Below are 110,180 nucleotides of genomic sequence, written 5' to 3'. Positions count from 1 at the left end.
TTAAGTAAGGATGAAGCTTGGAATCACCATGCGGCATTGAAAAATTCGACTACGAGAATGACATGCATTTACTTTTATTTGAAGAAACCTCGGTGCAGCAGATTTTCGAATTTTGGCAGGATGTAACTCAATAGTGCTAATAATAAACTGTGTGAATGCTCGTTTAATAAAACTGGCCAGTCAGAAAAAACTACAGAAAATTTTTTGATGTTACGACAGAATTTCTATGCGGTTTTTGACGGGTAACCTGTTATGACAACAGAATATTCTGTAGTAATATCAGAAATTTCTGTAGTTCCAGCAGAAATGTGCTACAGAACTACAGACAACAGAAATGTACTACAGAAAAACTACAGAACTACAGAAAAGTACTACAGAACCACAGTAAAATCTGATGGTTACGACAGAACTACAGGATATTTTGTCGTATTTTTGACAAAGTTCTGTAGTTTTTTTCGACTGGGATTGCTCTTAAAACAACGGCTTTCTTGGCATGAGCTACTTAAGTGGAAACGAAGACTGATAGGTTATTGATCAGTGATGCTAATGCACATGGTGAAAGCACCGGGAGGCGACAGGAGATTCGTTAGGGCGTGGTCAATAAGTGTACCGGAATTATCATGCACGTAGAATATTGGAAGAGTAATTATTAATTCTATTCCGCGTTCTTCGAAACAGTTGGTGCAATTATTATTGTGCGTTGAACTATCATCAAGGAGCCTTATCATAATGCCACCCGCAATGACACCGTATTTTCCTAATAAGAAAATGATTGTAATAAGATCTGAGCGAAATTAATTAACAGATAAGCTACGCGACCTTTAGCCATATACTGCCAGCAACAATATTTTCCCAGTTCGAAAACCTGGGCCATCTAATTCCACCCACAAAGTTTCAACATCAAGGATATTTCAATGTAAGTCTAATCTCAGTTTGTACTTAATGCCAGATTACACGGCTATGGCTGACCCATCGGGGTTAGATTAGCTGCGATTGAAGTCTTTTGCATATTTTGTAAGAAAACAATACTTTTTTTCATGAACATTTAATCATGTTTCGAAGTAAAGTAAAAGATGAACGGTAGCCTAAATCGTGGACTTAATTTCCTCAAAATGTTTCCAAAGACTGCGAACAAACTTTAAAGATAAACTTTGAATGGATTTCTCATTAGGGGTAATATAGTCGGTTCAGTTTTCGAGGCTAGATGTGTTTCACTGCGGAATCATCACCGTCATCATCATCATCAGCCGGGGCGAATGTCTCTCCCATATTCCTCCCATTAACCCGGTTCTGTGCTAGCTACATTCACTTGACTGCTGGGAACTTCTTAACTTCATCCGCCTACCTGACTTTCTGCTGCCTCCTGCTACGCTTTCCTTCTCTTGGAATCCAGTTTGTTACCCTAAGCGACTATCGGCCATCCTCTCTCCTCACTTCATATGCTCTGCCAACGTTCATTTCTCCTTCTTGATTTCCATAAGTACGTCATTTAATCGAGTTATTTCTCTGACTCACTCTGCACGCTTCGTATCTCTTAACGATACACCTACCATTTTCCGTTCCGTAGCTCTCTGCGTTGTGCTCAACTTAAATAGAACCCCTTTTCCATTATCCTCAACGTTTCAGCCCCATAGGTTTATTTCGATGTCACCCTTTTATCTCAAAGGCCAAGTCGAGTTGGCAGAACATGTCAATTCGATTCATAGCTTACGATTGTGTGTCAATGAGTATTTGCGAGATAATGGAGGCACACACTTAATATTGCATGTGCGCGAATGAGGATCCGTAAGGGGAAGAAAAGTAGGAAGCTATTAACACTGCAGCGGCATGCCTTCAAAAGTCGAGCATAATTCTTCCTTAAATTATTTTTCCGCACTTTGATCTACTTCTTCACTGACACCTCACCGGGGTGGCGCAGTGTTTAGGGCGCTGGATTACTGTGTCCAAGGATTCGGGATCGAATCCCGGTCTCGGAGGCCTCTTTTTCGATGGAGGCGAAAAACAAGGCGCCCGTGTGCTGTGCGTTGTCAGTGCACGTTAAAGATCCCCGGGAGGTCGAAATTTCCGGAGCCCCCCACTGCGGCGTCTCTCATAGCCTCAGTCGCTGGGACGCTAAATCTCACAAACCAAACAAAACAAACCACTTCTTCATTCTCTTTTACCTCTTATGATTCGAAGTTTCATTTGAAGGGTATAAGCACAGGTAGGGTGGATAATTTATGCGCTTCCCTGTTTAGCGTATACGTGCAGGCCGCTTTCTGTTGATAACTTGCGAACTCGTGCTGTATGATTTTCAACTAATATTATCAGCGTGGTCATTCTGTTACTAGCTGTTAAGTCTCCCCGACTGAACATTACACAAGAACAAAGAGAAAACGTGAAACTTTTTAGTTGCCATTATCAAATACTCACAATGACTATATCAATTGCAAGCCGGTAATGGTGGACAGTTTATGGGAAATGCCAAATATTTCAAAAGTAATATTAAAGGGGGTAAGCAGGCAGACAGTGCGCATAAGTACCAGCTCCTGTAACCGTCTTTCTCATCACCCGTATCTCCTGTATCTATTTGGAACTGTCCCATCTGCCGCGGGCTCACGATCTCTGCGGAGTGTGTTGTTGCACGTATCTCAGCAATCCGGTAGGTTTATCATATCTTGAGTTAACATGGGACTGTAAAAGTACCTTCCAGAAAGGCCGTTAGTTGCTACAGCACAGCTACGTCGCAGATAAGGCTAGAAAAAGGAGAAGGAGTGCCCTCCTTTCTTCGAAGTGGGTGCGATTGAACTGAATTACCTGGCTTCAAGTGAAAGCTGCGGACTCAAGCCAGGATTCTGAGGGACGTGCACTCTGCACGTCATTTGCGTGCCTTGTGCATCGATGGGAAAGCGTAAACGCGACAGTGTTGAGACCCCGTTCCGCAGAAGTTCCGGCGTTCTTAAAGCTTGTGTAATCATTAACCTCCTAATTTGGGCCTATATTACCTCGCAAATGCTGAGCTGCCATATTAGCAGTACGAACGTGCCTTATGCGTGCCCTATTGGGTAGCTTGAGGAAGCGAGCAAGTATAGTGATGCTTTTTTAAAAGAACAAGAAAAAAGTCTCTGCCAGTGCGGCTTTCGTATAATGTGCTACCTATATAGCGGTAGCATGTCGGAATAAGGATAGAACGGTCATGGGTTCGATTCCTGTTCCACCTTTTCATCTAATGAGATACTCGAGTTGGCAGCTCCTTCCGACTCGTCCATGTCACGTGATCTCATGACGTCACACAAGCCACCGACCAATCAGAGCCCGTCTTAGGCACCTACCAGCTACCCCCTGTCAGAGTCATTTTTTGCTAGCAACGTGAGAGCGCCGACGCCGAAGTTTCTGAAGAACAGGCTCTTTAATACTAAAACCTTAAAATTACTCTTTAGAAAAATGACTAAACATTTTGTTACATTTTTGGCGCGATTCAGTCGATTTTGATAGAGAGTCTCGTCATGTGACGCAACCCGCGAAGTACTTCGTGCTTCAGGACACCCCCAGACATCGTGGGACGCGCTTGTATGAACTTTGCTGGGATGCGCCTGCACGAACTCGGATTAGGAAGACGCGTGCGCAGAACACGTTGACGAGCTAGAGTGTTTCTTCACGACATTACGGAAACTGCGGGAAGTTGTCATGCAATGCAATCTCATTGTTCTCGAATATATAAATTATTTTACATATCTGAACGTGTCCAGATGGTTACAACAGCAATTTGCCGTAGCCCATCAAGCGGACAGGCTGAACGCTGTGCCACGCACAGCTAAGGAGAACACATAAAAAAAGATGAAGCTTGTATAGATGCCGAATTGCCGGCGCAGCGACCTAATTACAACGTTCATACCACAAAAACTTTAACAAACCTGGAAATAAGCCCCACTTCTATTCATCGATCCTAATAACAATACGAGCGGGGCTAATTGACAACTTTGTGACAGTTCTTGCTATGTGACCCTCGTGTAATCCGGCCCCCAGTTTCGGCAACATATGGCGGCTCACAGTACTATGGGACAAAGCCGTCGAAATGTAGGTCTGGACGGGATTTACTTTATTCCTTTGATCTTTTGAGTCCAGAGGCCGAGAAAGCTGTCACATTTATCACAAGAAAGGCACCTGTCACGCATGCCATCTTCTATCTGAATGATTGCAACTAGTACTTGAGAAGCTCAATAACCTAAAAACGCTTCAGTCATGCTATCTACTGACTAATTTATCTATAGTAAATCACTTTTTAATTCACGAATGAACTGTCCGATCAGCAGACAGTAAAAATTAGTGAAGTAATCAGTCTGCGCGAAAATCGTTGTATCTGGCAGTTAATAAGTCATTAACCACGTACCTGATTCAGTTAGGGGTTTAAACATTGATGATAATCACCGTCATCAGTAGCAGCAGCCAAAATATATCCCCCGTGCCTACCAAAGTCTTCTCCCATATTAGACCTGTTAACCATGTCGTATACGTACAAGCTGCGGTCTCTAATCCCTTGAACTCATACGTTAACATAAACTCTCTACCCCGGACAGGTTCACCGTTTCTTAGAATCTGCTCCGTTACCCATAACGCCCACCAGCTATCTTCCATTCGCAATATATACTTACTGCGCGTATCTGTTTGTTCTCTTTGATTTCAACTAGGATATTGTTAACCCATATTTGTTAGCTGACTCAGTCAAATCTCTTCCCCTCTCTTAACTTTCCTCCTACTAGTCCTTCATTAAAACACTGTACATTTCCATCAATTAGTGAATAAATGTGTTCGATGGCGGAGCAAAAATTGGTGTAACCATAATTGAGAGCAAGCGTTACGTGCGAAATATACATCGCTACGAATCGTTTCATTTAATTTAGCTGTTTTGCTTAATTTTGATGTGTTTGTTTGTTTGTTAAATAGAAATAATTTGATTCTTCCTTCACCTTGGTCATGGTACTTAATTGTGGCAAATATGCTCACTCGTAGATAATCATACTGTAACAATATATCCGGAATCGGGGAATTCGGCGAAGTCTATCGTTTTATATAAATAGGCTAAAAATGCGTTCGTACCAAAGCGCGAACGGCCGTGTATTGATATTTCACCGCAGTCTGTAGAGCGCGTGGCGGTCGAATAGATCCGTAGTTAGCTCTACGATTTACTCATTATACACGCACAGCTATGATAGGCACGCAAAAGTTTGCTATACTACTGATGCTGCTATTCTTGATAGAATAAGCGTGAAGGAAAGTGCCAGGAAGCGGATGTCGGAGGAACGGGCAGATAGCCGACAAACGCACTCGAAGCGTTGCTGAAGCGACGAGCATCGCAGCCGATATTCAGCTCTGCTTCTATGTATATATGGCCGAGCGAAAACATTGGCCGTGCCTTAGCTCAGCGGGGCCACGATATACGTAGCGAAAGCATGTGTACCTGGCGCTGGGCTGCCTACTCCTCTTCAATCCGATCTAATCCCATCCAATCCGGTGTAATTCACCAATCCTGTCTAATCTAATTCAGTTCAAACCAATCCAGTCTAACCAAATCCAGTCCAGTCAAGTACAGTTCATTCCATTCAAATGCAATCCAACCAATCGTGTCCAATTCAATCCAAATCAGTCCAATCGAGACGAATCCAATCCTATCCAATGCTGAGTACACGCTCGCCCGAGATGCGCCGCTGACTAGCCTATCATCATTACTATGATCATCCCCACGCTAGAGAAGGTTAGTCTGGTTGTCTAGCTAGGTTGTTGTTGCACTGAAGACGAGACATCTTCTTTTGGCTGCTTCTTAATTGCCAGATGGCGCGGCGAGCCCGCGGCGTCCGCCAGCTGCGGCGGTTGCTTGGCAACGGCTCTGTGCCTCCAGCAGCAAGAAACTCCTCGTTCGTGGCCAATGTAGCTTTCGTTATAAAAAGAGGTAGCTAAGAAGCGCAGCCTCTAGCCTGTAATCTAACGAATGTCTTCCACATAATACCCTTTTTCAAGTTTAAAAGGGCTCGCCGAAAGCTTGAATCGTCATTGTTTTAAGAAGAGAACCCTACATATATTATTATAGAAAGTCGCCACGTATTTATGACACCGTAGGTCGTTCTAACATTGCTAAAAACTCTAATGCAAGAAAGTTTGTTAGTGCTCCCGAGCAGTTGGTGTAGCATATATAGTGCTTTAGTGCTTTTTTTTTGCTTTGCTTTAAGATATGGTGGAGGACGACACATTGTGGAAATCAATAAAGATTGGCTGGAGGACGCCTGACGGATGATAACGAGAAAATTGAGATAAAGTCATGCTGTGACATCACAGATAGAAATATACTTGTCGGAAAGAATTCCGTCGTGGTTGGCTGAAAGTCGGTGACGTTATGACGTCACAGCGCGAGCGACAGTTTGCAAAACAATGCACACTTTATGAAGGACGGAAAGTTGGTCGAAATGGTTTGCATTTGTCATTGTTAAGGACAGCGCGACAGGAGACAAAAAGAGAAAAAGGCTTAACAACACAGCAGCGCTTTGTTGTCTAACCTATTTCTGTGCGTATCATCTGTCGTGTGTGCTTTAAAATAGCATTTGTACGCACTGTTGACGAATTAGGAGAATCATATATGATTCGATAATTGAAAACCCAACGTTAGTGGCCCTATAGGATGCATGCTTTGACGCGGCAGAACAAAGTAGCTCGCTCCAGAAACATCTATAATTTCATTTGTGCGAAGGTGGCCGCACGATGTTATGACGTCACAAAAGTTTTTACCGGACATAAAACCTATTGCATATCGTTCAGTATGTTGTGTGGGCACGTTGTGACCTCTCTGAGGACGCTCTGATGCGATAAGGAGATGCTCATTGCTTGTGGCCAACAGGTGGCGACATTATGCTGTGACATCATTGAGTATCTATAGGTAACTCACAGTTTTGACGTAGACAGGAAACTGTGAATTAAATAAACGCTATCTCGTTTACGTTAGAACCGTTACCAGGCTAGCTTAGCCAAATTTACCATACGGTACCAGCTATAGTATATACCAAGTAGTATAGTTACCGCGCTTACCAAACGGCGCTGCTAAACCTACTTAATGACGAAAACTGCTCTTTATGGCTCGGTGAACTCTCTCGATACAGGTGTTACCGGAGAACGTTGCCCCATAGAGGAGACATACAAGCGTGGACCGACGCCGGCTCAACTAGATCTACGTTGGGCACTCGTGCGCGGCATGAACATGTCTTATTCGATGTACGCCTGTGGTAGCAAGTTTCAGCAATGTTAGAACACCCTGATGTCAAAGAATTTGTGGTAGCTGCCAGTGTGACAGTCCGTTTCTCTCTCGTGGGGATTACGGTCGGCGGAAAAGAAGAGCGCTGCTGGCGCCCAGTGATCTCGTAATTACCCCCCACCACGGGCACCCGGGACGGAAAAACCCCAGTCGTATTCCGCATCATGCTGCCACGCTCTCTCGCACTTTTATGGACGTCGCAGGAGTCCGCCGATGGTTCACCCGTTGTACCGCCTAGCCGGCCCAACGAGAGCACTGCTGCCACAACTGCGCATGCGCGAACACCCATACAAGCACAAAGGGAGCCAGGAAGACGTAAAAGTGTCCACGGGGGGCGAGGACGAAGAAATAAAACGCGCAAGAGGCCGTGCGCGAGATAAGCTACAAGGGTGGCGTCTTTGCTTGCTCTGTGGACGGGTTTACTGTGAAGGTTGGCCTGCTTTGTTTATTTGGAAATCGAAGGCTTCGCAGTTCTTGTGGCGGGGTCGTTTCGAGTTGAGGTTGAAATGCGATTTTCGATCCTTTCTGGCCCTTCTTTGCGCCGTAATTAATTTTTCGCTGTTTTTTCTAAGAAACGTGTTAACGCAAACGCATTATTACATATGGCGTAAGCGCATCTATGTTCAATCTCACTCAGAAAACCACATAAAGTTTTTTGTTGTCCCGAGAGAATTTCTATGTAGATTTTGCGAGTTCACCTGTTGTGACAATAAGAATTCCTCTAGGATAACATCAGAATTTTCTGGATTTTGCAACTGATAAGTACTACAGAAAGATGAAATACTCCAGTAATACATGCAAATAAGAAAGAACTACAGAAAAGTGTGTTGTTTACGACTAAACTACGCAAAATATTTTGTCGTATTTTTGACAGTTTTTGTAGTTTCTTCGAATGGGATACATTCATTAATATAATATGCGTTTAACTGTTGCTTTTCCTATGACCGGTTCTCCCACAATTTAAGCAGGCCACATATTAATTGCTTAGAATATCTTTGATTTACTAATAAATAATTTAAGCTTCATGAAGAAGCTACAATGCCAGTTACAAGAGAAAGATGATGTAAACTAGGAGGAAAGAACGAAAAACAAATACTTAAGCCCACTGGCAAAAGTGGTTTCAAATAAGGGCGGTTGATGCTACATCCACCTATAAATGTTTTGTGTTTAGCTTTAAAATTTTTTATATTTTTTTGTAGCCGAGTGTAATTGTGGCTATATATTTGGTAAGAAGTGTAACTTACTTCCGCTAAAGCTAGATGTAACAGACGCACTACATTTGATATATATATATATATATATATATATATATATATATTGTAAGCGAAACGTCTGAGCGTTGGCCAGCGCCACCCGCGTCCCTAGTGGCGGATGTGGAATATCCTGTTATACCACGAGCGTCATGTAGCATATCAAGAAAGTACTGATTCTACTTATGTTCTTTTTTATTTCAATTAAAGGCAGCCCGTAATAATTATTAGCCCGAAAGTTCCGGAAATTTCGATCACCTGGGGTTACTTAACGTGCATTGACATCGCACAGCATACGGTCGAAATTTACGGAGTACTCGACTTCGGCGTTGCTGGGACGTTGAACCCCACAAACCAAACCAACCCAAACAAAAAGAAGCATTGACATTTCATTTCTTGTCTTTACTTTTGTATAATTATTTATTCTTTCTTGGGCTCATGCAATATAAATGGTTTATTTTCTTACATGGTGCTATTCATTTGGACACAAATCGGTGAACTTAGCAATCGCTTGAATATTCCTTGGTTTCTTGAGTGTTTTCTTCTGTGTATACAGTGAAAAAAGTGAAACATCTGTGTACCTGTACGTTTGTAACTTCTGCACACAACCCTTCAAAGCTAGGTATTGTGTGTATTTGTCGTGAACATAACTGATAACGAAATGCTGAATTTAAAACGAACATAGTGGTTGTTTCTTGATAAGTTGTGGAAAGTTTTCCTTTCATGCCGATGACCCTGATGACGAATCGAAAACTGGGTAAATTGATTCCTTGCTACCAAAATGCTGGAACAAGATATCAGTATATTGCCATTGACGCTTGTCTCTCAGGGAGACAGCAATATACGAAATTGCTTTCATTTTGCAACAATGCACTTGGGACCGTTATCTAACTGCGCGAGAAGCGTAAGAACATCTATGCAAACAGCGTGCGTAAACTGTGCTACGGACATGTACGAAATGAAGCAATAGCAAAAAAGGCGACAGCCATTGGTTCCTGACACCAATCAGCCTTTTCTGATGCAATTTGCGAAGTCCTACGATCATTACAGCATATTAACGTCGCCCAGCGTTGCGATATCGTCGTAAAAGCACGCGAATAATTTTTAAACATTTTAACTGGTGATTATGGCAAGGGGATCATAAAATATACGGCGGGACGTAAGTCTCAAATACGCGTACAGAAATCTGTATTTAATCTAGTCGATATTTTCCTAATTTTTGAAATATTATTTATTCCTGGGATCGAAATACCTTATTTGCAATACCTTTTTGATATCAGCGTTGTGTGATATGATATTCCGCATGAATAAAGCTTAATTTAATTGCTGTTTTGCGCTTAAAAATTTCTTGCAATAAAAAGTACACAGATCCTCTGAATAAAGTGTTATTTTTTATCCCATGTGTGATTTTTGAAACCTTATGCCATGCGTCCATTGTGGAGGGAGCGCCTGGGAAAAGTGCCAGAGCTGACATTAAATTATCGTTCTTCAAAAGTGTAAAAGCGCATTTTATTTTTCAAATTATGCAAACCTTGAAACGCGCACTGAATAGGGATGGGGAATGGGGAAGGGAGGGGGGGGCTCAATTCGCAAGTCGAGCCAACGTTTCTAAAAGTGGACTTGTCTTCGTCTGAGGTCTGTGTTGTCCAGTACTCCTTTATACGTGTAGCCAACTTCATTCTCTCGTTCTACCCTGTATCCTGTAGTTAAGCAGTGATTTGAATTTCGTCGAGGTATCTTTTTTTTCTTGAGATGCAAATATTGCATTTAATTGTTCCTTGCTTTGCACTGGATTGTGTCTCAACAGGATTTCGTTAGACGCGGAACCAAGCTTTAATGTAAAGTTTAGAAGCTTTGACCTCAATCGATCCACCGGATAGAAAAAATAATGCAGCAGTTTGGTTTTACCACGTGCGTAATTATTGAACTCGGAGAGATGACCTTCCCTTGTGCAGTATATTTTTTTCGGCGCTACGTTTTTTTCCCAGTGACTAGCGCAGATCAAAGTCCAGCGCCTCACTTTGAAGAAAGAGATTGAGCGCATGATCGAATAGCTAAGTAAGAAGAAACAACAGCTTTCAAAACAAAGCATGGAGCCACATTGCAGTCGCAAAATACATTGACTGCCTGTTTTGGTCAGCGATTAGTTGTAAAAAGCAAGTTCACTGAACAGAAAGGCATGCGCTTTCTTTCTCTTTACGAGTACAACTGCACTCGAACATTCCAGCCTCTGTTATTGCAGTCTTCGTGATATCAGGCCTCTCGGACCGAAGTGCACGGGTAACAATGTAGTTGACCTGCTGAGCATTCTGTACTTCATACTGAAAAGATTCGCTGGCTTTCCAAACCAATTTCGATTGATTTTGTGAAAAAGATATATATATATATATATATATATGTATATATATATATATATATATATATATATATATATATATATATATATATATATATATATATATATATATATATATATATATATATATATATATATATCTTTTTCTATATCTATATATCTTACCAAATATATATATTTGGTAGATACTCTCAAAAGGCTCAAAAATCTGCTTCTCAAGTAGAAGATTAAGACCAATAAATAAGTCATTCAATTATTGGATGAATATATATATATATATATATATATATATATATATATATATATATATATATATATATATATATATATATATATATATATCTTTTTCTATATCTATATATCTTACCAAATATATATATTTGGTAGATACTCTCAAAAGGCTCAAAAATCTGCTTCTCAAGTAGAAGATTAAGACCAATAAATAAGTCATTCAATTATTGGATGAATATATATATATATATATATATATATATATATATATATATATATATATATATATATATATATATATTTGGTAGATACTCTCAAAAGGCTCAAAAATCTGCTTCTCAAGTGGAGGATTAAGACCAATAAATAAGTCATTCAATTATTGGATGAATATACCTTGCCATATTCCTGAATTCTGGTTCTGCTTAGAAAAATAGCTATGAAAAATAGTCTCCTGGTAGACTTTCTTCAGGCGTACCCATTTCAACTGGAAAAACACATTTCCAGCTGAATTTCTAGCTAGATTGCCATTTTCCAGCTGGAAAGGAATGAGATTCCAGCTAGAGTTACTGCAGCTGGAAATTGTTCAGCTGGAGCATGACTAGATGTGTAAATGACCGAGCTGGAACTCCCAAAATTCTAGCTGGACATAATTTCCGGTTCCATAATCCAGTAGCAAATAGATGTCATTCCAGCTGCAATTTCTTTTTTCCAGCTGGATTATTTGGGTACGTGGTTCCATAATCCAGCAGGAAATGAGGTTCTTTTTTTCGCCATGGACGTTGTTTTAACATGCGAGAGGACGGGAATGCATTCCTTTGTCCTTGAGTGCAAAGGACGTTTTCGCTGGCAAGCTTGAGTTTTGCGTGCGTCATCGAATTTCGAACGAGCTTCTTACAGGCAACAATTAGCCGGCCATGTTGGCAATGACAAAGAGTGCAAAGCCAGTGACTCCACGTTCGAGCGCCGCGTCAGAGTGCGTCAAACAACTTTCGAAACACCGTTATCTCCTGTGATGGGGATCTGACAATGCTCCCGCTGACGAATCCCTCGCTTGTTTTTCATTACGCACAGAGAAAGCCGCGCAAAACAAATATAAGACTACTTTCATTCTTAATTCTAAGGGCGTTGCACTAAAGCGGTAGCGTTAAGGCTCCCGATCATCAGAAACCCCAGCATTCTACATGCTTGGAGTCGAGTTGAGAAAATATGGAGTGGTGGAGAGAGTCGCGGCATCCCGCGAAATGGAGACTAAAACATTGTGAGCTGAATAATGTTTACAGGGTCGTAACACGACTCAAACGTGATTGTGACACGTAAGAATGTGAAAAGTTATTGACTGCACACAAGAGTAAATTGCAGCAAATAGACGGGAATCGAATGTGCAGATGGGTCGTAAGTCAGACAAGGCTACTGAGGCCTGCTTGTACGAATTGTTGAAAGTGAAGCCTTGCATATTTGAGGTGAATAAACAGTAGTACCACAAGGGTACATGACAGTGTATGCGAAGTGCTATGCAAAGAACCTATAGGGGACTTGCATGAAGCGATGCATGCTGGGTAATCCTCCATGTTGTCGCTGGCAGCATACGGCGGGCAGTGCAGCCAGACGTGATAGTGTACCAGGTCCCTTGAACGACGCGCGGTCTTCTTAGCAGGTTATTTTGAAAACACACTAAGCACCTGCTAATGTTCCGCAGCAGCCTATGAAATGATCTCCAATCGCAGGAGGTCTACTACGAAGAAACGACGCTTATAAATAACGATCGGACATCTATTATGATTTAAAAGCGTCTGGCATGAGGATTGGCGATGACGTTATTTTGAGCAAGAGCAGCTTTTTGAATTGCATTGTCCGTAATCTTCTTACTTCCGTTCTGGGTTCTGGAACTCTACTATTTTGGTAGGATAGAATGCAGGTGCGAATGCACTGCAGAAGGAAAAAAAAACGAAAGGCAGCTACGTTTTTAATACTGCCGTCAAACTGACGTCTCTGAAAAAGGAGAGGAAAAAAACAACAACAAAAGGAAACAAGCCGATGTCAGCTTCCAGACGCTGACGCCGCCTTAGAAGGCAATTTTTATAGGGGTCGCAACGCATTATTGTTGATTTATATTTAATGCCAGGACAAAGGTGCACATGGGTTTCAATAAGTTGCTCGTTCTTGCTTAGTGGTGCTGCGAACACGGGAGGGCAAAACACAAGCCTTGCTGGCGTGGTCGTTAATGTTATTTACTGTGATGCTGACACCAGCGCTACCCATGCGGTTTCAAAGCAGAAGAAATTGTTTGCGATATATAAAATGTGCTCCATGCATTGCACTTCGCGCAGAACTTGGGTGGTTGTAGTGATTGTGGTTATGTGCTATCGGGATCAGATTTATTGTAGGTCTTTTATGAGTTAATCCGCCCGCGCTCGCTTGAAAATAAGTAAACGGTATCCTTCTACTATTCTATATTATCAAAGAAAACTTCGAGAGTGATTTCGCCATTTTGTGTCACTCACTTTGCATGTTATTATGGTACGCGTTGCGAGAGACGTTATGCAGTGACGCGTTCCAATTCTTAAGTTTTCGTAGCACTGTTTCACGCTCGGTTAAAGAAAGTTGGCACATATAGCAAAGTCATGCAAAATCCCATATATGTATTGTACCATAATGTTTACAATCTATGATGAATCTTCAGAAATGGTATCCGCTTGGCTGATTGATAATTAAAAGGTCCATTCACATATTTTAAAGCGAAACGACAAACGAATCTTTGTCCTTTTACTTTGAATTAAGTGAATATGATGACGAATCGAGTAGCCACAGTGTCATGTAGGCGGAGCAGGTGCAAGTCGATATAAAGTAGTAGCCCTCTCATGTGACGAGCATAATGTCAAACACGATCAAGGACGGCAGAAGTGAAGGGTCCCTGCCTGCTGCTTGCTGTCCTACGAAGCTATTCTGACTGTCAGTGATGCCGCCGGCTGCCTTGCAAAACTGTTGAAATAGGCACTGTAGCCGCTGCCTGCTTTGCGGAGTTGTTGGGACAGTCAGTGTTACTGTGAGCTACATTGTAAAGTTGTTAGGACAACCACTTTGAAAGCTAGCTTCCTTCAGATGCCACTGAAAACGACTGATGCCGCGCATACCTTGTGAAGTTTCTGCGGCAGCCACTGATGTCGCTAGCTGCCTTGCGAAGCTGCTGGGATAAACCCACAGATGCCCCTAGCGGCATTGTGTAGCTAAAGTCCCTGTAGCTGTTGGCTCAGACGCTGATGTCGCTCCCTTGTGACGCTGTTGGGGTTGCCGCCATTACCGTCATTTCGAAGTTGTTGGTGCAGCCACGTGGAAGGTCCTTCAGAGGCTATTGGGAAAGTCACTGATGCCACTAGATTGATTTCGGGGTTGCTGTAGCAGCCACAGATATCGCCAGTGCGAAGCTGTAACGACAGTAACTGTTATTGCCAGCTGCCTTGCGAAGCTATTGGGACAGCCACTGTTGATGGTAATTCCTTCTAGAAGCTGTTGGGATAGCCACCGTAGAGCTAGATACCTTGCGAGCTCTGGGGACAGCCACAGATGTGCTACCTGCCTAGTGAATCTGTCGGGAGAGCCATCAATTAAGCTAGCGACTTTGCAGACCTGCTGGGATAGCTACTGCGGCCGCTAATTTCTTTACCAACTTTGGGGACTGAGTGGCAGCAAGGCGCTAGCTGCCTTGTGAAGCTGTTGTAACTGCTGCAGATGCCGTTGGTTGTGTTCTGAAGCTGTGACGACAGCCACATACTTCACCAGCTACCTTGCGACACTGTTGTGATAGCCACTGATGCCGCTGGTTGCGTTTCTAAGCTGCGGGGACAGCCATTGTCGCGACGCCAGACACACAGGACCGGAGCCGAGGGTAGCGTTGACCGGCGAGGCGTCGAGGAACCGCGGAGACGTGGAGCTTTCATTAGAGCTGAGTACAAGTAGTTTATTTACATGTGTACACTTTGGAAATTTCAGAAGGAAGCCCTCTCCAGATGTCGGACACCAGGTTTTCTTCTCTTAGGTCTCCCTAGGTCCCTAGGCAGGGAATTAGTTCATCTTTGGCATGGGCCAATCGCAAAGCGCGAGGTGACAGTTTGCGCACTGCATCACTGAGTCCCGCCCCGCACATTCTTGCACGTGTGCCACTACACTTTAACAAACACATCGCCAGTTCACAAGCGACCCCCCATCGTTCTATCCTCACGGCTTGCCTCTGTTTTTGTCCGTTCGGTCCGGCGCCTTGTTGGTCTCCCCTTCAGCGGCAAACACTTCAGCCAGCAGGCCAGAGCTCGCGCGAAACCGACGATGGCTTCTCCCTCCGCTTTTGTCCAATGTCGAGTACCGTAACCCGACACCGCGCGGCTCCGACGACGGTCGCTTGCTCCGCCGCCGCCCCTCTGTAGGCCATTAACAGGCCAGGCTCTTCTTGGGAAGTCAGGCCGTTTCTTCACAAAGCGACCAAATCGGCGCTTCGAAATGGCCATGGGTGAGGACAGCGGCTGTTGAGGCGTGCGTGCAGACCGGGTGGACATCTGCAGACGAAGCTTGCTGAGATTCCCGTGGAGCAAACGCAGACACGCCGACGCCTTCTGAGCAATAAATTAGTTCGGACACAACACCATATACCCCACGAGCTGCATTGCGACGCTATTGGATCAGCTACTGTCGCCGCTCCTTAATGAAACTCTGGGGACAGCCCCTCATGTTATCTGCCTTGCGAAGCTGCTGTGATAGCCATGGATTCTGCTAGATGCCTCGAGGATCTGGTGGGATAGCCACTGCTGCCTCTAGTTGTCTTGCGAAACTGTCTTCTTTTAGGAAAGCCCACTCATGAAGCTTGGGCCAAAACCGATGTCTTTTTCTGATGTCTGCTGGAGGTATGGCGCTCCTATGACTAGACTGTAGAAAGAAATACGCCGAACATGTGTGTTCGCTGACCAAGATTTAATAACTTCACGTTTGTTATATTTAACTGAGTTTATTTCAGCCCGGATTATATTCTTGCATTCAGTGATGATGCATCTAGGATATTTGGACATGCACATATTTCAGCACAGTGTTGTTTGTAAAGGAATTTTGTTTGCACATTGTGAATTTTCACTTTTCTATTCAATGTATATGCACATCTCTCCTGGCGGGACTCGTATCGTTTTTGCAATTAACGTTCTTGGTGTTTTCAAAAACATGCCACGTAGGTTTTCTTTGGCAGTCGTAACTGCTGGATGTGACAGAAGGATAAAATTTAGAAGATAGATTTCGCTGCGCGTAAGATGATTGGCTGATTGGACAATTCCCCTTCATTACTTTCCTGATCGTATTGCATCACCATTAAAAGTCTGGGAACGCTTAATCTCCGCCTTTAGGTGTATGATGAGACTGCGTGGACAGCTCCCGTCCGCATCTTTCCTCGCGGATCCTCTTTTGCCTATACGCGCACTTTGGATCTCGTTTATTCGCTAATATCCCTTAATTTTTGCTTCTGTTATCTCACACATACTATTATCCCATATATATTAGCATACAGTCGCAATGCTACAACATTATGTGAAGACTTCCCGGTACAGAAATAAAGTCCCGCCTAACAAGTCCCAAGAAAGTAAATGCGTGGCCTGGGCTAGCGTGTCTAAAACGAGTGCAGTGGTCTTGAAGGGTTCGATTCCCCTCGCCCTCCCATCATAATGATGAACACCGAGTTGTCAGCGCCGGCCAAATTGGCTAAGTCATGTGGTCGCATAATGTCATTCAGCCATGCGAATAGTCAGTGCATGCATTCTGTCAGCTACTGTCCTGCCAGCCATGCCCAGTTTTCGCTCAAAACGCTGACGCCGACAACACCGACACCAGAGTTTATGGAGAATTGGGTCTTTAACGCTGTCACGCTAAAATTAATACTTCAGAAAGCTGGACTTGATTCTATGCGTAGCGGGCAAAAAGCCTCCAAACAGAGGTCGGTAGAGGCGCCTGACCACCGTCTTTCGAACAAGTAGGTAGATTTTGCGTTCGTGTTTACTAAATTCCCTTCCCTGACAATAAGGTCGGTAGAGGCGCCTGACCACCGTCTTTCGAACAAGTAGGTAGATTTTGCGTTCGTGTTTACTAAATTCCCTTCCCTGACAATAACTGGGCGACTGAAGTGTTTCCTCGAGCAGGCTTGGTTCGTGTTATCGAACTTTGTGATAGAGAGTCTGGGTAAATTGAAAGCAAAAGAAAACTCGCAGTCCAATTGTTCGTCGTATAGTGGAATGGGAAGTTCGCTATGTGACAAGGATTGCTATATGACACACCGTGTAGGAGAACTGCCGCTCGAGGACATAGTGTAGACAGCTCCCACTTGATGGGTCAAGCGCCTCAAATGATTAAGCCCCATCTACATTGCTCTTTCATTTCCTACCAGTATGAAAGAGGCATTCAAATACGACGCATCGATGGGCTCCCATTGACATAATATCAAGCACGATAGGAAGGTGTTAGCTAAGAAAAAAAGATGTCACATGATATGTAACGCTCTCGGAGCCGTTCTCATGAACACATTGTAAATAGAACAGCGTGGCTTCGGCACGATTGTGTTAAAGGCCTCGCTCTCTAGAAAATACGGCGTCGGAGTTGTCAGTGTCGGCGTGGTGACTGAAAAACCCTGGGCATGGCTCTGGAAGGTGGCAGCTGGCAGCTGACACGGCCGGGAACTGACTGTTGCCTGGTCCTAGGGGTTTGAGACGTGACGTGACTGCGTGACATGACCGGTTTTTCAGGAGCTGCCGAATCGGGCTTCTCCATTTCATATGGGAGGCTGACGGCGATTGACCCCAGAGTCATTCATGTTTGTCAATAATTCCGAGTCAGACATATTAGTCATAGGCCACGGAGGCACCTTAGTACGGTTCGCTTAAGAGGGGCTTTATATAAAGAGGTTTTTGATGTAATATGGTACTGTACGGCTGCATGGTAATTAGTATTTGTGAGGTAATGAATGCACAAGTTAAGGGATTAGTGATGAAACGAGTGGCAAATCGCATGTATCTTACGACCCGTAAGAGGGCCGTGGGCTGGAGCCGTTAACGCAGTCTAGTCATATCCTAAAAGGCGTAGCTTGTGTTCTTCCACCTCCGATTGTGCACATAAGGATGTATTCGCTGATGGCGTGGCAAGTGGCCCAGACTTCTGGCAAAACGCGAAGTGAAAAATATGCAGGGGTTATTGTTTGCTGTTAGCGGGATGTTCTTGTGCCATGCTACCGGAATTTCTCAGATTTAGCTTCACTTGACAATGATTAAGGTCGATAATCTCTGGCACAGCTCTGCACCATATTCCCAATAAAGGAGAGATTGTGATGTTAACCTTGTATATACCCGATTGGTTATACTACACAATGGAAGGGGATGAGATGAAAAAAAAAAAAGGAAATCCTCTGGCCTCCATTTTCTTAAGCCCTGATCACGGGCTTGAACGCCCGTCTGTAGACGCGCTGTGGAAGTTTTTCTTTTATATTTGCCGCTCTATGGACCAATGAGCACGGACACGTTCTATGGGCGCGAAGGACTGAACCACCCGCATAAGCGCCTAGCGGACACTGTGACGAGCACAATTATAGTGATGGAGGCAATACCTTGAGACCCATCCTGAATTTTACAGAATGATGCGTCACTCCTTGTAGACCACATCGAAGTCTGTAAAGAAATTTCACACATTTCACTTGCTTTTTACGTGAGCTACACATCTGTTTTTTTTTTTTTTTTTGTCATTTTATTCCCATCGGAAGTTCAGGATAGTACGTTTAGCTAACTATTCACTTTCGTTTACTTCTGAAATGTATACGCGTTGCAAGCGTGACGGGATTGGATGCCACAAAGGCTCTAGTGCTCAGTGGGCGAAATCTACTTTTTGACCTTATCCAGAAGCTGCGAGACAGAGGGAATGCGCTATTGCGCAAAAAGAAATTCCAGTGACACAAACCCCCGGACCGGTATGCGGCACCTGTCGACAGCGGACGTAAGGAGCGGGCCGCTCCCACTTGTCAGCCGGCGAGCGCTTTAGTTGCCTGCGCCGTGGACAGGTGCCGCATGGTGGGTAGTGCTACTAAAATTACTATATAGGCTTTGCCAGAGTTGCGCGAAGGTGCCGCATAAGCAACCAAGTTGGGCAGCGAAGTCATACGTCGTCTTTGCAGGAGCCGATCAGCCAGAATGAAAAGCAGTCGAGAAGGGATTACTTTGGCTGTTCTAATCGAAATAAGTCACCGCCGCTACAGCTCGCACACAAGGCGGCACGCCGTACGCACGATGGATGATGCAATGCAGCCGGGGTGCCCGTTGGGTTGGCTTCGTAGTGCTACATGGTTGCTTGGCGGCGAAAGAAAAGGAACGCGGAACTCTGGCAAAACCTATATAGTAAGTGCTACTAGACGATCAGTGCTCCGTGACATTCGAGCATCGTGGCTCCGTGGCTGCGGAGCAGTGACGGCCATAGAACGACGTCATGATGTGATGGCTGCCTTGAGGATCCAAGGAATCGTCATCGTATCTAAATGGCGGCGACAGGTCGCGCAACTTTTTCGTCACAACGTATGGCGGTGTTATCATCGTCAGTCTCACTGCGTTGAATGTAGACTGATGACGGCACACTAAGACACCAGCGCAGACAACCATGATACCGCTTACCTTGGAAACAGCTGATAATACATGTATTGATGTTTAAATCAAGGTCAAAAGCCGCTTTCTCAAGATTGTGGTGCCCAGCTCAGTCAGCCTATATAAATCAGTTTCACCAATCGATTTGAAGATTCGTACAAATTCCTGGCTTGCTCCACCTCCATACTGGCTTTAGTTACAGCCTCAGACGGGGACTAAGAAATGCAGCTGCCGCTGCACAGTCGTTGTCGAAGAAGGCATTTTGCCACGGTACTACTTTCCGAAGGACCTTAGCATGATGCTGCTGATCTAAGTACACGAAGGAATAACTTTTATTTCATGACGAAGAGAGCGGTAACCGGCCGCTATCCAGCGCGATGGGGATAACTCAACGCGAACGGGACAAATGTCCTAACATTGTCAGTATTCCTGTACTGTACGAGTACTTTACGTGAGGATTCTTATTATTTATGCGAACAAATCAAAATCATGCTTTTAAGGTTAAAGTCTAAGATTCATCAGTCGCCAGCGTGTCCGTCCGCGCGAGCGTCGACAGCGAGCGTCCGCGGCACCTGTCAAGCAACAAGATGGAAAGTCGGGCAGTTGGAGACTGTTCCTGATGTAAATACAAGGGCGCAAACTGAATCTTTCTGGTGAAGTCTTTCTCAGGTGCTTCTTCAGGGATTAAAAGGCAGGGATGTGCGAATTTTTAGGGGAGGGTGTGGAGCGTAGAGGAGTAACGGTAATCATTCTTGGTAATCATAAGTCTAAAGTATAATTAGTCACGAATAAACGGAAAGCCTTCTGATAAACGAGGGGGCAGAAAACCTTTGATATAACGTTGCGGAACACTATTGCGGTAGTGCGTCTCGTTCGAATGTTCTTTCATACTCGCTCACGCTAGCGCTTCTACCCGTCTGTATGTCTCGTATATTCCTCATATGCATCGCTTGCAGCAGTTTCAGTAACGTGTTTGCAGTGAGGTCAAGACAGGCGTTGCGGAAGCGTTTAAAGATAAGCTCTTGTTTGTCGCGGCTTTACCGGCTTGGGTACCATCAACCAGATGTCAGAGCCTGCGGGACCGACGCTCTTCGAGATTATTGCACCAAATGCATAAGGTAAAACCGTCATTATACAATGTGATTAAAGAGCAGAAAATGCCGCGATACACTTTCTAACATGTAGGGAAAGAGACGGTGAAAGCAGCGACTTCGGCACAGCCACAGGGGCATAACTACAATGGCCAGCATGCACTGCGGCAGCGGTGGCGCAACGAAACTCCTAGTGAATTCAACTTATTGCGAATCTTTGTTATGAAGTCTTGCTCAGGGGTTTCCCCAAGGATTAAAAGCAAGGGGTGTGTGAATTTGTAGGGGAGGGTATTGAGCGTAGAGGAGTAATGGTAGTAATTCTTTGTAATCATGTCTAAAATATAAATTGTAACAAATAAACGGGAAGCCCTCTGATACACAAGAGGGCAGAAAATCTTTGATCTGACTGTAATATCGTAGAATCATCACAAGAAAGCGAGAGAGAGAGAGAGAGAGAGAGAGAGAGAGAGAGAGAGAGAGAGAGAATAGAATAGGATAGAAAGGCAGGGAGGTTAACTAGGCGATGCCCAGTAGGCCTCGCAGTAACCGCAAAAACAGTCTAGGTTGAGCAGTACAATTAGTGTCTTTTATTTGGCTGATGACATGCTTATACACATACGCACGTGTGCGTGCGAGCGCCACCTGCACACAAAAGTGACCAGAGCATGCAACAAATGTCATGCACCTTTTGCAAGACAGAATAGTCCAGGATAAACACTCGCACAGGGAAAGCCGTCGCCAGTTTTTCTCTACAAATAAGAGCTGTTGATTTAACTATCGCATTTGGCATAATCTTTAAGAGCACTAATGTAGACGTTGAATTTCTCGCAAAATAAAACTTGTCAGGTGCTGCAGTTGTTGGACGATAGAGTGGCTAAAACACGATGTCAGATTCATTAGTTACCAAGTAGTGGCCAGGAGTCACCGGCGGTATCTTTTTACTCGGGTTTGCAAACAGCTACGGTACAGCGATGTTAGTTTACATCCTGCTAATACTGGCTTTCAAGAAGACGTTGTCGTGTCCACGAAAGCCACATTTTTTGCGTGCTTTTCCGTTAAAAACCACGTGGGCTAGTTGCGGATTTGAACACAGCAAATATTACGTGGACCTCTTGGATTCGTGGGGGAGATAAGATCGGTGGGGGAGAGGGGGGGGGGGGGGTCACATAAAAATGCTCTGCAAGTGAGGAAATGATGCGACAGTGTTAATGGCTCCTGTTTGCCAGCTTTCCTTGAGGATATGCTTTTTCGCGTACATGCGCTTTGCTGCCTGCTTGATCATTAATCCTTAATTTGTGGCTTTATTATCTCGCACATACGATAAAGAAGTCGCAAGCTACATTATTCGAAACACCACCTGACACAGATATCAATCTTCTCTTTAACAGAGCCTCACTAACATGCCTGAGTGACTAGACGTTCAAGTATCCCGAGTTCGATCCCGTCTCATCACCCTCCTACGTCACACGAGTGGCCATGTCACGTGGTCTCGTGACGTCACACAAGCTGCCGACCAATCCGTGTTCGACCATGTCAACTGGTATCACCATATGCATGCTTGTGATTTTTGATGATAACGCCGATGCTGGATTTTCGGCAGGACGAGGCATTTAAGACTCACGCCAGAACAAAAAGCGGGGAAATTCTTTGCTTTTGAAAAATATGCCTCAAATCCATTCAGACTCCCTAGTCCGTAAGCAATGAATTAAGGATGCTCTGTCGACGACGCTGCAGATCATAACAAGAGGGCAAACTAATCATATACGACTCAACTCATTTATCCCGGGAGAAAACAGTTTATCCGGTGCTTCTGGAGCGTAGCTTTGTGGAATTTCTTTCTTTACCAATAAAAGAAAGGCAGCGAAGCAGCAAAAGGCGTGTTCTAAAAAATTCTGCCGAGTCGTTGGAACAACAATAAGGAACGTTGTCTGTTGAATTTCTAGTCTTACAACTCCTTTTCTACAACATGTTAAGTCGTGTCGAAATTTTCATTCACTCTGACTGCTGCCATTTTGGATTTGGCAGAATTGTCTAGTTTGTTCTGGTTGTCAAGAAACACCAAACAACCAAAAATTAATATCAGGCATCTCATGGAGGGAGAGGTATAGGTACAGTAAAGAAAGCACTGAAAAACCACAGCAAACGTTACAAGCATACCGATGTCAAAACGTGCACACAACCCTTCTATTTTCCGGGCATTTACGGCAGTGACACATTTGTTTTGAAAATGGCTGATCATGCCAGACAGCCTTTGGGAGCTCTCCGGGCGACACCATGGCCCGGTCAGGAAAGCTCGTCGCTGTCTGTGTGTTTGTGCGAGAGAGCAAAATATGCATGCCGTAGAACCGACTGTTTCTTTGCCTAAAGTAAAGGAACGAGAAAAAGCATGTAATTAAGTTGAGGTTCGCCATTCGGAGGCTGCTGCCTGATGGACCAACAGGCATAAAGTGCATGTCCGTAGAGTCTTGAAGGTTTCAAATATGATGCACCTTTGGAGTACCTGACTACATTAAACTTCAGCAATGCAGAGACGCACACCTGTGCTAAGGTTGATTTCACTGGTGGGCTGTCGAAATATTTAAATAAAATAAACGTGGACGCAGCATGTTATGGGAAACTACGAATACCCTACGTCCGAAGAGTACCCTGAACATCTCATTGAGCTACTCACATGCAGCATTACCTAGCATTACCGACTGCTTGACCACCTCGTGTCTTAGGTGCGAGTATCTACAGTAGAGAGAAAAACATCAGGGAGATACCTTACTTGAAAAACTCAGAGAAGTCACAGTCGCAGAATTAAATGTTGCTAAATACAAAGTAATGCGAGTGTAAGTCGGAGTTCTAACACCTCTCCTGTTCGCATTCTAAATGCACGACCATTAGAGACAGTCAAATTCTATAAATACTGGGTGTCCATATAACATAGAATTTAATATGGAACCTACACATTAATCCTGTCTTTAATAGCTAACCGTACTTTACGATATACAAGAAGAAACTGCTCGCTCTCCCCTCCATCTCTGAAACGTACGAGTATATGGTACAAAATTTGAGTTAGGTCCAAATTGGAGAGCGCAGCTTCAGTATGGGACCCGAGTGGATAGCTTCAGTGTGGGGCCCGAATCACGTCAATTTAATCTATATACTACAAGTGGTTGAATACTGCAGCGCGTTCCATTTTAATCACACCGCCAGCACAACTTTAGTGAAATATAATCTAAATTTGACTCTGCCACTTTTTCTAAAATATTTCCTCATCCCACTCTAGTCCAAGAATTCGTATCGCTTCCAGCTTACGTATCATCTAGTCGAGATCACCATCACAAAGTAGCTGTTGCGGCAAGCCGCATTGCCTCTTTCTCAATGTAGTTCTTTCTAAAATGCCATGAGAGTGAAAGCATCTTTCTGCATTAAAAGTAAAAATTGATAACATAAATAGATTCCGTTCTGTTATAATGAAGCTGAGCTCGCTTATATTGTATAACTTTATTCCTAGACTTGTTCTGTTATTATTGTATTTTATTAACTAACCCACTCCCCTCTATAATGCTTCAGCTCTGAAGGCATCTGTAAATAAATAAACAAACACAGTGAACAAGCGTTCAGACTAAGCCTCAGTACTCTAATCAACGTTTCGACAAAAAAGAGCGAATCATCTTCAAGCATTGGCTAGAGAAGTGAGGATTCCTTGAACCCTTGTTCCCTGTGATTTGTGATAGTGAAGAATCTCTCTGCCCTTTCCTTACATAGACACTCGCACCTAAGTCCACACATAATCTTTTTGAAACATTGGATAACGAACTGTGGCTTCCGCGCACCAACCCTTATCTACTTTGTTTTGCGATTGTAAAGTGTGGGTGGTTGTGCTTGGTGTATGGGCACGTAAGCGACTGGCCTATACCTTCAATGCGAGACATCGGGTTAGTTGCAACTGCATTGTACCAAGACGCGCTTAACGCAGGATGGATGAGGACATACGACGAGGCTGTGTCCGTTACGTCTATGCAAGTCGCATTCAAGTTACTAAGCCTATCATGCGCTGACCACAGGGTCCAGGATAAGGAAGCGGCCTCGAGTGAGTCGTAACACCTGCAGAACATGTGCCCACAAACGTGGACAAACGCACGCGAACACGCACGCATGGAGGAAATGACAAACGGAGGTATTTCTGTAGGCATGCACTAAAGGTTCACACATTGTGTTCACTGGCGCCACTCCAGTTTTATGCAGTTATCTTCTTGTTGGACATGCGGAGAGCTTCGTACATGCTGGCAGTGCAACGTGGTGCTTGGCTAGCGGCATCGATTCCAGATTGGCCATCGATATTTTCTGCGGGCGCAGAATGCAGAGAGGTTTCTTCTTAGTTATTGAGGCTGAAACGTATACGCAACTCACAATACACGCGGCTGATAAAGCGCCAAAGAAAACGTAGACGTCACACAGAAAATGGCACGGATAGCAACTGTCGGTGTCGTTTTCTGTGTGTCGTCCGCGTTTCCTTTCGCGCTTTACCAGTCGTGCATCTTAACCAGCTTGCCCAACTTTCTGTCTTTCGTAATGAACAGCCTGCTAAACGTTCTTATGTAATATCTGTAAAATATCACTAAACGGCTCCTACACGATTGAAAAAGGCACCAGGTTCAACGACACGAGAGTATTGGGAGCTCGTGAAGTAGCTTCTGCAGAAATTTTAGCCGTCCACCGCATTCACCCTGACCACGGAAACTCATATTTACTGCCTAAAACATTTAAAAAGGCTGCTGTACTTTGTCGTGTGAAAAAGGTCGTGGCTGGGAGTAGGTTCAGAATTATGGGCAAATTTTAGAGGAGTTCAGAGGGACATTTTGTTCATACTATGGGCTTTCTACCTTTGCTAGTTGAAACGCTGGTAGCCTCAATGCGACTCTCCCCCAAAAGTTCTTGCTTAGTTTCCGTACTTCCGTACATCATCCCTTTAGTTTGAGCAGTGTACGGAAGAAATTACGTGTATTTGACCACGGTGCAGCTTGTGAAAATATATATACTAAAATGTTTCTGCACGATGGTCGGATCAAGCGGGAACGCCACCAAGGAACCAACAGTCTTTAAGGTAAACCTAAATCAGAGTCCTCGCTGAGATCACTGTCAAAGATGAGACCACATTGATTTACACGCACAATACCGCAAAGCCGTGGCAGATGGCAGTAGGCGGCATTATTTTTAAACAGCCTTCGCACGCACGGTCAAGGTCCGCACACAGTATTCGGCGGCACAACCACAGCGCGCTGCGACTGTCTTCCCCATCAGGACGTTGGAGTAGTCCCAGTGTACGCCGGCAGTACCATGGGGTACTTGCTGAACTGCACCGGTTCCAGGCCTGCCATAGGCCCGTCGGGGTCCACGGGCGGCGCCGAATGCACTCCGTTTCTCGCCGAAGACGGAACGTTCACTGATACCGAGCTCACCGAGGTGCCGTTGAGGAATACGCCGGATGCTCCCAACGGATCAAGGGCGTGGATAGCCATCATGGCGACTCGATAGCGCCAACTCTCCATTGCCGCCCAAAGCACGCCGCCGCTGAAGACTATGATGCCCATGGGGATGAGGACGAAGCCTAGGAGACGGAGGCCCGCCGCGGACGAGTTGAAGCCCACCAGGACGAATAGGATGCCAGACAGCTTGAGGAAGAAGCCGAGGAAGATGACACTACCGTAGCGCCAAGGCGAGACTCCCGCGAAGCGGGATGGGTCATCATCTCCTCCCGACGGCTGGCGACCTTGGCATGTCCTCCGTGACAGCATATTCGAAGGCTGCGTGACGTCATCACAGGGATTGGAATAAGTAAGATAAAGGGCAAAGCAATAGTTTAGAAAGCTAGCAGGTGGCAACCTTCTGCTCGGCCACCAACTACTCCATCGGACTGGCACTGACTTTACATTAGCTACCTGTTTCTGTTGTTCTTCATCCTTCCATTTAGCACGTATTCTGATATAACATCGTGAAAGGTTGCCGCCGTGTACCCTTACAGTGGATGTTGTTGCGGCTGAAGAAATAATAAAAATGAATATGCGCAGGCCTGTCGACTGGTCCTTGCCTCATCACTGCCACGTGCAGACAGAGGAAATTTGAAAGTGGTGTGGAAGGAAAGAGTGAAAAAAGAGACGCGTGTCGCAGTAGCCACGCCCACCAAAACTGCTGGTGCGACGACGGCTAGAATAACAGGACCCACGAGTGGCGAGGAAACGCTGCGACAATCGCCCGAAATCTCTGCATCCCAAGCCCTCCCAAGTTCTCATGTATCGATTCATGATTATATAGTTATTGGTAGCCCTTTTCACTCATTCCTGTCACATCAAGTAGTTGGGTAAACGTAAGAATGAATCTTAGACTCTTAAAGCATTCATGCTTGAAATAAATGTTAGAGAAATTGGTACTCAAGGTCGCGACTTTACAACGATATATAAACGCTGGGACATCCATTACCACAACAGGGACTCATGTGTTTAATTTGGATTCCCAACTCGAATTTTTATGTGAATGTGCGAAAGGTGCCGTGTTGCAGAAAATCCGGCGTTGTCGTCGTTGTGGGAGAAAAATCACGGGCACAGTTCTGGCAGGTGGCGTGGGTGCGTGCACTGATTGGTCGGCGGGATGTGTTACGTCACGAGACAACATGACATGGCTGGTGCCTCGAACACGGTCTTCCTTTGATAGGAGAGTGGGAAGAGAATCCAACCTTCCAGGACCCTTGAGCGATCGAAAACTAAGAGACGCTGCCCTTAGGCGAGGCAGGTATGCATGACTTGGTTAACGCAGGGCTTTATACGTGTCTATTTCGGGTCCTCTTTTTCACATAACTAGTGAGGTAGCTTACGACTGTTTGCTAATGAATGTCTGTGAGATAACAGGTATACAAATTGAGGGGTTACTGATTAAGCGAGTTGCAAAGTTAATTGACGCGATAAAGGATCTACAGACGGAACCCACTAAAGCTGTGGCGTTGTCCTTTAAAAGGCGGGATGTGAGTGTGCCAGTTATTGTTTTTCTGTATAGGATTGCTTAGATGTCAAGTCATTTTTACGTACACGTTTGTGGAAGTGCATCGTTTACAGGAGAGATTTGGTAGTATTCAGGTCGCGTCCAAAGATATGTACGCTGATCCTGAAGGGGGCAGGCACAGGTGCGCCGGTTCCCCCATACTACTGCGTTCCAGGTTACCACGAAAGGTGCCTCCTGAGCATGATGTTCTGCTTGCTTTTCGCCGCATATGCTGTTCTCCTTCATACCTCTGAAGTACTTTAATATTCTAGAAGCATCCGCTTGACCAGTTCGTTGGCATGGTTTTAAGCTGAAAGCCTTTATCTCTCATTCTTCTAAGTAGAATGGGATTACAATTTGAGGGTCTATAGTTTCGCACCGTGCTAAGCCTAACCGTGCTCTTGGTTTTCCTCAAGTCGTTGCGAACGACCCAGTTCTGCACAAGTTGCAATCACCTCATGTACACCATGCGATTTATTGAAGATTATTGACGTAACGCAGCCGCCTAGGAAAAACAGTGACCAGATGAGCTCTTCTCCCATTATATTGTATAATGGGAGACTTTACATTCCTCCAAAATATAGGTTTGCATCTCAGGCTTACACGGGGCTAGAAAACTTTAATGCACTATGTCTTGATATTCGTAGATGTACATAGTTGAATGCACCCTTGGTAACTCGAGAGTCTATACTATCCTAAGTGCCATTTCGTACTAAGCTAATACTTCGGTAAAAATATTTATTGGTGATCGATCATTTATAAATATATTTTGAACACCATCAGAAAGTTTTTAATTAAGTTTGAGTGGGTGAGAGCAGCGGAGGTAGAGCACCGGTATTTCCCAAGCTATCTTTAGCTGCTGTCGGATCTGTCTGCCTTAACAGTGGAGTGTCCACAACGGCTGAGAGCGTTGCCATTGAAGCGGTCTTACACAAAGTTCAAGTCTTTCTCAGCTCATCAACTTCTGGCAATCGTGACGGTTTGGAAAGAAGTGCCTGACAGACTCGCTCATGAAGCGCAGTCTGTTGAATCGCCGAGAAGGGTTACACAATGTTTCAAGCGAGTCTTCAAAGACATTGTGACAAGCGATTACAGCTCTCTGCCATGTACACCTGACTAACCTGGCATGACGAGGGGCTCAAGACTCAGCGGAGACGGTTGTAAACACTCATAGTGACCTAGTACGCACATGTTCTACTCTTGCCGCGGAATGAAATCAGTTGTCTCGCTGTTTTGCCGCTGTTGTGTTTGCATGGATTTATAATACCGCATCGTGTGCTGTCCCGACAACAGAGTGGAGAGTTCTGCTCACCGCTCTCAAAAGGAAGTAGTTTATGAAGTTTAACGTCCCAAAGTGACTCCGGCTTTGAGGGACACCGTATAGTGGGGCGCGCCTGACAATTTCGGCCTTCTAGAGTCATTTAACTATATTTGCATCGCAAAGTACATGGACTCCTTGATTTTTGCTTCCACAGAAACGCGGCCACCGTGGCTGGTGATCGCACCTTGGCCCTGGAGGGGGCTTCTCGCCTTTTACATTTCCTTCAGCATAAAAGCAACTGGGCATTAATGGTGACAGGAACCCTCTTGCACCCATAAGTTCTTGAGGTCTTAGTTAAGCATCTCAACTCTGCTGCAAACTTCATGTATTTATTGCATCGCATATGCTGAGAAGTTACCAGCTGTTTTAGATGACGCAAACGCCAACCCAGCGAAATCAGAACGAGCAGAGGCCGACAAGTGATGTTCACGGGGCTCACAAACGTGGCAGGCTTCCGAGCGAGCTGCCATTAACAGGCCAGTCTATAACGCCACTGTTTTTCGTTAAAAATTTATAAAATCCTTTGTTTATTGTTGTCTCATTGTCACGAGGGTTTCCATCACATAAACATCAACTGAACCATGTTTTGAAATATGGTGCGTTTACTGCTGTGACCTGTCTTCACACATGCCTAGACTGCAAGCATATGGTTTTCGCTGATAAAAGAGTAATAGTTACTGCCAGTTTGACATTTGACAATGTCTTGGGTTCTAAGAAACAATGATTCGTTGCATGAACTGCATTTTCAGGTTTCAGGGATAGTCAGGTACCGGGTCGCACGTTGCTGCTGTGTTAAGCAGCCTCTTTGTCAATTTATTTGTCCATCCTGTCTACCACTAGGCGATAACAGATTAGGAAATTGCGAAGGTGATAAAAGATAGTGCCAAATTCTTCATTCACATGCTTTTTATTTGCTTTCAACAGAGCAGATGGGAAGGAGTGCACACATTGTTACGTGGAACATGTCAGATGTACATGTATATCTAAACTGCGGGATATGTGCACCTCACTGAAGCCCTTCATATATGCACTGCGAAGTCGCTGTCGTGTCAGCTTTATTTTCATACACTGCATCCGTATTGTTTCTTTTTTTCTACTTTTTGTTAACTATAAGAATGCTTCTATTGAGCGTTTCAGACAAGCTAGACTGCAAGCAGGGCATGGATGATAACCACTCCAAGGACGCCGTTATCCACATATTTGCATGCTCTTTGGTCGGGTTGACATCTGTTGTGTACAGTATTACACATACTCGGTCAAAGCTCACGAAGTCATGCTACGCGACATATGTAACATTTATTATGCATAAAAGTTGTGCTGTCACAATTAATCAGCTTCTATTTTATATATTTTGCCTCGTTTACTAGCGCGCATGCTGGGCCGCATGCTAGGCAATATTAAATTACAAAGCTGTTTTCATTCTGCAGCCTGAAATTATTCTCATAGCTGGAAAATGAAAATCAGTTTTTAATTAATATCAAATGAAAGTAGTTACTGAAATGTTTGTCAAAGCAAGGCTCCTAACGTATGTGGTTGAGCAGTTTTGAAGCAGTCCTATTACACATGTCGAGGAATTTTTAGTCATCTCACCTTGAGGGGCGGAAGACATGCTACAAAGTTAAGGTCAACATAAAGTCAGGGTAGAGGCTTTGGGAAAGCATTTCGCGGGCCGAACCAATAATGCCTCGGCTACCTTCATTTCTATGGTCATTTTATCACAGCTAAGTCCTTCTCTACTCATTTTCCCCTCAAGCATGTAATTTTCAGTTTCCACACAGGAAGGAAACGCAGTAGCGCCTTTAAAATTGAAGTTTCCTGCACAACGTTCACGTTTTCTACATATCTGGACGAAACCCGTCACTTATCGCATTTTTTATTAACTTTTGGCAAATCTGATGCAGCTTCATTGGATTGTCTACTGCTGCGGTACCCACGTAACACTTTGCCATTATTAGACTCTCGCGCATTTTCCTTTAATGCTCCCAGAAGCAAGACATGGTTTTTCTACATAATCATACAAGAACCACTGGAAGCTATTACGTTGTTTCAGTAGGTACTTCCAAACTTACCTGGTTCGCTGTCGGTGGCCGCGGCGATTCGGTTTGAGCCACCACTCTTCCAGTGGCACCAAGGAGCACAAACATCAAAGCATACAGCCTTGTTTCCTACACCCACTCGCGAGGCGTCTTCGTCTATCGGACCCCATAGTAGTCTGCCAGCCTGCGGTAAACGCGACAGGAGAGGACGAGCGCGGTACTAGTGTGTTCGATCTTCAATCTTTTTTTCCCCTTTTCAACCTACGTTATTTTTTTTTGTTTGTTGGCTTTCACGTCTATTCGCGGACCTCACTTTAATTTTTCTGCTACTGTTTATCCGCGCCTCGACCAGTTGTTGCTATAGTTTCCGATCGAAGGAGTTCGCGTGAGACGGAGCAACCGGTGTGCGAGTGAGTCGGTGCTTCGCGCACGCGGTCCTAAAAGAGAAAGTGGAGTCGATATACGCTGGTTCGCACACGGAGATTTTTTTTATTGGTACATTTCGTTCGCGTTTTCACGCCATCGAACGTCACTGCAGGAAATGCCAACACAAAGTGCATCGTCATGGAGACAAAGCAAACGCGACGTGAAACGAAACAAAACAACGGAAATGAAAATGAGGCTTAATGAGGGCTGCCTATAACCACGCGGTGTTTTTATTTTTTTTTCTCACGATGTCAGGAGACTGCCGGGCTATGAGGCTTCAACTTGATGCACAAGGGCGACAGAAAAGAGAGACATAGAAAAGCAAGGAAGGTTCATTTCTTATTTAACAGGTGGCGACAGGAGTCTCTGCTGTCTCTCAAAGTTTCCTTGGCATGAAGTGGTGGTATCGATGGAGCGCTGGCTCTGATTTCACACTTATTGCCAGATAAAGAAGAACAACACAAAAAAAAAAATACACTGTTGGCAGAAGGAAATGGTTGCGGTCTACTGCAAATGATCTGTACATATATCTAACCATTTTGGATCCCAAAAGCTGGTAGTTGATTGGTTTATTCAGAGCGGTGTGCTCTCAAATCTGTAGACTCAAAATAGGTCACACAGTGCCAATTATAAGTCTTTATAGGACTAACGGACGTCACCGCAATGACCACACTCGTGTTCGTATTTGCTGAATTTGTAGTCTAACGATTTCCGTATCTTCTTTGTACTTGAGTGAAATTGAACGCTGTGGCACTAGCATATGGTACTCAATGTCGCACGCGCTGCCGCAGCTAAGAGTGCTCACAGTCTGTCCATAGATGGCGCTACAATCTCTAAAAAAAATGCTTTGGTGGAAGTGTTGGATTAAAATAGATCTAGGACAAAGGCCTGTAGAGATCACTGATGTGGATATCTGTATGTGCTGGGCTTTTCAATACGCACAAAGAATTAGAAAGACGGGGAGGTTAAACTGTTGCGTTCTCATACTTTTTAGCCCTGTTTGAGCCTACGGCTGAGCTAGGTGTAGGATGAAATCTCAGGATGCTGTACGCGTTTACAAAATTCATCTATGTCATTGTTATCGGATGCTTTCTTCCAGCACGCTAGCTTAGAGAAGCCAGCTTAAGTAATATTGCCAGGAAGAAGCTTATTGCAACTGGCGAGCATCCATATTTGACTTTAATCAATATCGCTGTATGACCTAATTGCTATCGACACGATTCAGTACAGAGGAATGCTTCATGTCATCTTTGTAGTAGTATCCTTAGTCCTTATTGTTATCCTCGTCCTTCCTTATCCTTATCCTTATCGTCGTCATCGGCAGCGGCGTTAATGGCATTTTGATGCAGGAGGTCACCCATCGCGTTCTAATTGGCCTATTTTCAACGCTACAGATGTCATATGCTCGTCCTTATTTCTCTAGTCAATAACTTCGCGTTTCTCGCCAATACACTTAATTCGTGCAAGTAACTTCACGTTGGCGTAGTAGCAGTTTATCCGTTCGCGGTTTTTGTAATGTTATATAACTATAAATCTTTTCTGAGCCAAATTTTGCATCAAAATAAAATCTATAGGTACACGCCGAGATAATGCAGTAGGGAAATGTCTCTGTGGAGTATCTTTACCACAATGTAACATCGCATTGAAGTCATGGATAAAATAAATGAGGGCTTTGGTCACAATGCAAGACACATGTGGTAAAAAAATGGCAAGCAGTACACATTCGCTATGTACAACACTTCGCTTGTGCCACGATAACAAGGAAGTATAACGTATAAAATAGTCAGGCTTTTAAACCCAAGATCAGTGTTCGACTTTAATAGTGTATCGACATACGTATTTGCCATTGCCAAACTGTGTAAGTGCACACGGCGAAGTAGGTAGGGAAAAAAAGAGGAAATGGACAACAAATAATTGCAAAACAAGAGGTTGCATACACAACTCGCCACTGACATCAATGATATCTTCCGCCTAAACGAAAACCTGCCGTAGCGACACCAAGGTTGCCACAAAACAATTTGAAATTCGGTTTTTATCTCTTAGAATTTCATTTTACAATAAAAAATAAAACTTCTTGGCATAACAGCATAAACCTTGTAGAACGATTCAGTGAGCACTTCTTTTGTAGATAGGGCACAGGCTCCGAAAATATTTTTATAACATATGCATTCCGCTTTTCTGTGGTACTGGCGCTGGCTAGGAATCGTATTTGGACATATTAAAACCAAGTCTTCGCTTGATGCACACGGTTACCACTGTGAAAGGGAAGAATCACGCAATATGAAAGGGCGATCAGTATGAATACAAAGAGAAACTTATTCGTTATTTCTCTGCTCAAGTATGGCTTCTGTGCATTGCACGAGAGGTAAACCTATAATCAAATAGAAAAACCTACATTTCTCGCACAGAATTTCAGAGTACATTCAAGGAGAGCCGACAGTCACTGGCACCAAAAGAAAACATAGGTTTTTATCTTGTGTTAGTAGTCATTACTGAATGCTACTCCCTTTCATATTGAGCGAATCTGTACAGTGCTTATATGCTATTTTCGATTTAATTTGCTAGCATGTAATATATGAACACGCAATCCTACAATTTTCCCATTTACCAGGTACAGCTATCTCAGATGCACACATTATTGGGCGTCACCATTTTTACGCGGGGTTTATTTAACAAGCAACATGACATCGTAGTCGAACACACATAGCACTCTTTAACAGGAAGGATCTTCACGCACCAAAGCATACATCACAGAGCTTGCACTTGGTTTAGGGTTTTTGCGCACAGAGTAACGAGCGTCGAAGTGGATGCCTGATCGGAGATCATCGAAATAATTGAATCGCGCTTTCCACGGAACCGTGCTGCTGCCAAACGTACTTGATGCAGCCGAACTTCCCGCTAGAAATTTCGTTCAAGAAGAACAATGGACATGGAATAATTTGGTCTTGTTCTCTAGGCCATAACCTTTTTAATAATGCTCTGTGCATTTTCCTAGAAATTAGAGCGACAAGAAGTTTAGCCTGCACAAGTACGTTTCAAAAGCAAACTGACAAGCGGTATTTAAAAACACTGCTAAGAAAGGTGTGATAGGTTACATCAGAGTTTACACGATACGGTGTTCTTACGAACTGTTCTCAAACTGCGGTCAGAAGCTTTTTAAACAGCATTAAGGACATATGAGAATTGATGGTGTGTGTATGTGGCAATGTAAATATTTCCATTAGACTGTAAAATGGTCAGCACAAAGTGCGGCAGAGTAGTTTTTTTTTGTTTTAATTCAATGTGCACATAATTTGATATTGATGATAAATGCACCAATTTTTATCTAGGCCACATCCTTTCCAGTCTACATAGAAGAAAATGATTATGTTCTGCAGCAATATATAGCCTCTTTTGGAATATATGGAACGACATGTACCTTTCATACCAAAATTAGTGATGTGTGTATTCATGTCCATCTGGCAAGATTAGGCTGACCCGCTTCTTAAATGGCTTACAGGGAAGATGAGTCGAAATACACCTATTTTTGACGCAGAATATACGTATATTAGCAACGACATAACAAAATGCAGCCTTTTTGGTTCACCATAACAGGGTATTTAGTGTTACGGGGACAAAATACGCCCTTTTCGGCGCAGCGCAAACCCTTTCCGAGGTATGTGGAAGGTAATACGCATTCCGCGCTTCACACCGAATCACTCGGATTGAAGCCCCTGCCGTTCTCTCACGACGCCACAACGTCGGGGAAGACCACACCGTTTTTACAAAGGAGACTCTTCACTTTGGGTCGGCGCCGTATACGAGCCGGTAGACGCTCGCTGCTACGGGCGCCGCCAACGGGTTCGACACGAGCAACTTGGGCGCCGCGTACGTTGTGGGCCGGTAGACACGTCCGGCATCGTCGGCGTCGTCGAAGTAGTAATCGGTGCCGAAGTCCTCCTCGTACGGCGACACGCTCTGCGGCACCCAAGAGGCCTCGATCGTCTGGCGTCGCATGAGGGAAGCCGCCAGGAGTCCCAGCGCTAGCAGTGCTAAGACGACGCCGACGCCAAACGCGACGAGGCCGCTGATCCAGATGATGGGGTCAGAGGCGTACACCAGGTGGTAGGAACAAAGCACGACGCCAAGGCAGGCGGACATCGTGCCGGCGAACAGCAGCATGTTTAGGTAGGCCGGGTAGCGGACTCGGGCCCTGAGCAGCTGCTGCTTGTCGGTGGGCGCCATGTTCCGAAGGAGCTGTGCGAGACAATAACCAAATGGGACACGTTAAAAATCGCGTATAATCACACATGATGCGTGAAATATACGTTCGCATATGAGGCACTGGCTTTATGTTTCGTTTTTACGTCTGAGCGTCTTTCTGGTGGTTACTGGGTGGATGTTTTCTGGCGGGGAAGGGGAGGGGGGGGGGAGCTAATATTGTAGGCTCGTAGGTAAGCGTTGAAGTTTTACCGGCGGATGCCCGAACGGAAGCATGTCCCGGAGGATGCACCATCTCCTCGACCCGGAGGACTGTCCCAGGATGAAGACTACAGATATAGTCGAGTCCTTGCAAAAAAGGGGTATGGTGCTAAATGAGTCAAACGAGTCGCATCTTAGTCATCTGATATAACTAAACAGCAGAAAATAGCCGATAAATATGCAACACGGCACTCCTGTACAGCCAGCTGCAACAGGGAGATAAAGACGCACGCCACAACAGCCGTCGTCCACCACCGAAGCAGTGGCGGGTGCAATGACGGCCTACAACAGATAAAATTTGGTGGCAATTACTCACACTGTTCTTATTTCCGCATTGAAGTTGACAATGTCTGATTTATAATATTCGCGACGGAGAAACTTATTATTCGGAAAACAACTGTGCTTGCCACTGATAAGGGTAATCGTTGACTAAATGTAGCGATATTTTCTCAGTCGTATTCCCGTTACCTGTACCTCCTATTTCCTGCTCTGCTAATAGACACCTTCCGATGTATGGCGCGACACGTGTGAAAGGGGGGTCAGGCAAAACGTTCGGCTGTTTACACCGCTGCATAGCAGGTGTGAAACTTGTAGGACCGCTCTGATCGTGGAAGGAAACGGGGCGATGAGAGGACGGGATAGGACACGTGTCAGACGCGCGAAATAGAGTGAAGTGCTTCTCTTTTTTTCTTTGTTCACAACTTACGTTACATCCCTTAGTAGCAATGACGGTCTAAAGGCTTTCGAAGTATATACGCCATTTGATCCGAGTGTTCGCTTCGGCTTGTTAAGTCATGTGTATACAAAGCAAGGAAAGCATGGTTTTGTTTTAGTTAACCTGCCTCTATTGAACTGCTGTTATCAGCTTTTTTTTCTACCAGCATTTGAACTTTCATTGTATTTTTTTCGGTAGCCTCACTACATTTGAAATCGTTACAGCGTCCAACTGCTGGCGGATTACTACGTAAATGCACTTTTGTTTCTGTATTTCCCACTCCTGCAATATCTTATTAAAACTGCCTCAAATAACAATACAAAATTACCAAAATACAATCGAGCTGCGGTGGTGAGCCACGGGTTTTCAAATACAAAAAAGAAAGAGCTGACCCGACTTGCTTTCCATAAATTAACAGCTCTTTTAAAGTTACGCTCGATGCAACAAGACAGCGCCACGTGCCTGCAATAGGCCGATATCGGCCGTTGGTATGCATGACAATGAACAGGGGTGGTTCTTTCGTACTACGTGACAGCATAGAGTCCTCGTCGGAGCAAGAATCGGGCGTCCAGCTTCGCCACGAAGTAGGGCATTCCCCTATTTGAGGTGTGACGTCACAGCCCACGTGACAGACCGAGTGCGTATAGCAGGCAATGCGCCAGGGTGCAGAGGTCGCTGAGTGGTCGACGAACGGTGCGACGTCGACAGCTGTGCAAGGCTGTGTGGAACCGCGCCTAGTCCTCCCTGGCATGGACGCAGACTCAAGACCGCCGAATGCTGTAGGAATGAATGAATGAAAAACTTTATTTACACAAAGGGAATTCTCCCGGCGTTGGTGGGGCCCTCAGTCCAGGGCCCCAGTGGCCTTTGCCGTCTTGCGCGCTCTGTCAATCGGCTTGAGCTGGTCGTCAGGCGTCGAGCAGGGCAGCGCAGCCTCCCACTGCTCCGGTGTTGGTGTGGTGTTTATTGGTGCTACCTGTGTTTTTTGACAGGCCCATGTAACATGGTAGAGAGTATGGGGTTCTCCACATAGTGGGCATTTATTTTCATATATGCAGTGGGGTGGATTTTACTGAGTAGACTCAGATTGGGGTATGTGTTAGTCTGTAGCTGTCTCCAGGCAACCGACTGCTCTCTATTGAGGTCTTTGTGGCGAGGTGGATAGATCCTCCTTAAGGCTCTTTGATGTTCAAGGATGGCTCCATAGCGTCTAGTGACTGCGTCCGGTCCCCCGTCGTTGTGCGCCCCCCGGTTGGCGTATGCTCGGGCACTGGCGTCGGCACGTTGGTTACCTTTGACAGTCTCATGGCCTGGTGTCCACGTTATGAAGCATCTCGAAAAGCTGATTTTTCTTGCTTTGAGTATGCGGATGGCCACAGTGGATATGCGTCCGCTGCTATACCTTCTGCATGCTTCTTGCGAGTCCGTAATTATTTTTGTGGTAGCCTCCTCACCCTGGTGGGTGATAGCGAGAGCGATTGCCGCTTCCTCAGCCTCGAAAATGTTGTTGCTCTTGATCGAGGCGCAGTTGACTTCTTTAAGCTGGTGATCAACCACACTGGCTACCGCTCCGCGTTGTTCTTTGTATGTGGTCGCGTCGACGTACAATATGTTTTTTTTTTCCCTGCGAGGCTTCTTTCGTGTGCCTCGGATCTTGCCTCTCTTCTGGCCTTGTGTATTTTCGGATGCATGTTTTTCGGAATCGGGTTGACCTTAATGATCTCTCTTATTTCTTTCGGTATGCTGCCCGTGCTGTTTATTTCTCTGCAAGCATCTCTCATGCCCAGTATATTTAGCGTGTTCCTTCCCGTTTGCGTCTGCATGAGTCTTATTTTCTGCGCGAGAAGGTGGGCCTCGATGTGCTCTTGCACTGTGTCGTTTATGCCCAGTTTATTGAATTTTTCGGTCGAGGTGTTGACCGGTAGTCCAAGAGCGCATTTGTAGGCTTTCCTCAGGATTGCCTGCAGTTGCGCCCACCCAGTATGTCTAACAGAGACGCTGTGCGGTCACTTTCTCATAGGCACAACTATACAAGTGTGCTCCAAGCATGGTGCCCGTGTACTGTGCGATGTTAGAGTACGTAAAAGATCCCAGGCGGTCAATATTTCCGGAGCCGTCCACTACGGCATCTCTTTTACCTTTAGTCAATTTGGGGCGCTAAACCCTAAAAACCTAGGCATACTATTTTTATTTGTGAATCTTGTGTGAACCAAAGCAACACTGTGTTATATAAGGTGCGTCATAGAGGGAGAAATGTGGATGAGATCTATCTCCTTCATGTGCACTTATTTACAAATAGCTGGACATGTGGCCTTCACCTGCGCTGAAATCCAGCTACTGTGGCTGGTACCGAATCTGTAACTGTGGGTACCTTTGAACTACTGAGCTGTCACTGCAGAAATAATGTTTGACTGTGCGTGGCGCTGCTCGGACTAGTACTTTTTTTTTTCGCAGTAGTTGTCCACGTGGATCAAGCTTAGGGGTGAATATTTCCACATGCAAAATTTCCGGCTTACTATCCAGCGTTCAGTGATTTTGAATTCAACGTCCGCTTTCTGCGAGAAGCATTGACTGCATACGCGAGCACCTTGTCACCTTCGTTCTGTTTGTTTACCAAGCTTCCCTTCGGTTGGACTCTTACAGTGCATGGCCTCGCCGTGGTAGTGCGATGGTTAGGGCACTCGACTGCTGATCCCAAAGTTGCAGGATCTAACCCCGGCCGCGGCGGCCGCTTTTCGATAGAGGTGAATATCTGGGCGCCACGTGCTGCGAAATTTCCAGAGCCCTCCACTACGGCTTCTCTCATAGCCTGAGTTGCTTTGGGACGTTAAAATCCCATAAACCAAACTAAAACCAGATAACCAGCCAAAATTTGAGTGCGGCCAAACGAAGAAATTAAAATATTACACGAGGGCATCGCTATGAACAAGGTTCTCCCTCATCGATGCACTGGTAAGCCCAACTTTCAAAATCCAACTAATATCGAAATCACAGCCCAGTCCACAGGGTAAATGCTTTGCCCGGTAGGGGTTAGTCTAGCTCTTAACTGCCGGCTCCAAATAACACAACAAAGAAAGGTGCTTTCTACTGTTGTGACGTTTTGCAGCAGGAAAATAATGTCACAAGTTCATATAAGGAATAAATATATCCATTTAGTTTGTGGTGTGCATCAGAATTTCGCACTTCTTTCGCCAAGCGTGAAGTGAGCCATATCATTTGTCAAGCTCTTGCCCGTTTGTAAGCTGGAAATATTTCCACTGAAACGAGCTCATTGTCATGATGCAAACCCAGAAACAGGCAGCATATATTTCCAGATTACTCTGCTTTGCTTAAGCACAGACAAATTCGTCAGTAAAAGTGTTAACTTGTATTCCCACTGGGTGCGATAGTAGCAGAACTGCATACAATGTCTGAGGGCAACTTTGCGCTCTCTGTTTATCATCACCATCATCAGCTGCAGGACTCACAGTCAATTTATTCAAATTTATTAAGCCCTTTTTGGGACTACTACACGATCTATTGTGGAAGCGAACAATGCGAATCAGATGTGGCACAATCATCGATTCGTAAGGCGATAACATGCGCCTTCGCCTAGGGGCAAGAAAACAAAGCGAGCAAAAACAAGATAAAATTTGACGTGGGGTCCTTATCAATGTTGCACTTCCAGTGTAAGAAAAAAGTACTCTGTTATTTCAGCACACAAAAACATTTATAACTTTATCTACGTAATACAATCATACCTCATGTTTACTTTGTACATAAAAATGGCCAATTTTACTCTTTTCGTTCAAACTCCCCCTCATTTCATATTCCTGATTGTTTACATTGGTTTCAAGAATTTCTTTTTCGTTTTTTCGCCACGACACTTCCAATTCTGACTTCTGTCTGTATATGCAAATGTGCAGAAGCTTCATTTTTGCCTTTAATGCTGCTTTGCTATTCATATCATGTTTATTTTCGTTCAAGAACACTCTTTACAATTTTTTTCGCTGCTTTTGCAGCCTGTCGTTTTATCAGCATGATATTTGCCTTCCTTAGACATATTGCTCTTTTAATTCACATCCACCACCGCAATATTTTTGCAACATGTTTAAGCTATGTTTCAGTTTATAAGGCTTTGTTCCATGTCAGTTGTTTATACATCGTGAAAGTAAGCGATTTTACCCTTTACAGGTCCTTTGTGATTTAATGGCCGTGCTTTCTCGCTCGAACTTCTTTCTTTACCGGCGTCAGCAGCAGACTTCAAACGCATGCGGGTTTGTTTTCGACCAGACGGCACCTAAGGGACAGACTTACAACGAGAGAGAGAGAGAGGAGATGAGATAGGAACACTAGCTCTTGTCTTAAGTAGTCTCCTGATAGTCCTCCACATAAGACAGGAATGTGTAGCGCGATAAACAGCCTTGTTTACTTCTACTGGAAAGGCTACTTGTTTTGGATGCGTTTTGTATCGTCTGCAAGGTCGTTCCCGCAGTCTCATTTAATTCTGAGCACGCAGGGGTTAAGCAATAGAAAGTGGTTACTTTTTCTTCGGAGCTAACGGCTCTGCTGAAGGTGACATTCTATTTAGGCTTCAATAATTAGTTTATTCCTTTATTATGAATCAGCTGGCCTGGTTGCCTATTAAAATACTGCAGCATTGCACAAGACCCTAGAGTACTGTTGAGATTGAATGGAGCATGAACGAAGGACGGAAACGTGAACACGAAACTTTGGGTGCACTGAAGCTCCGTTTTAAAGGTGTGATGCAACATTGTTAAAAGTCTGGCTCTCCTGGCGGATCCGTATTCGCATGGATGTACTTGTCTGCTCAGATGATCACCGATTCGTTAATTTGTGCCTCTGTTATCTCACGCATACTAATTAATGCTAATTACCATACAGTTTTAAGCGGCCACATTTCGTGCAATATAGCACCCAAAAAGACACGTGCCCGCGTGGTAGAGTGTATGATTCGTTGTCCAAGGGTCACGGTGAGTTCTATTTCTATTTCACCCTCCCATATAAAAAAAAAAGCATGGACAGGGACCATCTGATAAATTGGCCAATCACGTTGTTTGATAACGTCCCGTATTCCGTCGACCAACCAGCGCCCTATCATGTCTCCTGCAAAACACCACTTGCAAGAGTCACAATCGCGATTTTTCTCTCACAACGCCACCACTGGGGTCAGATGTCTGGTGAACCCTTAACGCTATTGTGATAAAACCAACAATAATACGTGAACGAGAAGAGTTACAAACAAGCTTCCTTATCGCTTCCGAAGAACTCTTATGAGAACACCAAAATGACAAGGGAAAGATATGGGCATCCCTCCCAGCGGAAAGTTGGCGCCGGCAGTGCCTTCGTCAGAATTTCTTAGCCACAACTTCCTTCGACCTGCGCCTCGGGACATGGCGTAAACTTGAAGCCAGAGCTTCATTTCACCACATCGTTTGTCGCCAGAAGGTGCCAAGTGCTGCATTGGCCAGGGTTCTCTAATGTCGCCAGTCAATGAAACCCATGTCAAGATCGCATTCCGACCGGGGCACTTTGCGGTGGACAGCAGACAGACTGTAGAAAAAAAAAAAAAACTTAAATTGGTGGCGCTATCTAACTTTGGTTTCTGTCCAATGACCCCGTTTCAAGCAGCGCCGAAGTATATAATCTGAATGCCACAAGTGGCATGACCAGCGTTGCTAACCTGCGACTGTTAGCTAATGAAAGCAAAGGGTTTTCGTATATGACCTCGGTTATGTATGCAGTTAGACAACTAGTGGTTTGAATAGATATATGAGCGTTGCCGTTGTCCCTTTTGTGCACCGCCTGAACTAAAAATTCTACTAGTGCTTCTGGCAACCCTTTTAATCAATCATGTCCAAAACGTAGTAACAGCTTGTCGTGTCTGGGAAGCAAAAAACGTTGGCTGAAGGCTTAGTTTGGTTAAGCCTGGAAGATTGCGAAAGTGATACCCTTGGCTGCGCCTTGTCCGGCGGCTGCGCCCCGACTACTGCGAGGAGCCGAGCCATAGCCCCATTGATTGATTGATTGATTGATTGATTAAAACTTTAATTTCCACCGATTTAGGAGGCCCCCTACTCCCCGCTCCTGGCACGCAGGCCTGAGGAACGGGGGCTGGAACCTCCGCGACTAAGGACTGGCGAATATACATTGGTTATTCGCGGCCTCAGCCGCCAGGCGGACGGCTTTCTGCTGGTCAGCGGGGACGTCGCTTCGCAGCAGGGTTACCCAGGCTTCTCTACTTTTAATGTTGTCCCTAGCGCCCGGAGACTTAGGGCATTCCCAAATTATATGGTCGAGGGTCCCCCTCGCTTCGCAGGCTTTACATTTATCGTCTTTTCTCTCCTCTATCTGGGTGTGAAACAACCAGACAGGGTTCGGGAAATTTCCGGCTTGTAATCGCCGCCAGGCTATGGCCTCTTTATTATTTAAGCTAGGATCCGGTGGCGGCATCAGACGTCTTCCTAATCTATAATTTTCGATTATTTCTTTATAGGTTTGCAAACGTTCGTCCATCGCCTGGCAGTCGGGCGGCTCCGCGTTTGCCCGGAAGTAGAGATCTCGGGCTAAATCATGGGCCGCCTCGTTGCCGGGGACGGACGTGTGTGCTGGGACCCAAATTAGGGTGATTTTGCGATCAATTTTAGTTGCAGCTTTTAGAATTCGGGCGGCTTCTTGTGAGACCCTGCCGTTTCCGATATTCCAGAGAGCAGTTTTACTGTCGCTAAAGATCAATCTAGCCTTCGTTCCGACGCAAGCGAGCGCTATTGCGACCTCTTCAGCCGTGTCTATGTTTCTACTTCGGATGGTGGCGGAGACGACTGGTGCGCCGCTACCATCGACTACCGCGGCGACTGCTGCCCCTGATAGGCCGCTTGCAGCGTCTACGTAGGCAACTTCTTTTACTCTGAATTCTTTTGCACTTTTAACCAGTGCTTCTGCTCTCTTCTCCCGTCTCTCCTTGTGGTATTCTGGGTGCATGTTGCGGGGGAGAGGACGGACAATGATGTTCTCGCGACATTGTGGTGGTAGGGAAACCTTGTCGGCTGTGCCCCTATCTATTTTTCGACCCACCCATTCTAAGATGGTTCGACCCGTGCTCGACCTACTTAATCTTTCATGTTGGGCGATTCTCACCGCTTCAGCGAGTTCCGTCCAGCTATTATGCACTCCCATTTCTATCAGGCGTTCCGTAGAAGAGGAGATGGGTAGACCCAGCGCCCTCTTGACGCAACGCCTGATGAGTGCGTCTATCTTATCTTTTTCATTGGTCCTGATGTTGAGGAACGGTGTGGCATAGCATATTCGACTTATTATGTACGCCTGCATCAGTCTCAAGAGGCTTCTCTCCTTGAGGCCTCTGCCTTTGAATGCAATCCTCCTAAATATTCCTGTTACTTGCGTCGCGTAGGTAGTGAGTTTTTTTATCGTTCCGTCATTATACCCGTCCTCTTGAATAAAAAGTCCGAGGATTCTGATTTGCTGGACTCTTGGTACGGTTTTGCCGTCGACCTTTATTTCTACGTTAAAGTCACCCTTGCCCCATTTATCCTCCTAGCGTGACGTCACAAACAGCGAGCGCCCTCTCTCGGCTGCGACACAGCCCCGTCTCTCGGTCTGGCGTGACGTCACACGGCCACGTGAAAATGGTGTGACATCATCGCTGCGGCTCCTGTAAGGACTCACCGCCGCTATCCGATGGCGCAAGCTGGGGCCCCGTCTCTCGGTCTGGCGTGACGTCACACGGTCACGTGAGAGGCCATGTATGGAGGCGCCACGACACGCCAAAGGCTCGAAGTGCTTGCAGTATTGCTTTCGCAATAAAATTCTAGAGGGCACTTCGGACCACTAAAGTGTAATGAGACAAGAGCCATTATAGCGCGGTGGATCGTAGCCCTCCACTACGGCACCTCCATCTCCCTTTTTTATTTCACTCCCACCTTCCTCCCTTCCTTTACAGCGTGGTACATGTGTCCACGGAGAATTGTGACAAATACCGTGGCTTTGCTATCCTGTAAATCAATTTGAAATGCCACAGATGCCTGCTGTACTAGCGCCTCGTGGATATCTGGTTTGTTTCTGTTCGCTGTGCGATGCAGTGTTCGAGGAAGCGTCAATTGAAAGGCGCTGCACGGACACCTGGCTCTGGATCGGAAGCCCGGCGAGGTCAGCTTCGTCTATGCATGAATTGCCTGGTGACGTCATGACCACTCGTGACGGTACATGGCGCGCCCCTTGTCGAACACAACTAGCATTCGATTGAACGCACCAAAGTTCACCGGCGTTCTATAATTCGCGTACAGGAAATTAAAGGCGCAGTATCTGTCACTCGCGGAATCCCGGTATCCTCACGGTAGAGAAGCGGAATTGAATGTTTCACGATCCGGGGCGTGGCGCAGTTGGTAAAGCGCACGGCTGCAGCAGGATCCAGGGGATGGAGCTTCGATTCCCGGTGGAGACAAGGTTTATTTATTTATAACTATATCCCTCGAAAATGTGACACCCTGCCGAAAGCCTTTGCCGACAGCTCCTGCTGACAACGACGAGGCATTATAGGCTTTCGCCTTAATAAGCAAACCTCATTACGCTTTGTTTTTTCGCTGCTCCGGAACCGACAGACAGGCCGTGGAAACAAAACATCGTTTAACCTTCACTGAGAGACGACAGCGTCAGCGTGACATTTTCCTGAATGCACTAGACACGAGTTTTCACGTGCCGAGTTTCTAGTGTATTTGCTTTCCCTTTTTATGTCAAGACATCGACCTAAGCACATCTGGAATAACAGCTGCGTTAGGACGTATTGCTCTCGGCCTTTACTAAGCACTCCTTACGCTGCTGTTCTCCATGTGGCACGTCTTTGCTAAAAAGATCCATTATTCCTGCACGTGAATTCGTCTGCTACTGAGTGTTGCGCCAGCGGTAAACTGTGTATATAGCTGACAGCTTTGCTTTGTGATTATATTAGATTGTTTAATTTTTGAAAAATAATGTGGCGGATGATAAACAAGGAGGAGGTTTGTCATCTGTTTCACCAAGACCGAGAATTTGGTCGCAGTGTGACGCTCTCAATTAAAAAGACAGGTGGTAGAGGTCTTGACAAGAGTAAACGGGAAGCGGATATTACTGTGCGGTCAACTGTTGGCGACGTCAAAGGCGCAGTGTTGTCGCCGGCGGAAATTGCTTAATATTAGTTCACGTACACGACCAGACTCAAAACTAATTTCTCGAGAATAGGGACAGCAGATGAAGAACCTACAGAAGAAAAAAATCTCCATAATATCTTACTCCAAATGTTGCGCCTTTAAGCCTTAATTTAAGTCTTACTGGTTTGCATATTTTGAACAAACTTTTAAACTTCAGAAAGTTTTTGTTACCCTGTGCATAGCGTTTTAGTACACTGCTCTGAAGGGTCATTGAAGTATACATGACATTTCTGAATGCGTGTTTTTTGTTTTCTTCTCCGAAATTATGCGGAAGATATAATATAATAGAGTCATATGTTGTACAATGCACCTATGCCAAAATTAATGATTTACAACAGAATGTTTTTCTCGTGCCGTTTCGGTTCAGTTTTAAACAGCATAACAAGCTATGACGCCACAGGTGTATGTGGTCACGTGTGCCATGTATTCGCTGCTTGCTTATTTCATGCGATTACAACTCTTGAGAAAGCTTGCATAAGAGTTGACATGATTTAAAATGAAGAAAGTAGTGACCATACTGAAGTTTCTTCATGCCTCACGTGATATAAAATCGTAAAGTCAGAACCGTCGTTCGGTGGTTGAAGGCAAAACAGAAAAAACAAAATGCTTAGTTTGGTTCGTACGGTTTAACGTCTCAAATCGACTTCGGCTGTGATGGACGAAGTAATGGGAGGGCTCAGCAAATTTAGATTACCTGGAGTCCTTTTAGCGTGCACTGACAATGCATAGTACACGGGCGTCTTGCTTTTCGCCTGCATAGAAAAGCGGTGGCCACGGTCGGGATTTTATCCTACATCCTTGGGTTCAGCAGTCACAAAAGGGAGAAAAAAAAATCAATTATAGATTATTTACAGATTTCTTGCGCAGTTCCCGCCACTGTTCATGTTTTTAATGCGGTGCGCATAATTCTAAAGACGAAACATACAACTAAAATTTCGCGTCTCTCCTTCAAGAAAACTTGAGTAAAATAAATATATGCATATATTCATTTATTCACACCACCTACAATAACTGACTCGAGCCCTCTGCCATTACATATCGATGCTGCCATTGACCCTGATAAATTTCCCAAACTGTCTGCCATAACTAATTCTTAATTTCCATGCGTTCATTGTTGTCTGTTCGTTGGGTATTCTTACTTCTTATTTTTATGGATTCATGATGTATTATTTTTGTTCCTTCTTTACATGCAGTTGTATAGTTGGCATTTTCACTCTCCGCTTCTCTGTTCAAAAGGCGTTCACTTTTGTGTTTTCGTTTCTGTTGGAATGGTAATTATCACTAATTAATATTTGCTTTCCAATGTCATATGCTATGTTTTTTTCTTTCGGGATTTTGTGTGTTTTTGATCATTTGACTGCAACCCGCTTCTCCTTTTCTAACACCCTCAGCAGTGAGGCCCTTTAAGGGTATTTTGAATAAATAAATAAATAAATAAATAAATAACAATAAATAAATAAATAAATAAATAAATAAATAAATAAATAAATAAATAAATAAATAAATAAATAAATAAATAAATAAATAAATAAATAAAAGAAGTTCCGACAGTAGCTCTTAAATGTTTTCAGCTAATTGTGCGCGGCTGCCTATGCAAAATTTTTGAAGTGGCTCCTGACTCGTACGTTTCTCCTAGGCATGTACTGAAAACAGCCCCTTTTGCTCTGTAAGCCCTTCGATTACCGACGATTTTCCTCAGGGCTGCACAGGTGACGCGCAGCTGCACACGGAACTCCTGACGTCAGCTGCCTATTTCCGGTTCAGTTCCAACTCCACTTGCGCAGATGTTCAGACGATCGATGTTATCGCGGCCACATTATTTTTCATTTCACAAACACGTACGAACGAACATGATTCGGTGCTGGGACGAACCCTTTAAAGCGTGTCATGCTTTATGACAGCACGGCTGAAGCTTTTGAGAACCGACGGAAACTGCACAAGCCCGTGTGATCTGTGCATTTCCTGGAGCCCGGTGCAAAAGCGTTCGCTGTGGTAATCCATATGCCGACTAGATCACGAATACCACCAGTTTCGATGTCCCAGCCACTAGTGTGATTCATTCATGCGAACCGGGCTTTTAATCTTATGCACGTGGGCTTTCTCCTTTCATGTCCTGCCATGTAAAGGTGCTGAGGCACACTCATTTTTATATGCTTTTCTCAATTGAAAACCTGGATACTTCGTCGAACTTTGTTGCTCAGAGATTTCACTGGGCCGCATTTTTTTGTTTCATGCTAGTTTTCAATCGAGCGGTTACCTGACTAGGTGGAACAAACAAACACACAAATAAACAAACAAACAATCAGAGGTCGGTACCGTACGCGGCGGTGCCGGATCAAGGAAGAGGCTTTAGCATAAACGGCTACTTTGTCGGCAGCAGAATTATAACAGCAAATGTGAGCGAGACGCAAAACGAAGAATGCTGCTCCCTGACCGTCGGGGGACGAGAGATAGCATTTTGTTCTCGATGTCGCCGTGTATTGTCGTGCAGCGGTAGCTGCTAATAGAGAGATTTAGCTTACCGTGATCCGCGATCTGCTACCGTTGCCCTCTACCGCGCGTGGGCGGGGCGCACAAGCTGATTGGTCCCGACGCGGCAGGTCTATGTGCCGACATCAAGTATGTGGCGCCATCTATCGGCATCAAAGTGATCTGGGCATGCGCAGTGGAACGCGCGGTGGCGGATCACGGTAGCGGATCGCGGATCACGGCAAGCTAAATTTCTCTAATGCGACATCTCAACGCAACGTTGGACTGTAATCTTAGAATGCGCCAGTTGGGAAACGTTGCGTCTTATCAAAAGGAGAAAACGCGCGGTCTCGCAAAGTGTGCACACGCAAAAAGAGAGGGAAAAAACAGAGGCAGAAAGAAGGTAAGTTTTTCGACTATTGACGAGGCTATAAGTGTTTCAACTCAGTCACCGAGTTGAATGAGCTCAATAATCAACTGTTGAGAGAGAAGGCCCGATGCCGTTTGTTGGGGGAATAGAGTTGCTAAGGTAGGGAATGGCAGACAGCCACTACATGCGTGAAATGGAACCTTTTGCGTCGAACCACACGATAACCTTCTATGGAGAAGAAAGTGCATAATTAGCAATGTCTGTCAGATGCTGTTAGCTCCGGCCCTGGCGGTCTGGTGCTCAGCGCATAAAATTCCTCGCCATCATAAAGAAAGCCGTGCTTGTAGTTGAGGCTATCGGTCGATCACCTCGTGGGAGTCCAAACAATGCCACTCTAGGTGATAACGACGAGCCAGAAATTAGCGACGCAGTACGGGCACTTCTTAACTGCATGTCTGACGTCTTGTCCACGGCATCTTCTCAGAGAGAACTGCTCGACGCAGTTGAGTCCCAAGGTAACTTGTCAGATTAATGGCCTTACGTTGAGCATGACTGCTTTTTTTCTAATATATTTGACTGAACATTATGGCAGCCATGTTTGTGGTCGAATCAAATAGATCTTCGGAAACACCGCTGAGTGCTAGCGCCGGAAGCAGTAAGATACTCCCAAGAGGAGACATGGGGGGACTGATTTCCACCGTTGTCGTCCCTGTCCTCAGTCGCACAACGCGGGTGCGCACGTCGAGAGGATTCGCGTCCCTTATAGAATGAGTGGATTTGGGTCCTTGACCCGTAAAAACCACAACAAATAGGCAACCCAGAAGCCAACATTTTTAGCGTGATGATGTAGAAAAAGACAACCGAGGATGAGATCCTCGGTCCGTGGCCACATCAGTCATCGACTGCCCCCAATACCTTCAAGACATTGGTTTATTTCCTGCGACCTACCGACTTGAGTGACAAATTGTGACATTGTTCCTCGCCCTTTCTCTCTCCCTCTTTGAATCGCCTCGGTCTGCTTCCCAGTGCAGGGCAATCAACCGAAACACCTTTTATGTTTAACATACATGCCTTCTCGTCTCTCTCTCTCTCCACCGTTTCCTCCAAGGACGACAGAAAACGACTCTGCGTACTGATGCATCGTCGCCAGATGACAGTTGCTCCCAAATGTTATTGGAAGGTACTTTTCCGCCTTCGCAGAGCTGTGGGACATCTGGCCGTCACATCCTAAAGAAAGACCTTTTGCGATTCACCTTTAAGCTTCAAGCAGTGTCGGAGACACTGGCAGCTGCCCGCAGAGCGAGGCTTTGAGACAGCACAGCGACCGTGATAACCCAGTGTAAATATACATGCACACTGCATCCTTATCAGTAAACCCTAGCTCTTTCGACGTTCTCTCAAGCCTCTTGCAGGCCGACTAGAAGCAAAAATGAAATAGATGATAAGAACCGACGGCCGCCGGCTGGCAGTAAAAATAATGACTTTACTTCGGCACTCGAAAGCAAGGTAACACTGTTTTGCACGGTGAAATCTTCGGTTAGCGAGGCCCCGCTTCCGAAAGCAGACAGAAATGTGTGGTGAATTTTTTTACCTTAATTTCAACCCCTTGGCGGCCATGGAAGTTCACCAAAACATTAGTAAGTACAGCCTTTGTCAAAAGTCTAGAGCCCGGAGGGTTTGCTTTTAAGCCGTATATTATGACTTCTATAACAATCGTGGAAGTCCTAATCATTGGAGAGGGTAGGACGAAAAATCTTCTTGCCTTCAGCAAGTTCGGAAATCTGGAAATGCATTACGAGCCAAACAGTATGGCTCAGAAGTAGAATCCCTGGGCTCTAACTTTTGACAAAGGGTGTATTCGGTTGTTTTCGCCATCCTCTATCACACAAGTTCGGCAGGGGGTCGATACCGCGAGTTTGCAGTGAACAGACGACCCATGCTACATCTGGTAAGCGAAAGGGGCATTAATGGTCGGGTCGCACTTGAACTTGATGTTCAAGTGCGGCCCCTGTGAATGTGCGCAGGTTTCGTGAATGAGTGGTGCTAATAATTGCGTGCGGGAGAGGCGCACAATAATTTGACTGGCGCTCATCAGCCAGAGACTTACAGGCAATCTGTGTCTCTTATCACTTAATTATGATAGCAAGCACTACAATCGTTAAAGAATCTTTGTAAAAACACAATTTACTAAAAAGATGTGTTTACTGGTGAAAAGTAATTAAATTGTGGCCGATTATAATTTCCTCAGCCATAAAGGACTAAATGCAAGTAAATGCGATATATTGCACTCGCCAAATGGGCCCAGTGGTTCTGGCGTTCACGGAGGCAGTCTTTCGACGCGGGCAAAATACAGACACATTCTAACAATTATAATTTAACTGCTTTTAGCGATTTCACACGATCGAGACTCACATGCAGGCCTCTGCTACAAGGTCTATTACAGGAATTGTGGAGCAATATCATGTGAAACTCAACCAATCACTCGCTTGCTCGCTCACTCGATTAGTTAATGGATCAATCAATCGATCGTAGGATCGACGAATCATCGAGTAGACATAGATAAACAATATAAATAAATGGGCCAGTATATATACACAATTCTTTTTACAGATAACTGTAGCGCTGAACGCTGGTCTTCAAATAAGCTCGAATCTCCGTGGAAAAAAAAACTACAGAAAATTTTATGTTGTTTCTAAAGAATTTCTGTGTGGTTTTTCACAGGAAATAACCTGTTGTGACAACAAAAATGTCTGTAGTAACGTCAGATTTTTTTGTAGCTACAGCAGATGCGTACTACAGAACTACAGGCAACAGAATACTACTACAGAAAAAACTACAGAGCTACAGAAAAGTACTAAAGAATTACAGAACTATCTGACATTTCGACCGGACTACAGAATATTTTTTAGTATTTGTGACACGGTTCTGGAGTTTTTTCGACTGGGATATATGGTCAGCAATAATTCGATAGCGAGGGACATTTCACCGAAAAAACATTCCACCGTCCGTCCTGGCACGACTTCATCTTTGCGAACCAAAAAGGTCCGAAGCAAAGAATGCATGTAGTACGTGCGTCTGCCTGGCATGGGACGGCCTGCATGAGTCACACACCTTCTAGAGTCAGCGTGAGGGAATGCAGGGGATATTGTTTGCGCGGCACATACGTTTCCTTAGTTCGCGGTAAGGGCGGAAGCGGGGAACATAAAACAGCCCCGGAGATAAGAGCGATATTGCGGGAGGCATAGATGGCCTGAAACAAGCAAACATCTTTATCTCTCCAAACGTGACAATGGCAACTTGTGAGACAGTAGACTTTTTAAAATTTGTTCGCGCGTGACGTTTTGGACCTGCAGCTGTGACGGCGGTGTTTACGAAGACTAGGTAAATAGGCACTGGTTGTCCAACATGGCTGCCTTTATGAATTCACTGGAAGCCATGATGAAATCTGTTTAATAGGCCCTAATCGGATCACCTGTTGACAGTTCAAATAAATGACACTACAAATGTAAAGCGGAGCTGCATGCCACTTCTAATTTAAATAAGAAATATTCGTAAGAAAACATTTTATACGTCGCAAGAGATGTGTCGGAAGCATACGAAATGAAAGTTCTGTCTTTGCAGAAAAGTGGTCTTCACTTAAAACTGCGCGAGAAAGGCGAAGGTCACTTCGTGTTTCATGCTTCTTTGAATGTTTCGCGCAAGACGGCAGTGAGAGAACACAAAAAGGCTCCCCTATTCCCATCTGTCGTACACCAAGGCCAAAGCTATATGACATTTTAATGACGCCTTTACATGAACTTCCATATTACGTATTCGCTCTGCCCAATGAAAGGCCACCAGCCTACATTTCAGAACCTATTTCGGCTGTGTAATGTCGAACAGCTTTTGCTCATGCAAAAGCTAACAAAAGCAAAAATGCATTGCATAGTCTGGCTGCATGCCCTAGTGAAAAAAAAAAAAAAAAAAAAAACCGTATGAGTAACAATAACCTCATACAGATTTCTCATACTAAACTCATACAAATCTCATTAATTCTCATATATGTCTCTTATCATGAATGAGTTTAGTATGAGATTATATGAGATTTGTATGAGTTTAGTATGGGAATTTGTATGAGGTTATTGTGACTCAGCGTTTTTTTCACTAGAATATGCGGCGTGCATTAAGCGCAGAACAAGTATATGTTAATGTTGTTTAGCACAAGGGATTATAAAAAAAAGAGGCAGGATTGTTCAAAGCAGCTAGGCTGCTAATCATCTAAAGCTGCAAGCTGTTAGATTTCTTATTTCCCTTTAGAACCCGTGTTTGCATAGGGCCAAAACAGGCCTGTTCTGCGGACATCGTTGAAACGACCGAGCTGTTCACAAAGACCTGACAAAGCGCCTTCGAGCCTATCCGCCTTGTCGATGTCGTTCGTCTTCATTCCAGCAGCTTCTCTGTTCTCCTTTGTGCGTGCCCCATATACAGTGAGGAAAGACAGTGTCTGTGCCGTACGCTGGAGCATCTAGATGGACGCCCATTGACTGAAATTAAGATTTTAGGTCCCTGGCCACGGCGATCGTCTGCGTTGAAGGCCTCTCAGGCACTGCTCCGCTTTATAAAAAACACAGGCCTAATCGAAATACTATGAGTTTGCTGTTATGTTAAGTGATATGACTGTGACGTGATGTGATGTGGCATGTCTGTGAAGTGATTGTACTAACTTCACCAATCCCTCTCTCACCACTTTTATATCCACTCACCCCCTTCCCCCAGTGCAGGGTAGCAAACCGGTTGCTTTTACGGGTTAACTTCCCTGCCTTTCCTCCTCATCTTCCTCCTCCTCCTCCTCCGAAACGTTCTGGGAACTATTACAGGGTGCAAGACGACTGTCAAGGCGCAAGCTGCGAAGCTTCTGATACGCAAAGTGCATTTTACATCGAAGCGGACGCACGTGATGACAAGGGTAACAGCAACGTCACCGCACGCGCCCAAAAGACGTGAAGCATGCATAGATGATAAGGCGAAGTGATAGAGAGTAGCACTCACCAACCGCTGCGGTTCGTGGTAGTGGCGTCGCACGGAGTCCCGGCTGTCTACAGCGTCGTTCTGCCAATCAGCAATTCCAGAACTGCCGGGCGGGAACACGAGTCAAGACAAAAAAGGCCAACCAACCACGAGGTACAGGCTTCGAGAAAAATCCCCGCTGAAACGGGATTCCGATCGGTCGACTACTCCGTAGCTTTCTGGCTGGCCGCAGCCACAGCAACAGCAGCAACACCGCGTCGCGGCAGAAGTGCTTTCCGAAAGCCCTACCCTCCAACGTCGTCGCAGGTGCTCGGTGGTGCTCACGGGGACGCAGCTGTCGCTCCGGGCTTCGTCGTAAAGGCATAAAAATATAAAACGAGCGCGCGAGCGGTTTGTCGGAGATGCGAGAGGGTGGCGAGAGAGAGAGGCCGATAAACGAGAGAAAAGCGGCCCCCGACGCCGCTGCATGTAACGGAAATACCTGCCCCGGCTCTCTCGACTTCGGCGCCGAACACGCTGAGCAGAGGCGCCGCGGCAGCGTTTGCTTGCCGAGGGTGAAAGTACGCGCAGGTGAGGAGCACCGTCGGGAAACGGAGCGGTGGTACTCCGTTACTCGGCGCCTGAGTTGGCTCCAAGTGTAATCTAATGAAGAGGGGCGAATACGAGTCAGTTAGTACAGCACATCTTGAAGAGAATAAAACAGTGCGAGACAAGACGGGATAAGTGAAGAACAGAGACATGCGCTAATCTAATGAGTCAAGTTACCAGTCACGAAGACTGCCCGACCAAGCAAATCCACGTATAGTGATCATTTGGGCCAAACGCTATAAGGGGCTAGAACATTGTGTTGGTTTTTTATCTGGCACGTATTCCCAGAGAAGGAGCCAACCAAGAACAAAGTATTGAAACAAACCAGGCCAGTAATGATCGAAACAACAAGCACTAACACTATAGTTCCACCTTACGCCGAAAACACAGTCTTGCTAATCAACGCCTTTATCATAATGAAACTGCGGTCCTGACAAGAATGCCTGTTGTTTAAGAAATTGGGTAATAGAAAAGCAAAAGACGCATGGAGGAGGGAATTTAGTGTATGCGCGGATGTCAATTAGAGCAACAATACGTGATACTTGTCCCGTATTTGCGTCGTTCTTTCTTCATTTACTGTTGACTGTGCAATATTTAGTCATCCCTATTTGGTGAATAGCTATGGAAGCTTATAAAGAGGCGAGAATAGACAATATAGGAGAGAAATATCGCAAGGATCGAAACACCCTTGTTCAGTGAAAGCCTGAAAAGTATTATGTCGATACAGTTTTCAGCTTGAGTGAGGCACAGAGAGAAACATGAACATGATAAAATCATGATTAACAAAGAGAATAAATAGGCTTGTATAACCATTCCAACTCAAACAGCAGTAAAACAGGCCCTAGAAACATGTTGGAATTAGCGGAAAACACATGAACAGGCCTAACTGGACACAATGCGAATCTCTTTCTAATCACAAAAAAAACAAACAAAAAAACAAAAAACAGGAAGAGCCGCTGGAGAGGCTTTTGACAATTTCGATACTCCTTAGGGAGAGCGGAAGATTATCTGTCGTCAAGCTCGTATCTCTGCGCTCAATGTACAAAGACCCCATAATTACATAGAGACCCGTAAAACCGCTAACGTCACGCTAATTAACAACAGAAGCTGTATATCGTAGCCTTGTAAAACGTTAGCTTGGTTGTCACGTGCAGGATATGTACTTCAGTTCAGTCGTTCAGTCGTGTCCGACTCTTCGTGACCCTATGGACCATATCACGCCACGCTTTCCGGTCTCTCACTATCTTCCTAACATCACATAACTTCACCTACAGCGCCTCGAGGATGCCATCTAACCATCGCGTTCGCTGCCTACCCCTTCTCCGGCGACCCTCAACCTTTCCCAACATCAAATCTTTCTCCAGCGACTCCTCTCTTCTCATCAGATGACCAAAGTAGCTGAGCTTTAACTTTAGAATTGCACCCTCCAATGAGCAGTCAGGGTTTATGGTCGACAATATCGACTGATTTGATCTTCTGGCAGTCCAAGGAACTCTCAAGTCTCTGCCAGCACCACAATTCAAACGCGTCAATTCTTCGGCGGTCAGCCTTCTTCACTACTACTGCTGGCAAAATGAGGAAATATGTGACTTGGACCAGACCACACAAATGAGGCTTTTAAATAGGCCAGATCACGTTTCCTGAGGATAGTCTCTATTAAATGCGAGAAAGTACGTGATTTAGGCGAAATAGCGGCCAGTTAATTACGTAATACGTGGTTGGGATGTCGAGGAAATATATATAAATTTGCTAGAAAAGATGTACATATAGAGATATGGTACAGTTGAAAAAATATTTGAGTCACTGTCAGCGAAAACAAACGAATATTCTACTCATCCACTTTGTCCGAAATGCTCAGCTCTAATCCCCCAAAAATTCTGGAGCGTTGTAAACCCAAAATTTCGAAACCTTTACTCCTGAATGACGCACACAACTGCCCAGTTCCTGATAAAAAAGCTGCCGAATTAATAAGCAATACTTTACCGCAGTATTTACAAATGAACCTGATAACGACGAGCCTGAAGTTAGTTACCCCGACTATCCCACGATGCCTGACATTAGTTCGACCCTCATGGCATATTATGAAGCTCATCGAATCGCTCAAGCCCACGTCATCAGCTGGCGTCGATAAAATTAATTCCAAAATACAACAGAACACAAAAAACGTCACGAGTGTCATCTTATCTCGCATATTTCAGCACTCCCTTTCATCTGGAGTGCTGCCGGCTGTCTGGAAAGTGGGCAAGGTCATTCCGGTTCCAGAAAAGGTCGGTCTTCTTCATGTCAAAGCTACCTTCCTATCTCGCTCACCAGTGTTGCTCGAAGTTAATGGAACACGTAACGAATTTAATTCCTAAAATCCATCAATTTTTTTCATCCTAACCAACATAGTTTTTTAAAGGGTCTATCCTGCGAAACCGAACTAGCCCTATTTACTAATGACATAGGCTCATACATTATTAAACGTCATTATTAAAGTGTTTTTCGCCGTGACCCTCTTCCGTTATTTGCTTACCCTGGATCCAATGCCTTTGCACTTCGAATATATATATATATATATATATATATATATATATATATATATATTGGTAAACGAAAGCCAAACGCTTAGATAGCCGGAGTGATAAAACGTAACTTGAAAGTGCACCTGGTTTCAGGCAGCGGGATACACTCGTTTCGTTATCATTATCCGGATGCACAACGTTCTAGTGGGTAAAAAATGTGGGAGGAAAGGATAAGTAATTTCTGGTTGTCGATAATATGGCCTTTATGAGTAAAGTAGGTGTCATGGTACAGCGAATGACTAAGCGTCTAACTATGCGGAAGCTTTATGCATCGCGTGCACGAATCAAACGAAGTAATCTTGGGCACATCTACTATATAGCAACAATTCGCGATAGGGACTAAGCCTAAGACATTGAAAAAAATCTAAGAAAGACATTCATACTGGTGAAGGATGGTAATAAGTTTAGAACAATAGAGATATAAGCAGGCTAATGAGAATGAGGCGGACTGAATTTGACTATTACTCTCAAATTTCTTCTAGACCATTAGCAGTGTTCAGAATAAGCTTCGATTATGTTTACAGCGTTCGGAGTTCGCCGTATACGGCGAATTTATAGAGATAGATACGTGTAAACTTATCGCGAAATTCCGAGCAAGAACGCACCCCTCACATGCGACGTAATTATTAGAAAAGTGGAGGTAGGCGCTATCTCAGACCGGCATCGAAATTCTAGATGGAGACAACAAACTTTTCATGAAAGAAGTGAAAAATTAAGCACAGTGTTAATGCTCAGGAGAAGTCGGCACAACGCTGCCGGTGCACATGCGGAACGGTGGAGGGGGGCGTGCGCATCGAGGTATACAGATGCACACTGATCAGCGCGCCTTCGCCGTCGGTTTCTCCCGGCGCACCATTCAAATATGTTAGCGATTGTTTGATTCCGTTTCTGCGCCAGCAGCTCCTATCTAGACAGCGACGTGGCCATCTGCTCTTTGGCTCGCATGCGTCAAATGTATCGCTCACGGTAGTTATGCAACATCAGCCGTCAATCTTTGGGCATGTGCGCATCCGGGCGAGTCGGCGCCGTACGGGAGTCGTTGTTTGCTTCGTTATTAAGAGTTGAGATTGGATTGGATTCCTGGGGCCCTATTTTTGAGAATCCGTCATTTTGTTCAAATTGTGACGCACGCAGGACGTGTGCAGTAGGCTGTTGCCAGGTTGCGCAAGCGCACAATCGGGTTACGCATTCTGAAGAAAAACAGAAATAAAGTGATAGAAAAAAGCGCGCTGTTGTCTGCTACTACATATATTGGCATCAAGTATCAAAAACGACGATGCTCTTGCAGGAACCGAGCCGCTCCGTTGCATTCCTCGATTCAGGCTAGTCTCGGGTTGCAGTGAGGGCGAGTGAATTATGTTATGGCGTTGCGGGCTCAGTGTGCCATGAGATACTTGCGGTCGGACATTCGACAGTAGCTACGCACGGAGAGGCTGCGCGAGTTTCAGCTGAAGAGCAAGAACGGCAACGAAATGTGCGCAGCGGGTTGGCGCAGAATGGGAGCGGAAAGTAGCATTGCTTCTCATAAGCGGCGATAACCTCTCACGTTCACTTATCAGCGGTTTTTAAATGCAGGAACTAAAACGTTTAAGGACCTCGTCGTAAACAGTAAGAATCTACATATTTACGAAGTAGCTCCAGCACAGACGAAGAGGCGCAGGCGCAGCCGGCATGGTCTATGTCCGAGGACAACGCTCGCAGTCTCAAAGTATCAATTACTGTTATAGATGCGGCTGCGGATTGCAGATTTATAACAGCGTGCACAAGAAGCCTGTTTCATACAGACAGATGGCGCGACGATTGTCAGATCTCCAAACTCAAGATCCAATTAGTTTCCCGCATTCCGAAACGTAGATGTCTGTGGGTAGCTTCGCAATAGCAGAATTCAGCTAAGAGAAGCGTCGATGTCTTTCGCAGGTGCTGATGCATTTCATCACACATATAATGCTCCTGTCAGGAAAGAAATAAACGAACATTTGGGACTTGGACTATGATCCGTTGCTCGTTACAATTTTGTCCGGAGAACGATTGTGGTTAAATACCCCTTGCAGGTACTCGAAACCAGAATGTGACGTGACAGTTGTGCAAATGCAACTTCAGTCCACTTCGAGGGGTAGTCTATCAGGGTTATCACGTATCGACATTTCGGAGTTGCCCACTCAAGAGGTCCTGCAATGTGCACAGGTAGCTTTTGTCATGATTTTTCTGAAATTGTCACAGGTTGCAGAGGCGCGAAAGATGGTTAGGCAGATATATCAAGTGTCTGACAAATGGGACAGCAACATAGCTTTTTTAACTTAATTGTTCGTTCAGAGCCAGCTATAGATGTCACGCATCTTTTACCAGGTTCTTACAATGCCAGAGTGGTTCTTGCTTTTTTGTTATGCGAAGCTGTCAAGCGTGTAACACATATATATAGCTTTCAGCACAGCGGGTGTTGAATATTTTCCTCTCGGAGCAATAAGCCATCTACTTGAGGCAGTTTCTTCCGCGCTTTGAAGTAGGGAGGGACGTCAGGTGTTGAGTCCTTTTTCGGGGGTCACCCTGTGGTGACGTTTTCCGCAACCTTTTGCAATACCTCTTTTGGTGTACCTGCTGTTTTTTTGCGGATTACGGCTCTCTATGGCTCGTTTTAAAGCTCTTTAAATTGGCAGATGTGAAAAGGCATCTGCAATGGCAATTTTCGACATTTTCTGATATTCGATTAAAGAAAAAACAAATTGCAGTGTAGGAAGCGGGTAGATCATCTAGATAACCGAAGGGGCCAACGTCCCGCGTCAGCCGACGAAAGCAAGATTACTATAGAGCGTGATGGCCTGTTCGCAATACAACTTTTTTTTCTTCTCCAAAGGTAGGCATGTCAATGCTCGCATGCAAAAAGACGCGCCAGGGATTTCCGCTCAGCAGCGCATATTACATAATATAATGCAATTATCTAAATCTGTATTTTACCATTTCTCAGCAGGAACACGCTATAAAAGCAGTAAATAACAGCTGAGCAATAGTATTTGTTTATTCATTATTCATAAAAAGTATTTCGCAAAGCATTATGTATTCCGCAAGCGTCATTATCTTTACCAAGACGGTTGTTTTTTTTTTTTCGAAAGATCGCGAAGCACTGCCAGCACATGATGCGCTGCCTTTAGTCGTGCTGGAAATCGTTCCACTTGCTGTTTTAGCTAAAAGATTTCATGTCTGACCTAAAAGTTGGGTTGTTAAAGTTTTTGTTCTTTACCGGAACATGTATTTATTTATTTATTTATTTATTTATTTATTTATTTATTTATTTATTTATTTATTTATTTATTTATTTATTTATTTATTTATTTATTTATTTATTATACCCTCAGGGCAAAGCATTACAGAGGGGAGTGGGAAAGTACATAAAAACACTGAAAAATGTGAAACATGAACAGAACGCAACAAATCGCTAAAACAAAAGAGGAAAAAAAAAATCATTACAAGTAAATAATACAATATTAAACATTACAAACGGTAAGAGCAGAACGAAACAGAAGAGGATCAGTAATTGCCGCAACGGAAGAAGGAAGGTGGTTCCAGTCATATGATGTACGAGGTATAAAAGAGTCCAAAAACGTTTTAGTTCTGCAGATGGTGATGCCTACTTTATGTATGTGATCGGTTAGAGTTGAAATTTATGAAGGGGGAACGAGCAGCTCACGGCGAATCGATTCGTGATGAAGCATTTTGTGAAAAAGACACAGACGTGCAGTTTTGCGTCGTGATGCAAGTGAAGTTAAGCCCAAGCTAAGTTTCACGGTGGTTGCGCTTGATGTGCGCTTGAAATCAGAGAAGATAAAACGAGCTGATTTGTGTTGTGTCATTTCCAGTAGGTCGATCATACGTTCAGTACCAGGATCCCAGACTGCTGAAGCGTATTCAAGCTGTGAGCGGACGAGTGTGGTGTATAAAAGAAGTTTGATGTTTGCTGGGGCTGCGTGAATGTTACGTCTCAAATAACCGAGCATGCGATTAGCTTTGCTAGTAAGGTACTCTATGTGTGTGGACCAACTGAGATTAGAAGTAATATGAATTCCGAGATACTTATATGTTGTAACAGGTCTGGATGCTCTCGAGCATACTGCATTTGAAAAACGTTAGTAGCTCGTTTTTGGCTAGTAGGAGCATACTTGATTAGATGAAAAACATTGAGCTGAACATGCGTGTAAACCACAAGAAAGAACGAAGACGAGACAGGAGCGCTAACTCAAAACTGAAACTTAATGAATCACTTTGGAACGTTAAGACCTCTAGACCAAACCTCGCCTTGAAAGTCTGCCCCGGGAGTTTCACATGTATTTGGTTCGGATCCCTGTCGAGAACTAGCTTCCATCCTCACTAGGAGATGCATGCTATACGGGATGAGAAACGGTATGACAACTCGGAAAGCTGTGGACCATGCAGGTGCGTCACAACTTTGATGCGAAAGTGACAAAAAGTGGCGCCACATCAATGTCGGTCAGTAGTGAATATATGTAGACGAACGACATGAATGAAATTGTCTGAAATGGCAGTGGTCTAGGTTTCGGTAGGGTGTGGCTGCATCCAATTGTGAGGCACCATGAATGCTTGGTTTACTGTGTTAAGACGCTCAGCTACTCAACCCGAGTACTAGGGTTTGAACCCGATTGGTTGCAATCTGCTCCGATAGCTTTTTGTTGTTTTTTCTAGTGTGGATGCACAACAAGGGGTCATGGTTAGCCATTGGTTAGTCAGAAGTTCCAATCGCTCTGTTGGCTGGCGAACTTGAAATACCTGTCATGGAGACTCGCACGTTGGAGCCGCTACACCTGACCTAATCTAAATTATGCGCACAAGGTCACGTGGTTATGACCTCAAAAAAGCAGCTTAACCAATCAGATTGACGACACAAACTACTTCGTAATCCGACAAAGTTATCGGTCAGTGGTGGTGAGCGTATGAGCTTTCGCGCTAAGAGGTATATCGCTGGAAAATACAGGAGTTCCATGCTATTAACGAGAGGATGGCAGGTATCGTAATTAATGTTAAGCAGTGCGAAATGAATGTGGTGCAGGCCTGCGTGCCTGCATCTAGTCATGATCATCCGGCAGGAAACCTTCTATCAAGACCTAGAATGGGCAATGGCTATCGTGAAAATACAGTATACTGCACTGATTGCCGACTTCAGTGCAAAAGTAGACAAGAAGCAGCTAGGATAGAAAACAGGCAGGGAGATAATACGGCACAGGTTCTAGAAAAAGGAGAGTTCGCAGAACTCAGTGATTTAGGAATCATGAATACCTTCATCAACTGACGGAAAAACCGGAAGTAGACATGGAAAGGCAGGAAAAGCTCTTTGAAAAGAGCTCTGATTTTGGAATGTATGTTACGACTTGGATTCATTATTCATAGCCTTCTTGTCTTTCTCTTCAAGCGCATTCTGTGCAAGCACAGTGAAGCCACATTTGTTAGTATGTACTAGCACAAGCTTGTTATCATGAAAATGACAGGCCATTCCACGTAGAATTTTGGAACCCCTTTACTTTTCAGGAAAAATTCCTTGCGTCTTGCAAATTTTGCAAACACTGCAACTTGTTGGGAAAGGGAACCGGGCGGTAAAAAAGAAAACATCTGGTAAAGAACAAAGATGCACCTTGAGGAACAGGTGTAATTTACATTATTGCCCTCAGTTGTGACCTTCTCTATATCGAAAAAAAAAAAACAACAACAACAACAACATCGGCATCGGAAGGTGCTGACGGCTACGTGCTCCGAGATCGGCTTCGAGTGAACTGGCAGCTGGTATCGAGATGTGTCAAAATCAGACCGGTTGGCCGACACGGAATTTAGAGTGCAGTACATGCAGTATATTTTGGTCAGCAAGATAATTTAATTGTGTTCAGTTTACTGCTCAGGCAGTACACTGAACACAATTCAGTGTACTGCTACTCATAAGTGGCGCTGGACCTTTTACACAAGTCTTATAACTGCAGGTTTCACTTGGATCAAACATAGAATACAAATGGATAACTTTTGTCATGTTAAACGAGTTTCGGAAGCATGTTAAATGAAACAAAATTTAGCTTCAATACTTGTGTGCATGTTTGGCGCCCGTTACTATATTTTTTTTGTAGAATTTCGATACTTATGTTTGAAGAATGTTCTTTGAGAAAGTTCTTACCAACCGCTGAAAAGTGTTGCGAATAAAGCAACTGCAGTCAGTGCGCATATCACACTCAACTCGACCAGCTAATTAGGTTAGTAATTAGGCAATGACCCCGCCTCTAAGGCACACTGTTTAAATTATTCGGCTGCCGTGAGGAACTACTGGGATGTAGCTGCCCCGCGTTTCGATGGAGGCAAAGAACAAAAGACGACCTTATGCATGTGCTGTGAGATGTCAGTGTATACGCTAAAGGACATTAGGTAGGTATATACTTTCTACAGAGCCGCTTCTCTACGGTGCTGCTTACAGCCTGGACCGCTTTGGGACATTAAAGCCAAACTACATACATGTATGCTTACATTCATCATCACGTTGTTCGTCTAACATACACGAACGAACGAACGCACGCGCTCACCCTCACGCACACGCGGACGCGCGTATACATGTAGGATAGATACTGAGGCCTTCACATCAAAACTATTGTGTGTTCCTGGATCAGTGCTTTACAACTCGGTGGTTAGCTACTTTAAGGCCTGTACAAAGCTATGTAAATTGTTGATAGCGTAGTTTAATGAAAGCTCTTTCTCGATGGCTGCCGCAGGGAAATGTTGATTACTGGTTTATTCAGAGAATACCGTCTCTCTTGTTGTTTCTCTATGTGAAATTTTGTCTAAACGATTCTTTACCAGTTCTCCAAAAGTACACAAAAAATAACGGCCGCCTGTGTGCGTTCAGATATTATAGAGTCAATTCCACTTAATTAAAACCTAATGGTCGTGCGGACTGTGTCCGTTTTAGGAGATGGTCGTATTAAATGAATGTTCGGAGTAGTTAGAAAAAAAAAATGGCGTTAATGTCTTAAACTATTAGTTTGCACTTCTGTTATTTGTTTTTCACCAGACCCTACCAAGCCGTTTACTAACCTCTTCAGTAGATCTTGGGCTAGGATGCTGGCCTAGAACCCTTCTGCAGACGAACCACTGCTTGGGGGGGGGGGGGGGGGGGGGGGCGATAATACCAATAGGGGCCTTCACGCCTGCCTGTGATAGTCGGAGAACCACATCTTCTATATCCTCGGTAAAAGTACAAAGAAAAAGCAGCAAAGCTGCAGCAACGTCTTCCATCACAAAACGTACTGGTTCAGCTACTCTTGTTTAAGGCGCTCCAACTGTGCATTGGTCACTAAGCAAAGCGACACCTTGCCGCATTCTTGCGCGCAGCAGTGAAAGCTGTTTAAAAGTAGGAACTCGGTGCTAGGAAGCAGTCCAACCAAAAACTATCGGGTGCTCAGTTTGGTCTTCATTGACTGATGAGCACCCCTCGATCGCTTTACACAAGGGCCACGGAGACTGCTTTAAATTAGGATCTCCGGTATTCCCTCCATATCGCGGATGGGAGATTAAAAATTACGAGGAGGCTGAGATTCCCCCCTCTTCGTCCTCGAGACGTCAATGCACACAGACGTTTCGGCGCGTACTTCGCTCTCCACCGGGATATGCTGCGAGCTTATTCCTTTCAGTCTTCGAATATGTCCCGCGCCTTAGCGTGGAAGAGTATTAGCGCGTTATTCTGTTGGTTAGTCGGACGAAATAGGTTTTAACGTGTTTGTTTTTTATTCCTTGCTGACGTTATTACTGTAGCAGCAATAAAAGCCCTTTTCGTCAGCTTGTGCTGACAGTGTTGCTCCTATTTTTGCAGAGCATTGCCTGCCTCGTTGGGCATAGCGTGTAAGACCAAGAAATAAGATAGGCGGTTTTAACTGTTGGGGGTGAAAAAACAAAACAAAACAAAAACAAAACAAAACGCATTAGGCCCGCTGTGAAAAATCCACAATCTTCTATTGTCATTTTCTTATAATTTGACCTTTGGGTTTTCTTCTAGAAATGAAATAGATGTTTGTATGAAACTTACCTCTCCGATGTGCATCGTAGTACAACTTAAAATCCTTTACTTGAATTATACATACGAAGGGCCTTTGTTTTTTTGCACCTATTACGGATTTTTGGAGCGATATTCACCCAACCCGAAGTTCTGGTACATGTTGGGTCGGGGCCATGCCGAAGATTTCATAACACGCGTTTTTTCAGGTCATATTTTGCAGACAGGATGCAGATGACGCTAGTTTTTGACATCCAATATCATTTCTTTATATTGGTCCAATATTTTCTGGAACTCCGCAATACTTAGCGATTTGAAATAAAGTGAGTAATAGCACATAAGTTTTCAGCATCCAAAAACTGATCGACTTACGGCTGGAAACGAAAGCTACGCAGCTTTCACAGGAACTCTCAAGGTAAAAAAAAAAAATTGTCCTGTGCCAGGTTACGAGCTCGGGAAGACCGCCTCTCCGAGACAGTCGCTCTGTGAACTGTGCTTAAAACAAGGAGGGCCAGCAGATCCGATCGTGGGGTCTAGACCGGGGCAAATTTCTCAACTACGAAGTTCCTGAGAAAGCTGCATAGCTTTTCTTTGTAGTCATATATGGCTGCTATGAGTGGATGCTATTGAGTAATCACTGTCTTGTTTTTGCACATATGCATATTAAGAGTGACACTAAGTAGTTTAATGAGACGCAAGGCGAGGCGGTCGGCTGGTATTTAGGTGACCCAGATCTGCTTCTTCATATGGGGAAAACATCAGCAAGAAAACGTGAGAGATCCAGTGCAGATAAGGGTGAGACTGTCATAATGAAGTGGATAACTTTGTGTTAATTACCTATACGCACAATAGATTATTTTACGCGAATACTGGCTGTCACACGTTTTGAGTTATTTCCACATGTAACACAAACAGTCCAGGTCTTGCGCGCGCGCGCACACACACACACACACACACACACACACACACACACACACACACACACACACACACACACACACACACACACACACACACACACACACACACACACACACACACACACACACACACACACACACACACACACACACACACACACACACACACACACACACACACACACACACACACACACACACACACACACACACACACACACACACACACACACACACACACACACACACACACACACACACACACACACACACACACACACACACACACACACACACACACACACACACACGCGCACGCACGCACGCACGCACGCACGCACGCACACACACACACTCAGAGAGAGAGACAGAAACACACACAGACACACACACACATCCATCAGAACTGCAGAGAAGAACTCCGACTATATACACATACATGTCTGGGCCAAAACGCGTGGGTGCATGAGGGGTGTTCAGTGCAAATTTTATAGGTACGCGCAGCTCAGCGCTCGCGACGAGTAACAGAAGGGAATCTAGACCTCCCTTGCCTAAAAGCTTGAGAAGAGCCGTCGTCGCACAGTTTGTTCGAATAGGATAGTTTTCTCCGAAGAATAGCGTCCGTATGCCGCAGAGTAGCTTCCAGGGTCCTCCTCGCATCGGTGCAGGGCAAGATTGTGCAGGTAATATGACGAATCGCCTCGAATGGTGCAGTGTAAGCAGTTTTGTCTAGCTTCAACTCCGTTCTTTTGGGAGTGGCGTTTGTTTGCACGCGAGACCAGATTCCTATGGTACAAAGTAACTTGGAGCCGTACATCACAACCCGACCTTTATACGTATATGGTTCCAGTATACATATATGTACATTGTTCAAGAGTGCCTCGGTGCCTGCGCCATCGAAGCAATCTAATGTTTAGGGCATATTTGCATGTTTTCGGTCGAGTGGATGTGTTGTAGGAAGAGTGCATACCAAATTAGGCAGTGAAACAGAGACGGGGTCTGCTGTAACGGAAGTCATCAGTGACGGCACTGTCGCGGACCCCTTGGCAACAGAGCCAGGACAGAGTCGAGTAAGCCGAGCGACGTTCCTCTACTCCCCATTTCTTTCGGATCTTATTATCCTGTAGCAAGCGACCGTTTTACACCGTAGATGCAGTCGCGTAACAGAACGCGTAGATGGCTGAGTTGCTACGTTTTATGCAGGAGTGCATTCAAATTAAGGCTATATTTTTAACTTCACTGCGAGGAAAGGACTAAGTCAACTTCTCCATACAGATTGAAAAATGGGCTAACATACTTGGACTAACAAGAAATTAATTTAAAAAAAAAAACGTTTGACAGAAATAATTTTACCGGGTACCCACCGGTAAAAATGGGTACAAGCGTCCCCTCTGCCTGGTGCCAGGTTCCCACAGGTAGAGTGTACTAGAATTCTAGTACACTCTACCACAGGGGTGTTCGCTTGGAAAGGGCTCCGCAAACCCCGCTGAGCCCCTTCGGGGGACAAATAGTTTCGAATGATTCAGCTTGCAAAGGTGGGTTAGATTTACCGTGTTTCACGGGGTTCAAAACTGAAAACAAAAAAGAACTCAGAAATAACCTTGAAGTTTGTAGGGCTCGTGGCGCGCCGCGCTTTCGAAGGCCGCGCCACTTCCCAATGCTCCCTGCGCGCGTGCCTGTTTCCCTCTCCCCGCTCGCGCGGGGATAACCGGTCCCGCGCGAGGGGGCTATAAAAGAAGGCACGCGCCGCCGTCGCGTGCTTCTTGGTCCCTGGCGCTTCCTGGTCCCTGGCTCGTCGCTCCCGCTTCCCTCCCGGCTCTCCACGGAAACGACCCGCAGCCACCCGGACGACAAGATCCCTGTGAGATAAAGAATGTTCGTTACACGGCCCACTGTGTGTTTTGTCGTGCGCATGCCTCGGGCAGAGGAATCGCCCACAACTGGCACCCAACTGGGGCTGAATTAGCACCCATGTGGACGATTTTTCTGCCAACGTGGCAGCGCACGACAACACGACGGGCCGGTCCTTTGTATGTTAGGCGCGACGCCATTTTGAGTTTAGGGCTATCGTGCGTACAGATGACACGGAGTGTAGTATAGTAGTGTTTGTACAGTGTTTTATTTTGTTTTGGGTCATGTGCGTGTTTGTTAGTGTCGGGCGGTTTGTGTTTTAATTTTTTTTGTGCATATGTTAGTTTTATGAAGTGTTTAGCCTTTGTGACTAGCCTCTTGATGCGGGCTAGGTGGTAGTCGTGCGCGTTTAGGCTCCCGACCGGCCTTAGTTGTTGAGTGAAATGCCTCCGAGAAAAGACGTGCCAGATAGGGCCGCCGCTTCGGACGCCAGTGCGTCCGGAAGTGAGGTAAAGGACGCGGTAGAGTCTGTGCAGTTTACCGATGCGGCCGCCTTGATGAGGCAGATGAACGAGGTGTTGTCTGTGTTCGCCCTTCAGCTCGGTTCGGTGGCTAGCGCCAACCAAGCCACAGCTGCGGCGGCAGTCCCGCGTCCACGGATAAATGTAGAGGTTCCCTCCTTCTCCGGTTATACGGACGTAAAGTCAGTCCACGAGTTCCTGCAAGAACTCGAGGATTATCAGACGGCACTGGGTTCCCCAGACGACGTGGTGCTAGCGCAGGTAATCCCCGTGGCACTTGTTGAGAGCGCGGCGCGGTGGAGACGCTGCCAGCCGGCCTTCCAGTCGATGGCAGACTTCACAGATCGCTTCCGCGCCGAGTTCTTGCCGCCCGATTACGAACGCCGGATGCTTGAGGAGCTAGCGTTGCGCACACAGCACCCAGAGGAGAGCCTCCTCGAGTATGTACGCGCAATGCAGGAGCTCTACAAGAGGGCAGATCCCACGGCAACCGATCTTGAACAGGTCGCGCGCGTGATGAGGCAATGCCATCCGCGCTTCAAGCCGTATTTGCGGGGACGTGGTTTTGCAAACCTCGAGGCCCTAGCACAGGAAGCGAAGGTAGTACAGGCGGATTTACTCGCTGAATTGCGCTACCAGCCACCCCCCAGGCCAGCCGAATCGCTAGAGCCGCAATGCGCCTGGGCCGGAGGCCATGACTCCGCGCCGCGCGCCAGGGGCGCAGACGTAATGACGGTAGGGCAGGAAAGGCCAGCGGAAGGCTCCGATATTCCTCGCGCTCTTGACCCGTACGCGTTCGAGCAGCGGCGTCGAGCTGGGCTCGCCAGCGACGTACGCACAGGCGCGGAGAGAGGGGAAAGACGTCCCCAACAGCTTCGTGGAACGCGGCATCCCCCGTCCGCGCGGCAGGTGAACGACCGGCTTTGCTGGAATTGCAACCAGCCGGGCCACGTGGCACGAGAGTGTCAAGCAAGGCGTATGCAGGGAAACGCGGACCGCCGGCGGCCATAATTGGTAACACCAGCCTGTCGCCGTCGGCGGGAGAATTTCGTGGTAGCCACGGCGGAAAATGGGAAATGTACTCCCACGCCGCGTCACCGGGCGCTGAGGCTTTTGTCCCCCTCGCCTGTAGAGCGCAAGGAATGTTGTCGCGCTCGAGCCCTTTTATGCTAGTGCGGTTAGCTGGTCAAAGCTACTCGGCACTCATTGACACGGGCTCAACTCTGTCACTGGTCGGTGATGATGTGTTCGAGGCCTGCCGTAGATGTAACATCCGTGTAAGGCCAGCAGAAACCACTTTGAGCTTAGCAGCAGGGACAACAAAAGCAGAAGGAGCGGTGCGTCTGGTCCTGCGTTTTGACGGCAGGAAGCGGAGGCATCGCTTCGTCTATCTGCCCGGCTTAGCCATACCAGTTATTCTGGGAAGAGATTTTCTTTCGAGCGAAGGCATTGTGCTTGACATGGGGGAGAACGGCTATCGCTACAGCCCCTTCACCCCCCTCATTCCCTTTGTTAGCGCACCCAAACAGGAATGCGTCGCTGAGCGAGCGAGCGTTCACGCTTTTGTCGCAGAGGGCTCCCCCGCGACACTGAATGGTAGCCCATTAGAAGCAATTATCGCGTCCTTCTCGGGAACCGGTAGTCAGCGCCGAAGGCTCGTAGAAACTTTACTCCCGTTTTCGGATTGTTTCACAGAGAAACCAGGCAGGACCGACTTGCTTCAGCACGAGATCGAAACGGGTGATGCGCGCCCTTTCAGATGTAACCCGCGGCCGTTAAGCGCGCATAAGAGACAGCTTCTCGACAGCGCCCTTGACGAGATGATTGATACCGGCGCGGTGAGACCCTCACAAAGTCCCTGGGCGTCCCCAGTGGTTCTAGCGCCAAAGAAAGATGGTTCGGTCAGGCTGTGTGTTGATTATCGAAAGCTCAACTCACTGACGCCTACGGTTGCGTACCCTTTCCAGTCGATCGAGGCTGTGATGTACGCGTTAGGGAACGCAAGGTTCTTCACAGTCCTGGATGCAAGCAGAGGGTACCTGCAGATTGAGGTGGCGGAAGGTGACATTCAGAAAACCGCATTCACCTGTCACCGCGGGCTCTTCGAATTTACTCGACTCCCGTTTGGTTTGTCTAATGCACCGAGCACGTTCATGCGACTGATGGACATCGTGCTGGGCGATGCAAGGTTCAACTACGCGATGGCGTACCTCGACGACGTCGTGATATTCTCACAGTCGTTCGAAGAGCATCTCATTCACTTGAATTCCGTTCTTGAAAGAATGAGACGTGCGGGTATAACGATCAACCCAAAGAAAGTGCAGTTGGCATCGAAGAGAGTGAACCTCTTGGGATTTGTGGTTGATGATGGCACTTTGAGACCGAACGATGACAAACTGCAGGCAATTCTGAACTACCCCTGCCCGACGGACGTGAAAAGCTTGCAGAGGTTTTTGGGAATGGTTGCCTTCTACAGACAATTCATCCCTAGTTGTTCAGAGCTCGCTAGACCGTTGAACCAGCTGTTGCGGAAAGGCTCGAAGTGGGTCTGGGGCAAGGAACAGAACGACGCTTTTGTTGCCTTGGCTCGCGCGATAGCGAACACCGCTAATTTGCGCCTCCCCGACCTGAACAAGCCGTTTGTCTTGCAGACAGATGCTAGTGATGCCGGTGTAGGAGCTGTTTTGTTGCAGGAACACGAGGGCAAGCTGCGCCCTGTCGCGTTCGCCAGCCGCACGCTCACATCGGCGGAGCGGAATTACTCCGTGACCGAAAAGGAATGCCTGGCGATAATGTTCGCATTGTCAAAGTTCGACATGTACCTAGACGGAGCGGTTTTCACCGTGCAGACAGATCACCAGGCACTTTCGTGGTTAAAGAGGCTGAAAAACCCCGCAGGCAGACTCGCGAGATGGGCGCTGACGTTGCAACGTTACGCGTACGCCATTGAGTACCGCCGGGGCAGCATGAATAAGGTGGCCGATGCGTTATCGCGCGCACCGTTGAAGGCTGGCAGAAGCGCAGAAGAGGCGCAGACCAGCTCTGATGAAAGCGGCGTCGCCGCTAGTGGAGAGGAGGAGAGGGCGGACGCGAGTGTCGCGCCCTGCGTAGGTAAAAAGAGAAAGGAGGCGGACAGAGTTGCCGCGCGGTGCTGCGAGAGAGAGAAGACGCAGCAGCTGGTGGCGGCGACTACTCGCCTGCCAAGAAGTGAGGCAGAGAGAAATCTGTCTTGGGGAGTAGCGGTCAGTAGGGAAGAGCTAATTGAGGCCCAGAAAGCAGATGGTCTATGCCAGCGGGTGCTGACAGAGCTTGCGAGTAGTGCAGCTTGCACCGGGAACGTTGAGGGCAAGTACGACGCGTATCTGCTGGGCAAGGATGGCTTACTGCTCCGCTACATCCCCCAACTTGACGAGGAAGAGGCGATTGCATCCCCCTTCCGAGTCGTGGTCCCGAGGAAGTTGCGGAAACGATTCCTCCAGTACTTCCATGACTCAGCGCTGGCAGGCCATGGCAGCGGCAGTAAGACTTACGACAAGTTATGCCGTGTCGCGACCTGGCCAGGTATGAGAAAGGATGTGCTGGGTTACGCCCGTACATGTCCTGTTTGCCAGGTAGCCAAGCCTCGGGCGGGGAAACCCGCTGGCATGATGAAGCCGGTAGTTAGCAACTATCCGTGGCAAGTGGTCGCGTGCGATATCATGGGACCCCTCCCTCGCTCCGCGCGCGGACACCAATATATCCTGGTAATAACGGACCACTATTCCAAGTGGGTTGAGGTTTTCCCCCTTAGGAAGCTGGTGTCAGAACGGATTTGGGAGAAACTGTTGGAGACATTCACTCGTTTCGGTTTCCCTTCCGACTTGATTACAGACAATGCTTCGTATTTCACAAGCAAAGTCTTTGTTGATTCCTGTCGGGCGCTTCAAATCCGCCACAGGAAAACGAGTCCCTACCACGCTCAGAGCAACATAACCGAGAGAGTGAATCGGAATGTTAAGAGTATGCTGGTTGCGACGACCGAGCAGCACAGAGATTGGGACGCACGGTTGTCCGAACTGGCTTTCGCCACTAGAACAACCGTGAACAGGTCGGTGGGTATGACACCTGCTTACTTGAATTTTGGGAAAGAGATCGCTTTTCCGCTAGAGAACGCCCTACTTGACGCGGCGGGGCCCGCGCCCCCTCCGCTTACACAGTACGCGGCAAAGCTCCGCGAGCGCCTTGAGGCAGCGCAGCGCGCGGCTCGTGAAAACCTCGATGTCGCGCGCATGGAGCAAGCGGATCAGTACAACAAAGGTCGTCGTCACGTCGTTTTCAACACGGGCGACTTGGTACTGAAAAGAACGCACCCGCTTAGTAACGCAGCGCGTGGTTTCGCCGCGTCGCTAGCGCACAAGTGGGTTGGACCGTTCGAAGTTACGGCACGGACTACGCCACTCACCTACCAGCTGCGGTTGTTGGCGAGCGGTGAAACCGCTGGTCCGGTGCACGTCGCAGACTTGAAAGCTTACCACCTTCGCAAGGACGATAACTGCGAAGCGGGGGAAGCTCAAAGTGATGCAGCGATCTCCCCCAAAGTAAGGCGTACAGGTAGCAACCCGGTTCGCAACCGACGCTATAACCTAAGGCCAAGGTAGTGCACTACTTTGTCTAACGTCTTTGCTTCTTTCAGAATGCATTCTGATAAGATTTTGCAGCAGCCAGATGAACTACCGTCGCTGGGGCGGGAAACCGCACCCAGCGCATGGTTCAAGGAGGGGCCACTTAAACAGGGGGTACCCCCCTAGTTTGTAGTGGTTGGTGGCCCATCATCGTGACCAGCGCGGCCATGCTGGCCGTCTTCAACGAGTTGGATTGGAGCCCGCTGCCCAGGCCTGGAGTACAGGCCTCAGGAAGCCAGGTGTGCCCGTGGCGGAAACGCCTGCTGCAATGTACATCCAGCAAGGCGCCACGTGGAGAGGGGTCAGCGATGTAGAATAGCAGCTCAGGGCCGCTGCCAGGCGTATCCGTGGCCGAGCCCAGCTGCGCTGTGACCCCGAGGATGTGGCCGCTGCCGGAGAGGGACCAGCCGGAACAGTCCCGCCATGCCTGCTGCTTCCACGGACCAGCTGAGATGGCATGGCATCCCGCCAGAGCCTGGCGACAAGGCTTCATATTTTACGCCGACCCGGGCTCGGACATGGACATGGCCCGGCTGTTGGCGGAGCCCGGGTCGGACGCTGAGGGGGGGGAAGATGTAGGGCTCGTGGCGCGCCGCGCTTTCGAAGGCCGCGCCACTTCCCAATGCTCCCTGCGCGCGTGCCTGTTTCCCTCTCCCCGCTCGCGCGGGGATAACCGGTCCCGCGCGAGGGGGCTATAAAAGAAGGCACGCGCCGCCGTCGCGTGCTTCTTGGTCCCTGGCGCTTCCTGGTCCCTGGCTCGTCGCTCCCGCTTCCCTCCCGGCTCTCCACGGAAACGACCCGCAGCCACCCGGACGACAAGATCCCTGTGAGATAAAGAATGTTCGTTACACGGCCCACTGTGTGTTTTGTCGTGCGCATGCCTCGGGCAGAGGAATCGCCCACAAGTTTCAATTGCGAAAACGCTCTAACCAGCGTGTCGAAAGACGCAAAGGTTCACTTTCGCTGATGAGGTTCACTTCTCAGATAATCACTGGAGTCTTGGGCAAGCCCGGATTTCTAGCTGTCTGACTTGGCGAGAATAAATAAATAAATAAATAAATAAATAAATAAATAAATAAATAAATAAATAAATAAATAAATAAATAAATAAATAAATATTAAAAAGTAATAAATTAAGGAAATGAAATACTTAACTTAGATTTTATTCTTCTCCCTCTCTCTCTCTCCCTCTGTCTCTAGGGTAGCGCTATTGAACACTCTCAAGGTTTGGTAACAGGCAACATAAATACCCAAGGAGTGGAACGTATGACAGTGGTCGCTGTAGCCCAGTTGTAAAGAGCACCAGAAGCGATATTCGGAGGTTGTAGGTTCAGTTCCCACCATTGGCGAGTTGTTTTTCCATCTACTTTGAATTAATTATTTTTCATCCTAAATTCATTACAACGCTAATGCAGGTCAAAAGCAAATATATCAAAAGTAAAAAAAAAAAAACCTACATTTCCTTGGCCTCTCCGACTGTTGGCTTCTTTTCTTATATATATATATAGGGAGGGAGCGGGAGGGAAGAGTGGCTGACCCGCTGAGTTGCATTAGCTCTCTTAGAGGAAAGGGGAAGCGGTGCAAGCCACAACTAGGATAACTTGGAGGCGAACGAAAGCCGGAGCAACCAGGACAGCCGATTTGGCTGCAGCTTGTGTGTGTGTGTACGCTATAACCTGTGATTCCACAACGATTACGCACAATATCGTCGGCTTCCTACCTTGTGTGCAAGGGGGCTTTCCGACTCTAAGTCCTGACCTCGCTACTTTACCGCGTATGCACCTGTACAACGTGGCTTCTCATCTGGCCTAGGAAATCTCTTTTAAATGAAAGCAAGTGCCTCACAAAGAACGGAAACGAACAAATCCAGGTCAAGATCGCTTTTTGTTCGTAGTACCTGTAAAAGCCTCAGATTTCCAACCCTGGTGGTTGTTTCGCTGTGTGTCTGGAGAACAACTGGCAGTATGCTGGTTGATGCCGTTGGCCTAGAATGAAACGGTACGCATTACCGATTGGGGATTTCCCATAGTTCGATGTAGCGTCTAAAATAGAAAATATGTTTACTGGTTTTGGGGAGCATCGCTTGTGGCTAGGTAGAATTCGGTCAGAAAACTCCCTTGATTAGGAAGCTTAGCGGGAAATATCCTGAATAGCTTTTGAAACAGACTGTGAAACTATATTGAGTGCAGTCGAACATGCTTTTCATCCATTAATTATGTAACTGGAGAATACCTGCACTGAAATAAAGGTTTGATGCCGGCACTTCATAAAGAACGCTCCCGCGTTTCAAGGGCGCCCTACTGAAAAACCAAAAGTTCTACGGGGCAATAACCTCATAAAAACTCATCTAATCAGATAGACTCTAAAGCGGTGCACATCATTCCCATAAAATATTGTACATAATTTATGATAATGTACAAGAAACTGTGACACCTTATGCAATTATATGTGACTTCTATGTGTTTTCGTATGTGAATTTAGGGAGATTGTGTGAGAAAATGTGAGATTATTCCCTCATACAATTTTTTCAGTACGGCGTTACTAAAGTTACGTCTGGCTCAGTGAAAATATAGATAGGAGTCGAATTGATTAGGAAGGTTAGCTGGAAACATCCTGAATAGCTTTTGAAACAGACTGTGAAACTATATTGAGTGTAGTCGAACATGATTTTCATCCATTAATTCTGAAACTGGAGAATACCTGCACTGGAATAAAGGTTTGATACCGGCACTTCTTAAAGAACGCTCCCGCGTTTCAAGGGCGTTACTAAAGGTACGTCTGGCTCAGTTCAAAGATTAATGGGAGTCGAATGGTGACCACGAGACGAGAGATAACCTCCTGTTTGTGGGTTTCTTCACCCTTCACCATTTGTGTGCGTCTCCCCTCGTGTTTGCAGTCTGGCAATACGCTGTGAACGTTTCACCGTGTCGCTTTTTGTCCTCGAGCATCGACCTTCTACGCCGGCACAGACAGAATAATTCGTCATGTAAATGCAGGCTGCACGCGCGACCCTGCGTCATACCGCCACTCCTATAGCGGGTGGTGTGGATATGGAGCGGCAGTACGGTGTGAGCACCACGGCCTCGCCCCTGAAAAAAGTAATTGTGCTCATGCTAGTTCACATTCGCAGTTAGCTTCAGGTTTCCTGCGTTTTGTATATTGCTTGCAGTACCCGAGTACACTGTATTAGTGTAACTGTGGAACCGCATTTGCAAAATAGTTAATAGATCACTCGTAGTTCGGTCTCCCGCGCACCATGCATTTCGCAAACCGCTGTCTGGGTTATCCAGCTCATGTCAAGAGGAGTAGATTGGCTTTAAAACGAACGCGTTTTGCAACACACGCACACAGCCCGTCCAGGTGACAAGCATCTGTCGTCTTTCGCACAACTGACGCGAGCGAGGGAACTGATAGGTGCTGAGGGAGGGCAGGATGTGACGGCGGAACAGCCGGCAAGGTCCAAGGTAAGCGCCGCCCGCCGTTCCGATGGTCGCGAGCGCGCACATCTTCCGCCCAACAACACCGGTCTGCGTCGGCAATATTCTGCGCTCCTCCTCTCTTCACCTTATTCACTCTCCTCCTAAGGCGGCGAAGAGAGTACGCGCAATTTAAGCGGCTGTAGCGAGCGCAGGTGGTGGTTTGGCGAGAGGCGCGTGACACTGTTTTGAACCTGTAGCACTTCTCTTGAAAGTACACAGCAGGAACTGGCTGAGGGTGCCGGCGACGGCGCGGTGAAACTCTTTCGAGCAGAGAAGGAGTGGAAGAGGAGTGCGCATCGAACTTGTTTGTAATCTCTGCGAGGGGAGAAGCTATAAATCGAAAACAAAGAAATCGATAGGAAGATAGAAGATAAATCTTTACGATAGCTACACCTGGCGGCGGAGGGGAAATATTGCACAAACAACACCCGCGCGCCTAAGAGAGCTCGATAACGGTCAAAGCGGCGTGCAGTGGGAAACGAGTCTCCCCGAGTTCGCGGTATGAAAAGGACCACCTGGAAGTATCACACGTAGATGGAAAGTCAGGCCAATGCAATTCAGTGCAATCGGCGCGCTTTTTCCATAACGGACACGCATGGGGCGGCGTGGGGTTTTGCGACACATAACTAGTTGGTACTGTTCGGAAAGGTGTCCTTGGTTTCTACTTTTTTCACCAGGAGCACGCAGGCACGATGAACATAATGAGTGAATGAAACAATGAATCCTTAACGATTGAAAGAATGCGATATTAAATGTCGCTAGGCTAACTCGCCTGCAATGGATAAAAAACGCGTCGTGAAACCATATGCATTAGGCGCGGGACAGGATGTAGAGGAAGCGAACGAAAAAAAAAAAAAAGGTATGCTTGGTACATTGTTGCTTCGTACTGCGCTACACATGTGAATGTGAAGTATATGGGGTGCTATTTAGTAGCAGCATGAATTTCCGGGAGAATGGTTAGCGTGAGCTGCTGCTTGCGCATGCTTCGACGGCCTCTATGCATGGTACGTCACTAGTGTCTGTGCCTTTGGTCGTCTTTGATTGTGTATTGATCAGCGCTGTTGTCAAGGGACAGTTATCGTCATCTAACCCTACAGGAGATGCACTTTGGATGCTTTGCAAAACTAGCAAAGAGTGAAATTAACAAATGAATGTGGCAATTCCCTCATTAGAAACCTATACCCGCCCTAAATAAGATGGAAGCTCACCTTGAGTTAACACAGTACGGTAGAGAACCCTGCTGAGTTGCTCGAAGTTCGACCACGACAGGAGCTTTATTGTCACCCTGGCTTTACTGAGGTAAAAAGAAACGGGTGAAGAGAATGGGGAATGGACACGGCGAATAACCGTTTGGTCAGGTGTCACCCGAGTTGGGTAGCACCTGCAAGTTCGTCGGTAAAACAGGACGCATTTTTTGGCAGACTTTGAGTTCCGGCACCACGAGAGAAAGAAGAGGCTGAGAAATAAGAAGCGAACAGTGCGCACTTAATGCATTTTATTGCACAATTATTCAAGCATAATGCAGCAGTAACCCCTGCGAAAAATGACCGTGCAAAAATATTTTATGGGCGCTACTTTGGCAAAGTTGCGCAAGCAATCGGCAAAATGCACAGGTATATGACAAAATCAACACACTGCTATGACCGCTTTAATGAAGAGTTACTTTTATATGAAAAATAGTTTGTTCTTTATGCTGCGCCAATATGAACGTGAGCGGAAGTGATTGTGTTTGGTGCCAACTTTCGTAAATGGTACTTGAAGCAAGTGACACGTGCTTCTACGAGGATAAAAGTGGTCGTCCACGCATTTAATAGCCTATGTCCCAAAGCAATGATTGTTCTACTCTATCGCGGAAAACATGATGAGGATAAAGGCTGTTGATGGTTGAAACGCATAGAACAAGGCCGCTCGTTTAGATCTACATATAATCGTTGTGAGCACGTGGAGAGTATAGGTGAGATTGTTGCGAAAGCTGCGTCAGATATGCTTCACATTTCAAAGATACGCAGGAGCGAAAGGCTTTAGTATAAATGGCTTTTGATCACTGCACTTAGTTATTTCTTGAATATTGTCAAAAGTTTCAGAGAAATCAGTCCTACTACCTTGAGCTGAGCCTTGAAGTGCCTAAAACACTGCTTCCCCCCCAGGAAAATAGCATCTTCCAGGGGGGAAGATGCTATTTTCTGAACTGAACTGAAGTGAACATCTGTGCACGATAAGGCAGGTCATAGTTCGTTGCATCTGATACAAAAATCACGAATTACATTTGCTTGAAAAAAGAATCTCCGCTAACACGTCAAATATGTGAATTCGGATCTTTTGACCTAGATTTTTCTTTTTGTAGTTAGGAGCATTCAAAGGGTGGAGCTGTCACCAAGACTCAGATGTGATGTCTGAGTAACAATCATTCGCGAACAAATGCAATGAACTTTCGTGTTACGGGCAGACACGCATTCCTCCCAAGTCATCCGATCCCGCTGACAGCAAGGTGAGAATTATAAACTTAGCAAACAGTATGGTTTTCCTTCCGTAAAGTTTATTTACTTAGCGGTAACCAGGAAAAAGCTGCTGGTTAGTAGTCACCAAGTAATTTAGGCGTCCAATAGCACAGCTGAAAAATGAAAACAAAATCAAGAACTCAGGGTTGTCGGCCAGCCAAGTTACCAGCATACTGCTCAGGCAGAATGTCAGCAACGACGATTGAAGCCAGGTGTTTAACATATTAGACTGATTCCAATCATCTAACCAAATTAGGTATATGCAGCACGCCGATGTTCTCCACGATGCATCCGTTGCTGCTTTGACTAGTAATGTATATCGTTTCAAGAGCCATGTCGTCGAAGAAAAATGAAAAGAAAACTGGAAGACAGGTCCCTGAAATGCCACGTGTAGGCATTTGTTTCGCTTTCAGGGGAGCCGAGCCTCAAAGCTCCTTTGACATACACCAAGCTGTGCATGCACGCAGACGCGAACGTTTTGATGGAGTGGCTGTGGAGAGTGCCACTAGAGGGTGATTGGGGAACCGGCAAAAAGCGCAATAAAATTTATGTAGAACACCACCACAATAGCGAACATGAATTGCACCTCAGGCCACCCCTCTTTGCAAACAGCGAGATGAAAAATTGTCATCGAAAGTGAGCTTAGTTTGAGAGGTTGAGCTGTATCTAAAAATCACAGAAAAAGAAACTGGAAAGTTCTTCGCCTATACATATAAAAAGGCGGTATGCTTCGCAACAATGCAATGTAATCTCTGGAGATGTTACATATAGAAGCTGTGTGAGACATCCGCGTTGTATTGATTGCTGCTGTAAAATACTGTTGGTCCTTGTGGCGTAGGATGATGTACAGGAAGAAATGACAACATTCTTTCAATATTGTAGATTCACAACATGATTCATAATAAGCCTATGTGGTCATGTGTTGCACTAGCCCGGCAATTGGAGCGCTGAATAAAATCACAAAAAGTGACAGACATTATACAAAAATACATTAATAGGAGAAGCAGATAAATATATTCATTGTTTGTAGTCAGCTGCATTTAGAGAAGACTTCGTCGTTACGCTAGTACACCTCTTTCGTCGCTCATAACCTCTATGCCGCACTTTAAGCACTAAGGGGGTGGATGTATACTGTATCCGTAGAAATAATCTATCAGGCACACTCTGTATCCACGGCTGCACAGTAAGACTTTTGACTCCTGCAGTTCACGATCCTGCATGAACATTTGCTGATTGCTATAGCTACCCTGTACAGTTGGACAATATAGTTCGCCAGAATGCTATTTAATGCAGGAATTTGGAATAAGTTAATGATGAAAGGGGCAGCTGGTACAATCTGAGGCTTTGATGAGTGTTCTCAGCTTTGCTACGTTCTGAAGAGTATTTTTTTCGCAAAATAAAAATATACGTTACCGTTTTTTTCACTCCTCGCATTAACTCGCGAGTTCAAGCAAACTAACAGAATTGGAATTATTCATACGTGGCTGTCCCGAAGATTGTTCACGTTATCGGAAGTGAGGTCCGACGCGCGGGCCACAATAGTCTCGATGGCTCCAGCTGCTTTCCCGTTCGTCGTTCTCACCACAACCATGGGCATCTCGCCAGTACCAGGATCACTAATGGACCCGTCACACTTCAACGCCACACTTTCTTCCCCTGCTGTCGCCGCTTGGCACTGAAGCCTGCGACTCGTCTGGTAGACGAAGAGAAACGCAACAAAGAGGATAACGCCCACAGGAGCCATGACGTAGCCGATCAAGGTCACCACAAAAAACCTATAGGATAGGCCCAGGCAGACGCAGAAGAAGCCCAACGAAGACAGCAAGATGCCGACGGTTGCCATCCAGCATTCGACATGGGTAGTCGACGTCATGTCTGGCTCGTGGGCTGGTACGAATGTGACCGTGGTTCTGGTTGCTTCTGAGGGCACCTGTAAATGTCCATCGGCAGGATTCGCAGCCATAGCTACAAATGTCGGATTGAGGAGCGTTCGTTCAATGATCTGGACCTGTACAGTAACCCGAAAATCTGGACTACAAGCTTGGAGTGCACAATGGGGTCCTAGTGAAATATAAAGATAGAGTCAGTGCTTTTTTATTTAAATTAATTCCCTGTTATTTCTTGGTCTGAATAGATTCTGTTAGTCATGACTACATTGGGAGACTAAAGTCATCTAGCAGTCTAAAGTTGACAACACAATGAAAGGATTGCAGTACGGCCATCGATTAACCTGGGGGAGCAGAAATGGATGCAATGGTCACCGACGGTTTTATAGAGGTTCAACAGGTGTACCAATTTCTTTTCTTTGAAGACTTGATCATAGTTCGAATATCACTGGATTATCAAGCGACTAGTCACTCACTTGAAGGCCGGTAATAATAACGATGACTGATGATATCAGTGAAGTCCAGTGGACTTGCCGTAACCTTGTAGTAGTGGAATCATTGAATTCAGGCTTCGGGACGAAGCTGACATTTTTCTGCTCTTCGTTAAAATTTTTTAGTTAACCACACTCGAAGATGCCTTCTGTTCTTTTTAAGGTCGAACTGCGCACTCTGAGCAGGTGCGAGGTGTTAAGTGACTTCCAGCTTCACCCTTGTTTTTGCGGAGTTGTTAGTAGATCACTATCTCTGTGCAGGGTTGGCAGAAATGGTGGCAGTTCAAGAGTGCGAGCTTGCTCGTGCGATGCTTTCTGTTTCTGTGACAATGGTGTTTTTATCTGTCACCGACGGTGCACATGCTGGTCGTGCACTTCAGGTTCTAGTCCGGACTCCAGTGCCATGGCTCTGCTGTGATGCTGTTCGTGGGCGGCCGGCACCGAGGTCGAGTAGCTGCGTGAGCGAAGTTGAATGTCAGGCACTGTTCGTTAGCACTCTTGGCTTTGACAATTAAGCAGAAGTTTGATAAACGATGCCAAAGCGGTGGTGTACATTTATCTTATCTGCAAGCGAGCAACGGAAGCTAGAGCACCTGAACATTGGCTAAGCTTTGCTTTTATTCTTGATGGTAAAATGGGTTTGAGTTTACTTTTTAATTTAGACAGAATTGTCTGAGTGAAGAGGGCTAAAGGTGACACGCGTGGTCACCTGACTGGGCCCTAGACACCCTGAATTCATACAGACAGAGTTTGGAACACAGCAAGAATACAGCAAGAACATAGCAAGAACACAGCAAGAACATATTGGAATCTATTAATGCGTAAGGATGGGAACCATTCTTGCAAGTGTAGAGCGAACGAAGGCTTAACATTCATAAAAGATGGCTTAATTTATAAAATTTGCTGCCTTGTCAAAGCTGCCTACCCTAAGCAGCCGCTTGTCTTAATAGCCACAACTATTTTTTAGAGTATGAATCCACCTAGAATGAGCAGGAATAAAAGCCCACGGGAGAGAGATCCAAAAAATGAAAAGATATGAGAAAGATAGGTAATCGAGTAGACGTTAAACGTGTATTCGTGGCCCCCGATAAGCTTGGTAAGAAATAGAACAGAAGAAAAGAGAGAAAGAAAACCAAAAGAGAAAAAAGTTAGAGTAAAAAAAAAAGCAAAAGAGGAAGAAAAATAGAAAAGAAAGCAAATGAGTGCAAGAAGTCGCAGGAAAGGATTTCGCCTTACCGCCCTTCAGATATCTAAGTGCCTCCACGAAATGTTTTAAGAATGTTTTAAAAGAGCTTGCGGAATCCCCAAAATTCAGTTTGCTTAACAAGACTGGATGGTTCACGGTGAGAAACGCTTTAGATAAATCTAAGAAAAGCGCACATGTGGAAAGATTCTGATCCAGAGCCATGAAGTGTTTATCTGAAAATTCCTCAAGTAGTGCAGCCAAGCTCAAAAACAACGCCAAATTGGTGACTGGTCAGGAAAGAAATTTTTATATTACTTGAGGAAGTACTGAAAAAATAGAAATTGGTGTATAGTTTTCAATCTTATTATCCTTTTCCCTGACTTGTGTGGAGGCAATGAAGATGCAGTTTTTAGGCGTTACGATGCTTCATCATGATCCAGGAGAAACCATTCATTAAACGAAGGATAGTATCTCTAAGAACATTAAAATTATTTCGGAGGATGTGCAGATATTTTATTATATCCATGCAAGTGGCGTGTTTGGGCGGAAGCTAAAAAAAGTATTCCTTCAATTTAACACCTCGAAATTCGTGGCAGAAAAGCTAATACATGGTATATGAATTGAGTTAACGTTAACCGAGTGTTTACTAAAGGGGGGACAGCTCATTGGAAGGCGATTACAAAGTGCGCGTTGCAGGCATCTGCCACAGCTTTTGGAGGTTTGTAAAAGAGTAAAAAAGGAACCGTTTTCTTTAACACATCCCTCTGAGATGATTTATCAAAAACCATGCTCTGCTTAAATCATTTGAAGACTGCTATATTTTACAAGGAAAGTAACGGCGATTGACGCCACTCAGAAGGGTAAAAACTCCGCTCTTTGCCGACTTGAATTCCAATCGTAGCGCTTGGTTTCCCGGTCTTCTTTTGCAGAGTTCCACAAGCTATCGCTATTCAAAAAGGCATTAAGAATTTCCATTTTCTGCAGCAGTTATCCCTTTTTGGTTGTTTAGTTACCAACTATGTTCAATGCAATTCAAACATTTTTATTCGGATACAGAACCTTTCATCAACTTTGCGGGGCGAATATTCATCAATCAAGGATGTCAAATCAGACGATTAGCTTGTGGAGCATAGATTGATTGCCTGTAGAGACAATGCCTCCACGCTGACCAGAGGCACATCTGACGGACGGCGTTTCAGACCCATCTAATAAAACAAGACAGTACGCAACAATGTAACGATCGACCAACCTCTTTAAAACAGTTCGTGAACTAAATGAACAGTCTGGAGCTTTAACGTGCACTCACATCGCACGGCAAAAGGACGCCTTTGCGTTTCGCCTTCATCGAAACGCAGCTGCCGCAGTCGGGTTCGCATCCTCTGATCAGTAGCCTCAGCTTAGCCTCGCTGATGAAGTGCAGTCCTGCATTGCTTTTTTTCATCTGTTATTTTTATTTGCGCGAAATATCTGTTTCGCTCACGACCAATGTTTTCATGATTAATTGGCTTAATTATAGTTGTGCCTCTGGCGGTGCGGACCTGGCAAATTTCATTTTTGTTTAGCCCATCCTAGTTTATCTTTCTTTCTGTATTTTTCTTTATTTCCATTATTTTTTCTTTGTTGCTTTTCTTCGCCCCCCTCGCCTGCCCTCACCGCTTTCTTTTCCTGCTACTCTTGGTTACGGCGCTGGGCTGCTCAGCCGAGTACCCTGGGCCGAACCTGGCTCCTATTAGCGTGTTTTAATGGAGGCAAAATGCAAAATGCGCCCCTGTGCTATGAGCATTCCACGAAAATTTAGAGCAGTGCTTTACAAGAGCTGTTCAACGCGACTTCTTCATATATTTTGAGTGCACCATAACAATCATCACATAAAAAAAAGGTCCCGTATTTTCTGCAATCAACCCAGCTACGAGGATTTGTCCCAGAGTCGGTTAGTGGAGGCCTTACGGTTACCCCTGCTGGTCAGAAGGGCTGGAAGAGTGATATAAGGGTTCTCCTCATTTTACAGACTTATATCGTAAGTGCTCCATATATCGCTGAAAAAGAATCTGCGCGTTTCATTACTTCTGATAAGTAGGGTAGATTTAAATGTATCCGTTTTGGCTTTGAGGTCTAGAGTTAGATGTTCACTCCCTAAATCTACAGTGAGATCAAGACCTCGATCTGCTAAACAATCTCCTCTCTACACCCTTCCTGATGCTGACTCCACGTGTCTCGCAAGTTCTGGCAATGACGTATGTCTGGCAATGGTGCGTGTTATGCTGACAGTGGTATCTGACTTTCTAGCTGCACGTTCGTTTGTTAGCAGCATACATGGCAAAATTACTTTTGAAAAGGAATTAAATTACATTACTAATTACTTTGCTGAATATCGCAGAAAAGTAATCAATTACATTATTCATTACTGCTCCCAAAAAGTAATGAAATTACAATTTTTTCTACTGAGTACTTCAATTACTTTTAAATTACTTTCTAGTTTCCATCCATGCAAAAACTAAGTAAATCTAGTAAACGAAGCAACAATTTGCTCTCCAGACGCGAAGCACGCAAATTCTTTCGCTTCCCGCCAAATTCCGTCCCAGAGAGCTATTCCTTCGCCCTTTCTTACAGCACTTGCCATTACAGAAACAAAAGCAGAAGCAAAATAAATAAATAAATGACATCAAAAGCAACAAAAGCAGAAGCATGGTCGAACGATCGTGAAATGACTGGCGAACCCAGTGTCTTGCTGACCCGCCAGCTGGCTCCGCCATTTGAAGGGCCCGAAGAAGCTAGGTTATTTATTGCTTCCGCAGTCCCGAGAATCGACGTCGGCATCTTGTGCTCAAGCCACGGTGGCTCACGTCATGGACTCTTCCGCCTATCTCCCCCAACCCCAATCCTCCCTCGCCCCGTGGTGGCAAGTGTAACTAGGCACCACTGTGCCCTAGCCGACGCAACAGGGAGTGCCACTGCGCCGCGCTCCCAACTAGTTTTCAACCAGCCTTCTTGCACCATCTTTCCCCCTTCGGTATTTCCTTGACGCCTTGTATCCTGCTGCTTGGAGAATAGTTGCCATGGGATAGCCGCACTAAGTGACCCTGCTACACACGAGGTCTCAGACGCACTGCCCTGCTCAATTGTCTCCTTTTGCCGATCTGTACGCTGGCTTCGGCTTACCGCACGTCGTTCATACTTTCGCGGCACTCTACTTTGTTGTCTATTAAAAGAGTAGTGGCGCACTTTAGTAAAAGTAATTTAGAAAGGAGTTAATTAATTTTGCTGCGAAATTACTAAAAATAAATAATTGCATTACTAAATTACCAAACTAAAAAGCAATTCATTGCATTACAAAATTACAAAAAAAGAATTTTAATTACAGTAATTTATACTGTAATTCAATTACTGTCATGTCTGGTTAGCAGTGACGCCACCCTCGGGCTCCGGACTTGCAATTACAAATGCGGCACAGGGCACGCAGTTCCACCGGTTAGTGCCGTCTCCGCAACGTCTGAACACGTTTGTCACGTTAGAGTTATCACAGCTGCAGTTTAGAGGTGAAATGTACAGTGGGTTTCTGAGGGGAACTGAAACCTTTCAACTCAGCTGGTTAGACTGGTTGTGATTTAACTTTTAGACAGCAGGAAAACGTTCCCTCCACGTAACGATTTAGTTAACGGCGCAAACAGAACTGCACACTGTTATCCCACACGAAGTCACGAATTCCTCCTTTTATCTTTCTGATATATATTTTAAGCCTGATAGAATTGAGCGCTCGAGCTCAATTCTAGGCTACATGTGTGTACAGCTGTTATGAATTTAAAATTCGGAGCTTTTTACCCAAGTACGCGCTGCAGGCAGGAGTAATTTGCCTTAAACAACTTTTCCACTCTCGACGTCGGAAACGGGTGATATAGATGTTGGATAGCGAGCGCAGCGAGCAAGTTTTCTAAGAATGTTGAACTTGGTAGCATAACCTAAATGTATTCCTGCAGGCAATGTTTTAAATCAGATGTAATATAATTTTATTTGTCCTGTTTAACCTCGCCTGAATTGAAAAAGTAATCATTCGGCAGTCAGTTTTCATTAAGAATCCTCCTATTTCGTTTTTGAAATTTGTAACGAGTCTGACAATTTCTGCTAAATTGCGTAAAAGCGAGCAGAAAAGTAAAACGGTGTTTCGCGTAGTAAAATATGAAGTCTGCATGAGCTACGTGTGGAAGCGTGTTTTTTTTTTTCTCGATGTTGAAAGGACAACCGGCGATTGAACTGGTGAAAAGGAAAACGCTACAACGTTGCACACATGCACCAAAGGTCTGCTCACCTACTCGTGTCGGGTCTGCAGCGATGGACACAGCGCAGTGCAAAAATGAGCGTGTATGGAGGTGTGTAGCAACTGCCTTGACTCAGTTGCTACGTCGTCGGTCGTTTTTTCTTTGCGTCTTTTACAAAGCGCACGCTTTTTCGGTAAACAACTATGGCTGTGATGGAAAGTAGTCATCGCTAACGTGGATTCTTGCTCGCGTGAGGCAAGTCTGTTTGGTCGTGAAAAATAAACAATCAGTCATTTCTGCCATCACTTCATTGCCAACCACTCCGGGTGTTTTTCGAGCATTTTGCTTTAAAGTGATGATATCATATTCTTTAGTGTTCCTGTGTGCGCCAAAACAAACAGGTTTTAGAATGCCAAGTGGAACCAAACACCTGTAGATTGAAAAATAGTTTTCATGTAAACTAGTTGTTCTCTTTTGTACAGGTGAGACCTGCACACCTTGATCTGATACGATGTCGACATAAAATGAGGAGAGGTAGATTTGGGACCGAAACTATGACCTTTAATTAAAGAGACTTTTTCGCTGATCTTCCACAATAGCATACACTTCACCAAGCATGCTCCTGTATTGAAATTTGCAAACGCTTTAAGAGGAAACGAAAGGAGCAGTAGCCATCTCGTTCTCGATTGACACCTGAGGCCTAAAAAAGGCTATCTGTTTTTAACGCAGTCGTTACCGCCGCTTGGCGCCGCTGCGCCCGCTACGCATTTTCAACTCTTTCTCCTCTAACTTTATTTAGTGAACACGTGATTTTTACAGTGTTTGCTTTTATGTTCTAGTCATAAGGCCTGTGAGTTCTTATCCTTTTCATTTTTATAACCACTGATACAGAAACCCATTTGAATGGCAATTACTAGGTTGACAATGAGTCGGTTAGTCTCTCATTCAGAGCTAAATTGACGCTGTTACAAATACGTGTGCATTGAAGCTCTTCTCTTTAATGATACGATTAATAAATGTTAGCCAGCTTGTAAGTGAAAGTTAGGCTGCTTTCCTGAATAAGAATGTTCCCGTGGTATAACCTACTACTGTTCACCAGCATATTCAACTCTAATGCATGCTCTCCCGTCTCATCAATGATATCGTACTCAAGTCTTGAAGTTAGAAAGGTAATAGCGCCCTCTGAAGTTTTTGTGGGTTCGAATTCACCGACGTAACGACATGTTTGAAAGACAACGTACCAACATTTCGGTGTAACATTTATGCCTATTGCAAGTCTAATGACCAGGAGTCAAACTCAAGTTATCTATATTCCTTATTAATAGCCCAAGTACAAACCCCTGTTTCTAATATGGTGGCAATAATTGGCATCAGCACAGCAGGGGTGGATATGCTGTGCCATCCAACCAAGACAATTTCTGTTAAGTGCAACGAACGCTAATTTCTTCAACTAGAAAAACTTCAATGAATGCCCGCTGCAAATAGGCCTCCAATTCTCCGACCACTCCTTCTGAGAGTTGATAAGATGTACGCACGTGGAATCATACTATAATCGGTATGCAGCACAAACAGCCCATCTATAGTTTAAAATTCCTGAATGCGGCAGAAAAAAAAAATCAGTGCTGTACTTAAATCAGGCTGTCGAGTCGCAGTGAGGTAGCAGCCGCTTCCAACTTGAACAGCGGTTGGCCGCGGACTGCTACGCACTTTTCACGTGGAATGCTATCATGGCATGTTATTATGGAAGCGGCTTCATCAGGTCTCAAAACAGCTGCTCCGGACAGTGCCAGGCTGGGGCACATGTTAGGTTGTTAGGATGGCTTTACAGGTGCCGCACGTCAGTGACTGAAAACTTACGAACGTGAATTTCCGAGAGCACCATTAATGTGTATAGAATGAACGGGTGGACAAGTTAGTCCGACATTTAGAAAAATGTTTTTGGTGCTTTGATGATTGATCTCGCGCCATTTCGCTGTTTTGCTACGAAAAGTAGCTCCTAATTGTTACACAGGAGATTGATCAGAATATTCGCGAGGATGTACATAAATTACATGGGTTAGATCAATGTTAGGTAGAGTACGGCTGAAGCTCAGGACTATATATGCTGATGCCAGTTCAGTTCAGTTCAGTCGTTCAGTCGTGTCCGACTCTTCGTGACCTTATGGACCATATCACGCCACGCTTTCCGGTCTCTCACTATCTTCCTAACATCACATAACTTCATCTGCAGCGCCTCGAGGATGCCATATAACCATCGCGTTCGCTGCCTAACCCTTCTCCGGTGACCCTCATTCTTTCCCAACATCAAATCTTTCTCCAGCGACTCCTCTCTTCTCATCAGATGACCAAAGTAGCTGAGCTTTAACTTTAGAATTTGACCCTCCAATAAGCAGTCTCGGTTTATGGTCGACAATATCGACTGATTTCATCTTCTGGCCGTCCAACGAACTCTCAAGATTCTCCGCCAGCACCACAATACAAACGCGCCAATTATTCGGCGGTCAGCCTTCTTCACAGTCCAACTTTAGCATACATACATCACAACTGGAAATACCATAGCACGAGTTATACGGATCTTGGTTGGCAGACTAATGTCTCTGCTCTTTACTAGGCGGTCAAGGCTAGCCATGGCTTTCTTTCCCAGAAGTAGGCGTCTCCTAATTTCATGACTGCAGTCTCCTTCCGGGGTTGTCTTGGAGCCCGAGAAGAGAAAATCTGTCACAGCTTCCACTTCTTGTCCCTTGATGCTCCAGGACTTGATGGGGCAAGACGCCATGATCTTTGTCTTTTTAATGTTCAGTTTAAGCCCAAATGTCTCACTGTCTTCTTGTACGCGCATCAAAAGTCGCTTGAGTTCCACTTCACTTTCTGCCATTAAAGTGGTATCATCCGCATATCTAAGGTTGTTGATACGTTTCCCAGCAATCTTCACTCCAGCTGAAGACTCATCCAGACCGGCCTTCCTCATGATGCACTCAGCATATAGGTTAAATATGCAGGCCGACAGTATGCAGCCTTGTCTCACTCCTTTCTCAATCGAAAACCAATCAGTAAGACCATGCCCAGTTCTGACTGTGGCCTCTTGCACTTATTACAGGTTCCTGAGGAGATAGATGAGGTGATTTGGAACTCCCATCTCTTGGATAGCTTGCCACAATCTGCTGTGATCTACGCAGTCAAAAGCTTTCGCATAATCAATAAAGCAGAAGTAGATGGGTTTTTGGAACTCTCCTGCTTTTTCCATGATCCAGCGAAGGTTGGCAATCTGGTCTCTAGTTCCTCTGCCCTTGCGAAACCCATCTTGCACGTCCGGAAGCTCCCGATCAACATACTGCTGCAGCCTACCTAGGAGGATTTCCAACATCACCTTGCTAGCATGCGAAATAACCGCGATCGTGCGGTAGTTGGAACAATCTTTGGCACTGCCTTTCTTTGGAATAGGGATGTAAACTGACCTCTTCCAATCTTGTGGCCACTGCAAGGTTGCCCAAATTTGCTGACATAATGTATACAGAACGTTAACAGCGTCCTCATGGTTGAGGTTTAGAAGCAACTTAGCTGGGATGCCATCAATTCCGCTAGCTTTGTTCTTAGCAAGGCTGCAGCTAAGGCCCATTCAATTTCTCTCTTCAGGATGCCCGGCTCGAGATCAGTAATCACAGCCGTCTTATGTTGGGTTTGCACATCCGGGTCCTTCTTGTACAGTTCTTCCGTGTATTCCTGCCACCTCTTCTTTATCTCTGAGGCTTCCGTGAGGTCCCTGCCTTGTTTGTCCTTTATCACGCCCAGCTTAGCACAGAAGCTTCCTTTGATATCTTTGATTGTCTTATACAGAGCTCTTGTGTTCCCTAATTGGCTGTTGTCCTCAACTGCTTGGCACTGTATGTTCAGGAAGGCATTCTTATCTCTTCTTGTGATTTTCTGAAAATCCGCATTGAGAGCCTTGCATCTTTCTTTTTCCACCATAACTTTTGCCATCCTCCTTTCCTCAGCTATTTGCAAAGCCTCTTCAGATAACCAGTTTGCTTTCTTGCATTTCTTTTGCTTTGGAACTACCTTAGTAGCAACTTCTTGTATTATATCACGCACATCAGTTCACATCTCTTCAGGCTCTCTGTCTTCTAGATCTAATTATTGAAATCGATTCCTCACTTCCCCAGCATATTCTAATGGAATTTGATCCAGATCATACCTGAAAGGCCTTCTAGTTTTCTGCGTTTTCCTCAATCGAAGCTTAATTTTGGCAACAAGAAGCTGATGATCGGTGCTACAATCGGCCCCAGGCCTTGTTTTTACTGCTTGTATAGCGCTTCTCCATCTCTGCCGGCAAAGAATATAATCGATCTGATTCCTGTACAGACCGTCCGGCGAAGTCCATGTGTACAGGCGCTTCTTGTGCTGTTGAAAATGAGTATTCGCTATGGTCAGGTTATTTTCTTGACAAAACTCTACTAGCCTCTGCCCAGCTTCATTTGCCTCACCGAGACCGAACTTGCCTGTAATTCCGGATATTTCTTCACTCCCCACCTTAGCATTCCAGTCTCCAATGAGAAAAAGGACGTCTGATAGGGAGTGCGGTCTAAAAGGCATTGCAGCTCAGCATAAAATCTCTCAACGTCAGCTTCTTCAGCAGTAGTGGTTGGTGCTTAGACTTGGATAACTGTTATGTTGAAAGGCTGACCTTGGATCCGAAGTGAAATCATTCGGTCGTTTTTGGGGTTGTACCCTAGCACTGCTTCGCCCATTCATCTGTTTACTATTACAGCGACCCCATTCCTTCTTCTGGATTCGTGCCCACAATAAAAGACATAATGGTCGCCGGAATTAAATTCTCCCATTCCGGTCCACTTGAACTCGCTGATACCCAAGATATCAATGTTTAATCTGTCCATTTTTCGCTTGACGACATCCAGTTTACCTTGCGTCAGAGATCTTACATTCCACGTTGCTATGTGATATATCTCCTTGCAACATCGGACTTTCCGGTCGCTTCCCGACACATCCACAACTAAGCGTCCTTTTGGCTTTAGCCCAGCCGCTTCATTCGTCCTGGAACTACTAGGAATCGCCCTTTGTTCATCCCCAATAACATGTGGGATGCCTTCCAGCCTGGGGGTCTCATCTTCCGGCGCCATATATCATTAATGCTATTGTGACTGGTCATAGGGTTTTCTTGGCACGAAATATTGGAGTGGGTTGCCATTACCTTCTCCAGTGAATCACATTTTGTCAGAACTCTCTGCCGTGACCTGTCTATCTTGGGTGGCCCTACACAGCAGAGCTCACGACTTCATCGAGTTTCGCAAGCCCCTCCGCCACGACAAGGCAGTGATCCATGAAGGGGATGCTGATGCCACGAAGGGCTTATTGCACGTGTAACTATTGGGGTTAGATCAATGCTAGGTAGCGTTCGGCTGAAGTCCAGGACTATGCTTATGCCATGAATTGCTCGTTGCATGTGGAACTATTAATACCGTAGACTTTCCTTTGGTATGGGCAAACCTGTTTGCAAAAAACAATTCCCTTCCAAAGTATGTTTCCGCATTAATGCATATCTTAGACACAGCAGTTGTTGTGTAACAATAATTAAAAGCGTTAAACACAAATGAAACTGCTTAATTTATGCGGGGCTTTTCTACGATGCATCTGAAGCTTTATGCGCTGCAGATCGTCCAAAAGGAAGTGCTGATGTGGCTTTTAAGCAAAAGACACGAGCACGGGAGACAGCAAATTTACTATTTACAGCGGTGTTTTTGTTTGCGTTAAGAAGTAAACAATTATTTCACAATAAATGAGCGACTCCCATGCCAGGGTGCTGACAAGAAGTCAAAGTGATTTTCTTCCGCTTCGAGGTCTCAATTGACCGCGGTGATGCTGCTGTACTGAAAAACTGCTCAGAGCCATTCGTGTTGCATTTTTTTTTCGCGAGCCGCTAATATAGAAGGAAGTAAGCATTGAGGCGTGAAAGTTTTATTGGGACCAATTACTTGTCATTATTATGTACTCAAGAGCTACAAATATAAACAGGACAATATGACGTGTAAATTACTATTTAAACCCACCGGCGTGGCTCATCAGCCCCGGAGTTCACTCACTGTGACCAGGAAAAGCGATCGAATCTCTGCCGGAGCGGCTGCATTTCAGTGGCGGAGAGGAGTGAACGTTTTGCTATTCGTTGCTAGTGCTCGTTAATGAGCAGCTGGTGGTATATTGAAGGTACAGTTTCAGAACGTTTAATCAAACATTCCAACAATGCCTCGATGGTACTTCATGTCACGGAGTACGAAACAGCGGCGGTAGTATAGTAAGTCTTGGGAGAGTCAAGAGCAGTGAGCTGGTCGCCCTACATTTCATCCCTTCTGTCATGAAATAGGAGATGGGGAGAGAACTAGTTGTACATGAACCGTCATCGACCAATGGGTTTTCCGCTTCTAGTTCAGTATCTTTATGTCCATAGCACGCAGGATAAAATTTCTAAAAAAACGTATGCGGTTTGCAACAGTTTACAGGGGCCGCCCCGGCTCCCTATTATTCCGATGGTCACTCACACCCTTAAAGAATTTGTGCTTTTGATGTTTGTTTCCAATAAGCAGGTAGGTTGCATCAAAATTCTTGCGCTTATAATTTCGTATTTTGATTAGATTCTTGTTTGGGTAACATGCACTAACCATGGGCTAAGTTTATGTCGCGAATGAGCAGCTTGTGGAGGGAAAATATTTCGTGACCAAAATTGTATTCGGTCACAGCATCGACAGTGCAGCTAAAATTGAATGAGAAACAATGGTGTACTCTAGGGCGAGAACTGTGTGGAGGGCATGCCAGGTGGGCGCTGTACGAGGCATGGCAGAAAACTATGCGCCTATTTACCGATGAATCAGATTGCTATCCATATGGAACAAGTGGGAGCTCTCCATTCTAAAGGTAGGACGATAGGCAACCACGGTCGCTGCTGCTTAAGCTATCCCCGTTGAGACAAACATATCGACGTCCTGGCAAAGACGAGCCAAACGCCGAAAATTAATGCGCCTGAAAAGCGTCCAGAGGAAGATAATGTTCTTTGTACCTTGGAACGGCCGGCCCTCTCCTATCAGCAGTGCGTGCTGGCCGGGTTGAAGACGCATAGTTCACTTTCAATAGAAAAGAAGCGGATCGTGCAATTATCTATTATCTCTGTCTAACCGACGAGTTCATTGTTTTCTGTATTTAGGTTTCGATTTATAGAAATGGTATCAGCTACTTGCAGCCAATCGGTCCGGGATATACATGCTTTTCCTGTCGCGCCCCGAATGTACACTTTGTAAGTATAATGCCCGCGGATAGAAACAGCGCTTCTCTACAGATATTATTCACCTAGGGTAATAAATACCTTGAAACAAATAAAACCCCATGCATAAGCGTGTTTTACAATTTTTTCGTTGGGTTTTTTGTAAGGAGGAGGTTTTCTCGGAAATAATAATTTTTGAAATTATACCTTTGTGTTTTTGTAAATCAACTGTATTGAAAATGAATACGTCTATTTTTGTTTAGTGAAGTGTGTAGGTAATTCGAGGGTTTTTTTCGTCATTGTGAAAATGCGATAGCATGATAGAAATGCTGTGATTCGTCAAATGCAGTGCTCCAGAACGCTGCGAATTTTTAAGGGATTTGTAGTTACATAAAAGAGCACAAAATCTTATTTGGTAATTTAAACTTGGTTGACAGATATTATTTTGCTAATTGTAGCGCTACATTACTTCATCTAATCACTGCGATGCGCAGATTACGACCGCTACCGCAGCCGATGGCTTTTTGCAGAACGTTTTCTCCGCTAATAAATTCGTGTGTTTTGAATTTTTAGATTAACTTGCCCGCAACCTTTCGAATACTTGTCGCAGCGATGTCAATCTGCACGCACTTTTACTGTTACTTTTCTCAGCTCAGTGAAGGAAATAGCAGGCTTAGGTCGAGACATGGGGACGGATACCTTAAAAAGGAATCCTGTGAAAGTTTCCTAAGAAGCCCACCAAGTGATTCTTCCCTTTGTAACGGTAACAATTAACACCGTAGAAAATTGACGCTAAAGAACCGAATGTGTTTATTGTTACTGTAATCACTATGAAATTACGTCACGGGACCAATTGAACACACGGTTAGTTTACAATGGCCTCGCTCGATGAACAGCTTTCATCTTGGCCGCTAAGTTATCTTGCACGTGTGACGCGTTCGCCAGCTGCCTAGAGAGACATCAACGCATGTCGCCTCGTTGCATGATGCTATCAGGAGCCGAATGTTTTGCTACCCACACTCTCCACTCCTTCATCAGGTTTGTACATATATCTTAAACTGTCTGAGGTCTGGGCGTAAGAACTCTACAATCAAAATGGTCCTAAGGTCCTACAGTCTTACAGAAAGCTGTTAAGTTGGCTGAAGATTGCTGAAATGCGTCCCAAGTAGTACGCAGGGACGGCGGCAGTTCAATGCTTCACATCGTATCGGCATTAATAGAAAGTGCCAATAAGAGATAGGAAATGGTCAGTGGTTATGAAATGAGAGGGCTAACGTTTAAATATTAAGCCGGTGCCGCTTGCAAGATAGAGCACAAGCTAATCAGCAAACAAATGGAGGGCAAATGCGGGAGTTATTATGAGATGCATACAAATGATGCCAACAGCCAGCGTGCAAGCTATACTAAAGCAAGCAACAGTATTGGCAGTAGCACTATAAGAAACGATCGATGCTTGCGCGGCACTTGCCTATGCGGAAAGACGCCGCCGCTGTAGGCGCCAGCCGAGCAGGCCCAGAGACGAATGCAAGTGAGTGCGTTTGCAGGCCGACGTCTCTCTCCTCGCGCTCGGGTTTGACAAGCGGGCCACGAGCGAGCAGAGGGGTAAGGAGCGAGCCCGCAGCTGCAGCGTCGCGCGAAAGGCAAGCAGCGACCGGCTGCATACTGCTTGTTTGGTGCTTGTGCTGTTGCTGTTGTTGCTGTCCGTGCCGCTTTCTTGTGCGGGTTTCGCGTCTCCACAGCGTATTTACAAAGCGTGGCCTCATGAGAACGTCTGGCCTTCCATTTGACGGGTTGTGGTTGTAGAGGCAAGTCCGGGGGTAATAAACACACTGACTTCCTGGGAACGGAACTGCGAGCGTTTCGCTTAAAACAAGGGGACTAATGACTGGAAGATGGAAGCAGCGAACCTTTCACTAACCACCGGTCTCGATTTTATTTTTGACGCTTGTTTCTCCTATCGTCGCTTTGCACTGTTGCCCATCATAAAGAAAAGCAAAATAAGTAAAAAAAAAAAAAATCTGACACGAAGGAAATGCGAATTAGCTGGATTATTAGTTGGATTATATATTGGAGAAGGAAGAGAAAAGCATTAGGAGGAGTACTTGTAAGGAGCAGTACTGAAAAACCAAAAGTTCTACGTGGCAATAACCTCATAAAATCTTTATTAATCGCATAGACTCTCATACAGTTCACATTATTATCATAAGATATTGTACATAATTTATGATAATGTACAAGAAGCTATGACACCCTCTCTTATGCAATTATATGCGACTTGTATGTGATTTCTTATGCGAATTGAATGAGATTGTGTGAGAAAATGTGAGGTTATTGCCTCATACAATTTTTTCAGTGAGTATATTTAAGGTAATCGCCTTAACAGTAGACCCGATAGCGTGCGCTTATTTGCTCCATCTACACTTTTAGTTACGACGGTATATGATTAAATGATTTAGCACACTTAGTCAAACGTACAAAGCTACAACGTCTAATCACTTTCAGTTCATTAGCAATGACAGACTATGGCATGATGACTCGCCGGTTTAAATGTTTTAGCTACGACCGACTACGACACAATAACTCGGCATTTTTTAGTTTTTATTATTTTATTTTACAACTCTTGTTCTCTTTTTATTTTAAATTTCGCACTCCTTGTATAGTTATTATATTTTTATTTCTTAATTTCTTATTTTGAATTATTGAGCTTTATTATTAATCGCCAATCACACTTCCATCCATAGCGTAGGACCTCTCGATCAACTACAGGCCTACATTTTTTTCCAGCACTTTCCGAACACTTCCGAGCACGCAACACCAAAGCCGAAACGTTTCGACCGTACGAGATGCACGCTTTGCATAATCAGGAAGAGAGAGACGGGAATCCTTAGGGATGGTGCGAGAATAATTCTGATTATACGGAGTGTGCAGAGTCGATCACATATGTCTGGAGTGCTCGAGCGATGTCCTGCTTAGCAAATTAGGTGGAATCTTGACTCAGCCCTTTCGTTAGGGACAATGTGCTTGTGCATGTGTGGTTCACATGACTCTGCCGTAGGGCCACAGCGCGAATGTTATCAGCAAAAATCAGTACCTGCCTTGGAATTTCACTTCACTTCCTCTGTGCAGCGCCGCTCGGGCGCTCTAGACAAGTGTGATTTTTTATTTATTATTTGTAGGAAGGGAAAGGCGCAGTAACTGTCTCACTTGTTTTCTGTGGACACCGTAACTGCGCTGTAAGGGAAGGGAGGAAGGTGGGAGTGAAAGTGGAAAGAGAGAAAGAGGAGCCGTAGTGGAGGGCTTCGGAGTAATTTCGACCACCTGGGGATCTTTAACGTGTGCTGACATCGCACAGCACACGACGCCTCTTCGTTTCGCCTCCATCGAAACGCAGCCGCCGAGGTCGGGTTCGAACCCGTGAACTCCGGCACAGTAGTCGGGCGTCTCACCACTGCACCACCCCGGAGGGTGTGATCAATTCTGTACGTCATACGTGACATAAGAAGAGGTGCGGTTAGTTTCAAATTTGTGCTCGAGGCATGTACTTTCCACTGCAACCGTGACACACATCAAGATTGGCCTCATGAAGCTTGGACAGTAATCAAAGTGTTTCCTATAGTAATTCATTAACCTTTTATTTTCACATCCTACGAGATAATTGGATGTTACGAAGAAATGACAGGCGAAGGACAAAATTTACACTCGGAGTGAGACTACTCCGCACTGCCCTCCACTTTAACCTTCTCCACTGAAGGCGAAGGATAGCTATTGTAGCAGCTAGTGCACCCTTCGTGGTGTCGCTGAATTGTTATCATGGTCGAAGGAGGTGAAATACGAAATGCGGCAATTTGCTGAGCTGTTGTCGGGGGGGGGGGGGGGGGAAGGGCTTTATCTAAAACTCCTCAGCTGGGAACCGGTGATGGTGGAGGCTCCCTGCCGGATGGATATCTACCGAGAAAACAGTCGTACTACTCGCCGTTTCGTCACACGAAGGCTGCTGCGACACGCGTCGCCTTTTTCAACGTCTTTTTCAAGCCTGAGCCATTTGGCAGGCTTTCCATCGACAACAGCAGCTGTGCGTCATCAGGGGTGCTGGCGGCAGTAGAAATGTATTTAAGCATGAAACGCTTTTAGTGTCCGTTCTAGGCGCACCGCCAGGGTGCGCCGTACCGCAGACGAAAACAGGTGAACTCGAGACAAACCTAACTGCTAGCGAACTTTCGCAGTTCTTCTCTTTGTGCCTAGATGCTGCGCTCTCTCGAGCAGCGCATCCATCGTCTTCCCTCCGCGCTGGAGTAGTCCAAAACTGAGAAGGCGCGAAATTAGCATATTTCTCTTCCTACTTTCACTCTCTCCTTCATCCGTACCCTAGGGAACGCGGTTGAGGCGTCCACGGAAAAAGCCCGCAGCTAGCTTCTGCCATTCATGTATTTAAATCCAGTTCTTAATTTCAGCATTTAACGAACGGCAGATTACTTCAGGTCATCTGGAAACCGGAATTGAGCGAATCATCACGTATCCTTACAAACAAGAAATTCAGCTGCTTTTTCAAGCAGAGCTTCAGGTTATAATTTCATTGTGGAGGTCAAAGATTTTTCTGCGAGGTACTACAGTGCTGTGCAGCAAGAGCAGAATAGGGGTAGAGCAGGTAGGTGGAATAACGAACTGCTGAAAGGGGTGATCACCAGACACTGACATTGTATGCGGTACCATCAGGAGTCGACTGAGGCGCTTTGCGGCCGTTGTGTTACTTTCACACTCGGCGATGCTGCATTTCCTGGGGCAAATATCATGGGCTGTTAATCGGTAGCACTATATAGTACAGAACTGACTGCGTTCGAATTTGCATCTGCGCGATATATATACAGCATAGAAATACTTGTCGAAACTTGCGACAGCCATTAATCGGGGGTCGAACTGTCAATCAGAGCTTTATCTAAGAAAGTCGGCCTCATTCTGTGCGCCTAGGGAGAGCGACGCGACTGATACATGTAATCAGTCACACTGATACATGTAATCAGCGATTGTTTCCATTTTTTTATTGGTTCACAGGAAGAAAAAGGCGCAGTATCTGTCACACTTGCTATGTGGACACCTGAACCACGCCGTAAAGGAAGGGATGAGGGTGGGAGTGAAAGTGGAAAGAGAGAAAGGGGAGCCGTAGGGGAGGGCTACGGAGTAATTTCGACCACCTGGTGATCTTTGACATGCACTGACATCGCACAGCACACGGACGCCACTTCGTTTCGCCTCCATCGAAACGCAGCCGCCGTGGTCGGGTTCGAACCCGGGAACTCCGGACAGTAGTCGGACGTCTTACCACTGCACCACCCCGGCGGGCCGCGATTGTCTCCATTTTGTGATAATTATTCCATCTAAGGCACACGTACTCACAAGGAAATAAATAAATATGGGAAGTCGGCGTGCTTCAGCAGTTATGACCAAGTCGCAGATGCTTGATTTAATACCGCTGCAGGTACTAACCCTAACCATACAAAGCCATCATCAACTGTGTCGAAGAGAAACTGCCGGCCCTAGTGACTAGCCTCAATGGCTGTTATGCACCAGCTGTGCCAAGGGGACCCTAGATAAGTTTCTGAGGCACAATACCGTTGCAGCGGACCCTCTACCTCACTCGAAAGCGTTTACCTTCTCTTGCTGCCTTTTTGACGCAATAATAATACACCAGGTTGGGAGATTTGGAAAGAAAGCTGATCACATATATGTGCAGACATAAGCAAGCGGAGCACGCTACTATGTTCTAGTTCCATTTATATCTTCGCTATTAGACATAAGGAGGCAAAATTTGAGTACGAGAAAGCGCATGAACGTCTGTTATCAATCTGCAAATAACCAGAGATGCGAGGTTCTATTTGACAGTTAGTGAAATACGTTATAAGGCCGTAGCATGCTCCGTGCACGTCTTCAGCATTTGTAAATGCATTTCGAGCATCCTGTATATGAAGCTGATGCAAACCAGGCTCAGAAGCCAGAAAAAAAGAAAGAAAAGGCTAGGTAAATCAGACAGGGATAATGTTCCGGCTATTGCGCAAGGCATAGACCCCACAGGCGTTTAGTGGTAGCTACAATAAGGAAAAGAACGGACGGGTGTCACGGTGTCAAGAGCATGGGTTGCATAGCAGGAACTGAAATATACGTTGAAGCCAAGTAGCCAGAAGCATGACTCAGAAAAGAACATTCGGATTTTGTAATCTATTTTACCTGTAATATGTGAATGGGCATTCCTGTCAACCCCATTTCTTTCGGCCTTGCTGATGTACTTTTTTAATACTATCTAATAGGGGCGCCAAAGCGGGGTAAAATTCGTGCTTTTAAAACTGAGTTAAAATTAGAAAGTCGATTTCTTTCCCTACTTCCTTATCCAACACAGCTCCGCTTGCAGCTCAAAGAACTAGACCTCTTTGATGTTTCATGTCCCCCCCCCCCCCCCCCCCAGCCCAACCGAATCGCGCAGAGGAGTAATGCATAAATGAACAGAACTGTACCCTGCATCACTACACTCGTGATTGAAGATGGGAACAGGTAGTGCCTTTGTCTGGGTGTCGGATTTGCGTTAGCAAAATAGTTTGACTTGGGTTAACAAAAATTCGTTGGGGACACTTAAACCTCTCCTAATTGCGGTTAATGCAGAAGCTTTTCCTGGGACTGCTTGTTTGCACTCATTTGTCGCTTTTTACTCGTATGCTTCTTTTCGGCTACCTTTTCTTCCTTTCTTTTTTACTCTTTTTATTTTTTCCTCTTTTTGTTTGTTTTTCTCTTTTTATTGTTTTTACCCTTTTTTTCTCTTTTACGCCTCAATGTTTTCTATGTTGTTACGCTAACACGTGACCTGAGACTAAAGATTTGCTACGTTTTTGCATGTTTTTGCAACATCCGTAGCTGTTTTGACGTCTGTAAACTATATCGACGTCCATGGCTATTTCGACGTCGAATTGATATTTTTTACTCTAATTCCTCAACTAATTACTCCACATCAATAAAATTCTGCCCATAGAGACATCTTTTCACCTTCTACTTCACACAAACATTCTTTTATTCATAAACCACGTCATTCTTCGACGGGGACGGTGTGACATCCTCTGCGGATGAACACTCTTCGCGCACCCCCATGAGCCTTTATTTGAAATCCGTTCACCTAAAACTGCCTCACTTACCATAGCGCTTTCACGAGTTTGAATGTACAGAGGGTAGTTGCACTAGAGAGTCAGGCGTCAGCCAGACGCGAGTTATTTCGTTGTCAACGAACAAAGAGCTTGTGATGTTGCACACACTGCGGTATATGGAACTTTGTTCGTAAAAATTAATTGGAAGTTAGCAACCAGAATGTCTAACAAAAGCTAATGGCACCGCATGTCGGTTAAATTTCCGGAGCGGTTATGGAACAGTTCGTGTAGTGCGAAGTTTTAACAATTTGGCTATTATCGCACTGGGATGGATTACTTTTGACTGCGTAGTTAAGGATGAGTCGCGACGTCTAGCTTCCGGTCGAATGTTGTACCGACAAAACAGAAGTCAATGCTCAATATTTACGATATCCGGCTACTTCTTTGGAGCACAAAGTTATCGCACCTCCAGAACACGTATAAATCATGTACCCGTCAGCAGATCAAGCCTATCATGCACAGAGCGATCTTCGCCACTTGTTCACCAAGAAATCGGACCCAAATCAATGCTAAACAAAAGCCCCCGTCGGTGCTTTATGTGCAACTTTCAACAAAGAATTTGCCTGTAGGAATAGAACATACAACGGTAATCTCAAGGTTCCCTTAATCGGAGTTTAGGCGCTTCCAAAAAGGCATTGTTATTATGATGCGTTTTACTTTCTTTTGTTACCATGCGCATTATGTCACTTAACGATGCATCCATTAGGGTTTTATCAACTTTCTGTATGCGAAATCAGCTTTACTATTGTTTCTCATAGGACGTAACCAAGAAATTTCGAGCTTCGCCTCTCATAAGTGTTCTCTTGCATAGCGTGGTAGCAAGTATATTTCACGTACGAATAACTGTGCTCGGTATATACCAGCAGACTTCTTGATACTTTTGCCCCATATATTTTCCCCTTTAACGTGAATTGTACGAAAGTGCAGTTGTTATCATGACATCACTCGCATTCAGGTCCACGGAGGTTAAAGCTCGCTCGAGCTCAGGGCTTAGGGGTTAGTAAGAGCGTACACAGTTTTCTGATAATCAGTTACAAGCAGGCTGGTTATGAGCAGGCTTGTTTGTGTGCTTCGTGGTTCTTGTGGCTCTTTTTCAATTGTGTGAAGTATGTAGTTTAAGGATCAGATTCACGACCTCACTCGAACTGAGGTTCGTGGCGCCACATGAGGTTGGTGGGCGTCAAACGACCTTGTGTGATGCTCGCACAGGCTCGGGCTTATTAGAAACTAACTAGGCCTTTGCGTCAAAAGCGCAATTTAAAGATTTGTTGGCTCATGAACTTTAAGTGTGATCTTGCACTCAGTAAGGCTCACACAAGCTTAGGCTCGCAAAGTTATGCTTTTCTCAGGATCGCGTAAAAATCTACAGGCTCGAGAAATTACTGTGAGGTCTGTAGTCTCGCTGTTCTTATTCGAGGTCATGTGCCGATCCTCGGATCTGGAACACACGGGTGCAGGGACCTGTGAACCAGGTATCGGACAGCCGATTGTATCTGTTTTAGAATACCCGTTGTTGATAAAAAAGCAAAACAAAATGAACACTCACCAAGCAAACCATCGTTGTTTAGGGTTGCCGCGTTATATTGCGTAAGGAAGCTACGCATGTGTACGTGCTAACCTTCGGCAAGGCTGCGCCGAGCAAAGTGGAACGAGCATATAGCTTCGTACGTATTCCTGCTGCCGTAGCCAGGAGACAAGCAACGTCAAGTCGCACCATTTTTGCAGCTACGACGCTGTTGCGTGCTTATCGGTGGCGCTGTGTTTGGCGAAGGTGTGTTTGACTTCGTCGCACGAAGTCGAACGTGGGCCGAATCGGCGCTTGACCTTTACGCGCTTTACATTTCTGAGTATACAGCTCCTTTGGTCGAAAGGGCATTGCCGTACACTTGAGTTGGAAAAATTGTCTGAAAAAAAAAATATTTTTAGTTTAGATCTGGTCAAGCCTAGTTGAATTGCGAAAGTAACGCCGGAAACTTCTTTTGCCTGCTACATTATTCCCCTATCCCGTCCTATCAGTGTAAGGTGCTACATTATTGGGGACATTTAAGCTCATCTTTTAAGGGTATGACGCGAGAGCGTAAGCTATCAGCCCACATATAAAGTCACGCTTCAACCAAGCCGTATGGACTGCCTGCGTGTCGTAGGGGTAACGAGAAGGCAAACGGTTCTGGCAAGTTGATTCTGATATCACCCTACCATATGTAAGGAGCGACCCGTGTTGGCATGTGCCTGCCCGTGGCATTGGGGTAACCTGAGTTCAAATGTCATGGCAGGCAGATTTTTTTTTTTATGAGGAGACCGTAGCTACGCCTTTTCACGCCTCTTCACGGCGTAGCTGCGGCTAGCTGAGGTCTCGCTTTGGCTGTCGTAGTATTGCTTTCGCAATAAAATTGGCGCTCGTTTACGGCGGCCACTGGAACTAATCAAGATCTTATAAGCCACTGCCAAGACAGATGACACCTTCGCGTTCCAGCAAGGAAAGCGGCCCTCGGGCCTCTGAGTGAAGACTGTACGCATACGTCGATTTCTCAATCTGGAAGCATACCGGAGGTCCACAAGCCGCTATCGTGTCAGTCCATAAAGCCTTAACGGTCCCTCAATTTTTTTCTTTACTGTTTACACACGCATACAAAAAAATTACAAGAGATGTATCGGTGCAATTTGCGCAGGTTTTTCACGTACGTGATATAGCTTGGTGACTATACAATTAATTACAAGGTTTATTTAATGAACTGCTTATTTTTATTTTCGTGGAGAAATATTGTATGTCGAAATTTAAGCCCGTCAGAATCAAGGGTGAGCACCACTTTGCTGGGTTTTCTGATTCTACAGTGTGCGTAAAAATATTGAATTGCAAAAATGCGTATGTTAGAGCTGGTTGTGTTGGCATTGGCACCCGAGGCACAAAGAATGCGATTTACGCCGTTTTCTGAATAAGCAGTCTTGGAAAGTCAACTCAATGAACTTTTAATGCCTATATTTGTTTGCCCTTCAATATTACGAACCTTACTGCTGTTTCAGAAAAATTGAAATAAAGGCTCACGTTAGATATTGATAGCCTTCAGTTTCTCAATATAATATTTAACCATAAGACATTATGCAAAAAGTTGAATAACAAGGTATGGTTAGGTAATTACCTAATCATCAATTTATACAACTTACATAATGTCCGTCTTGCTCTAAAATCACCTGCAGAGACGGCATAGTGGTTTCTCTCGTTGTTTTTAGCACACACATTTTAAACGGTTAAAGAAATCAGCTTATATGACAGAAACCGAAGATAAAGATCTAATTCATGCATGTGGTTGCGATTTGTTCATGTTGCCTTCCTGGTTGGTCTGAAGGGTTGTGATAATAAGTGCACATGCTGTCTTGCTAAATTATTATTGTTCTAAAATGTCGCCTATTTTTTAATATTGCTTATTTCGCACCTTAATATTTAACGCCTTTTGTAATCCTTACGCCAACAAGCCTGTTACGAATTAACACTAATCATCAGTATGTATTTACTCCAAAAGGATCATGTAACGTGGAGTATTCGAGTGTGTTCCTTAAGGTACCCCAATCATGGGCGCAAAGGACACGTGATTCCAGCAACATTAAGGCGTACGAAACATCCTTCCAGATCTCCGGCAGACGTAGCAGAACCTCTGGGAGTCGACAAAATAAAGAAAGAATTTTCTTTTCCTCACAGTTCATGCTCTATCGTATTCAAACTTCTTTGAAAATGAACATTAAAACTCTAGAAGCTACTCACATATGTTCAGTAATGAACTGTTGTACAGGGAGAAACGGATGAGATTATTGTATAAGGTTTTCACGTCGCTTCGCATGACTAGGACTGATAACTTGATGAAAGTGTGATGCCTTAAACACTTTGGCTTATAGTGCTGCGGCGTTCTTTCTTAAGGCTCAGCGAGACCTGACGGAGGATGTAGAGAAATGAGTTGGTGAAGAGTCGCTGCTCTTTGGTAACAGGACTAGTGCCAGAACTACTCCCTCTGTCATTGGCGGAATCGACTCCACTCATGACAGGAAGTACCTCCCACTTGTTGCTTGTTGTCACCACATATTACAAACCGGCTGTAAAAAAATAAAAAAAAACCTAATACATAAATTGCACGAAAGCGCGAAGAATGAAAATACTAAACTGTAAATAGATAAAGATAATAGCTTGTGGGCCTATTGTATCCATTTAGAGCTTGAACAATAGAAAAAAAATGGCCCTGGTGCTGCTGATGAGAACAAAATAGCGCCGGCTGATGATTGCTTTGTAGATAGCCGACAGAGTTTGTACGAATACAGTTTACGAAATTTCTAGCCGCCCCGCGAATTCTATACGGCTACTCGTGCGTGGTCCTTGGCTTCCCAGCTTCAGATAAGTCGACAATGAAAAGCAGTGCGGTGGCGCTTAAGTAGTAAAATATCTCCCTGCCCTCTCTGCACATGAAAGTAAAAGGTATGAACTACAGCTCACCGTGAATTAGTTTGGAGATTTCAAATTTATCCAAAATGATGTCAGGGCTTTTTAACTCTGCTCTATATTTGCCATCGGATTGAATGACATCGCGTAGCAGACGCACAATACCGACGGTGTGAACGCTTTTGTACCACGTGCTTTGCACACACACCTCTCTGTTGCAGATCGCGTAGCCCGCAACCATGCAAAGGGCGGACGGGGCGAATATGAGTCACGTCCAAACAGATCGGATGCTAGGCGCCAACTAGAGAGAATTTGAAACTTCCGCCACGCTCGCTGGCCGAAGCGATCGTTCAGTTACCATGCCCGAGCCGCTCACTCGAAAATGTATAGCGTTCTTTTTAGCATGTCTAGTGAGCTGAACATGTAAGCTGATGTCTGTATACGAACGGTCCGCAAGCAGGACAGTTCCACAATAGGGGATCCAAGCATCGCAGCGTGGCGCTGCGGGCGCCAGCGAACAGCGCCATCTCTGAGCTGCTTCGAATAATCTATCGGGCAGGCCGGCGCGCTCTCCTACTGACTTGCGTGTGTCTGCTCCGTCTGCACGTGAAAGAAAGTTGTTCCGCGCGCGCGCGTGTGCCTGACAGAATTGACATTTTGCGCCTATTTCGTCAGCAATTTTCTTTTCATGAGGGACTAATCGGGTGGTACACCAAGTGAAAATTAAAATGCTATACCTAAACGAATCTGCGGCACGAATGCGTTTCGGTTTTTCGTGTCTTCATACCGTATTTGCTCAGCTCGCTGTGCTAGCTTCCACCGTGATCGTGTCCTGGTTGAATTCGTCTGTTGCTTTTTGCTATTCTGTTTCCACTGTGCTTTATTCGCTTTTACTCCAGGCTGCTGACCCGAACATTCCGTATTTGGACTTCGCGCTTTATGATGTAGACGAAATACGAAAACTCACTTTGTGATGTGGCTGCACGTGAATGAGCACAGGTGGCTGAAATTTGGGAATCACGTTCCTACCGTTTGACCACATCGAGAAAGCGATGGTGAGTTGGACGTCCGCTGGCCTGAGACAATGCGACGTACGCAACCACCTGGGTTCTTGCCGTATGAACAACTTAGGACAAATTCGATGGCGTCAGCAAAGTACTTCCCAGTTGTTCTTGGGGGAAAGCTTGGACGATACTGACTGAAGTCTTCGAGTGCCGGTCAGTTCGCGCTGCGCGAATGACTCAGGAATCACGAATCACTCGTAGATTAACCTGTCCCAATGTTCAGAAATCTCCACCTATGCAGATGACATATGTATTTGGGCACCCAGTGCGACACGTCCCCAAGCTCGTGTGAGGCTTCAAAAAGCATGGACAATATTGACGTCATACCTTCGTCTGCAGCGCCTAAACATTTCAACTGAAAAGTGTTCCCTTGTGGTATCCACGCGTAAAACATTGTGACGTTACCCATATATGCATCAATGGCAAATCCGTTGCCTATGAGAGAAGCCATCGCTTCCTTGGAGTTGCCATTGATAGAAATCTTTCGGGGAGTCTCCATCTCAGAAACATCAGAAGCAGACTTGTAGCGATTGTCCAAGTGCTCTCCCTCTGCGGGGGAAAGTCCTTGGTACACTCGATGCTGCAACTGTACCGATCACTGTTGCTGGGCTACATGCTATACAACTTTTCCATAATTAGTAACCTTGAAAAAAGAACCTCAGCACCCTTGAAAGTGTGCGAGCTCAAGCTCTTCGTATATGTCTTGGACTCCCTAGATGTGCCTCAACAGTAGAGACTGTTCTTATCGCCCTAGAAAATCTTGTTATTGCACATGTGAGAACATATATTCGGCACCTAGCAAGAGTCCCAAGTCATCATCTAGCAAACACTCCAGTAATTATGGCAACCATTGCATTCGCCAACGTTGTAGAAGCTCATCGCACCTATGTTCCTTCACAGTTCACCTCTGCCGTAAGACCATGCTCCCCCATATGGAGTCTACATAAACCTCGGATACAAATTTATATTTCTGGAATTACAAAGAAAGCCGGAATGTCAACACCTGCTCTTAAACAAATGATGTTGGATATCTGCATTTCAAACATCAACATCGTATATATATCTACACAAAGGGCTGAATTATTCAAACCAATTTCGCGGGATCTGTGGTAATACCGGCTAAGACAATTTTGATAGAGGATAAAACGTCATGTCTTACTTCTACCGGTGCTGAACTAGCTACCCTATGCGCTGCAATTGGATTCATTTGCCGAGAATATCCACATGACTGGACCGTGCTCATAGATTTTAAAGCAGCCCTTCAAGGCCTACAAGCTGCACTACGCCGTGGATCACACGACAAACTCGTTGGAGAGATCCACCAGGTGTACTACGGTGCAATATCGAAAGGTCACGATAATATTTTTCAGTGGCTGCCAGGACACTGCGGTATCAGTGGAAACCATCAGACGGATGAGGCTGCCAGTTCTGCCCACAAGGGCGAAATTACAGTCAAAATCTCCATATCGATGGTTGACGCAGCATGTCCTATTCACTCTTTGGTCCTGAAAATTACACTTTCAGCGTGGAACACGAAGTTTTGCAACCGCCGCCTCAGGCCAATGTACCCTGGACTGCGCCTTCGCCTTCCCCATGAGATAGCGCGTCGAGAAGCAACGTTGCGGCGTTGTTTATGGCTCGATGTTGCTTTCACGAATAAATATGCTTTCTATATTGGAACGGCCGACTTCACTGTCTTTGAAAATTGTGGCTGTGAAGAGAAAGTCGAACATCTCCTGTGTGAATGCCCTGCATTTATGAATGAAAGACCTGAGTTGCGTTGTGCGCTGGACCGTCTCGATCCTCACCCTTTAACGGCGGATAAGACAGTCGACAGCTTTCAAGGCATACAGGGCGCTGTTTAGTTACTTGGCAGCGAGCGGCCTGAGTACCAAATTGTGACTGGGCTCCACGTCTCTTCTCTCTTCCCCTTTAATGCCCTTATCCCTTTTCCTCACTGCAGGGTAGCCAACCGGAGGCCTTTCTGGTTAACATCCCAGACTTCTCTCCCTTCCATATATATATATATATATATATATATATATATATATATATATATATATATATATATATATATATATATATATATATATATATATATAACATAGACAAATAGATACATACATACATACATACATACATACATACATACATACATACATACATACATACATACATACATACATACATACATACATACATACATACATACATACATACATACATACATACATACATACATACATACATACATACATACATACATACATACATACATACATACATACATACATACATACATAGGCTAGAAGCTAGAAAGGGCGGATTTCGCCTTTTTCGCAAGACGTGGCGTGTCCTGGGGAGTGGTTGAAAATTCTGCTACTGGTTGAAAACCACCTTGGGAGACGCAGCTGTCTGCGAAATGACGCTGACTAGCGATGCCCTCCCTTCAAAAGAAGTTTTGTTCACTCACAAAGAGCAGTATTGACAACCTGCTAAAATATTTCGCGCTTATTGTGGTATCTAGCACCTATAGCGTTTCCGCAGCCTGACCAAAGGAACGCCAGCTACGCACTAACAAAAGCGCACATCTTAACAAGGCCCTCAGGGAAAAATAAACAACTTAAGAATAATCGGACTAAACTTCAAAACTGCGCGGTGAACATTATCGCTATAATTTTAATGAAGCACTCCTGCGAATGCACGCGCAGGTTGTGCATGCACTTTCGGTCTATGCTGCATATAAGAGAAAGAAAGAAAGAAAGAAAGAAAGAAAGAAAGAAAGAAAGAAAGAAAGAAAGAAAGAAAGAAAGAAAGAAAGAAAGAAAGAAAGAAAGAAAGAAAGAAACCCTGGCCATCTATCGTGTACACGTCTATTTGGTATAAGGTGAAGCTGGTAAAGGTGCCAGCTTATGCAAGACAGCAGTAATGATGCATTGGGTTTTCCCTTTTATTTCCAACTAGCGTAATGCAGTCAACATAAGAAAGAAAATAAAAGGAAAGACAGCACTATGCTAGGCTAGACTCCATTGAAAACCTGGCCATCTATTCCATTCACATCTATTTGGCATAAGGTGAAGCTGGTGAAGATGCCGGCCTACGCAAGACAGCAGCTGATCCATTGGCTTTTCCCTTTTATTGCCAACTCGCTTCTGCGTCTTCTCGTGGCTCGCTGCCTTTTTCAGCCCCACGCTGTCATCAATTACCCAGCGATGCGCCTAGGCTGACCGATGCGCCAGAGTCGATCGAAAGAAACACAACCTTGAGGGTGATGGTCCACCCACAATCGACGCCAGGAGGTGACCGTGGAGGGAAAAGATCGAAAGCGCGAAAAAGGCGAGAGTGAAGCGGAGAAACGATTGACTAAGAACACAAACCCCGCCCTATTTCCCCAGCCAGCACTGCCATGACCCACCGTGACCATGACCACGACGGCCTCTAAGAACCAGGGCTGGA

The 110,180-nt window shown here is 45.4% G+C and overlaps 3 protein-coding genes across 3 annotated transcripts; all 3 read right to left on the bottom strand.

Annotated features, from left to right (window-relative positions):
* Window positions 1-26,125: 26,125 nt before the first annotated feature.
* On the bottom strand, window positions 26,126-31,575 carry LOC146189744 (uncharacterized). The gene is made up of 2 exons (XM_084605336.1): window positions 31,251-31,575; window positions 26,126-26,632 (listed from the first exon to the last, which is right to left on the bottom strand). Exons 1-2 carry the CDS (start codon window positions 31,323-31,325, stop codon window positions 26,126-26,128), a joined length of 582 nt encoding a protein of 193 aa, XP_084461462.1. The 5' UTR covers window positions 31,326-31,575.
* A 295-nt stretch (window positions 31,576-31,870) lies between these two features.
* On the bottom strand, window positions 31,871-54,247 carry LOC146189743 (uncharacterized). Its single transcript, XM_084604502.1, has 2 exons — window positions 53,890-54,247; window positions 31,871-35,879 (listed from the first exon to the last, which is right to left on the bottom strand). Exon 2 carries the CDS (start codon window positions 35,865-35,867, stop codon window positions 35,421-35,423), a length of 447 nt encoding a protein of 148 aa, XP_084460628.1. The 5' UTR covers window positions 35,868-35,879; window positions 53,890-54,247; the 3' UTR covers window positions 31,871-35,420.
* Window positions 54,248-79,564: 25,317 nt separating this feature from the next.
* Window positions 79,565-81,541, bottom strand: LOC146189742 (uncharacterized). Its single transcript, XM_084603320.1, has one exon. The coding sequence runs from the start codon at window positions 80,937-80,939 to the stop codon at window positions 80,451-80,453; it is 489 nt and encodes a 162-aa protein (XP_084459446.1). The 5' UTR covers window positions 80,940-81,541; the 3' UTR covers window positions 79,565-80,450.
* Window positions 81,542-110,180: the final 28,639 nt, after the last annotated feature.

The sequence above is a fragment of the Amblyomma maculatum genome, chromosome 5 (assembly GCF_055883805.1).
Source record: "Amblyomma maculatum isolate TAMU_Amacu chromosome 5, ASM5588380v1, whole genome shotgun sequence".
In the NCBI taxonomy this organism is placed as follows: Eukaryota; Metazoa; Arthropoda; class Arachnida; order Ixodida; family Ixodidae; genus Amblyomma; species Amblyomma maculatum.
Note: the sequence above shows the minus strand (reverse complement) of the source record. Positions and strands in the feature narration are given on the sequence as shown.

What these genes read in the sequence shown, in the direction of transcription:
- LOC146189744 (XM_084605336.1), bottom strand. Translation starts at nt 31,325, where the DNA reads ATGTTTGTGCTCCTTGGTGCCACTGGAAGAGTGGTGGCTCAAACCGAA. An exon ending in GGCCACCGACAGCGAACCAG is followed by an intron (nt 26,633 to 31,250) that starts GTAAGTTTGGAA and finishes GACGTCACGCAG; the next exon opens with CCTTCGAATATGCTGTCACG.
- LOC146189743 (XM_084604502.1), bottom strand. Translation starts at nt 35,867, where the DNA reads ATGGCGCCCACCGACAAGCAGCAGCTGCTCAGGGCCCGAGTCCGCTAC.
- LOC146189742 (XM_084603320.1), bottom strand. Translation starts at nt 80,939, where the DNA reads ATGGCTGCGAATCCTGCCGATGGACATTTACAGGTGCCCTCAGAAGCA.